The sequence below is a fragment of the Oncorhynchus kisutch genome, linkage group LG10 (assembly GCF_002021735.2).
Source record: "Oncorhynchus kisutch isolate 150728-3 linkage group LG10, Okis_V2, whole genome shotgun sequence".
Taxonomy (NCBI): Eukaryota; Metazoa; Chordata; class Actinopteri; order Salmoniformes; family Salmonidae; genus Oncorhynchus; species Oncorhynchus kisutch.
In genome coordinates this window covers 47336122-47470196 of record NC_034183.2, presented here as the reverse complement: position 1 = coordinate 47470196, position 134075 = coordinate 47336122, and the positions used below count along the sequence as shown (strand labels likewise).

At 42.2% G+C, this 134075-nt stretch overlaps 2 protein-coding genes, 1 long non-coding RNA gene and 1 pseudogene across 6 annotated transcripts; all 4 read right to left on the bottom strand.

The window, feature by feature from the left end:
* Nucleotides 1-23311: 23311 nt before the first annotated feature.
* Nucleotides 23312-70045, bottom strand: LOC109897249 (PIH1 domain-containing protein 1-like; annotated as a pseudogene).
* Nucleotides 70046-70654: 609 nt separating this feature from the next.
* LOC109897248 (carnitine O-palmitoyltransferase 1, liver isoform-like) lies at nucleotides 70655-89788 on the bottom strand. The gene is made up of 6 exons (XM_020491786.1): nucleotides 89773-89788; nucleotides 89365-89443; nucleotides 81016-81155; nucleotides 73921-74119; nucleotides 70885-71073; nucleotides 70655-70670 (listed from the first exon to the last, which is right to left on the bottom strand). The coding sequence occupies exons 1-6, from the start codon at nucleotides 89786-89788 to the stop codon at nucleotides 70655-70657; spliced, it is 639 nt and encodes a 212-aa protein (XP_020347375.1).
* A 5281-nt stretch (nucleotides 89789-95069) lies between these two features.
* On the bottom strand, nucleotides 95070-119451 carry LOC109898257 (serine/threonine-protein kinase BRSK2-like). Of its 4 annotated transcripts, none has more exons than XM_031833811.1 (19): nucleotides 118042-119451; nucleotides 116644-116738; nucleotides 116010-116095; nucleotides 113291-113431; nucleotides 111713-111829; nucleotides 111581-111614; nucleotides 111375-111443; nucleotides 111145-111291; nucleotides 110847-110878; nucleotides 110324-110488; nucleotides 109541-109638; nucleotides 108891-109053; nucleotides 104735-104795; nucleotides 103490-104090; nucleotides 100789-100837; nucleotides 100418-100541; nucleotides 99975-100185; nucleotides 99484-99573; nucleotides 95070-99403 (listed from the first exon to the last, which is right to left on the bottom strand). In XM_031833811.1, the coding sequence occupies exons 1-19, from the start codon at nucleotides 118127-118129 to the stop codon at nucleotides 99195-99197; spliced, it is 2580 nt and encodes an 859-aa protein (XP_031689671.1). In that variant the 5' UTR covers nucleotides 118130-119451; the 3' UTR covers nucleotides 95070-99194. The 4 variants fall into 4 exon arrangements, with proteins under 4 accessions (XP_031689671.1, XP_031689674.1, XP_031689672.1 ...); XM_031833814.1 differs by having other exon boundaries at nucleotides 103490-103766; XM_031833812.1 differs by having other exon boundaries at nucleotides 108891-109044.
* Nucleotides 119452-122485: 3034 nt separating this feature from the next.
* LOC109898256 (uncharacterized) lies at nucleotides 122486-129539 on the bottom strand. The gene is made up of 3 exons (XR_002256336.2): nucleotides 129383-129539; nucleotides 123070-123177; nucleotides 122486-122785 (listed from the first exon to the last, which is right to left on the bottom strand). It is a non-coding gene; the product is annotated as an uncharacterized LOC109898256 (long non-coding RNA).
* Between the last annotated feature and the right edge of the window lie 4536 nt (nucleotides 129540-134075).

Sequence of the window (134075 nt, the reverse complement as noted above, 5' to 3'; positions counted from 1 at the left end):
GGAGAGAATAAAGTAGATGTCACGGGTCAAAATTTTGATTGATGACCCTATGTGAACCTATGTGAACTCTATGTGAACCCTATGTAGTGATGACGTGTGCATGTCTTCTGGTCAGGCAAGCCTGGTTAGGTGGGGGCTATGGGGTGAGTAAGGGTCCATTTGACAGGCCGTTAATGATTGATGACCCAAGCCTGATAGGCAAGCCTGGTTAGGTGGGGGCTATGGGGTGAGTAAGGGTCCTTTGACAGGCCGTTAATGATTGATGACCCAAGCCTGATTTATGACCCTATGTAATGATTTATGACCCTATGTCATGTAGAAGGGTGCATGCCCTGGGTTGAGTAAGTGACCATGTGTCAGGTCAACCTGTTACTGTTTCTCACGGTTGGGGTTGGTTAAGGCCCCTTATAAAGCCGCTGAACAATACCTGTTTTAAGACTGTACATGATAACCCCCTGAATATTAAACAAAATGACACCTATGCCAATTTAGGGATGTTATGCTCGGCTTGTCATGAACCCAGTGACCAAAGCCTTGAGAAGTTCTGTGTGAAGCTCCAGAATGTTTTAAGGATTTTTGGGTACGAGTGAGGGCCACATGTCTTACATATTCCACCCGGAGGATTCTACGGTAAAGATATTCACAGACCGTGGACCCAACCCCCTTTATCCTGCAAAACCTGGGAGTTTTCCCCCGGCTCTGGGGATGAGAGAATGGTTAACATCAGGCTGGCTCTTTGTAAAATTGAACAGGTCCTAAGTGTTACAAATGTGCCAGGATATGCGTTGGAAGAACAGGTCTGCGGCCGCAGTGATCTCAAGGCTCTAAGAATTGCTTCAATGGACTATAGCCCTGACAACAAAGTGACAATTTTAGCCTGTGACCTTTATGATAAGGCTAATGCTACAAAGTCTGTCAATTCTCCGGTAGCTTCCAGAGCACGCAAACATGTAACTTTTTATTCCTGTGTTTAGTTTTAAATGGGTGGATTATCCAATTTTCATAACACTTATGAATAGCTGGACATTCTCTTCCAAAATGGGGAACAGTTAAAGCGCTGGGCGAGGCTTTCCTTGAGACAGAGTCAAGACCAAAAGGCCCGACGGAGGATCTACCCCTGGAGTGAAAACTTACCATGTGTTGATGGACATAGCAAGAGAGCCTTGCCTTTTGAGGGTGAACTCGACACGGACAATGGCGGTGGTTGCATAAGCTCCCAGGATCTGTAAGAAAGGCATCGTAAAATACCTTAAGAATGTAACGATATAAAATGTATGTACTAAATATTTGAATGAAATAAATGGTTTTAAAATCAGAATCTCACCACGTTATGAACTCTCGCGTTTGTTCACTCTTAGCGCAGTCCTGTCCCTGAGAAAAATCTTGCGGAAAAAGCCATGTGCGCGCGCATGTGCGTGAGGGAGTTTTCTGTAGTGGCTGTGTGTGTGTGTGTGGTGTGTGTGTGGGTGTGTTTCAAAAACCAGAAAAGGGGGGCGGGTTGTTTGTTAAAAAAATACCCTTGCATGCCTGTGGGTCGTTTGAAACCAAGGTTTACACTAGCCTGCAAAACAGATGCCTACCCCCCAACAATAATATTGTGTCTTACGACTCCTAATCTTAAAGGCCTTTCATAAAACTATTTTTTTAGGTGGGCTAAAAAGTCATTCATCCCAGCGATGTCGAGAACAACACACCCCATGCATCTAGGTGCTAGCACCCCGGAGATTTTAGAAGCTCCAAAAGGATCCTAATGTTTAGACACACCCAATACCATGTGTTTGAAATGTTCAAATATACCATGGGCGGGGGTATAGCCCGAAAAAAAACGACAAACCCCAAATGCTATGTAAAAAATCATTCAGGGGTTTTTCTCTAGGTCGTAGGGTACAAAAGCGGCTAGAAACCATGGGCAATGTTAGCAGCGTTTTAGTTCCGATGCAAACAGCAACCTCCAGAAAACTCCAAAGAAATCGTTATCGGACCTGAAGCGTTAAAAAGATAATCGGGGAAAACAGTCTAATGGATCTATCGCAAGGTGAGTTCTTGAAATAATCTTTATTAGATTTGATTGTTGTGGGGAATTGTTTGAAAAAGCGTGGGATGTTATAGAAATATTAAACAATCATTAGGATCAGTATGCTTACCGTATAACAAGGCAATATTAGCTAAGTGATTATAGCTTTAATATTGTCGAATGTTTTATAGATTCTGAAGCATTCACGCAGATACTCCGAGGTATAACTGAGCTCGAACCATCCAATGGGGCTCCGAAACAAAGTGCCGACAAACAAACGCCTGCCCTGAATTGTCAACGTAAGTAAGCTCCAAGAATTCCATACATAAAAATATTTATACCTTAAAAACAAAAAGTGTGGGCATCTTATATTAAAAGTTATTTTATATGTTTACAGAGGACCTAAAGCCTAGAAGGTTAAACGATGCCCTATGGAGCCTGAACGGTTTCTTGCGAAGCATATGACTACGAGACAATTCTGCCCTACTCCCAGGATGTATTTACACAAAAGCAGCGAACAGAGACTTTTAAACGGCAGGTCAACTCCCCTTGGCCATGGACAACGTTGTCCCCCATATTTCTAAACACCAAAGGATAATTAGTGCTCAGATCCACAGTTCCGCTTCACCCGAACATTCTACTTGGCCGATATTCACGAGACGTCGTTCCAAGGACTAGGTATGAATCAATTATATATTATTATTTATATATATTATATTTTAATATTTATATATTTTTTTTATGCCGGAATATGTTAAAACAGGCCTAATGCTGTTTTTGTTTTGTTTGTTTGTTTTTTTCAGGCTCACCATCTACCGAACCTGCAGATGTTGTAATACAGGTTGAACAAAGACATCAGCCCCTGGTTTCAGAGCTTCTTCAGAACAGCCCTCGTCAAAAAAGCCGAGGTATTTAATTAATGTATTGTTAATATATAGGCTTATATCTGAAATGTATTTGGCATTTTTAACATATTTGAGGGTTAATAACCTATTTGTGTATGTATTATTTTATTTTCAGACTCCTCACCGGCTTATGAAACACAACGCACAAACATCGGAGGATGCCCAGACAAGCATCCCCGAGGAGGCTCCAAAGACACCAGCGAAACCTGATGATGTCAAAGATTTAAATGACATTTCTGAGGTAGACGATTTGATGTTCTGTGAAGCTGCCAACCTTCTTGAATCGGCCAATTCTGTGGGGGAAACAGCAGATTCTGAAATAGACCAAGAACATTTTTTCAAAGCGTTTACCCTGGGTTTAAAATCACGAAAGGCTCTACTCCAGAGGCGCATGTGTATTCTACTCGAGCATCAATACAATCAGGATGTGTCATTCTGCGTAGCGAGCTACCCCGTATGTTAAAAAACATTAGGGCTAAAACAAGCAAATACCGCCGTTAAAAAACACACATGTAAACACACACACACACACACACACATCCTTAATTAGACAGATGGCGCCCCCTATAGACCAAAGTGAGACAATTGAAACCCTCTTAGCCAGGATCCCTACAGAGCTCCAAGATATAGTTAACCATATGAATGATTCGGGGTAATTGACATAATGACAATAGATGAAAATCTATTATCCCAGATTCCCTCCGAACTCATAGACATTATTACACGTATGAATGAGTCAGGGCCTTCCGAGGAAAACATGTTAACACAGATTCCCGAAACCATCATATCTCTAATTACCCAGCTTAACGCGAGCCCTAGGTTTAATTCGGCCCCACAGACACCTCTAAGACAGCCTTTAACAACATTGTCCGAAGAGTCTGAAAGTCAATATGATGTTTTTGAACAGTTGGACAAATGTCTAGCAAATCTGGAGGGGGGCGGTCTTGAGATCAGTGTACAGAACGAGAGCGCTAGGTTTAATTCGGCACCCCAGACACCTATAAATCAGCCCTTTAACACCAATGTCCGAAGAGTCTGAAACCCAATACGATGTTTTTGAACAGTTGGACAATTGCCTAGCAAATCTGGAGGGGGGAGGTCTTGATCGAAGTGTACATGTTTTGCGTCGAAATAAATTCAACAATATTGAGGTTCGCCAGTTTTTCAATTTCGCATGGGGGGGTCAGATTCGGGAATATGCTGTGTTTTACGTAATGCTTATGGACACTTTGAATGAACTGTTAGCGAGGATTAGAGATTATAGCGAACCTAGGGATCTCTTACAGTGGAAATTTGTGGAGACCGTCTACAGAGCAAGGTATCGCTTATTTTACAGAATGGTGAAGCAGAGCTTGAACAATTTGTTAAACTGCTAGAACGCCTTGTTCAGTCAAATTTAAACGTGCTAGCAGATAGGACCCTCGAACTTGTAGTACAATTAGTACGCCAACCACAAGGGGGCGGGGGTCAGAGACGAAAGCTCGAGAGTTTAATGCAGTCCGAAATCATAAGCAATAAAGGGCCTATCTCATAAACGTTCACAATCCAGGTAATAAGCTATGTTTTGCCATAGGTTTGGCCCACTTACTCAGCCCAGGATGTACTGATCAAGCCGCGTTACATAAAGCTCGAGAGCTACAAACTGCGGTGGGTCTCGGTATACAGGATGCTGTGGCTTTCTCAGACATAGTCAAATTTGAAAACTTTCTGAACATCAAGATTGTGGTTTTGTACCACAGTAGGGCTAATGACGCTCTCCTCAAGTTCCAAAATATACCCGAACCACATCCTAAGACTATGTACTTTTATGTGCAAAATGAGCATTACTATGCCGTAACTAACATCACAGCCTTTTTAGGCGCGCCATATGTCTGTCCAGCCTGTCATACCGGCTACACACGCATGGGGGGGCACTCGTGCCGTTACAACTGTTCAGTATGTCTGGATAAACATTGCCCTATGCAGCCGCTAAACTTGACCCCCTGTGCGGATTGTCACCGCACATGTCGTTCGGCCTACTGTTACGAAAAACACAAAACTGAAACATGGCATCCCAAGGCATGTAAATCTGTAAGCAGTTGTGACATTAACAAGAAATGTCCAAAATGTCATTGCAATTACAACCTTAAAATAGATAGCCCTAAACCTCATGTTTGTGGAATTATACACTGCCCAATCTGTAAAGGTCCTTTGAAAAGCAGAGACGCGGAAGCGGTTCAAGAAGTAACACATGAGTGTTACATTCAGCCCTTGGCTGAAGATGAACATACAGAGAAATATGTGTTTTATGATTTTGAGACAACTCAGCAATCAGGGGTTCATTTGCCTATTTTTGTGTCAACCATGACTTTCAAGGGTGAAAAATGGTCGGCCGAGGGACCCAATTGTGCCCGGCTCTTTCTAAAACATTTTAGAAAAGCCCAGTACAGAAACTTCACGTTTATAGCTCACAATGCTAGGGCCTATGACTCCTATCTGCTTCTGAACCCTTTGATACAGCAAGGCGTGGCACCCAGTGTCATAGCTCAAGGGAGTAAAATATTATGCTTTGTTGACCCCGCCTTCAAACAGAGATACATTGACAGCTTAAGCTTCTTACCCATGAGATTGGCTCAAATGCCAGAGGCCTTGGGTTTTGAAAACTCTGTCAAAGGCTATTTCCCTCATTTCTTCACATCTGAGGAGAATCTACATTATATAGGATCTTATCCAGCCCCCGAAATGTACGGGTGTGATCAAATGTCTCCCAAAGAGCGTGAGAGATTCATGACATGGTACGAGACCGTAAGACATGGCACTTTTGATTTCCATAAAGAGATGGAATCATACTGTGACAATGACGTTGTTATACTTCGTGAAGGATGCCTCAGATTCAGAGAAGAGGTAATCAAAGATGCGGGCATTGACCCCTGGAGCTGTACAACTATTGCATCAGCGTGCATGAAAACCTATCGTACACACTATCTAACTCCTGAATCTATAGCTATCCCATCGCCAGACAACTACCGACGCCAATTCAAGGCCTACTCTAGTGGTTCCATTCAATGGTTGGAGTACTTGGCCCAGGATAAAGATATTTTTATCCAACATGCTTTGAATCGGGGGGAGAAGGCTTTTGGGCCTTACCATGTAGATGGATACACACAGATTGACGGGGTTGAGACAGTGTATGAGTACAACGGTTGTTTCTTCCACGGTTGTAAATTATGCTTTGTCCCCCACACCTTGTGTGTCCTAACCCAAAAGACTTTTGGGGAAATGTACCAAGAGTTTCAAGACAAACTGAATTCTTTAAAGGCTACTTACGGGTTAAAAGTTGTGGTTTTGTGGGAGCACGAATGGACAGCCCTCAAAAAGGTAGATCCTAGTGTTAAGGCCTTCCTTACCCATTATGACCCTCCAGAGCCCCTGGAACCGCGACAGGCCTTGTTTGGAGGCCGGACCAATGCTTTGACATTGCGTTATGTAGCTCAACCCGACGAGACAATAGGCTATGTAGATTTTACATCCCTATATCCTCATGTAATGAGTTCCTCATTCTATCCTATAGGGCATCCTGAAATTATTCACAGCGACTTTGACGAACCCCAAAATTATTTTGGTTTAATCAAAGCGACTGTCTACCCTCCTAGGGGGCTGTTTATACCTGTGTTGCCTTACAAGGGTCCTAAAGGAAAACTTTTCTTTCCCCTTTGTCGCACATGCTGTGAAAACCACAACCAGGAAAACCCCTGTGATCACACAGATCAAGAAAGAGCCCTGACCGGTGTATGGGTCACTGTAGAATTCTCTAAGGCTTTAGAGAAGGGGTATCGTGTGGCCAAAATCTTTGAAGTGTGGAACTTTTCCAGGAAATCAGACACACTTTTTAAAGAGTACATCAAAACCTTCTTGAGATGCAAGCAGATGGCTTCAGGCTATCCTGCATCGGTCACAGATCAAGAAAGTAAAGACCAGTACATTCAAGACTACCATGACAGAGAAGGCATACTTCTTGACCCTGACAGAATAGAGGTCAACAAAACCAAAAGAAATGTGTCGAAATTGTACTTGAACTCCCTTTGGGGGAAATTAGCGCAGAGATGCAATATGCTAACAACTTCGATCATTAAAGACCCCGAAGAATTTTTGGAATTTGTTTTTTCGGACCAATACGAAATTTCACATTTTTCCTTCTTGAGTCAAGACATTGCCTTGGTGCAATGGAGGCGCCACCAAAAGTGGGTTCTACCCCCGGGTAATGTAAATGTGTTTCTTGCAGCATTTACCACAGCCTATGGCCGCCTTGAACTGTACACCCTCATGGAACAGCTTCAGAGGCGGGTTCTTTACCACGACACAGACTCTGTGGTCTATGTAAGCAAACCGGGGGATTGGACCCCCCCACTTAGCAACTATCTTGGGGGTTTAACGAGTGAACTCGAAGAGGGTGACCATATTACAGAATGGTCCTCATGTGGTCCAAAAAGCTATGCTTTTAGGACTAAAGCCAATCACGTGGTGTTGAAAGCCAAAGGCGTGACTCAAAACTATGAAAATGCACCGCGTGTAAACTTGGAATCAATCACGCGCTTGGTCGAGGGGTTCGTAAAGGACAAGAATAGTGACTTGGAGATTTTGAGCTCCTACAACAAAATAGTGAGGGATAAAAAGGGGTTCCATCTAAGAAACGCACCACTCACTAAAAGATTCAGGGTAGTCTATGACAAGAGACAGCTATTGCCTGACGGTACCACATTGCCCTTTGGCTACTGACTTATGCTACAAGCCCCAGTGTGTCTTAAAGCTTAAGATATTATGACTGCTGTCGAGGGTTTTGACCCCCGGCTACAATTGCCTTTTTCAGCATTAATTGCAGGCCCTTCAAACAGTGGCAAAACTTTTTTTGTAAAAAGTATTTTAGAGAATTCTGAACATGTGTTATCTCAAAAGCCTGACAATATTGTATGGTGTTATTCATGTTACCAACCTCTGTATGATGAATTATTGAAGACAATAAAAATCAAGTTTGTTGAAGGAATACCCGATTCTCTGTCTGATGATGAACTTCTCCCCCCACATGTAAATAATCTGCTGGTTTTGGACGATATGCTATTTGCTGGTAGCGAACACCCTGAAATTGCACGAGCTTTTACCCAATATACTCATCATAGAAACCTGTCCGTGCTTTACTTGGTCCAGAATGTGTTTCACCAAGGTAAAAATAGTCGGACCATTAGCTTGAATGCCAACTACATGGTATTGTTTAAAAATCCTAGAGACAAACTGCAAATTAGCACTCTAGCTCAGCAGATGTACCCTGGACGGAAATCATACTTTATGGAGAGCTATGAGGACGCTACCAAAGAGCCATTTTCTTATTTAATCGTGGATTTAAAAGCAAATACTCCAGAACACCTTAGGCTACGTACAGGGCTGTTTCCGGGGGAGAGGCCTGCTGCATACCTTCCTAAAAAGTAAACGCTATGTCTCTGCGTTTAAAAAGAAACCTCCCCCTCTTGAGAAGGCTAGTAGGTTCTACAGCTAAAGAACGGAAGGCCATCTTGGGTCGCTGTTCTTCAGATCTCATATTAGCCCTATGTGAGATTGCTTTGAATCTTCTCAAAGGACGCATTCCACTCACCCTGAACCAATTGAAAAAATTAAGGAGACAAAAGACAGCGATCAAACTCTTTGCCAATAAAAGGGCCAGTCTTCAAAAGAAAAGACATAGTATACAACAGTCTGGGGGTTTTCTTCTACCTTTACTCAGTATAGCCGTGCCCTTCATCACCAGCCTTATTGCGGCCAGACGTGGTGGTTGAACACGTGGGTGTGATGGCCACTAAAATGTACTTGGTGCCTCAACAAGAGTTGGATAGACTTAAAAAACAAATGCAGGGTCCTGAAGATATCAGACAAACAGCGGAAAATGATTTGGATACGGCCATGAAGGATGTTTTGAACCGAAAAGGATTGAACCCCTATGATAAGATTCAAAAATACACAAACCTAATGCAAAGGTATTTGACTCGGGTAAAGCAAGGGGAGAGAGAGACTAACCATTTAACCCTTTCCCTACCGGACCCTTTAACAGATGTCGAACCTAACGATAGCCATGCCCCTGTAAGGCCTGTACCGTCGATCTTACCTAGTGGAGATAATATGTCGGGTGAAGCTCAAATGCCATTTGAAGATAAAGTTATGCATGACCTACTGACACATGTGCCTTTACGTAACAGGAAGAATGTTAAATACATTATGAACAAGATAAAAGACTCAAAGGGGATAGCTGCTTGGACCGACTCTGGAGAGTTTATCCTTCAGGGCTCTGTGGTTAGGGGGTCCCATATGCAGGACTTGCTTAAAAGTACCACGGCTGCCCACAAGGTTGCTGATGACCGAAGGCCTCCCGGCTGGCGTCAGTTTCTTAAGGCCCTGGCAATCCTCAACATCCCCCTCTCCGGTGTACCCAACCATAAGCTTCGTCAACAGATTCAAGCTTTAAAACAAAAGCCTTCAACGAGATACAGCACCCCTAAAGATGCCCCAACGACACCGGCCCCATATGAAAGCGATGATGCTAACTCATTTACTCCCATGAACGTCTCAGGACCTTTTCCTAAACCCGATCTCTCGGCGTGGTTAGACTTTTGAAAATGACTTTTGAATGACTATGATTAAATTCAATAAATTTTTTATTTGAAAAATAAGCAAGTTAACATTTGTGGCATTCTTGAAACATATGACGTGAGCATACGCCTTGATTACGCGTTCTTAAAGGACACACATTTGAACACTTTTGATATTTTCTAACAAAACAAGATACAAGGTTATCATTACTTCTTAAATCATCCTTATAAAGAGACATAACATCTTCAAAAGAAACTCCCCGGGCTCTTTGGCACAGGTAAAATACACAGTGGTGACCGCATGTAGTGGAAAGGTTATCTTGCACTTGTTTGATGTTGTAGTAGATCTTTGTACCGTTTAGGGTCAAAAAATCTTTAATAGATTTAGGGAAATGTGAAAAACCGGGGGGAAAGCCATAGGAATCAAAAAAAGTTGAGATTTTTCGTCCACCTTCCTGTTCTAATGTCATAGCTAGCCAATGTTCACCAGGCATGTGTTTAGGATGGGTATTGACAATAAACATTGCAGGCCTCTCAGACCATATCTCCATAGGTAATTCATCACAAGCCAACACTCCACAAAATTGTTTTCCAATCAAGCGGCTCATGAGCCCGTCCAACTCTTGGGTATTCATGTCTTTGTTCAAAGGTCCTTAATAATAATCCACTAAGACCTGTCTTCGGGCATTCACTTCCAAGATTGAATCAGAGCATGCGTAAACAATCATGCTAACTGTACAGGTTAAAGGTGTACGGAAACGCATTTCCAGCCTGAGGTTACCTTGGGACACCACAGACAGATTTCCTGAGGTGTCATCATCAGGTGATAAATTGAAAGCATACAATGTGTAACCCTCTGCAAAATCATTTCTGTCAATAGGTAAAGAGAGATCTTTTAGATGTCGCCCTGTAGCCAGGAATAGATTGTAAAATTCTCGCACAGATATGTTGTTATTAAATTGTGGTTGGAAAGCCTTCGCCGGAACCTGACGTCCGTCCTGACAGAGCGCTACATACTCTGCATTGAAGTGCTGAAAATTAAAGGGGTTTTTATCTAAACTGCCCGTATTAGAGGCGTGATCAACCAGACCTATAACCACATATCTAGGTAAAGGGCCTAGAAATAGGTTTTCTTGACTGCAGATTCTACTGCCCACAGGTATGCTAAAGGTTTTCATGGTAATTCTTTGGAGAGGGTAAAGGGCATTTCCTTTCATCAAAGCATGTGAGTGACCCAGGCGCACGGCCGGAGATACAGATACTTTTTTAATAAAAAGGGTTGCCCCCAACACTTTCAAACTAAAATCCCCGTCTTGGGGAGACATCAGGCAAAAATCATCCTTGGCCCTGGTTAATTTTAATCTTAAATCAACCGAATTTAAGAGTAACCGTTCTTGAAAGAAAATGTCAGAGTGTATAGGGCCTAGCAAATGAAACTCTCGAGATTCGGCGCAGTAGCGAGCTCGTGCCGCTAGTCCTTTGTTTGCACCGGTGGAAGGGTCTGTCGATTCCATAGAGGCTCCTGCAGTATCCTTGCTAAACAGCCCGGCGCTAAATTGGGTTTTGAGAGTGTCTTCGGAGTAGTTTAGTAAACACTCCATGATGGCTCTATAAGGGTATGTAGCGCTGCTTTGACTGATTAGGCGTTCACCCAAAGTCACATCAACTTGGGAGAAAATGGTGGCCAAGGGGTAATTAATGAGACTCACTTTGGCATCGTCTGCAATATTAGACCCATCTCTTTTGGTCACTTTTAGACGTAAATGCACCAAGGTGTTGTTGAGGTCCAGATAGTTGTCACCATGGCCTGGTATGAAAAATTCGATAGGCCCGTTATCGGTAATAGCAGAGAGAGGGGCTATCTCCACATAACTGGATCTATCTATTGAATGCTGCGTTAACGGTGCCATGAAAAGATCAAGTTCTGTCTTTATAGCTTCAGAGGACATTCGATGTAAAAGAGCCATGTCACTTATTCTTTTAGAAAATACTTCCTAGTATTCTTTTAGCCTGTTTTGGTACAGACCTCCTCACTTTACCCCGTCTTTGACTTACTGAGGTTCTTTTAACAGTTAACCGCCGCTTTTTAGGTGCAGGTCTACGCCTTAAACCAGGGGGTCTCTTTTTTGGCCTTCGAGACAATATCATAAGCCCCGAGCCTTCTTGATGCTCCACCTCTGGTGACGCCCTTCGGGTCATAGCATTGGCTACAACCTCACTTACTATATTTTTAGCCGCTGATTTTAAATGTGGTTTGGCTATGCTGAAGCCTCTCTTCATAAACGGTAAAACCATCCTGAAGAGGTTACGGAATATACCTCCTATCCCCGAACCATACATTGTCGGCGCTCCATGATATCCTGGTAGTCCATTACCCACTTGATCCACATAGTATGAAACATAACGGTTAGGGTCGAGCTGATGGTGCTCCATAACCCTTTTATTTGTATTATGTTTATAAATATAATACAGCTATTATATATGTAGAGAGGTTTTGGTGGGTCTAAAGTGGAGTTTTACAATCGTTTTACCATAAGTAAATTCAATGTTTTCGTTCTGATCCGTTTTAAGCTCAACCAGAATGTTTTCAATATAGTTCTTGCTGACATGTACGTAGTGCGGCTTGTCATAATTGACAGTGACGATGTCCCCATCCTTGCCGTCTATATGAACTGTTCGCAGGAGGGGCACACAGCTGTCTCCGACCCTTTGATAGGTTATGATGTCGGTATAGACAAATATGTTGTAAAAGCCTGCATGTATATCCGCAGGGAATGGGAATAATTTATCGTTCACATACGTCCATTTATTGGGACCCATCCCCAACATGTAGGATAAATTACCGCTGGTCTTTATACCTCCGTTAGCAGGCCCTGAGATTTGTATCCTTTTATGGATTGGATTGTAGAATAGGAATATTTCCATCTTGTTCAGGGTTAGGTGTTCATTCAACTCTGAGACGATCCTGTCGACGGTTCTATAGAAACCTTTTTTAAGCTTAATAAGTTTCGCAGGTTCCGAGAACCTTTTGCAATAAAAATCACGGTCCTTAGCTTTGATATTATACCAACTATGGGGGTATGTAATCTCGCTGAGACCTACTTCCCAAGCCTCTGATAACTCTATAGGCTTTGGAAAATTGGTTGTATACTTCGAACTCTGATTATTACGATATATCTGTGCCGACGCATTACTGGGGAGAGTCAGGTAGAAGCCGCTGTGTTCCATGATGCCCAACTGTGTACACGCGAATGATGCGCTAGTTATCATGACTAGGGGTTTAAATTAACCCCCGTTGCCTCCACCACATCCTGCTCCAATACCCAACTGTTGAACTTTTGAGGCCAGTTTTTCCAGCGGACCAGCAACCATTTTTTACCCTTTTCTCTCTTCTGATCTAGAATCTCCTCCACGTGAAAGACTTTGTCTTTACCCAACTGGACCTTCTGTAATTCCTTCTCATAAAAAGATCCCTCTATAAGATCCCCGTCATAATCTTTTAATTTGTAGACCGGCGGAATGCGTGGCAGACATTCGGTAACGGTAAACAACTCCGAGCTAAAGCCTTGTTCGTATTTTTTGTCGAAAACACCCCTCAACTTTGATATACGCACCAAGTCACCCACTAGGAATTTAAAAGTCATTTTTTTCTTACGGCGAAGTGGGAACAAACCATACATATTTTTAAAGACTTGAAAAGAGTTTTCCGAAGAGACCTCCGAGGGCTTCATACGTATAGTCTTATGGTAGCTGTGGTTGTAACCGTTTACTAAATCCTGAACTATGTCTGTATATCGGTTGGTGTTGTGAGCTGTAAAATAGCGCCACATCCGCTCTTTCAAAGTCCTATTAAAGCGTTCCACAACCGAAGCTTTCAAATCAGAGCCTGTAGCAAAATGTACTATATTATACTTATTCATTAGCTTCTGAAATGTTTGATTAAAAAATTATTTTCCGCCATCCGTCTGCACTTTCTTGGGGGCGCCTCCTGCCTTCAAGATCGATTCAAAGGCCCTGGTCACCTCTGCCCCGCTCTTATTTTTTAACACCCTTACATAGGCTAATTTAGAGAAAATATCTATAACCGTTAGCATGTAGCGATTTCCATCATTTTTATCGGCAAGGGACTGCATGTCACATAGATCCGCCTGAAATTGGGATAATGGATGCGTAGAAAAAACTCTATTTCTTGGAAAATGTTTTCTTACAGGTTTATGTAGAGTGTAGGCATCTTGCTCTGATAACCATTCATTCACTTTAGCATCGCTTAACAGACTACCTGTTTCTTCGACTATAGCTCTCTGTAAACGCTCTTTACCCCCATAAGACCCGGGGTTAGAGGGATTATAATATATGTTTTTCAACAGCTGCTCAGCCATCCTTCTTGCCTCTCTGAGGTACAATAACTGTAATGAGCCACTTTCATATAACGACAACATTTCAGTTTGTGAATTTTTATTTTAAGAATGCAACAATTATTACGTATACAGACAATTCAGGATTTGTTGCAAGATACAAGTCCCCGTTTTCTCAACAATCACAGCATGCAACACCCTGTATATATTGTTTAGATTTACAGGTTTGTTTCGCTGAATTTTTAAAACACACACGTCTGATATATAAGTATATAAACAACAAATATGATACACATTCACATTAAAGGGTGGTTCAAACAAATAATGTAAAATCTTAGCCAAAGTTATTTCTAGTTCTTCAGAATCCTCAACAAGCCTTGATACCATATGTGACCATTGTAAACTCTCGCCCGTATGTCGGACATGTTTCATGATTTGCTCCATTTTTAACACACGCTCTACAATAACCCCTGTATTGTGGGTTGTGTAGAACTTTACATTGTTCACTTTATTTTCAATAATCTGATGCATAACATTTGTAAGGTCTCTCAAAAGAAAAAATGTATTTATTCGCTCAAACATCGTAGACACATAGTTACCCATAGCTCTAAATAAACAAAATGTCACTCGGTCTCTTGGGATTTATTGAGCCAGAAAAGCATCACATCAGCCATCACAGCTTCCCTGTATTTGTTGTCGTCCACCAGGGTGTGTCGGATTTCTTTGAGTTTCTCATGGATGAAGAGGGCCTCCTTCAGTTCATGTAGGAAGGCTTCGGTTACCCCGTAAACTCTAGGGATAGACGGCGCAATACCCATAGACTCCAGGGCGATGACCAGCGCTGGTATAAAACGGCAGGACCACAGTCTTTTCACCAGCTCCTCAAAATGATTGAAAAAGTAGTATCTAGGAGGGTCGTAGAGGCAAGGATGACGACGCTGGCTGGGATGATTGATCTCACAGCCGATGCATTTTTCTCGTATATATTCGCCAATCACCACGTTTAAAAGTGTAGCTACAGAGGCCTTGATTGTATCCACAAAAACAGTACTGGCCACCCCATCAAACACATCCTCAGGCTGGGTAAATGTCGGGGGTGTCACGGGTCTTGCCAGGGGTGCGTAGAGTGTAGGGCTTCGTGGCATAGAGTCTTTAGTGTCGGGCCCCCATGACGTAGTGGCTTCCTCGTAGATGGTCTGGAGATCCATGGTGTATGCTGAAATGAAGAACTGGCTGCTTTTTTTCTTTTTATTGTAGAACAAGGCCCTTGGGTATCTGGGGGGGCGGGGTTAAAGCATCCGCTTACTTAGTTTTCTTCTGACGCTGTATCTTCTTGAGGCTCTTTTGCATCGTAATCTTTACGATTCGTATATATTATGCACTTCTTTAAATGAACAAGGCTCTGACGCTGTTGGCTCTGTACAAAGAGAGCATCCAACGGTTGCAACATTTTCAATTCCAGTACATCCCAACTGTTAAAAGGAATAAGCAGACGCAGTCGGGTATCCCCAGTCAGGCCACCACCCCTAAGTTTGTGGTTTCGGATTGCCTCGGTGCCGATATAGAACTCCACGCTGCCGCACGGTCGGCCATTCTTTCTTTGTATTTTCACCCTGTGAAATATTTGTCCTGAGGAGTCCGGGGTACCTTCCCAACGGGTCTCGTGGCCCGTGAACACACTATACCCCTTGGTGATAAGGCTCAGTTCAGGACACACAACCTTGCGAAAAACCGACCAGTCTTCAACACCATATTCCAAGCCTACAGTCTGGTCTGTATATTCTTCTCCTTCATCTACCGTATAGAGGGTCACTCTACAGGCCAGGTAATCAAACCGATACCCCCACTGCTGGCCATTAGACATCAACACTTGATCTGTCAGAGCATTTGCTGGCGGTATTTGGGTTCTATACACATTTAAAAAACGTTTTTTTGGCGCATCATATATTGCTGGTTGATACTTTGCCCTTGCTCTATGGGCAACCCGAAGGCCTGTTTCAGTTGTTACAGTCATCACTGCTTTGGTACCGATCCCAAATTCCATGGTTATTCTTAAGATCTTGTGCACTCTTAAACAGGTATTGTTCAGCGGCTTTATAAGGGGCCTTAACCAACCCAAACCGTGAGAAACAGTAACAGGTTGACCTGACACATGGTCACTTACTCAACCCCACCAACCCCCCTGGGCATGCACCCTTCTACATGACATAGGGTCATAAATCATTACATAGGGTCATAAATCAGGCTTGGGTCATCAATCATTAACGGCCTGTCAAAGGGACCCTTACTCACCCCATAGCCCCCACCTAACCAGGCTTGCCTATCAGGCTTGGGTCATCAATCATTAACGGCCTGTCAAATGGACCCTTACTCACCCCATAGCCCCCACCTAACCAGGCTTGCCTGACCAGAAGACATGCACACGTCATCACTACATAGGGTTCACATAGAGTTCACATAGGTTCACATAGGGTCATCAATCAAAATTTTGACCCGTGACATCTACTTTATTCTCTCTCTTACAATACAATACTCTGACTGATTATCTAGCAACTATCACACACTACCACGACACAAAAATCAAATAGGTGTTTTTGAAAGTCAATTTGATGGCTTAACCATTTTTCCCCTGTGCTCGGTTAGGTTTAATTCAGATCAATTTTCCCAATACACAAATGATGCGTGAGAAGGATGCTCAATTTCTCCCACTGATCACACATACAGTTGAAGTCATAAGTTTACATACATTTAAGTATGAGTCATTAAAACTCATTTTTCAACCACTCCAACAATTTCTTGTTAACAAACTATAGTTTTGGCAAGTCGGTTAGGATATCTACTTTGTGCATGACACAAGTAATTTTTCCAACAATTATTTACTGACAGATTATTTCAATTATAATTCACTGTGTCACAATTCCACTGGGTCAGAAGTTCACATAAACTAAGTTGATTGTGTCTTTAACCTGTTTGGAAAATTCCAGAAAATTACGTAATGGCTTTAGAAGCTTCTGATAGGCTAATTGACATAATTTGAGTCAATTGGAGGTGTACCTGTGGATGTATTTCAAGGTCTACCTTCAAACTCAGTGCTTCTTGCTTGACACATGGGAAAATCAAAAGAAATCAGCCAAGACCTCAGAAAATAATTGTAGACCTCCACAAGCCTGGTTCATCCTTGGGAGCAATTTCCAAACGCTTAAAGGTACCATGTTCATCTGTACAAACAATAGTACGCAAGTATAAACACCATGGGAAAAGATTAACGTACTTTGGTGCAAAAAGGGCAAATCAATCCCAGAACAACAGCAAATGACCATGTGAAGATGCTGGAGGAAACCGGTACAAAAGTATCTATATCCACAGTGAAACGAGTCCTATATCGACATAACCGGAAAGGCCGCTCAGCAGGGAAGAAGCCACTGCTCAAAAATCGACATAAAAAAGCCAGACTGCACATGGGGACAAAGATCGTACTTTTTTGAGAAATGTCCTCTGGTTTGTTGAGACAAAAATAGAACTGTTTCGGCCATAATGACCATCGCTATGTTTGGAGGAAAAAGGAGGAGGCTTGCAACCCGAAGAACACCATCCCAACCAAGAAGCACGGGGGTGGCAGCATCATGTTGTGGGGGTGCTTTGCTGCAGGAGGGACTGGTGCACTTCACAAAATTAGATAGCATCATGAGGTAGGAAAATTATGTGGATATATCTCAAGACATCAGTCAGGAAGTTAAAGCTTGGTCGCAAATGGGTCTTCCAAATGGACAATGACCCCAAGCATGCTTCCAAAGTTGTGGCAAAATGGCTTAAGGACAACAAAGTCAAGGTATTGGGTGGCCATCACAAAGACCCGACCTCAATCCTATAGAAAATTTGTGGACAGAACTGAAAAAGTGTGTGCAAGCAAGGAGGCCTTACAAACCTGACTCAGTTACACCAGCTCTGTCAGGAGGAATGGGCCAAAATTCACCCAACTTATTGTGGGAAGCTTGTGGAAGGCTACCCGAAACATTTGACCCAAGTTAAAGAATTTAAAGGCAATGCTACCAAAATACTAATTGAGTGCATGTAAACTTCTGACCCACTGGGAATGTGATAAAAGCTGAAATAAATCAAGAATTGTGAAAAACTGAGTTTAAATGTATTTGGTTAAGGTGTATGTAAACTTCCGACTTCAACTGTATGTTTGAGCACACTCATTTGTTTGGTCATGAGTGTGTCATGAGTATTGGTCATCCTTTTTTGACCTGTTGCCTTGTCCTTTGTTAGCTACATTTGGAGTTCCACCAAAACTAAAGCACAAGTCTCACCAAAACTAAAGCACATGTTTTGTGCATACTGTAGCCCACAGATCTTACTTCAGTTGATGTACTCCAAACCATCCACTGTATCAGCCTGGTTGAAAGACCTAAAGTCTTTTCTTTATTTAGAAAAAATGTAATACACAGAGCATGTACTGATAACTTTTTCCTTAGATGGCAACATTTACTTTCCTTTTTTAAACAATTACGTTCTGTTGATCATGAGTAAAGAATTTGGGCCGACAGGGGAAGGGAGGGGACAATATATTGTGATGTGTTTTAATATTATTTTCATATTGTATGTTTGTTTTTTGGGGGCTCCTTTTTTTTTCACTTTCTTGTTTGTTGGGAGGGAGGGCGGGCGGGGTGGGGGTCTTGTTCCAATTAGAAAATGATATGTTTGTAGTTAAACCACAAATTGTAAATTGTATGCCTTCATATTCCCCCCCAAAAATCGATATATAAGAAAATAATGGGTGTTCACACGACATAGAGAAAGACACAGGGGGATTGTGTGTGTTGGACCATGGGGGTTTCTGCTAGAAATTGTCCCATGGTGCTGACAGCTATATAGCATGCTAACGCTGTGTTCTGAACCAAGTTTGACAAGTTTAGTCGACATATAATATGTAATTTCGACGTTTTGGTGCGAACTAACTTAACTTTTTGGCTGCATTTCAACCGAAATATGTCATGTTTCATAACCGAAAGACACAGACTTCAAAACTAAAGCTGTTTTTGGTAAGTATAAACCCTTCCAGGTCTTCTGATGGAAGAACAGCAAAGGTAAGGGAACATTTATGTGTTAAATTTGGGTTTCTGTGGAGGAGCCAAAATGCTAATTCCTGAGCGCCGACTCACATTATAGCCTAGTGAACGAAATCTGTAAAGTTAAAAATAAATGTAACACAGCTGTTTTATTAAGAAGAAGTGTATCTTTCTAAGTATATGTAGAACATGTATATTTAGTCAACGTTTATGATGTGTATTTCTGTTATCTGGCAGAGTTACCATAATTTCTCCAGGCATTGTTGTAGCATTTTTTTTAGCCATGACCTTCTATGTAAACCGTGATTTATGGATATAATTAGCATATTATTGAAAAAAACATAAATGTACTGTATAACATGTCCTATTCCTGTCATCTGATGAAGACTTTCAAAAGGTTAGTGAATTATTTTACTTTTAATCCTGCTTTTGTGATTGCATCTATTGTTCTACAAAATGGCTATGTAAATTAGCCTATCTTTGGTGGTGGTTTGACATAAATATGTGCTATGTTTTCACCGTAAAACATTTTAGAAATCTGACTTGGTGGCTAGATGAACAAGGTGTTTATCTTTCATTTGAGCTATTGGACTTGTTAATGTGTGGAGGTTAAATATTTCTAAGAATATTTTTTGCGTTCTGTGTGCTACTGTGTCAGTTGAGCAGTGGGGGAAGGTGCCCTAGCGGGACGTGTGGTGCTAAGAAGATTTAATAAATAAGGTAAAAACAATAATAAATAAAAAAACACCAACATTATCATATTTCCCAGCATGCTCTACTGCAGGTAGCTTTTTTAGGATTGTTTTTAATATCTGTGTTTTTGCATGTACATTGAATAATCAATAACCTTATGCTGGACAAATATAAATAACATGTTTTTCTAAACTAATCCAGTCAATTAGTAGGATTTACTGCACTTGTTACTGAAATTATTGTTCTGGTTTAAATGGTTTACGTAGTCTTTTTTTGTTTTTAATCAAGTTTCCTAACCCTGACATTCCGAATGCAGGTTAATAAAAATTCCAACTGTAGGATATCCTAACTTTGTTTGGATTCCAAATAGGAATTACACATTACTTTGCCAGCCAGCATAATATGATTTAGGCCATCAAAGTAAGGCCTTGTAATATATGTAATGTAAAGTCATAAATGTAAAGTCAAGTTTAATTTGTAAAATATTCACCTAGGTACAAATTTGATGAAAGCCACAGGCCTTTAAATAGAAAGGTTTCAACAAGAATTTAACACTAACTCTAGATTAACACCGTGTTAAAATTACCCCACATTTGAGTAATACTGGCAAGTGTAATGCAGTGTTACACTATGAAGTGTGTAATTAACATGCAAAATGTAACACTATAATCAGAGTACTTTTTACACTCTGTAGAGTTGGCCCATATGTTATTGGAGGTAGTGTTAAAATGTATTCTAAGTGTTGATTTAATACTGCAAAATGTACTATGATAGTCATGGTTGGTTATAGTTGGGTTTGTATAATCAAAACCTATAGGTCTGATCCTCAGAAATACATTTTGTCATTGAATATAAGGGCTTTATAAAATGTGAAACTTGTGGCCTGGGGTTGGTTTCAGCACATAAGTGTTAATTGGATTGAATTCTGGTCCTTCTTTCTCATTTTGTCTATCAACCCCTATTATTTATTGTGTCTATCAACCCCTATTCTCTTCCTCATCTGTCTATAAACCCCCTTCCCTTTTCCCAGTGACGTCTCTCCGCAGTGGTGTCAGCTGAAAATGTATAGCATAGCATTGCCCAGGAAATATTTATAGTGCACATAGCTGTTGCCACGCCTCTACCTCACTTGGTTTTGAGCCTGAAACAATGTTGGCCATCCCCCTTTCCAATGGGTGTCACGGGTAATGAGTTACTCAGTGTGATTACCTAGCCAACAGAACTGGCAATGAGACACACTGACAGATGGACGAAGGGACACATGGTGGGTGACAACATTGGTGGAGGTCCAGTTTGTGGTACTACATTGTCATGAGTTGACTGACGTATTTTTCAGTTTTTTCTTCAGTAAAACTGTTTTTCGATGTATTAGGTTAGTTATATGATGTGCTCCTAAAAGCTAGTCCTGGATCTGCTTCCCTCTCCCTAACCATTACCACATTCATTTTAAGACAATTATCAATGCTAGATCAGTACTCCGTTTTTACCGGCCTACATATGAAATCCACCAGTGTTTAAGACCGGACTTATGCTAGATGTCACGTTCTGACCATAGTTCTTTTGTGTTTTCTTTGTTTTAGTGTTGGTCAGGACGTGAGCTGAGTGGGCATTCTATGTTGTGTGTCTAGTTTTCCAGTATCTATGTTTGGCCTGATATGGTTCTCAATCAGAGGCAGGTGTTAGTCATTGTCTCTGATTGGGAACCATATTTAGGTAGCCTGTTTTGTGTTGGGTTTTGTGGGTGGTTGTCTTCTGTCTTCGTCTCTCTGCACTAGACAGAACTGTTTCGTTTTTGTTCACATTTTGTATTTTGTAATGTTCACGTTTATCATCTTTATTAAACATGATGAACACCAACCACGCTGCGTTTTGGTCCTCCCCTTTGTCCACAGAAGAAAGCCATTACACTAGATCTAGGCCTATACCCAAGATAATTCCATTCTAACCAGGAACAGGGTCATGTTCATTAGGCACCAAGGTAAAAAATAAAAACAGACAAATAGGGAGAGACAACCTGGAATTGTCCAATAAGATACATCATTTTGGTTTTCTGTTGCAAAACATTTAAAAACATTTTCCATTGCGTGCCCCAATGACCGACCCAGGAGAAGCCAGCATGGATATTGAAAAAGGGTGTGAACTCAAGCTGAGGGAGGGAGGGTTAAGAATGCCAGCATAGCAATAGGCCTAACAGGTGAGGCAGCGGAAGCCCACCATTTGGAACTAAATCCGACAAGGCAGACAGCCGGGATTTGAGTGAAGTGTTAAGTTACTCCGGGACATCAGCAGAGGGAGCATTAACGGTGGAATTCTGATGGGTTAATTTTAGTCAAGGACACCGTGGGAGAGGATGGTAGGCAGGGTGGGGAGACAGTGGGAGATTAAGGTAAGTCACACCGGCCATTGTCACTGCTAAAGGGGCGAGAACTGTATTAATAGTCCTAGGAGGGAGGGAGAGCTGGGATCACTGCTCCTAGCTATCGGTTTGTCAGAATGTCTATCAATAACCTGGTGGGAATGAGGAAGAGGAGGGAGGAAGAAGAGACAGTTGGCACAGTATGAAGGACTAGCTGACTGGACATTAGGTAAAGCTACAAGTGCTAAAAGGTCAATGAATGCCCTGGACTTATCCCAGCCACTGCTATTAAAGTACAATCCATAATCATCCACAGGAGACAATATACTCAAAACACCATACATGACCAGGCCTACATTGATTAGTACATGCAATACATTTATGCACCAACTAAAAACCCTGACAAGAGTATAAGTTTGATCTAACAGGTACAAAAACTGATCCCACAGACATACAGATAAGAGATTCCTAACAAAAATATACATAAGACGCCAGTTTTCCAGACACAGCTTACTAGGTTTAACAATCTCTGTCTGAGAAACTGAGCCTACATGACCAATACAGGAGCAGCATCAAGATGTGAAAGGTCATTCAGAACCTGGATGTACAGTGGGAGAGTTGTAGAAAGACTTACCGAGAGCAATGTGAGGTTTCAATGGTGTGACAGACAGATACACAGACCAACAGACAGAGGAGCCCTGGAGAATGGCTATTGTAGTGAGAGACAATGGGAGTTTTATACAGGGGAGTGGTGGTGATGGGCAGGGTGCGTATGTGTAGAGCAGAGGGCCATGGGCGGATTAGGAGAGAACTTTGGGAGAGAAAGACAACCACCTCCTGGGATTAAGAGAACGAGGGAATGACCTCACTGAACAAGAGGGGCAGGTGGAGAGAGAGAGACACACAGACGCACAGAGAGCGAAAGGGGAGACAAAAGAGGGATGAGAGGAGCATACCAGGGCCAGAAATAAATGCCCAGCAATAGGTGGGATGACTATTTTCTTCCCTCTCTTTCCACAAATAGGGGGTCTTCCGTTCATAGAGGGACTCCGGGAAACATGTAGTCAAACAAGGAAAACCCATACTAAAGAGAGTTGAATGGGGTATTGTTGGGATACATGTTGATTAACTGATTGTTATGGCTAAATATGGCTGGTGTGGTAATGAGAATGCATGGCTAATGTTTAGTGTGATGACTTAAATTTATCAAAGGTGAACTGAAGTGATTTGAACTTTAGTACTCACAGACCATGATAATAACCGTTTTATTTTCATATACAACAAATAGATATCAATATCTGATATTCAGTTTCTCCATGAAGACACCACTGGCATTGTCACCATGAGAATCTGTGGAGAGAGAAAGGGGAGGGAGATAGAGCAAGAGAGGAGAGAAATTGTGTCAATATCAGGCATCATGTGTCAGTGTACTGTGTTTAAGAATGTGTGTGTACCTGTGTGTTGGTATTCTACACTGCCCTCCTGGTCAATGAAGGGAATGAAACAGTCCAGATGAAAGAGGGAGGGCCAGGCATTCAGGACCAGCCTGTCCTCCCCAAGGTCCAGAACAAGGGAGAAAGTGGAGGCCTGGAAAGATGAGGTTGGAGGGAGTGAAGGAGAGAGGACAAGAGAATGTTGCTGATTTACATATTAATTTTATTTAACTAGGCAAGTCAGTTAAGAACAAATTCTTATTTTCAATGACAGCCTAGGAACAGTGGGTTAACTGCCTGTTCAGGGGCAGAATGACAGATTTGTACCTTGTCAGCTCGGGGATTTGAACTTGCAACCTTCCGATTACTAGTCCAATGCTCTAACCACTAGGCTACCCTGTAACACGCACACAAAGTCGACCAGAAAAAAACTCTAGGCCCTATTAAATCAATGCCACTTATGTTGATTGGATAATTATTTTAAAAAGTTGTGTTGGTGCTGGGCTGGAACAAACCCCAGCACATCCTGTGGGTCCCCAGGACCAGCTAAGAAGAACACTGGCATAGAGTATAGGGAGGGAGTGAGTAAGCAGTTTAACACATTGAGTATATGGAATTAAGAATGGGATCACAATAAAGTATATAGATGTAGGGTAAGGAAACAGTTTGAGCATAGGTGGTGAAGGATGGGTTCAGGACATAGTCTCTAGGGAAGGGGTGTCGAAACTGTATAAATTATAATGATATGACATGGCTTGAGAGAGGGAATAATCCGGCCCCAGGGTGGTTTGAGTTAAATTAAATAAAAAACGCAATATACTTTAAAATGACTAAATAATGAACCTACATTCATATAGTTTCTTGACTGTGTCCAGCACGCTAATAATCACTAGATAGTCTGGGAGCATTGAAAATTCCCCCAAACGATGGATAGAGGACTATTTTTTACAAATTTTGACAGTGAGGAAATACAACAGATTTTTTGTGCGGCCCTCGAATGCTTCCTCTGGGGCAAAATCACTGATACCCCTGGAAGAGATTAAACAGAGTATAGGGGGATAGGGATGTGTTTAGGACTGTTCTTGTGTCTATTGTTCTGGATCGGTGTCCCTTCTATGGGACAGCTGTTGCTCAATATGCATAATGTGACTAGAACGTCGCTGTAAACAACAACCAATTTTCCGGTACATGTAAGTGTCTTATATGGGCAGAAAGCTTACACTCTTGTTAATCTAAACTGCATTGTCCAATTTACAGTAGCTATTACAGCAAAAATACCATGCTATTGTTTGAGGAGCTAGCACAACAACAAAACACTTATCACGGCGACAGGTTTGATACATTCACACCTGAAGGTATATCATGTACTTGCATTCTGAAATCTTGCTCCGATTTGTCATCCTAAGGGTCCCAGAGATAAAATGTAGTATAGTTTTGTTTGATAAAATCCTTTTTAATTTCCTAAAAATATCCATGTAGTATGCACGATTGATTTAGAATTTCCACTTGTTGAACTTGCAAAGAAAGAAATCTGTGAAAATCAAATGCAAAACTTTGTTTCAAACAGTCAAATTTGGTTTGTATTTATAACTCAGACACTCTTAAAAGTAACAAGCCTTTGCTATATCATTCTGCATTCAGTATATCCCATGGCAAGCCAATTTTAGTCAGGAAGACATGACATCACTTGATTGACTGTATCTTGGTCCAATGACCACCTATCATTTTGAAACATAGCTAGCTAGCCAATGGGCTGTGCTTTACAAGGGTATGTGTTTTGAAACAACTTACAATATGGCTAGTAATACTGGAATAGCTAAATCAAAGTCCAGGTATACAGATTTTGGATGATATTATAGCAGAAATCTACCAGGAAAGTGTCACGGACTAAGTTAGTGAATATAGTTTTGACTCAACAGCTAAAGGAGAGGACGTAACCTTAGACTGGTAAGTGAAATTATTCTTTTTTAAATTTTTTATTTATATATATATATAAATTCCTGAATGAAATATGTGCAAGAATAGTAAACAGGGTATTCGAAAGCCATATCATGTCAATGTCAACATACAACACATTGTATGTGGACCCACTGGCTCCAGGTCATCTACAAGTCCATGCTAGGTAAAGCTCCGCCTTATCTCAGTTCACTGGTCACGATGGCAACACCCACCCGTAGCACGCGCTCCAGCAGGTGTATCTCACTGATCATCCCTAAAGCCAACACCTCATTTGGCCGCCTTTCGTTCCAGTTCTCTGCTGCCTGTGACTGGAACGAATTGCAAAAATCGCTGAAGTTGGAGACTTTTATCTCCATCACCAACTTCAAACATCTGCTATCTGAGCAGCTAACCCATGGGTGTCAAACTCTTATTATATTTGGCCCGCGAGAAAATACCGAATTACTACTAGAGCTGGCCCGCCGGTATTATACAGCGCATTCACCACTAATACTACGAATCCCATAATGCTCTGCTGTTTTCGCACGCCAATCAGGACAGGACCCAGAAACGCTCTCTCCTCTGTGACAGTAGTCATAGCAACATAGACGCTACAACTGTCAGCGAGCTAACCCTTCCCAAAAATGGTGAAAAGAAAGGCAGAAAACAGGAGCTTTCTGGACAAGTGGGAGGCAGAATATCTGTTTACATATGTAAAAGACAAACCTGTTTGTCTTGTTTGTGGAATCAACGTGGCTGTAAGTAAGGAGTACAACATTAGACGACACTATGAAACGAAACACCATGACAAATACAAGGACCTGGACATGACTCAAAGGAGCCAGAAAGTAGAGGAGATGAAAAGAAGTTTGGTTTCACAACAGAATATGTTTAAAAAAGCCACATCACAAAGCGAGGCTGCTGTAAAGGCTAGTTATATAGTGGCAGCAGAGATCGCAAAATCAGCCCGGCCCTTTAATGAGGGAGAGTTCATGAAAAAGTGCATGATGAAGGTTTGTGACCTCGTATGCCCAGAGAAAAAACAAGCATTTTCAAACGTGAGCCTGAGCAGGAACACAGTAGCTGATCGCACATGTGATCTTGCCACCAATCTGTATGACCAGCTGATGGAAAAGGGAAAAGATTTTGTTGCGTTCTCCCTCGCTGTGGATGAGAGCTGCGACGCATCTGATACTGCTCAGCTGTCAGTCTTCATCCGTGGAGTGGACTCAAATCTGTGTTACGGAGGAGCTATTAGGATTCAAATCAATGCATGGCACAACCACAGGAAAGGAAATCTTTGAGGAGGTAACTGAAACTGAAATAAAGTAACTGAAATAAAGCTGCCGTGGGATAAACTCGTTGGATTAACGACAGATGGTGCGCCAGCGATGTGCGGTAAAAAGAGTGGACTGGTGGGCATGGTTCGGAAGAAGATGCGGGAAGAGAACTGTGCAGGTGAGCTAACTGTTTACCACTGCATCATACATCAGGAAGCACTGTGTGCCAAAGCCCTAAAGATGGAACATGTTATGACCACAGTAACACAGGTAGTTAACTTTATAAGAGCCAAAGGTCTAAATCACCGCCAGTTTAAATTGTTTCTGGAGGAGTGTGGTTCGGAATACGCAGACGTGCCGTATCACACAGAGGTGAGATGGCTAAGCAGAGGAAAAGTACTGAACAGATGTTTCGAGCTGCGTGAGGAAATATGTCAATTCCTGGAAACCAAAGGGAAGGATACAGCAGAGCTCCGGGAGCAAAAGTTCCTGTGTGAGCTGGCCTTTCTCTGTGACATCTCGAGCCATCTCGATGCGCTGAACCTGCAGCTTCAGGGGCGGGGGCGCATCATCACAGACATGTACGCTGCAGTGAGGGCCTTCAAAACTAAACTGTGCCTGTGGGAGAATCAGATGCTGCAAGGAAACCCTTGCCATTTTCCCTGCTGCCAATCCATAAAAGCGCAGATCTCTACCGCCGTGTTCCCATGCGCACAGTTTGCTGAAAAACTCAGTGTTCTCGCCGCTGAGTTTAGCCGGCGATTTGCCGACTTTGATGCCCAGAAATGCAAGTTTGAACTGCTTAGTAATCCCTTCGCAGTTGATGTGGAAAATGCACCAACCAACATCCAAATGGAGCTGATTGAACTCCAGTGCAACGACACGCTGAAGTCAAAGTATGATGCTGTGGGCTCCGCACAGTTTCCACGGTTCATCCCTGACACAATGCCTCAGCTCCGCACCCAAGCTGCTCAGATGCTCTCCATGTTCGGCAGCACTTATCTATGCGAGCAACTTTTCTCCTCGATGAAGATGACCAAAACAACTCACAGGAGACGTCTGACTGATGAACATCTTCGCTCGATACTGAGGATTTCTTCAGCTCAGAGCTTGAGCCCAGACATTGATGAACTAGCATCCAAGAAGAGATGCCAGGTATCTGGCTTGGGCACATCAGATTAGACCAGTGTGCAATAATTAACGTTTTCTTTATGCACTTTTTCTTGCTACAAGGCATGGGCTTGAATGGTTGATTGATTTATTATCATTTTATTTGTAAAATTATTAGCCAGTGGAAAAAGTTTATTTTGGTATTTAAATCAGAAGGCTGCAAATAGAAAAGAGGCATATTTATTTATTTAATAAATGAATGCCATTGATGTGTTTTTTCATTTGAAATTCGATTTTGCATGTCTCCACTATTAAATTATATATTGTATGGTAATAAGCGATGCTTGTTCCATATTCAATGTTAAAGCAAAACTTGTTTGGGTCCATATTAAAAGGTTAATTTGTTCAATGTTGGCCCGTGACTTTGTTCAGGTTTTACATTTTGGCCCACTGGGTATTTGAGTTTGACACCCCTGAGCTAACCGATCGCTTGCAGCTGTACATAGTCTATCGGTAAATAGCCCACCCATTTTTACCTACCTCATCCCCATACTGTTTTTATTTATTTACTTTTCTGCTCTTTTGCACACCAACATCTCTACCTGTACATGACCATCTGAAATGTATCACTCCAGTGTTAATCTGCAAAATTGTAATTATTCGCCTACCTCCTCATGCCTTTTGCACACAATGTATATAGACTCCCCCTTTTTTTCCCTACTGTGTTATTGACTTGTTAATTGTTTACTCCATGTGTAACTCTGTGTTGTCTGTTCACACTGCTATGTTTTATCTTGGCCAGGTCGCAGTTGCAAATGAGAACTTGTTCTCAACTAGCCTACCTGGTTAAATAAAGGTGAAATAAAATAAATAAAATAAAATTGGGCTCCTGGGTGAAGCAGTGGTCTAACAGACTGCAGTACCTGGTTTCGAATCCAGGCTGCATCACATCCGGTCGTGATTGGGAGTCCCATAGGGCAGCGCACAATTGGCCCAGCATCGTCCTGGGTAGGCCGTCATTGTAAATAAGAATTTGTACTGACTTGGCTAATAAAATAAAGGTTAATTGTATTACATTTTTAAATGGGTGACTTTTTATTCGATTTTTATTTCACCTTTATTTAACCAGGTAGGCTAGTTGAGAACAAGTTCTCATTTGCAACTGCGACCTGGCCAAGATAATGCAAAGCAGTTCGACACATACAATAACACAGAGTTACACATGGAATAAACAAACATACAATCAATAATACAGTAGAAACATCTATATGCAGCATGTGCAAATGATGTAGGATAAGAGAGGTAAAGGTAACAAATAGGCCATGGTGGCGAAGTAATTACAATATAGCAATTAAACACTGGAATGGTAGGATGTGCAGAACATGAATGTGCAAGTAGAGATACTGGGGTGCAAAGGAGCAAGATAAATAAATAAATACAGTATGGGGATGATGTAATTGGATGGGCTAATTACAGATGAGCTATGTACAGGTGCAGTGATCTGTGAGCTGCTCTGACAGCTGGTGCTTTAAGATAGTGAGGGAGGTAAGAGTCTCCAGCTTCAGAGATTTTTGCAGTTCGTTCCAGTCATTGGCAGCAGAGAACTGGAAGGAGAGGCGGCCAAAGGAAGAATTGGCTTGGGGGACTTCATACTAAATGTCATGTAGCTTGCTCGTTCTTGAAGTTATCAGTCTGAAACTTTGTACATACACTGTTGCCCACTTGTGGACACCATCTAAATTACCACCAGCTTCTTAGCTGAATGTGGGGCTTTTCTTTTTCATGTAAAAGTTGATGCAACAAAAATGAAATTGAAAACATATTTTTTTCTTTGTATTATCTTTTACCAGATCTATTGTGTATGTTCTCCTTCATTCATTTCACATTTCCACAAACTTCAACGTGTTTCCTTTCAAATGGTATCAATAATATGGATATCCTTGCTTCAGTTCCTGAGCTACAGGCAGTTAGATTTGGGTATGTAATTTTAGGCGGAAATTGAAAAGAAGGGCCTGATCCTTAAGAGGTTTTTAAACACAGAGTATAGGGGGAGAGGGATGTGTTTAGGACTGGGCTTGTGTCTCACCACTCCAGGCAGCTGTATCTCTGCTATTAGAAACTCTGGATCACCTATAGGGGGTTCCACTAGCAGACAGAACTCTGGCCTGTGAGATGAATAGAGCTAAGAAAGGAGACGAGATGAGATGGAGAGGGAGAGAGAGTTGGGTTACAGCAAGAGTGAGAAAGAAGGAGAAAATTAATGTTCCAGTTTGGAATGTGACAATCAAATCCACAGTGGACAACTCAGACAGACTGGTTCTGGAGGTGTGTGAGTATCCCTGTGGAGAGAGAGAGCGAAAGAGAGATTGAATGGGGAGGGAGGGAAGGAGAGAGAGAATACAGACTGTAGTTAACTCCAAACCAAATCAAATCAAATTTTATTTGTCACATACACATGGTTAGCAGATGCTAATGCGAGTGTAGCGAAATGCTTGTGCTTCTAGTTCCGACAATGCAGTAATAACCAACGAGTAATCTAGCTAACAATTCCAAAACTACTACCTTATACACATAAGTGTAAAGGGATAAAGAATATGTACATAAAGATATATGAATGAGTGATGGTACAGAGCGGCATAGGCAAGATGCAGTAGATGGTATCGAGTACAGTATATACATATGAGATGAGTATGTAAACAAAGTGGCATAGTTTAAAGTGGCTAGTGATACATGTATTACATAAAGATGCAGTAGATGATATAGAGTACAGTATATACGTATACATATGAGATAAATAATGTAGGGTATGTAAACATTATATTAAGTAGCATTGTTTAAAGTGGCGAGTGATATATTTTACATCAATTCCCATCAATTCCCATTATTAAAGTGGCTGGAGTTGAGTCAGTGTGTTGGCAGCAGCCACTCAATGTTAGTGGTGGCTGTTTAACAGTCTGATGGCCTTGAGATATAAGCTGTTTTTCAGTCTCTCGGTCCCAGCTTTGATGCACCTGTACTGACCTCCTCTTCTGGACGATAGCGGGGTGAACAGGCAGTGGCTCGGGTGGTTGTTGTCCTTGATGATCTTTATGGCCTTCCTGTGACATCGGGTGGTGTAGGTGTCCTGGAGGGCAGGTAGTTTGCCCCCGGTGATGCGTTGTGCAGACCTCACTACCCTCTGGAGAGCCTTACGGTTGTGGACGGAGCAGTTGCCGTACCAGGCGGTGATAGAGCCCGACAGGATGCTCTCGATTGTGCATCTGTAGAAGTTTATGAGTGCTTTTGGTGACAAGCCAAATTTCTTCAGACCTCCTGAGGTTGAAGAGGCGCTGCTGCGCCTTCTTCACGATGCTGTCTGTGTGGGTGGACCAATTCAGTTTGTCTGTGATGTGTACGCCGAGGAACTTAAAACTTACTACCCTCTCCACTACTGTTCCATCGATGTGGATAGGGGGGGGGTGTTCCCTCTGCTGTTTCCTGAAGTCCACATTCATCTCCTTTGTTTTGTTGACGTTGAGTGTGAGGTTATTTTCCTGACACCACACTCCGAGGGCCCTCACCTCCTCCCTGTAGGCCGTCTCGTCGTTGTTGGTAATCAAGCCTACCACTGTTGTGTCGTCCGCAAACTTGATGATTGAGTTGGAGGCGTGCGTGGCCACGCAATCGTGGGTGAACAGGGAGTACAGGAGAGGGCTCAGAACGCACCCTTGTGGGGCCCCAGTGTTGAGGATCAGCGGGGTGGAGATGTTGTTACCTACCCTCACCACCTGGGGGGCGGCCTGTCAGGAAGTCCAGTACCCAGTTGCACAGGGCGGGGTCGAGACCCAGGGTCTCGAGCTTGTTGACGAGTTTGGAGGGTACTATGGTGTTAAATGCTGAGCTGTAGTCGATGAACAGCATTCTCACTTAGGTATTCCTCTTGTCCAGATGGGTTAGGGCAGTGTGCAGTGTGGTTGAGATTGCATCCTCTGTGGACCTATTTGGGCGGTAAGCAAATTGGAGTGGGTCTAGGGTGTCAGGTAGGGTGGAGGTGATATGGTCCTTGACTGGTCTCTCAAAGCACTTCATGATGACGGAAGTGAGTGCTACGGGGCGGTAGTCGTTTAGCTCAGTTACCGTAGCTTTCTTGGGAACAGGAACAATGGTGGCCCTCTTGAAGCATGTGGGAACAGCAGACTGGGATAGGGATTGATTGAATATGTTCTTAAACACACCAGCCAGCTGGTCTGCGTATGTTCTGAGGGCGCGGCTGGGGATGCCATCTGGGCCTGCAGCCCTGCGAGGGTTAACACGTTTAAATGTTTTACTCACCTCGGCTGCAGTGAAGGAGAGTCCGCATGTTTTTGTTGCGGGCTGTGTCAGTGGCACTGTATTGTCCTCAAAGCGGGCAAAAAAGTTATTTAGTCTGCCTGGGAGCAAGGCAGCCTGGTCCGTGACTGGGCTGGTTTTCTTTTTGTAATCCGTGATTGACTGTAGACCCTGCCACATACCTCTTGTGTCTGAGCCGTTGAATTGCAATTCTACTTTGTCTCTATACTGACACTTAGCTTGTTTGATTGCCTTGCGGAGGTAATAGCTACTGTTTGTATTCGGTCATGTTTCCGGTCACCTTGCCCTGATTAAAAGCACTGGTTTGCGCTTTCAGTTTCACGCGAATGCTGCCATCAATCCACGGTTTCTGGTTTGGGAATGTTGTAATCTATGGGAACGACATCTTCAACGCACGTTATGATGAACTCGCTCACCGAATCAGCGTATTCATCAATGTTGTTGTTTGACGCAATACGAAACATATCCCAGTCCACGTGATGGAAGCAGTTTTGGAGCATGGAATCAGATTGGTCGGACCAGCGTTGAACAGACCTCAGCGTGGGATCTTCTTGTTTTAGCTTTTGTCTGTAGGCAGGGAGCAACAAAATGGAGTTGTGGTCAGCTTTTCCGAAAGGAGGGCGGGGCAGGGCCTTATATGCATCGCGGAAGTTAGAATAGCAATGATCCAAGGTTTTACCAGCCCTGGTTGCGCAATCGATATGCTGATATAGTTTAGGGAGTCTCGTTTTCAGATTAGCCTTGTTAAAATCCCCAGCTACAATGAATGCAGCCTCAGGATATGTGGATTCCAGTTTGCAAAGAGTCAAATAAAGTTCGTTCAGAGCCATCGATGTGTCTGCTTGGGGGGGAATATATACGGCTGTGATTATAATCGAAGAGAATTCCCTTGGTAGATAATGCGGTCGACATTTGATTGTGAGGAATTCTAAATCAGGTGAACAGAAGGACTTGAGTTCCTGTATGTTGTTGTGACCACACCACGTCTCGTTAACCATAAAGCATACGCCCCCACCCCTCTTCAGATGTCCCTCTGGAATGCTACCCTTGCTCGGATTTCATCAACCTTGTTGTCAAGAGACTGGACATTGGCGAGTAGAATGCTAGGGAGTGGCGCGCAATGTGCCCGTCTCCGGAGCCTGACCAGAAGACCGCTTCGTTTGCCTCTTTTACGACGTCGTTGTTTTGGGTCGCAGGCTGGGATCCATTCCGTTGTCCTGGGCTTAAGCAGAACACAGGATCCGCTCCGGGAAAGTCATATTCTTGGTCGTACTGATGGCGAGTTGACGCTGCTCTTATATTCAGTAGTTCTTCTCGACTGTATGTAATGAAACCTAAGATGACCTGGGGTACCAATGTAAGAAATAAAGTTTCCTAGGAACACGAAGCGAGGCGGCCATCTCTGTCGGCGCCGGAACCACGCTCTAGTGGTGAAGTATTGATAACAGAAGTGAGTTTTGTGTGGTGTGTGTGTGAGTGAGAGCATAAGAAAGAGTGAGAAAGAAAGAAAGAAAGAAAGAGAGAAAGAAAGAAAGAAAGAAAGAAAGAAAGAAAGAAAGAAAGAAAGAAAGAAAGAAAGAAAGAAAGAAAGAAAGAGCAAGCAAAAACATACTTAGGGTTTATTTCCCGAATGACCGGTTTGCTCTTGGGGTGAATATTCTGTTCGTTCACAGAGCACAGAAACGTCCTGTTCTTCAGAACCTTCCAGTCTGGGAGGGAAGGAGAAGAATACACATGAAGTAAGGAGAGAAACAGAGGAATATTACCTCATCTGGAGCAGAACACGTGTCTGATTAATGCTCACACACACCCACACAAATGTTTTAATAAAATCAATATTCAAGCTTAACACATAACACTAAAGATACAGGCACACACACCTAGGCTGAGCTCCAGGTTGTATTTGTTCTCCAGCCCCCTCTAATGACACAGCGATTAGAAACTTCTGGAATAGAGGATCCTTCTACAAACACACAGGCAGGAGTTACACACACACACACACACACACACACACACACACACACACACACACACACACACACACACACACACACACACACACACACACACACACACATGCACAAAAACACACACCTGGCATTGCTGGAAGAACTATTCACTGACGACCACGTCGTAGGCTGTACAGCCTTGGGAGTCTGTGGGGACAGGGCACAACCAGAGATGGGCCCAAGTCACTTACTTGAGTCACAAGCAAGTCAAGTCACAAGGTCCGAGTCTCAAGTTGAGTCCCAAGTAGAACGGGTCGAGTCTCGAGTCAAGTCCAAGTCATGCATGCTATGAGCAAGTCAAGTCAAAAGTTTTTTAACCTAGTAAAAAAATGATCTATACATGCAATGACAGAAAATCTATATTTATTGAGGCTACCAGACAGCCCTTTTCATTATTTTGATTACTTAAATGTAAAATAGGGACCTTGTAGCAGTCAGTAATAAGGGCAGGAAATCAGCAGAAGGCAAGGCAGGTAGAAGTGCTCAGAGTGTAGATATTATTTACAGGTCTTGGTGATCCAATGGTAAGAGCTCCATATCATACAAAATATGTGATTTACCAAATATACATAACCAAAAAATATTGCTTCTGTATCAGGCTTGACCTGTGCTGTACTGTACTGTGCTGTTTAGGATAGGATCTGAATGGACACAGGCAGGGGGAAAAACAGCACAGTCTCCCCTTGAGAAACCAAATCAAATTTGTCTTACAGGAGCTCAAACAGGTAACTGCCTTCAGAAAGTATTCACACCCCTTGCCCTTTTCCACATTTTGTTGTGCTACAAGGTGGGATTGAAATGGATTTAACTGTACATTTTTTGGTCAACGAAGTACCCCAAAAAACACAAATATATCTTTATTACATAAGTAGTCAACTCCCCAAGTCAATACATGTTACAATCACCTTTGGCAGCGATTACAGCTTTGAGTCTTTGCACACCTGGATTGTACAATATTTGCATATTATTCTTCTAAGAATACTTCAAGCTCTGTCAAATTGGTTGTTGATCATTGCTAGACAGCCATTTTCAAGTCTTGCTATAGGTTTCCAAGCCAATTTAATTCAAAACTGTAACTAGGCCACTCAGGAACATACAATATCATCTTGGTAAGCAACTTCAGTGTGTATTTGGCTTTGCGTTTTAGGTTATGCCCTGCTGAAACATGATTTCTCTCCCAGTGTCTGTTGGAATGCAACTCCCGTTTGTATTTCCTCTAGGATTTTGCCCGTGCTTAGCTTTATTCCTTTTATTTTTAGCCATAAAAACTCCCTATTCCTTGCCGATGACAAGCATACCATAACATGATGCAGCCCCCACTATGCAGCCACCACCATGCTTGAAAATATGAAGAGTGGTACTTAGTGACATGTTTTGTTGGATTTGCCCCAACATAAAACTTTGCAATCAGGATATAAGTACATTTCTCTGCCACATCTTTTCCAGTTTCCCATTAGTGCATTATTGCAAACAGGATGCATGTTTTGGAATATTTTTATTCTGTAAGGATTCCTTCTTTTCACTGTCATTTAGGTTAGTATTGTGGACTAACCACAATGTTGTTGATCCATCCTCAGTTTTCCCATATCACCTCCATTAAACTCTGTAACTGTTTTAAAAGTTAAAATTGGGAATCTTACATATAATTCTGTGTGGGGTACAGAGATAAGATAGTCATTAAAAAAATAATGTTAAACACTATTATTGCACAGTGAGTACATGCAACTTATTATGTGACTTGTTAACTTCTTGGTGACAGGGGGGCAGTGGCTTGGATGAATAAGGTGCCCAGAGTAAACTGCCTGCTACTCTGTCCCAGATGCTAATATACAGTGGGGAGAACAAGTATTTGATACACTGCCGATTTTGCAGGTTTTCCTACTAACAAAGCATGTCTGTCATTTTTATCATAGGTACACTTCCAGAAAATCACATTGTATGTTCAATTTGTCTCATTTTACCACATAATCTTTTGCCTTACGCTCTCAAAGCCTTTCAGTGGCTTCTGTCTGGCCACTCTCCCATAAAGGTCAGATTGGTGCAGTGCTGTAGAGACTGTTGCCGTTCTGTTGCAGGTTCTTCCATCTCAGCCAAGGAACTCTGTAAAAAAAAAATTGCTCTTGGAAACTTTCAACACTCTATAAATAGTTTTATACCCTTCCCCACATATATGGATCACAATTCTCTCGGAGTTCTCCAGACAGTTCCTTGGACTTCATAGTATAGTTTCTGCTCTGACATGCACTGTCAACTGTGGGACCTTATATAGACAGGTGTTTTTTTCTAAATCATGTCCAAACAATTGAATTGACCACAGGTGGACTCCAATCAAGTTGTAGTAACATAAAGGATGATCAAAATAAATTGTATGCACCAGAGCTCAAATTGGAGTGTCATAGCAATGGGGTGTGAATATTTATGTAAATGTGATATTTCAGCATTTCATTTTCACTTTCATTTGCACCTGTCTCAGTGGACTAATCCATTGCGGAGGCAGTGGGGATGGCACTGTCCAAGAACAAGGGGAGTGTGGCTAAGATGCACAAGGCATTTTGTGCGCATTCATTGTTTCCAAACTTCCTTGTGTGAATTGTTTGCCCTTTGATTGTTAGTGGTTATCAATTCCCCATTACATATCACCAGCAGTACATTTACCGTTAATTCCCATCATTTCTAATTTACAATGTTTGTTTGGTTGCGGTAATTTATGTTGATGCATTCAATATATTACTATTAAGGTTGTCACGTTCTGACCTTAGTTCTTTTGTTATGTCTTTGTTTTTAGTATGGTCAGGGCATGATTTGGGTGGGTTGTCTATGTTCCTTTTTCTATGTTGTGTTTTGCGTTTGGCCTGGTATGGTTCTCAATCAGAGGCAGGTGTTGTTATTTGTCTCTGATTGAGAATCATACTTAGGTAGCCTTTTCCCACCTGTGTTTCGTGGGTGATTATTTTCTGTTATGTGTATGTCACCTTTCAGAACTGTTTCGTTTCTCCTTATTTTGTTATTGTTATTTTGTTTAGTGTTCTGAACACTTACCACGCTGCGCTTTGGTCCTTACCTCATTCCAACGATGATCGTGACAGAATCACCCACCAACCAAGGACTAAGCAGCGTGGTAACGGGCAGCGGCAAAAATTGCAAGACTCCTGGACATGGGAGGAGATTTTGGATGGGAAGGGACCCTGGGCACAGGCTGGGGAATATCGCCGCCCCAAGGCAGAGCTGGAGGCAGCTAAAGCTGAGCGGCGGTGGTATGAGGAGGCAGCACGGCAGCGCGGCTGGGACAAGAGGCTGCCACAAAAATTTATTGGGGGAGGCACACGGGGAGTGTGGCTAAGTCAGGTAGGAGACCTGCGCCAACTCCCCGTGCTTACCGTGGAGAGAGGTGGACCGGGCAGGCACCGTGATATGCCGTGAGGCGCACTGGGTGCGCAGACATAGCCCGGTGCGCTACATAGCAGCGCCTCGTATTGGCTGGGCTAGAGTGGGCATCGAGCCAGGTGTCATGAAGCCGGCTCAGCGCATCTGGTCTCCAGTGCGTCTCCTCGGGCCGAGGTACATGGCACCAGCCCTGCGCATGGTGTCCCCGGTTCGCCAGCACAGCCCAGTGCGGTCTATTCCACCTCGCCGCACTGGCCTGGCTACGGGGAGCATCCAGCCAGGTAGCGTTGTACAGGCTCCGTGCTCGAGACCTCCAGTGCGCCTCCACAGTCCGGTCTATCCGGTGCCTCCTCCACGCACCAGGCTGTATCTCCGTCTCCTCCCTACAGGTGCTCCCACCTGCTCAGCGCTGCCAGAGTCTCCCGTCTGTCCTGAGCTGCCAGAGTCTCCCGTCTGTCCCGAGCTGCCAGAGTCTCCCTCCTGTCCAGCGCTGCCAGAGTCGCCCGTATGTCCAGAGCTGCCAGAGCCACCTGTCTGTCAGGAGCTGCCAGAACCGCCCATCTGTCAGGAGCTGCCAGAGCCGCCCATCTGTCCTGAGCTGCCAGAGCCACCCGTCTGTCCTGAGCTGCCAGAGCTGCCAGAGCCGTCCTAACCTGGTGGAGTGGGGTCCACATCCCGCGCCAGACCCTCCCCTATAGGTTCAGGTTTTGTGGCCGGAATCCGCACCTTTGGGGGGGGGGGTACTGTCACGTTCTGACCTTAGTTATTTTGTTATGTCTTTGTTTTAGTATGGTCAGGGCGTGAGTTGGGTGGGTTGTCTATGTTCCTTTTTCTATGTTGTGTTTTGCGTTTGGCCTGGTATGGTTCTCAATCAGAGGCAGGTGTCGTTAGTTGTCTCTGATTGAGAATCATACTTAGGTAGCCTTTTCCCACCTGTGTGTTTCGTGGGTGATTATTTTCTGTTATGTGTATGTTACCTTTCAGAACTGTTTCGTTTCGTTTCTCCTTTGTTATTTTGTTTAGTGTTCTCGGTTTAATAAATATATGATGAACACTTACCACGCCGCGCTTTGGTCCTCACCTCATTCCAACGACGACCATTACAACAGTCATTTACCAATCTCCTTGTGGAAGTGGACACATTGTTTGCAGAGCTATACTTGTGAGAAACAAGTTTTGGTTTATTTAATCCATTTATGAATTTTGTCAATTTTTTGGATGTTTTGTTTCGATTGCTCCGGTCAATTTTGAGTAAGGACACGCACCTGATTATGCATATAGAAGTAGGCCTAGGCTACCAGAACTGTGTGCAAATGTAGGCCTATAAAATGTGCCCATTTGGGGATGTCTAATTATGTTTCTGATTGTCTTAACAATCGTACTAATGAGTTGTGTAGGTTTTCAAACAGCTTCTCAAAGTATTTTTTTTCTTTACCTCAAACAGCAAGTAAACAAAGTATGTTTTCCCTTTCGACAATGATTCAGCATGAGATAGAAAAATGTAATGCTCTGATCCAGCGGAAATTTCTTAAAAATACCTGATTACTTCTTATCGCTTGCACGGAAACCCTGAGGGCCCCAGAAAATGTTATACAATGTTGCAAGTTTACTAGGGCAAGACCCATTTGATAATTGCACAGCCCCACCGCAAATATTGATATGGCATATAATATTATTGATACAACCATCATATCGAAGTAAACTTGGAAGTGAAGTGATATGTTGTGTGGTCCTCCCACTACGATTCGGAAAAGCATGCAGTTTATTAGGCTACAAATGATATAAGTTACTTAAAAAATTGTGGTGACATGATGATTGATGCTTGGCTGCCGTTTGACCAAAAAATATAATCTCACTCTTACCCATAATGATCTTGTAGGAAGACTACCCATGCCAGGACGAGAATGGGCGTAATTGTGTATATAATGCAACAGTTTTTGTGACAAAACCATCAGTAGGAGTTGATAACGCGATGGAAACCGATTTAACGTTTTTTTGTAGATACATGAAAATGTACATTCAAGAGTTCTTATGTGCACCATGTCATCACGCACAGCCTTTTATCGGCAATAAGTCAGTTCAGGGCCTGAAACTAACTTTTTGTGTAAGCAAATTCAAACATTGAAAAACAACCTAAGCAATGTAAATTGCCAAGAAACATGGACCAAGTCTCACTTTTGTAGACTTTCAAGTCAATTAGACCAACCAAGATATATACACAACGCAGACACAGAGGACGAGAAGTCAATAGAGTAATAACGATCAAGGGAAATAGTGTTTTTATTTTAATAGGGAATCAATAGAAATAGATGGTTTTCAGTTCAACATCTGTTAGGAATGTCAGTCCTCATTGGTCTCATTGGTCCAACCTGAAATAGGATACTTGTTATTTGGCCATTGGCCCAGTTTTATTGCAAGGGATTCTAATTGGTCAATCACAGGCTAGGGCTGGGTTACATCTATACTAAACTATATCCCTTTGTTCAGGGGAGAATCACTGAGAGAGAATCATTGATGACAGGGGAGCATGAACATCTACCATCTACTTCCAAGCATGATTTTTTTTTCGCTTTGAGTAAACCAATTTTCCTCCCCCTGATTTACTTTGGGGTCTGTGTAATTAAAGAAGAGTCATCCGTTGGAAAACCCTGAGTTTATCTTATACACAGCCAGTTCAAGCATTGTGGAGGGGAGTGTGAGGAAGGCAGGCTGGGCAGTTACTACAATGGACAATGTGATAGTGACAGGCTCGTAACCTGCAGGAACATCAGCACAGGTGGCAGAATTGGTGGCTTTGACAGAAGCATGTAAATAAGCTAAAGGAAAAATAGCTAATATACACACAGCCTCAAGGTATGCTTTCGGCGTTACCCATGATTTTTGAAAAATGTGGAAAAACAGAGGATTCATGACATCACTGGGAGCTCCTGTGAAGAATGGACCAGAGGTGATGGCTTTACTGAATGCTCTCCAGTTACCTGGCAAGTTGCAATTTTGAAAATGAAAGCATATAGAAAAATCTTTACAGAAGAGAGTAAAGGTAATGATTTGGCTGACAGAGCTGCCAAGGCGGCTGCCAAGTGAACACCTCTGTCACCTAAACTGATTAGGATATACACCTTGGATACATTGCAACACATTAGAGATATGCAAAGCAGTGCACCAAAAGATGAAGTGTGGGAATGGATGGCTGCAGGATGCAAACTCAAGCAAGAAGGTGTGTGGAAATACAACCTGAGATGTGAGTGCCAAATGCACTCACCCTACTTGGTGACACAGATCCACTCTTTGGGACACATTGGTGGGGACAAGATAGTTTCGTTATGTGTGGGGAAAATGGTGGAATCCTGGTGTGTGGAAAGAGGCTGAGGCTTTGTGGCGAATTGCAACATTTGTATGGAAAACAACACCTACAGCCTGATTATATCACGCTGCCCTAATGTAAAGGACACGAAGATGTAGGAGGTAGCTCGTCTTCTGAACATAGACTGGCAACTACACTGCCCTACCATCCTCAATCGAGTGGACAGGTAGAATGCACAAATCAAGTTTTGAAAGAGAGGGTTTCAAAGATGCATGAAGAAAGGATGGCATGGCCGGATGCAAAAGACAAGGCTGAGGATAGAGTCTACTTCTGGAGAAACCCTGACAAGGGAGGTCCTGCTCCCCTCTTCATGGCAGAAGCAGGAGGGATGCCACCCCCGTCTGATCAACACTCTACAACCAGCGCCTCATCGGCTTCCAGTGGCAGTTTTTTATTCAACAAGGGCGGAGGTGGCCACAGGCACGCACATCGACGAGATGCCGCACCCGATGGGGTAAGAAGAAACAACTATCAGAGGCAGAGGAGACCGTTCACACGGTCCAAGAACCAACGGGACTATCAAGCAAGATATTATCAAGCAAGATATTGAGCCCTGCCCATGTCTCTTTGCTTAAAACCTGTTAATGATAGGGCTGACTACTGCCCCCTTTGGAGGAATTGCGTGCCCATAGTAAAATCTGTCCAAAATTGCTAATATATGCATATAATAATTATTATTGAATAGAAAACACTCTAAAGCTTCTAAAACCGTTCAAATTATGTCTGTATGTAAAGCAGAACTCTCAGGGCAGCCATTCTCCCAAACTCTCTCTTGTCATCATGAAAGTTGGGCCAACTTTGACGTCATCGCCCCCACCCTTCCCAACCAGCTACAGATCTGGGAACAGTTTCTATCTCTTCAGCGTGGTGTCTCCTTTCAGTGGGGCCTGTCATTGTGAGAATCGCGCGCTCCCTCGACTTTTGGTGGGCTGAAACCTTCGGGTCACGCGAAAATACATGTACTTTCATGCGCGCGTCGGGCACAGAGCTCTCTTTCCAGGATTGACCAAACGATGTCGGTTTGTCTGTTCGAGCTAAGGATTGTTTTGCATGTTTAGAACATGCTAAAGCTTGATTCTGCACTTAGTTTGACCAGTTTAGTCGACATATAATATGTAATTTTGAAGTTTTGATGCGCTTCCACTAGAATTTTGGCTGCATTTCAACCGGAATTTGTCGCGTTTGATAACCTAAAGACACAGACTTGAAAACCAAACGCAGTTTTTGGTAAGTATGACTTCTTACACGACTTCTGATCGAAGAACATCAAAGGTTAGGGAATATTTATGTGGTAATTTTGGGTTTCTGTGGACTCCAAGATAGAGGAGACATAATGCTAATTTCTGAGCGCCGTCTCATATTATAGCCTAGTGAACGAATTCTGTAACGTTAAAAATAAATGTAACACAGCGGTTGCATTAAGAAGAAGTGTATCTTTCTATCTATATGTAGAACATGTATATTTAGTCAAAGTTTATGATGTGTATTGCTTGTTATCTGACGTTATCTGCCGGAGCTATCATCATTTCTCCGGACATTTGAGTAGCATTTTGTGAACCTGGCATCATTGTAAACAGAGATTTATGGATATAAATAGCATATTATTGAAAAAAACATAAATGTACTGTGTAACATGTCCTATTACTGTGATCTGATGAAGATTTTCAAAAGGTTAGTGAATTATTTTTCTTTTAATCCTGCGTTTGTTGATTGCATTTTTTGGCTATTCAAATGAGCTGTGTCTTTGGTGGTGGTTTGACATAAATATGTGCTATGTTTTCGCCGTAAAACAATTTAGAAATCTGAACAAGGTGTTTATCTTTCATTTGAGCTATTGGACTTGTTAATGTGTGGAGGTTAAATATTTCTAAGAATATTTTTGCATTCCGTGCGCCACGTTCCAGCTGAACGTGGGAGGGGTCGTTCCCAAAAGGGAAACCCTACCCCGTCAACAGGTTAAATAAAGGGTTATCTTTTGTGCCTACAACCCAGTGCAACGATTTTGATGTTAATGTAGACATGTTTAAGTTTTATAGAAACATCCGTTTAAGGGAATACTTTAGCTCCCCTAATTCTGACACTTCTATTGAACCAGTAGGTTGCTCTCCTGCACATACTCCTTTTAGAAGCAAGAGTTATTTTATACCTCCAGCCAATCGCAATCACTCTATCGAGACGTATTGCAGACTTGTGTAAAAATATCTCATTAAGAATAAACAGGGGTCCAAATCTTTCCATAATTTACCTAAGGATGAATAAAACAAGCTTTGCTTGATTTACAATCCGATACGTCAGTCCTTATTCGTCCTGCTGATAAGGTTGGGTCGGTGGATAGTACTTTTGGCTATTCAACACCCTAAAATTGACACTTTCTATTCTTTGCCGAAATTACACAAAAATGTTCCACAACCTCCAGGGCGCCCTATTGTAGCGGGCATTGATGCAGTAATGGCCCCTCTATCTACTTTTGTTTACTTTTTTATTAGACCACTCACAGAACAGCTCCCCTCCTTTGTAAATGACACCATCTGTATGATCTCTATCATTGAATCTCTTGATCCTCTTCCTGAGAATACCTTGTTAGTTACTTTTGATGTTGAGTTGTTATACACAAATATTCCACACAAGGGCGGTATTGAAGCTATGGAACATTTTCTTCTGCAACGTGACCCTAATGAACTACCTTCCAGTGCATGCATTATAATATTGGCTGAAATAGTACTCACACATAACTATTTCATGTTTCTAAATTATTTCTTTATTCAGACGAAGGGTACTGCTATGGGATCCCCCATGGCTCCTAACTATGCTAATTTGTATGTGGGTTACATGGAGAAACAGTCTATTTTCAAACCTCTCAAAAATGTTTTCTTGCCTAACATCATTATTTGGAAACGGTATATTGATGATATTTTTGTTCTATGGATGGGTGATGCAAAACAGCTCCAGGCGTTCCATGCTTTTTTAAACTCCTGTTCTGATCATTTGAGATTTACTATGCAATCTGATACAAGTCAAATCAGTTTTCTTGATCTTCTGATCTTGTGTGAAGATAATGTTCTATACACTGATCTTTACAGGAAGCCTACTGATCGTAACAGTTTGTTGAAAAATAGTTTGCCCTACAGCTAATTCTGTCGAATCAAAGGAAATTGCAAAAAACATTCAGATTTTGACAGAAATATGGCTGAGACGCAAAGAAAGTTCAAGCAGAGGGGCTACAAAAATTATCCATATTAATATTGCCATGGAGAAAATTCTAAACAAAACGAGACATGACCTTTTTCAAGGTCAGTCTCGCAAAAAGACGCATTCTTGTGTTCTAACTACCCGCTATTCAAAGCGTTCTGAACAAATGAAGGGAATTGTGCACAAACATTGGCACATTCTAAAATCCGATGATAGTCTCGGTAATGTGTTTTCGGACCTTCCCTTGGTCGTATTCTCGAGGGGCAGAAATCTCAGAGACCAATTGGTACACTCTGATTTACCACCCCAAGATATTTCTGAACAATGCCTACTGGATGGAAATTACAAATGTTAAAACGAGAGGCTGCCTGGATCTTTAACTTAAAGACCCTTGCTCACTTCGGTCTCAAAGTAGACTTTGATCTGAAGCCATTCTTGTGATTATTGTGACTTTGCAATTGTAATTGTTTGTAGCTTTTGTACTCAAATTAATTTATGATCGGAAGCTATCCAGTTGTTGTTCGTATGCTGTTCTTTGTATGCCATTTTAATATTTGATAATTAACCAATGATATTAGGCCACTCTTGGCCATGATTACAGACATCTGTGTCTTTTGACACTACATAAACGAGTCATCCTGCAGTGTTTGTGATTAAACCCTGATGAAGACAGCTTGGCTGTCGAAACGTTGGTAATAATTTTTTTGCATCTGAGCTCCTAGAGTGTGCGGCTCTCTTTAATTTTAAAGTTTTCTACTCCGCTAGCCAGCACCTGGCCTAAATAGGTGTGTGTTTCTTTTTCTTCTAAATGGCCGGATGCATTGCCTACAATATTATGTAGTATACGGGCAACACATAACAAAACCACAGGGTTGAGTCTGTTTGAGGTTGTCAAAGGTCGACCTATGTCACTACCAGGCATGTTAGATTTGAGAAAAGCAGACTTTCACTTTATGAGTGACACAATGCTTAACTATGGCATACAACTCTCTAATGCAGTAGGGGAAGCAGACAGACAAGTAAAAGAGGCGTGGGGAATTACTTCTGAGGGGGGACATGAAGTAGTACGAGGACAGTGGGTGATGGTAAAAAAATATGTAACAGAGACATTTTAGAGCCAAAATGGGAAGGTCCTTATCAAGTTTTGATCATAACGAGGTCAGCAGTAAAAGTACAGGGAAAATCACAATGGATACATGTCACTCATTGCAAGGTTGTCCATTTTGCTGACAAAGCGGAGTCTGGAGAATAAAGAACTGATTGAATAGCAATCAGGGGCCAATCCTGGGTGAAGAAGCATTAGTAAGATGATCCGAACCTGATAAACTTCTATGTTGTCCACCGCAGTTATCATATTAGGGATATCTAGGTGAAATGATCAACTTCTTCCTGAAAATCGGGACATGCTTACTTAGGGAAATCTATGTGAAATATCAATTTCTCTTGAAACCAGGACATGATCACTGTCACTTTTTTGTTTCCTCATTACAGGTTACTAGAATCTACAGTCTGAAGCAATATCCCTTGACCCAAGGACTGAACTTGAAATTATACAAGATCACTGGTGAAGTGTTCACTAGAGAAGTCCTTATCAAAGAATTAGAAAGGAAGAATTCCTCACTAACAGGCAGACTGTCAGAACATAATTTCTAATAGTTCTACCAGTGTAGAAGAGCTGATCACTTTTAAGACTGATACCAGTGTGGAAGAGCTGATCATTTTTAAGGGACTTGGTGAATGATAACCTTGCCAATAGGACAATTGAATATTATTGTCTTGTAGACAATAACGTTTTGGTTTCCTCCTCAAATCAAATAAAATTTTATTGGTCACATACACATGGTTAGCAGATGTAAATGCGAGTGTAGTGTGCTTGTGCTTCTAGTTCTGACCGTGCAGTAATATCTAACAAGTAATCTAACAATTTCACAACAACTACCTTATGTGTAAAGGAATGAATAAGAATATGTACATGTAAATATATGGATGAGTGATGGCAGTGCGGCATAGGCAAGAAGTAGTAGATGGTATAGAGTACAGTATATACATATGAGATGAGTGATGTAGTGGCATTGTTTAAAGTGACTATTGATACATTTATTACATCCAATGTTTTATTATTAAACCAGAGAGAGATTTGAGTCAGTATTTTGGCAGCAGCCACTCAATGTTAGTGATGGCTGTTTAACAGTCTGATGGCCTTGAGATAGAAGCTGATTTTCAGTCTCTTGGTCCCAGCTTTGATGCACCTGTACTGACCTCGCCTTCTGGATGATTGTGGGGCGGACAGGCAGTGGTTCAGGTGGTTGTTGTCCTTGATCTTTTAGGCCTTCCTGTGACATCGGGTGGTGTAGGTGTCCTGGAGGGCAGGTAGTTTGCCCCCGGTGATGCGCTGTGCAGACGTCACTACCCTTTGGGAGCCTTACGGTTGTGGGCAGAGCAGTTGCCGTACCAGGCAGTGATACAGCCCTAATACAGGATGTGGTAGGAATTGTAAGGGACATCATCATTACACCTGTTAATACTTATTTTCTATAACTTTGTTTGAAATCTATTTCTTATTGTAACAGCATGTACAATATGCTCTTTGTTTCAAAGACATGCAAGGTGTTTGATAAAAAACTTTATGCTTACTGCTAATGTTTTTTATACTGTACATTTGTTCATGTTTTTTATTGTTTTACCAGTCAGTTTCTTAACAGATGCATGTTTATCAATAATCGAAAGAAGCAATTTCATAAATTCATTAAGTGCACTGTCTAGATGCTCCTCATTAATCACATCAAACCAACATTTTTTTAAACATCATCCACATAAGAGTCACAGCAAAATCTTTTGTACGATCTCTTATACACATCTCTTATATACATCTCTTATACACTATTTTAGGCCTAGCTGTTGGCTTTCCTGGATATAGCCACTATATTGTGATCACTGCATCCAATGGGTACGTATACAGCTTTAGCACAAAGTTGTTTGCAGACTTGTTTACGTGTTGCTGTACGTTTCAGACCCCAGCTTCAGACGCAATCGTTAGGCAAGGGTTATATCAGTGTAGGATGTGATGAAACAGCATCTGTGCCACCAGTAAGTACAGATAGTAACGTTAGTATAAATCCCCTCGCACGGTCCCCGCAGCCGGACAACTTTCTCACGGTTTCTGGAGGGAAATGCTCTAGGAATGCTCAACCAGTGTCGCTCATTCAGCCGACAGAAACTTTCAACCGGTTTTCCCCTGGTCACGGGTGCACCTCAGCCACGCTCAAGGTACTAAACAATATCATAACCACCATCGATAAAAGACAGTACTGTGCAGCCATCTTCATCGACCTTGCCAAGGCTTTCGACTCTGTCAATCACCATATTCTTATCGACAGACTCAGTAGCCTCGGTTTTTCTGATGACTGCCTTGCCTGGTTCACCAACTACTTTGCAGACAGAGTTCAGTGTTTCAAATCGGAGGGCATGCTGTCTGCTCTCTGGCAGTCTCTTTGGGGGTGCCACAGGGTTCAATTCTCGGGCCGACTCTTTTCTCTGTATATATCAATGATGTTGCTCTTGCTGCGGGCGATTCCCTGATCCACCTCTACGCAGACGACACCATTCTGTATACTTCCGGCCCTTCCTTGGACACTGTGCCTTGCTCTTGTTAAAGCTTTTAGAATGTAGGAAATGAGTATGGTATGGACTTGTACACATCAATATCATAGGGATGTTACTAGATGACATCACATGCATAGATGAATATTAACAATTTACCTTACTGAAAGGTAAGGTTTGGAAAATGGTTTCAAAAAGGTTTGAAATGATGGTTTGGCAGAAACTAAGATGCCAATTTTCTCCATAATGAGATGCGGAAGCGTGAGACACGCAAGCTCCAAACGAGCTTCAATGCCATACAACACTCCTTCCATGGCCTCCAACTGCTCTTAAACGCTAGTAAAACCAAATGCATGCTTTTCAACAGTTCGCTGCCTGCACCCGCACGTCCGACTAGCATCACCACCCTGGATGGTTCGGACCTAGAATATGTGGACATCTATAAGTACCTTGGTGTCTGGCTAGACTGTAAACTCTCCTTCCAGACTCATATCAAACATCTCCAATCTAAAATCAAATCTAGAGTCGGCTTTCTATTCCGCAACAAAGCCTCCTTCACTCACGCCGCCAAGCTTACCCTAGTAAAACTGACTATCCTACCGATCCTCGAATTCGGCGATATCATCTACAAAATAGCTTCCAACACTCTACTCAGCAAACTGGATGCAGTTTATCACTGTGCCATCCGTTTTGTTACTAAAGCACCTTATACCACCCACCACTGCGACCTGTATGCTCTAGTCGGCTGGTCCAGGTCATCTACAAGTCCATGCTAGGTAAAGCTCCACCTTATCTCAGTTCACTGGTCACGATGGCAACACCCACCCGTAGCACGTGCTCCAGCAGGTGTATCTCACTGATCATCCCTAAAGCCAACACCTCATTTGGCCGCCTTTCGTTCCAGTTCTCTGCTGCCTGTGACTGGAACGAATTGCAAAAATTGCTGAAGTTGGAGACTTTTTATCTCTCTCACCAACTTCAAATATCTGCTATCTGAGCAGCTAACCGATCGCTGCAGCTGTACATAGTCTATCGGTAAATAGCCCACCCAATTTTACCTACCTCATCCCCATACTATTTATATTTATTTACTTTTCTGCTCTTTTGCACACCAATATCTCTACCTGTACATGACCATCTGATAATTTATCACTCCAGTGTTAATCTGCAAAATTGTAATTATTCGCCTACCTCCTCATGCCTTTTGCACACAATGTATATAGACTCTCTTTTTTTCCACTGTGTTATTGACTTGTTAATTGTTTACTCCATGTGTAACTCTGGGTTGTCTGTTCACACTGCTATGCTTTATCTTGGCCAGGTCGCAGTTGCAAATGAGAACTTGTTCACAACTAGCCTACTAGTTAAATAAAGGTGAAAAATATATATATATTTTAAAAATAATAAGCAACGAGTCGCTTCTCTTGTCTCTACTCCTCCCGTTGCAGGGTCTGAGATGCCGAAGCTTCCCACCATTAGCTCTGACAAATTGAAAACTCTAGTCATTGGCGACTCCATTACCCGCAGTATTAGACTTAAAACGAATCATCCAGCGATCATACACTGTTTACCAGGGGGCAGGGCTACCGACGTTAAGGCTAATCTGAAGATGGTGCTGGCTAAAGCTAAAACTGGCGAGTGTAGAGAGTATAGAGATATTGTTATCCACGTCAGCACCAACGATGTTAGGATGAAACAGTCAGAGGTCGCCAAGCGCAACATAGCTTCAGCGTGTAAATCAGCAAGACACATGTGTCGGCATCGATTAATTGTCTCTGGCCCCTACCAGTTAGGGGAGTGATGAGCTCTACAGCAGAGTCTCACAACTCAATCGCTGGTTGAAAACTGTTTTCTGCCCCTCCCAAAAGATACAATTTGTAGATAATTGGCCCTCTTTCTGGGACTCACCCACAAACAAGGACCAAGCCTGACCTGCTGAGGAGTGACGGACTCCATCCTAGCTAAAGGGGTGCTCTCATCTTATCTACCAACATAGACAGGGCTCAAACTCCTCTAGCTCCACAATGAAATAGGGTGCAGGCCTATTAGCCAGCATGCAAGCTTAGTGGAGTCTGCCACTAGTACAGTCAGTGTAGTCAGCTCAGCTCTCCCCATTGAGACCGTGTCTGTGCCTCAACCTAGGTTGGGCAAAACTATACATGGCGGTGTTCGACCTTAGCAATCCCACTAGGATAAAGACCTCCTCCTGTCATTATCATTATCATTATTGAAAGAGATCGTGATACCTCACATCTCAAAATAGGGCTACTTAATGTTAGATCCCTTACTTCAAAAGCAATTATAGTCAATTAACTAATCACTGATCATAATCTTGATGTGATTGGCCTGACTGAAACATGGCTTAAGCCTGATGAATTTACTGTGTTAAATGAGGCCTCACCTCCTGGCTACACTAGTTACCATATTCCCCGTGCATCCCGCAAAGGCGGAGGTGTTGCTAACATTTACGATAGCAAATTTCAATTTCAACGTCTTTTGAGCTTCTAGTCATGAAATCTATGCAGCCTACTCAATCACATTTTATAGCTACTGTTTTACAGGCCTCCTAGGCCATATACAGCGTTCCTCATTGAGTTCCCTGAATTCCTATCGGACCTTGTAGTCACAGCAGATAATATTCTAATTTTTGGTGACTTTAATATTCACATGGAAAAGTCCACAGACCAACTCCAAAAGGTATTCGGAGCCATCATCGACTCAGTGGGTTTTGTCCAACATGTCTCTGGACCTACTCACTGTCACAGTCATACTCTGGACCTAGTTTTGTCCCATGGAATAAATGTTGTGAATCTTAATGTTTTTCCTCATAATCCTGGACTATCGGACCCCCATTTTATTATGTTTGCAATTGCAACAAATAATCTGCTCAGACCCCAACCAAGGAACATCAAAAGGCGTGCTATAAATTCACAGACAACACAAAGATTCCTTGATGTCCTACCAGACTCCCTCTCTCTATCCAAGGACGTCAGAGGACGAAAATCAGTTAACCACCTAACTGAGGAACTCAATTTAACCTTGCCCTAGATGCAGTTGCACCCATAAAAACTAAAAACATTTCTCATAAGAAACTAGCTCCATGGTATACAGAAAATACCCGAGCTCTGATGCAAGCTTCCAGAAAATTGGAACGGAAATTGCACCACGCCAAACTGGAAGTCTTTCCGACTAGCTTGGAAAGACAATACCGTGCAGTATCGAAGAGCCCTTACTGCTGTTCGATCATCCTATTTTTCAAACTTAATTGAGGAAAATAAGATTCCTTTTTGATACTGTTTAGCTAACTAAAAAGCAGCATTCCCCAAGAGAGGATAGCTTTCACTTCAGCAGTAATAAATTCATGAACTTCTTTGAGGAAAAGATCATGATTATTAGAAAGCAAATTACGGACTGCTCTTTAAATCTGCGTATTCCTTCAAAGCTCAGTTGTCCTGAGTCTGCACAACTCTGCCAGGACCTAGGATCAAGAGAGACACTCAAGTGTTTTAGCACTATATCTCTTGACACAATGATGAAAAGAATGATGGCCTCTAAACCTTCAAGCTGCATACTGGACCCTATTCCAACTAAACTACTGAAAGAGCTGCTTCCTGTGCTTGGCCCTCCTATGTTGAACATAATAAACGGCTCTCTATCCACCGGATGTGTACCAAACTCACTAAAAGTGGCAGTAATAAAGCCTCTCTTGAAAAAGCCAAACCTTAACCCAGAAAATATAAAAAACTATCGGCCTATATCGAATCTTCCATTCCTCTCAAAAATTTGAGAAAGGCTGTTGAGAAAGGCTGATACCATCGATCACCACATTCTTTTGGAGAGATTGGAAACCCAAATTGGTCTACACGGACAAGTTCTGGCCTGGTTTGGATCTTATCTGTCAGAAAGATATCAGTTTGTCTCTGTGAATGGTTTGTCCTCTGACAAATCAACTGTAAATTTCGGTGTTACTCTAGGTTCCGTTTCAGGACCACTATTGTTTTCACTATATATTTTACCTCTTGGGGACGTCATTCGAAAACATAATGTTAACTTTCACTGCTATGCGGATGACACACAGCTGTACATTTTAATGAAACATGGTGAAGCCCCAAAATTGCCCTCGCTAGAAGCCTGTGTTTCAGACATAAGGAAGTGTATGGCTGCAAACTTTCTACTTTTAAACTCGGACAAAACAGAGATGCTTGTTCTAGGTCCCAAGAAACAAAGAGATCTTCTGTTGAGTCTGACAATTAATCTTAATAGTTGTACAGTCGTCTCAAATAAAACTGTGAAGACCTCAGCATTACTCTGGACCCTGATCTCTCTTTTGACGAACATATCAAGACTGTTTCAAGGACAGCTTTTTTCCATCTACGTAACATTGCAAAAATCAGAAACTTTCTGTCCAAAAATGATGCAAAAAAATTCATCCATGCTTTTGTTACTTCTAGGTTAGACTACTGCAATGCTCTACTTTCCGGCTACCCGGATAAAGCACTAAATAAACTTCAGTTAGTGCTAAATACGGCTGCTAGAATCCTGACTAGAACCCCCAAAATGTATCATATTACTCCAGTGCTAGCCTCTCTGCCTACCCATGTGAGAGACGCAAACTCGGTCTGAACCTTTAAGTCTTTACTGAAGACTCATCTCTTCAGTGGGTCATATGATTGAGTCTTGTCTGGCCCAGGAGTGTGAAGGTGAACGGAAAGGCTCTGGAGCAACGATCCGCCCTTGCTGTCTCTGCCTGGCTAGTTCCCCTCTTTCCACTGGGATTCTCTGCCTCTAACTCTATTACAGGGGCTGAGTCACTGGCTTACTTGTGCTCCTTCATGCCGTCCCTAGGAGGGGTGCATCACTTGAGTGGGTTGAGTCACTGATGTGATCTTCCTGTCTGGGTTGGCGCCCCCCCTGGGTTGTGCCGTGGCAGAGATCTTTGTGGGCTATATTCGGCCTTGTCTCAGGATGGTAAGTTGGTGGTTGAAGATATCCCTCTAGTGGTGTGGGGGCTGTGCTTTGGCAAAGTGGGTGGGGTTATATCCTTCCTGTTTGGCCCTGTCCGGGGGTATCATCGAATGGGGCCACAGTGTCTCCTTCCTGACCCCTCCTGTCTCAGCCTCCAGTAGAAAGCTGCAGTAGTTTATGTGTCGGGGGGCTAGGGTCAGTTTGTTATATCTGGAGTACTTCTCCTGTCTTATCCGCTGTCCTGTGTGAATTTAAGTATGCTCTCTCTAATTCTCTCTTTCTTTCTCTCTCTCGGAGGACCTGAGCCCTAGGACCATGCCTCAGGACTACCTGGCATGATGACTCCTTGCTGTCCCCAGTCCACCTGGCCGTGCTGCTGCTCCAGTTTCAACTGTTCTGCCTGTGATTATTATTATTTGACCATGCTGGTCATTCATGAACATTTGAACATTTGAATCTTTGATAAAAACTAGAAGTCTTCAGTTAAAGACACGACAGTGGCTACTTTGAAGAGTCTTCACTTCTTTGGTTACTACATGATTCCATATGTGTTATTTCATAGTTTTGATGTCTTCACTATCATTCTACAATGTTTAAAATGGTAAAAAAATAAAGAAAAACACTGGAATCAGTAGGTGTGTCTAAAACGTTTGACTGGTACTGCCTTCTGGCAGTGAAGACAATACTGTGTGTGACAATACTGTGTGTGACAATACTGTAACTAACCAGAGAGATGTATGTGACAGTATGGATGGATGTCATGATGGCTAACAAAACAGTCCTTTGACAATATGTGGCCCCTGGTCATCATGGGGAAAGGGCTGCCTGGACAGACTAATGTGCTCAAATGTGGGAATATAAACACTGTTTGTCTCAGTTGTAGTGCGGCACACGGTCACACTTTTGTATAAGTGGTCACCATAATTTGCAAATTAATTAATAAAAAATCCTACAATATGATTTTCTGGAATGTTTTTTCTCATTTTGTCTGTCAAAGATGAATTGTACCTATGTGTACCTATTACAGGCCTCTCATCTTTTTAAGTGGGAGAACTTGCACAATTGGTGGCTGACTAAATACTTTTTTGCCCCACTGTATGTGTGCGTTGTATTGACCTGCTCCCTTATTAATAAGTGATTCAAGATTTAGTTTAAGTAGAACTCTGACTTGTGTGTTGAGTTTGTTTCTCCTCATTTGATAGTAAAGAAATTAACAACCACACTACTTAAGTTTTTTTGTTGGTATCTGTACTTTACTTTACTATTTTTATTTTTGTACTTTTTACTCTGTACATTTTCCCTGACACCCAAAAGTACTCGTTACATTTTGAATGCTTAGCAGGGCAGGAAAATGGTCCAATTCACACTCTTATCAAAAGAACATCCCTGGTCATCCCTACTACCTGATCTGGCAGATTCACTAAACACAAATGCTTTGTTTGTAAATTATGTCTGAGTGTTGGAGTTTGCGCTGGCTATCCGTAAAAAAAAGAAACAAAGAGAATGGTGTCGCCTGGTTTGCTTAATATAAGGAATTTGAAATGATTTATTATTTTACTTTTACTTTTAATATTTAAGTACATCTTATCAATTACATTTACTTTTAATACTTAATTATATTTAAAACCAAATATTTTTAAGACTTTTACTCAAGTAGTATTTTACTTGGTCACTGGGTGATGTATTTTTACTTTTACTCAAGTATGACAATTGGGTACTTTTTCCACCACTGGGTAGATAGTTAGTTGTGTTAGATTCTGGGTGAAACTTGGAACATTGTTATACGCAGAAGCATAGTTTATAAAGGAGTTAATGGTTATATGCAGAAGCATCGTTTATAAAGAAGTTAATGGTAATCTGTAGGAGACAGATGGCTTTGGAATGTGTTGGGTGGACAAGAGAAAGTCACAGTATTGCTATAGGGGAAGCGGATGGACATCTGTGGATTAGGCAAAGGAAGGGTTGAGGTCAGGTCAGATCCCCTGAAGGGAGAAATTATGGTTTATTACCCTACTACCCTCTTCCTGTCAAACCATATAATGTAAAGATTGGAGAGAAGGAGGAAGGCCAAAAGTGGAGTATATATACTTGAGGTGGTGGAAACATGTTTTTGTCTAAATTACAGCTGTATAGACCCTTTGGGAAGAATTCAACTTGGTTAAGCTTCTCTATTGTCTGTGAGTTATTTACACAGAACATTTTTAATTTTATTTTTAATTTTAGCTTTATTTAACTAGGCAAGTCAGTTAAAGGTTCATTTGTGAAATTTCTTCCCTTCTTAACGCATTTGAGCCAATCAGCTGTGTTGTGACAAGGTGAGGGGGTTTACTCAAGTGCAGTCGCAAAAAACATCAGGCGCTATGATGAAACTGGTTCTCATGAGGACCACCACAGGAATTGTAGACCCAGATTTACCTCTGCTGCAGAGGATAAATTCATTAGAGTTACCAGCCTCAGAAATTTCAGCCCAAATAAATGCTTCAGAGAGTTTAAGTAACAGACACATCTCAACATCAACTGTTCAGAGTTCAGAGTCTCAGCCTCCAGTATTTATGCTGCAGTAGTTTATGTGTCGGGGGGCTGGGGTCAGTTTGTTATATCTGGAGTACTTCTCCTGTCCTATTCGGTGTCCTGTGTGAATCTAAGTGTGCGTTCTCTAATTCTCTCCTTCTCTCTTTCTTTCTCTCTCTCGGAGGACCTGAGCCCTAGGACCATGCCCCAGGACTACCTGACATGATGACTCCTTGCTGTCCCCAGTCCACCTGGCCATGCTGCTGTTCCAGTTTCAACTGACCTGAGCCCTAGGACCATGCCCCAGGACTACCTGACATGATGACTCCTTGCTGTCCCCAGTCTACCTGGCCATGCTGCTGCTCCAGTTTCAACTTCCACCTGACTGTGCTGCTGCTCTAGTTTCAACTGTTCTGCCTTATTATTATTCGACCATGCTGGTCATTTATGAACATTGAACATCTTGACCATGTTCTGTTATAATCTCCACCCGGCACAGCCAGAAGAGGACTGGCCACCCCACATAGCCTGGTTCCTCTCTAGGTTTCTTCCTAGGTATTGGCCTTTCTAGGGAGTTTTTCCTAGCCACTGTGCTTCTCCACCTGCATTGCTTGCTGTTTGGGGTTTTAGGCTGGGTTTCTGTACAGCACTTTGAGATATCAGCTGATGTACGAAGGGCTATATAAATAAATTTGATTTGATTTGATTTGATTTGATTCAGAGGAGACTGTGTGAATCAGGCCTTCATGAATGAATTGCTGCAAAGAAACCACTACTAAAGGACACCACAATAATAAGAAGAGACTTGCTTGGGCCAAGAAACACAAGCAATGGACATTAGAGACCAGTGGAAATGTGTCCCTTGGTCTGGAGTCCAAATTTGAAATGTTTGGTTCCAACCGTCGTGTCCCACAGGGTGAACGGATGATCTCCGCATGTGTTTTTCCCATCGTAACGCATGGAGGAGGTGTGTGGGTGCTTTTCCAGTGACACTGTCTGTGATTTATTTATAATTCAAGGCACACTTAACCAGCATGGCTACCACAGCGTTTTGCAGTGATACGCCATCCCATCTGGTTTTTGCTTAGTGGGACTATCATTTGTTTTTCAACAAGACAATGACCCAACACACCTCCAGGCAGTGTAAGGGCTATTTTATCAAGAAGGAGAGTGATGGAGTGCTGCATCCACAATCCCCCGACCTCAACCAAATTGGGATGGTTTGGGATTAATCAGACCGCAAAGTGAAGGAAAAGCAGCATATGTGGACCCTCCTTCAAGACTGTTGGAAAAGCATTCCAGGTGAAGCTGGTTGAGAGAATACCAAGAGTGTGCAAAGCTGTCATCTAGGCAAAGGGTGTCTATTTGAAGATTCTCAAATATTTTTTACATTTGTTTTAGACTTTTTTGGTTACTACATGATTCCATATGTGTTATTTCATAGTTTTGATTTCTTCAATAATAATTCTACAATGTGGAAAATAGTAATAATAAAGAAAAACTCTTGAATGAGTAGGTGTTCTAAAACTTTTGACTGGTAGTGTATATTTAACAAAACGTAAAAAAATCACAATTATATAAGTGTGGAGTCCCTTTACTCAGTACTTTGTTGAAGCACCTTCGGCAGCGATTACAGTCTCGAGTATTCGAGTATGATGCTAGTAGCTTGGCACACATTTTTGGGGAAGTTTCTCCCATTCTTCTCTGCAGAACTCTCAAGCTCTGTTAGGTTGGATGGGGAGAGTTGCTGCACAGTTATTTTCAGGTCTCTCCAGAGATGTTCAATCGGGTTCAAGTCCGGGCTCTGGCTGGCCATTCAGAGACTTGTCCTGAAGCCACTCCTGCTTTGTCTTGGCTGTGTGCTTAAGGTTGTTGTCCTGTTGGAAGGTGAACCTTCGCCCCAGTCTGAGGTCCTGAGCGCTCTGGAGCAGGTTTTCATCAAGGATCTCTATGTATTTTGCTCCGTTCCTCTTTGCCTCCACCCTGACTCGTCTCCCAGTCCCTGCCGCTTTAAAACATCCCCACAGCATGATGCTGCCACCACGCTTCCCCGTAGGGATGATGCCAGAGAGTGAAAGAGAGAGTGAAAGAGAGTGTGAAAGAGAGCGAGAGAAAGAGAGAGTGAGAGCGAGAAAGAGCGAGTGAGAAAGAGAGCGAGAGAAAGAGAAAGAACAAGAGAAAGCAGGAGAGAGAGCGAGTGAAAGAGTGAGAAAGAAAGAAAGAGTATATATATGTACATGTATGTATATGTATATATGTATGTATATATGTGTGTATGTGTATGTATATACAGTGCCTTGCGAAAGTATTCGGCCCCCTTGAACTTTGCGATCTTTTGCCACATTTCAGGCTTCAAACATAAAGATATAAAACTGTATTTTTTTGTGAAGAATCAACAACAAGTGGGACACAATCATGAAAAATTGGGCGTGCAAACTTATTCAGCTCCTTTACTTTCAGTGCAGCAAACTCTCTCCAGAAGTTCAGTGAGGATCTCTGAACCAACGTTGACCTAAATGACTAATGATGATAAATACAATCCACCTGTGTGTAATCAAGTCTCCGTATAAATGCACCTGCACTGTGATAGTCTCAGAGGTCCGTTAAAAGCGCAGAGAGCATCATGAAGAACAAGGAACACACCAGGCAGGTCCGAGATACTGTTGTGAAGAAGTTTAAAGCCGGATTTGGATACAAAAAGATTTCCCAAGCTTTAAACATCCCAAGGAGCACAGTGCAAGCGATAATATTGAAATGGAAGGAGTATCAGACCACTGCAAATCTACCAAGACCTAGCCGTCCCTCTAAACTTTCAGCTCATACAAGGAGAAGACTGATCAGAGATGCAGCCAAGAGGCCCATGATCACTCTGGATGAACTGCAGAGATCTACAGCTGAGGTGGGAGACTCTGTCCATAGGACAACAATCAGTCGTATATTGCACAAATCTGGCCTTTATGGAAGAGTGGCAAGAAGAAAGCCATTTCTTAAAGATATCCATAAAAAGTGTCATTTAAAGTTTGCCACAAGCCACCTGGGAGACACACCAAACATGTGGAAGAAGGTGCTCTGGTCAGATGAAACCAAAATTGAACTTTTTGGCAACAATGCAAAACGTTATGTTTGGCGTAAAAGCAACACAGCTCATCCCCCTGAACACACCATCCCCACTGTCAAACATGGTGGTGGCAGCATCATGGTTTGGGCCTGCTTTTCTTCAGCAGGGACAGGGAAGATGGTTAACATTGATGGGAAGATGGATGGAGCCAAATACAGGACCATTCTGGAAGAAAACCTGATGGAGTCTGCAAAAGACCTGAGACTGGGATGGAGATTTGTCTTCCAACAAGACAATGATCCAAAACATAAAGCAAAATCTACAATGGAATGGTTCAAAAATAAACATATCCAGGTGTTAGAATGGCCAAGTCAAAGTCCAGACCTGAATCCAATCGAGAATCTGTGGAAAGAACTGAAAACTGCTGTTCACAAATGCTCTCCATCCAACCTCACTGAGCTCGAGCTGTTTTGCAAGGAGGAATGGGAAAATATTTCAGCCTCTCGATGTGCAAAACTGATAGAGACGTACCCCAAGCGACTTACAGCTGTAATCGCAGCAAAAGGTGGCGCTACAAAGTAAAGATATACTTAAGAGGGCTGAATAATTTTGCACGCCCAATTTGTTAAAAAAGTTTGAAATATCCAATAAATGTTGTTCCACTTCATGATTGTGTCCCACTTGTTGTTGATTCTTCACAAAAAAATACAGTTTTTTATCTTTATGTTTGAAGCCTGAAATGTGGCAAAAGGTCGCAAAGTTCAAGGGGGCCGAATACTTTCGCAAGGCACTGTATATATATATAGTTTTTTTTTCTTTTTTTCCCCCGATGTACTTTACTCAAACCAGTGAATAACACTTATTAGAAATGAGATCATTAACTATCAGCTCTTGGAATATCCAGGGCCTATACTTTTCACATTTTGGTTATAAAACAACAAATCCAGAATTGATTAAAAACATCAAGGGACAGGACATTATAATCCTACTGGAAACATGGTGTCGTGGAGACATAGATACTCAGTGTCCCTCAGGCTATAGAGAAATTTTACAACCATCAATCAAACATAAAAATGTTAAACGGGGCCGAGACTCAGGTGGAATCATCATTTGACATAAGCAGACTTAGCACTGAATGAAATTAAAAAAGGTGTCACTCACATTTGGCTAAAACTTAACAAAGGTACAATCTATTGTGACAATGATACATGTGCAGCTTTTGCTCCTCCTTCAGATTCATCATATTATGATGATCAGTTTTTTGACAATCTCCAGACAGAAATCATTACATTTCAGGCGCAGGGTAAAGTGCTTCTTTGTGGAGATTTCAATGCAAGAACAGGTTCTGAGCCTGACTACACTGATGCGGGAGGTAACCACCACATATTTGGACACCCCTCCTTGTACAGTAGCCCTATTATAAATAATAGAAACAGTCCTGACCAAATACTGAACAAAAATGGAAAGGAGTTAGTACATCTCTGTCGAGCCTTAGGCCTGTACATGCTTAATGGTAGAATCAGAGGGGACTCTTTAGGTCAGTTTACTTACTGCTCAGCTCTTGGGACAAGTGTAGTCTATTATGCCATCACTGACATTGACCCCTCCTCCATTAGTGCATTCACTGTCAGACCACAGACACCATTGTCAGATCACAGTCAGATCAACGTGTTTCTGAAGAAATTAACCAGCAATATTCATAAAAAAAACTGCCCAATAAACTTTACAACATAAACCAATCGTACAGATGGGCAGTGCAGAGAGATTCATTGAAACATTGAACTCATATGAAATGAAATGATGAACTCTATACAGTTTTTCAATAACTCACGATACCAAAACAATAAAGATGGTGTCAATTCAGCTACTCAAAACATCAACTGCATATTCCAAAAAGCAGCATCAAAAGCAAATTTGAGAAAACCAAAGAAATGCAACATCAGAAGCAAAAATCAAAATGTTTCTGACAAATGGTTTGATAATGAATGTAAAACAATTAGAAAACACTTAATTAAAACAATGAGGATGTTTTTTTTGTCTTGGATGAATTTACTGTATGCTGTGGCCTCGTGTATGGTGAAGGTGGGTGGTGGTTTGAGTTGCCCTATCCCTGTCCAAAGGGGCATCAAACATGGATGCCCAATATCAGTTCAGTTATATAGTCTGGCGATTGAACCAATGCTTTGTTTTTTAAGAGCGAAGCTTACTGGTTTCTCTGTGCCAGGTGTAATGAAGGGTCCCACGATAGCACTGTCTGCGTATGCAGATGATGTGACAGTTTTATTACAGGGGGTGAGGATGTTAAGGTTCTCTCAAACGCTTTTAAGGTTTATGAGGGGGCCTCCTCAGCTAGAGTCAATTGGGGAAAGAGTGGAGCGCTGTGGGCAGGTCGGCTTCAAACGGGGTCCGCTCCATGGTTACCAGAGGGGCTTCAGTGGGGCAGAGATGGGATGAAGACTTTTTTTTTCTTTCTAGGCTCCGATGTCTTTCAGAAAAAGAACTGGGAGGGTGTAGCGGAGAAAGTGTGTGCCAGACTGTCAAGGTGGAAATGGGTGGAAATGGGTGCTGCCCCAGCTGTCTGGTAGCTAATAATCTTGCTGCCTCTATCCTGTGGCACAGACTAATGATTTTGCAGCCACCAAAGGGTCTGATACAAGAGCTTCAGAGGACCCTTGTTAATTTCTTCTGGTCTGGACAACACTGGATTAAAGCTGCAGCCCTGTACCTGCCACTGCACGAGGGTGGGCAAGGCCTGGTGGACATTTCCTCTCGAATCATGGCTTTCCGGTTCCAAGCAGCCCAGAGATTGTTGTACAGAGACGGTTCTAGCTGGGTCGAAACAGCCTACATTTTGATGAGGAGAGCGGGCTGTTTGGGCTTAGACAAGCACCTTTTCCTCTTAAATCTGGACGGGGGTGATTTGCCTGGCCTGACTCCATTTTATGAGTCTGCTATGCAGGCTTGGAGAGTCCTTGTCAAGTCCCATAAGGCCAGCACGCCACTAGGGATGTGGCTTTTTGAAGAGCCTCTTTTTCACAACACTGCCATCCAGTCCCGTGTTCTGGGTTCAGCCAGCCTACGTTCATGCCTGTTAGGCGTGGGGTGTACAAAGCTGGGTCATCTGATGCAGAGCAGGAACAGATCGTTGGAGGAGCTGGGAGAAAGAGCGTGGATCCGATCATCTCGCCTACTGAGGAAGGTCGTCGCTGAGGTCTGCGACTCCTTGCCAATGCTTCATCTGCAGTATGTGACTGACACTTCCAATTCTGATCGGTGAAAGGAGGGTCTGGATTATGTGTTCCCTGCACTGATTGTTAATGCTGCGATGGGGGCATTCAAGGAGGATGTGGGGATGCTGCTTTCCTTCGATACCCCGGAGCTGGGGGAGTTCAAGGAGGTGGGAAAGAAGGCCATGTACAGAATATGTGTAAAGGTGTCCCATGCCTCTTCCATGGAAGGGGTAAAATCGACGAGGTGGGTGGGTGTGCTTGGTCCAGGTGCCTCTCCAAAAGGCTGTTGGCGATCATTATACAAACTGCCTATTGATAAGAGGACAGCTGACCTCCAATGGAGGTACATTGATACATGGAGCTATAGCTACCAACATGCATCTGGTACACCTGGATCCTACTGTTGGGGAGGGGTGTCTATTCTGTGCTGAGTCTGAATCTCTGGCACATCTGTTTTGACTGTGTCCCAGGTTGGTCGGGATGATTGAACTGATCACTGATTGGTTCTCAACGTTGGGAGAGGTTTTCTCTTCCCAACTGTATATATTTGGGCCAAAGTACAGGTTCAGTCAAAAGGGTATAGTTGTGTAGCTTAATTTTGTGTTAGGGGCAGCAAAATTAGCGATATGGAAGACCCGAAAGAACAGTATTCGGGGACAGGGGTCTGTGGATGTGGTGGGAATGCTGGAGGGAATGTTGGCAGCGAGACTAAGGGTTGAGTTTGCCTATTATAAACGTGTCAACCATATGGATCTGTTTTTGAGTATATGGGCTATTCAGAGGCTGTTGTGTGTAGTTACTGTGGAGGAGGAATTGGAGTTGTGTTTTTAATTGATGTGTAACTGTGGTTTTGTATGAGTATTTATTCTGTGGTGGGCCCCCAGACCCAATAAAGAGTATTTAAAACTCAAACTCGCTCGCTCTCTCTTTCACTCTTTCTCTTTCTCGCCTTCTTCCTTATCTTTTCTTTTCTCTTGCGGTCTCTCTCTCTTTCTCTCTTGCTCTCTCTCTCTCTCTTTTTTTTCAAATTCAAATTCAAGCTGCTTTATTGGCATGAAAAACATTGTGTCAATATTGCCAAAGCAACAATGTATACAATATACATTGTAACAAAATTATAAATGATAGCAAATAATAATATAAAATGGTAGTAAATAATAATACAAAGTTAAATACAAAAATAATAACAATAAAATGGTAACAGTCAATAGTAGAAATGTAATAAATATAAAATCAAATTATGGAAAATGAAACTATAACTAACTTATAACTAAATAACAGTCATCTTCTTCTTTTATATCAGTACTACTACTACCATCACTAAACTGTTATCACTACCATTAACACCCATATTTGGAATGATAAACATGAATAATAAGTAAGTTACTGTTTACTATGCAGATGTTATTATTCAGTGTCCCTCGGGCTATGGCAGGAAAATACATATTTGGCTGCAAGAGGAGCCATTGCTCCTTCGCCCATGAGTATTCTTAGTTTTTCCTCTGGGTTCAATTTGTAAAAATGTGGAATAATGTGAATAATGAATCTCTTTGTGAGGAATATTTATCACAGTAAAGTAAAATATCTTTCTCTCTTCCACTCTTTCGCTCTCTTTCTCACTCTTTCACTCGTTTTCTTTCTCTCTCTTTTTCTTTCACTGTCTCGCTCTCTTTCTCTCTGTCTTTCTCTCTCTTTATATTTCTCTCTCTCTCTTTCTCTCTCTCGCTCTCTCTGGCTTTCTCGCTCTCTCGCTGTCTCGCTCTCTCGCTCTCTTTCTCGCTCTGTCATTCTTTCTCACTCTCTTGCTCTTTCTCTCTCTTTTTGTTCACTCTCTCTCTTTTTTGTTCACCCACTCTCTTTCGCTCTCACTCTCTATCTCACGCTTTCTCTCGCTCTCTCTTGCTTTCTCTCGCTCTTTCACGCTCTCTTTTTCTTTCTCTTTCCTTTTCTCTTTCTCTCTCTCTCGTTATCCCTCTTTTGCTCTCTTTCACTCTCTCTCACTCTTTCTCTCGCTATTTCTCTTTCACTCTCTCTTTTGCTCTTTCACTCTTTCAGTCTTTCTCTCGTTCTCTCTCCTTTTTTCATACTCTTTCTTGCTCTCTCTCGCTCTCATTCTTTCTCCTTTTTCTCTTTCTCCATTTTTCTCTTTTTCTTTCACTCTTTCTCTTTTTCTTTCTTTCATTCTCACCCACTCTCTTTCGTTCTTTCTCTCTTTCTCTCCTTTTCTCTCATTCGCTCTCTTTCCTTTTCTTTCTTTCTTTCTTTCTTTCTTTCTTTCTTTCTTTCTTTCTTTCTTTCTTTCTTTCTTTCTTTCTTTCTTTCTCACTCTTTCACTCTCTCTCTCTCGCTTTCTCTCGTTCTCTCTCTTTCTCTTGCTCTCTTTCACTCTCTCTTTTTCTTTCTTTCTCTCTTTCTTTCACTCGCTCTCTCTCATTATCGCTCTCTTTCACTCTCAACTCTCTCTCTCTCGCTCTTTCTCTCGCTCTCTTTCGCTCTCTCTCTCTCTTTCTCTTTCACTCTCTCTTTCGCTCTTTCACTCGTTCTCTCTTTCCTTTTCTCGTTCTCTTTCTTGCTCTCTCTCGCTCTCTCGTTATTTCTTTTCTCTTTCTCCTTTTTTCTCTCTTTCTCCTCTTTCTTTCACTCTTTCTCTTTTTTCTTTCTCTCACTCTCGCCTCTTTCGTTCTTTCTCTCTTTCTCTCTTTCCTTTTCTCTCTTTCTTTCACACTTTTTCACTCGCTCTCTCTCGCTTTCTCTCGTTCTTTCTTTTGCTCTCTCGTTCTCTCGCTCTCGCTCGTTCTCTCTCACTTGCTCTCTCTCGCTATCTCTCGTTATTTCTTTCTCCTTGCTCTCTCGTTCTCTCGCTCTCGCTCGTTCTCTCTCACTCGCTCTCTTGCTTTCTCTCTTTCTCTCTCTCTCGCGTTCACTCACTCTTTCTCTCTTCTTTCTCTCTTTCACTCCTTCTTTCTCTCTTTTTCTCCCTCTCGCACTCTTTCTCTCGCTCGCTCTCTTTCTCACTTTTTCTTTCTCTTGCTCTCTTTTTCTTTCTCTCGCTCTCTTTCGCTCTTTCTCTCTTTCTCGCTCTCTCACTATTTCTCTCTTTCTTTCACTCTCGCCCTTTCGCTCTCTCTCGCTGTCTCTCGCTTTCTCTCGCTCTCTCTCTTGCTCTCTTTTGCTTTCTCTCGCTCTTTCACTCTCTCTCACATTCGCTCTTTCTTTTTCACTTTCTCTTTCTCTCCTATCCTTCTCTTTCCTTTCGCTATCTCTCTTTTGCTCTTTCTCCCTCTTTTGCTCTTTCTCTCTCTCGCTCACTCTCTCTCGCTCTCTCTTTTGCTTTCACTCTTTCCTCTTTCAATCTTTCTCTAATTCTCTCTTTCTCTCTTTCTCTCGTTCTCCCCCTTCAGTCTTTCTCTAATTCTCTTTCTCTCTTTCCTTCTCTCGCCCTTTCTCCTTTTTCTTTCTCACTTTCGTTCACTCTTTCGTTCTTTAGCTCTTTTTTTTTCTTTCTTTCTTTTTCTCTCCTTCACTCTCTTTCCTTTTCTCTTTCTTTCTTTCGCCCTCTTTCTCTCTCTTTCTTGCTCTCTCGTTCTTTCTCTCTTTTTCTTTCACTCTCTCTCTATCGCCGTCTCTCGCTTTGTGTCGCTCTCTCTTGCTTTCTCTCGCCCTCTTTCGCTCTCTCTCGCACTTTCGCTCTCTCCCTATTTCTCTTTCTTTTCACTTTCTCTTTCTCGCTTTTTCCTCTCTCTTTCATTTTCTCTTCTCTCTCTCATTATCTCTCTTTTGCTCTTTATCTCTCTTTTGCTCTTTCTCCCTCTTTCGCTCTCTTTTACTCTTTCTCTCTCTTGCTCGCTCTTTCTCTCTCTCGCTCTCTCTCGCTCTCTCTTGCTCACTCTCCCTTTGCTTTCTCTCGCTCTTTCACTCATTTTCTTTCTCTCTCTTTTTCTTTCATTGTCTCGCTCTCTTTCTCTCTGTCTTTCTCTCTCTTTTTATTTATCTCTCTTTCTCTCTCTCGCTTTCTCGCTTTCTCGTTGTCTTGCTGTCTCGCTCTCTCTTTCTCACTCTCTCGCTCTTTCTCTCTCTTTTTTGTTCACACACTCTCTTTCACTCTCACTCTCTCTCACGCTTTCTCTCGCTCTCTCTTGCTTTCTCTCGCCCTTTCACGCTCTCTTTTTCTTTCTCTCTTTCCTTTTCTCTCTAGTTATCCCTCTTTCGCTCTCTTTCACTCTCTCTCGCTCTTTCTCTCTTTCTCTCTCTCTCTCTCTCTCTCTCTCTCTCTCTCTCTCTCGCTCTTTCTCTTTCACTCTCTTGCTCTTTCACTCTTTCAGTGTTTCTCTCGTTATCTCTCCTTTTTTCATTCTCTTTCTTGCTCTCTCTCGCTCTCTCATTCTTTCTCCTTTTTTCTCTTTCTCCTTTTTTCTCTCTTTCTTTCACTCACTCTCGCCCACTCTCTTTTGTTCTTTCGCTCTTTCTCTCTTTTTCTCTCATTCGCTCTCTTTACTTTTCTATTTCTTTCTTTCTTTCACTCGCTCTCTCTCGCTTTCTCTCATTCTCTCTCGCTCTTTCTCTCGCTCTCTTTCGCTGTCTCTCTCTCGCTCTTTCTCTTTCACTCTCTCTTGCTCTCTTTCTCTCTCTCATTGTCTCTCTTTTGCTCTTTCTCCCTCTTTTGCTCTCTTTCACTCTCTTTCTCTCTCTCTCTCTCTCTCTCGCTCTTTCTCTCGCTCTCTTTCACTCTCTTTCAGTCTTTCTCTCGTTCTCTCTTTCCTTTTCTCGTTCTCTTTCTTGCTCTCTCTCGCTCTCTCGTTCTTTCTCCTTTTTTCTCTCTTTCTCCTCTTTCTTTCACTCTTTCTCTTTTTTCTTTCTCTCACTCTCGCCCACTCTCGTTCTTTCTCTCTTTCTCTCTTTCTCTCTTTTTCTCTCCGCTCTCTTTCCTTTTCTCTCTTTCTTTCTCACTTTTTCACTCGCTCTCTCTCGCTTTCTCTCGTTCTTTCTTTCTCTTGCTCTCTTGTTCTCTCGCTCTCGCTCGCTCGCTCTCTCTCACTCGCTCTCTCTCTCTTTCTCTCGCTCTCTCGCTCTTTCTCTCTTTCACTCCTTCTTTCTCTCTTTTTCTCCCTCTCACACTCTTTCTCTCGCTCGCTCTCTTTCTCACTTTTTCTTTATCTCGCTCTCTTTCTCTCTCACTCTCTTTCTCTCTTTCTCTCTCTTTTTCTTTCTCTCGATCTCTTTCGCACTTTCTCGCTCTCTCACTCGTTCTCTTTCGCTTTCTCTCGCTGTCTCTCGCTCTTTCACTCTCTCTCTCTTTCGCTCTTTATTTTTCACTTTCGCTTTCTCTTCTATCCTTCTTTCTCTCTTTCTCCCTCTTTCGCTCTTTCTCTCTCTTGCTCACTCTCTCTCGCTCTTTCTTTTGCTTTCACTCTTTTCACTTAGGATACAGGAAGAGAACCCTCATGAAAAGATTCACACACCACTTCATAAAAATCCTCCCCAATAGACCCCCCAAAAGTGCTTATAAAACTCAGATGGTAAACCATCGATGCCAGGGGCTTGGCCTGTTGAGAGCTGCATAACTGCTGTGGACAGCTCTTGCAGTGTAATGTCAGAGTCCAATGCGACTCTCTGCTCAGGTCCCAATTGAGGAAGACCGTGTAACAACTGTTCAGTACACACAGAGTCACAATCCTCCGCCTTGTAGAGGGCCGAGTAGAAATCCACGACATGTTGACGCATTTCAATGTCATCCGTGGTCACCTTCCCATCAGGGAGACGAAGGCTGTTTACGTTTAAATGTCGACTGTCCTAGGTTTTTTTTAAAGTGCTAGGTGCATCCATATCCTTGAGGGAAGCGAAACGAGACCTAATCATGCAGAAACGACCTCAGTTCATGTCTCTTGTCCTGTAAGTTCATGACTAGTCCAGGGTCGTTCTGAGTGAGCAGCTTCAATTCAATAGATTTGATGTCCTGTTCAAGGGCCTTGATAGTCTCTTTAACTTCAATTTGAGACAGATCAGTATACTGTTGACAAAATAATTGTATTTGGGCCTTCCCAACCTCCCACCATTGTCTCAAGGACTCAAAATCCCCTTTTATAACCCTCCATTTTTCCCAAAACAACAAAAACCTGTCACAAAACATGACATCATGTAACAATTTAACATTAAAATACCAGTAAGGTCGTGGACAGGACAAGTGAATATCAACTGTAACAATATGATGATCAGAGAAACCCACAGGAGTAATGGTACACTTTCCAACCCTACTACAGTATTGCTCAGATACATACAACCTGTCTAACCTTGCTGCACTGACACGACCTTCATTAATTTTTAGCCATGTGTACTGCCTAATTTTGCATTCCTTACTCTCCACACATCAGAAAGCTCAAACTCAGTTAATAGGCCAGACAGGCAAGTGGCTGACCACAGGTGAGGTTCTTCAGCGGTGCGATCAACAGTAAAATCCACAGTACAGTTCCAGTCACCCCCTAAAACCATACACCCCTCTTGATCACACTGTCTTAAGGTTTCCTTTATTTGATCAAATATAGCAATACGCTCTGTACCCTCATTAGGAGCATAAACATAAAAAAAATAAAACATCCACCTTGACCAATAAAACCCAAGGAAAACAAGATTACCACCCCAGCACAGAAATTAGTACCATGACTGAGTACATGCTGCCCCTTCCACCACATACCCCAGTCAACCTCATTTTCCTCATCACTACGTGTCTCCTGTAGGCTTTTTCTGTTTTATTACTTCTAATACCCAAGCCCTCACATTCCTTTTTCTGTCTCCTGTAGGCCTTTTCTGTTTTATTACTTCTAATACCCAAGCCCTCACATTCCTTTTTCTGTCTCCTGTAGGCCTTTTCTGTTTTATTACTTCTAATACCCAAGCCCTCACATTCCTGTCCCTTCCTCCATTAATATTGAGAGAACCTACCCTTAGTACCTCCATATAGAAAAGAGAAAAGAAAAGCAGAAGAAACCACAGAGAAACCAAGGAGAAAAAAGACACCCTAGACACCCAACTTAAACGGTATATTTAACATTTTACATGTAAAAACCAAAACAACTGTAACAGAAATAAATAAAACGCCCCCCAAAAATGATAACAGCAAAAATAATGAAACAGATGTATCCACATTGCTTGAAATTAATTTGTAAATACGTTTTCATTTTCATTTTTTTAACTGAAATAACCTATTCATGACTTTAATGTTAATTTGTTTTTTAACAGTAAATTAATTTATCCTTTGAATTCTATACATAAATGTGAAATATTTGTAATTATTAATGTAAAACAAGTATCGTATTCTGAAAGTATCTTTTATTTGGTCATCATCATTTTTTTTCTTCTCTTAACCTGACCACGTTTCCCACCACCTTTTGCTGCTGCAACAGCAGTAATACATTTCCTCAAGCGAAACCGCTTCTTCTCACTCAATTGGTCTAACCCCACCGTTTTCTGTAACATCACAGCTGACCTCACAAACTTATCAACATCAAAATAATCTGCCAATTTGACAGATTTCCCAAAAGTCTGATCCAGAAACTAATTTACCTCCTCTAGATCATAAACTGAGTCCTCACCAGCAGCTGTCATATCAACAGAGATATCCATATCCTTCTCCTGATCCTCAGCTGAGACCACAGACAACTGACTCCCCTCTACCACATCCCTTTCAACACTCCCCACTTGCACCTCATCACTCGTACCAGGCATCTCCTCCACTACCTGGGAGACTATCTGTTAGGAAATTCTGATTAATATGACTGAACAAATCATTTTAAATGGAACTGTAAGTAAACTTATACTCTGTTATATTATATCTGATTAACAATATGAGTTCATAAGAAGGAATTGTGGGACAGGAGAAAGGAGTAATAAAACCATTCCAACTGGGCAGGAACAAATGGGTTGTGGACTGTGTAAACACATAAGGTCGTTAGCCTATGGTTGACCCAACCTGAAACTTAGCTCTGGGGTTTTTAGATTAGGCAGTGAGTGCATTCCTAGGGTTTCTGTTAATTAAAACTGTCAGTTCAGTGGTGATCGATAATGTTGAGGGGTCAAAGGTTATCTGGGAGTGTGTTAGTAAGTTAGAATGAACTTTTCACTTTACTTTGTCCCGGTCGACAGGAGGGGGTTCGGGTTAAGGCAGTGAAATGACGTCATGATCTGTATTTAAACTGATGCAATGGGTTCGAGTGGGAGCGCGCTCCGAGAATAAATTCTATTACCTATTATTTAAAGACTGGTCTGCGTCTATTTTATGCAAACAAGGAATCTTACAAATTCTCATAAAATAGATGAAGTGCTTTCAATTGATGAAAGCCCATTGGCATAATGAAATTATACTAACACTATCCCCACCTGAACATCATTACTCATAGTGGGCTCTCCTCCACTAACTGGGAGCCTAGCTCCACATGAACCCCCTCCTTTACCCCAGCACTCGTAGTGGGCATCTCCTCCACTACCTGGGAGCCTAGCTCCACATGAACCCCCTCCTTTACCCCAGCATTCGTAGTGGGCACCTCCTCCACTACCTGGGAGCCTAGCTCCACATGAACCCCCTCCTTTACCCCAGCACTCGTACTGAGGAACTCACCAGTTCTGAGGAACTGGTTCTTCAGATACATCCTTACCTTCTACAACAATACTTTTCTGTAGCATAACATTTCCCTCTAATACAAGTTGCAACTCCGTGCCCTCAACACGGATAACTTGTTCCTCAGCAACAGGTGCTTTTGGCTGCTCTACCGCTGTCGGTCCACCTCTCCCTACATCAGTGGGCCCAGGCGTTACGAGGACCACCTGCGCCCCTCCCTCGGCCGTCTCCCTTTTCGGGCAAGCATGTCGCTTATGACCAACATCCCCACACTCAAAACACCATTGACTACCCGTTCTAGCATAAGCCATATACATTCTATTGTCATACTTGATTTTAAACGATAACTCTAAAGTCTGCTCCAGTGAGTCCAAAAACATAAACACCTGTCGCCGAAATCCTGCTCTTCATTACTGACAATTCAACTCAATCTAGATACCGGTAAACTATGATAGAGCTGAAGAGGAGATGTCCTTCACTAACAGCTTTGCCCTGGGGGCCTAGGCCGCATCCCAAATGGCACTCTATTCCCTATATGGTGCACAACTTCTGATCAGAGCCCTATGGGCCCAGGCCGTGTTTAAAGGTAGTGCACTACAGTATACAGTATAAGGAATAGGGTGCCATGTGGTACGCAGCCCTAGTACCAGACACCCCTGTAGAAGAGTGAGATGGTAACTGGGAAAGGCAGAGTTGGACACTCTATTAACTGGTCCTAATTCACTTCCTAGCCCTTCCTGTTGGCCCCATCCTGTCAATGTTCACAGATCTGTAAGGTGTTAGCAATAAGGTGGAAGCTCTGCCACAATAATACATTTCTACAAATTAAAAGCTGATCTCAATATGCATGTACCACACACAGTCACACACCTGTCATAACATTTTCCGTGGAGGAGGGAATTGGCGTAGCGGTTCAGGTTTCCCACCGGGTCTTCTCCCATCATTCCTTGCTCCTCGTCGTCCAGGGTAACAAAGGCGGCGGCCCTCTCAATGCAGTCCAGCGGGCGCTTGTTCACCCCTGAGCTGAAGTACTGCTTTCTTACAGTACCCCATGGCACCCTGGGACCAAACACATCCAAATCACGCCAAACTTTATTTAAAAAGTTAGACTCAACAAGATGACATCATCAACAGAGTATACTGTACTTCTTACTTACAGAAAGACATCAATATCAACAGCAACCAAAACTGACGAGAATCCTCCATTGTTACTGAACATGTGGGAACATGTTCGCCTTCTGCAACTGACTCACTGCAGAACAGTGCGTATAGTGATAATGAACACTGTAGAATACTTAACAGTAGTGTGAAAGTGATCCCATGGGATATACCAGGATAAAACATCCCATGATCAAATCAAATCAAAGTTTATTTGTCAGGTGCGCCGAATACAACAGGTGTAGTAGAGCTTACAGTGAAATGCTTACTTACAGGCTCTAACCAATGGTACGGAAAAAATTTAAGATAAACAGAGAGTAGCAGCAGCATAAAAGAGGGGTTGGGGGGGGCACACAATGCTAATAGTCCGGGTAACCATTTGGCTACCTGTTCAGGAGTCTTATGGCTTGGGGGTAAAAACTGTTGAGAAGCCTTTTTGTCCTAGACTTGGCATGCGGTAGTAGAGAGAACAGTCTATTACTGGGGTGGGTGGAGCCTTTGACAATTTTAGGACCTTCCTCTAACACCGCCTGGTGTAGAGGTCCTGGATGGCAGGCAGCTTTGCCCCAGTGATGTACTGGGCCGTACGTACTACCCTCTGAAGTGCCTTGCGGACGGAGGCTGAGCAATTGCAGTACCAGGCAGTGATGCAACCAGTGCTCTCGATGTTGCAGCTGTAGAACCTTTTGAGGATCTCAGGACCCATGCCAAATCTTTTTAGTTTCCTGAGGGGGAATAGGCTTTGTCATGCCCTCTTCACGACTGTCTTGGTATGTTTGGACCAATCTAGTTTGTTGTTGATGTGGACACCAAGGAATTTGAAGCTATCAACCTACTCCACTACAGCCCCATCGATGAGAATGGGGATGTGCTCGGTACTCCTTTTCCTGTAGTCCACGATTTCCTCTAGATCCCCTTAGTCTTGGTTACGTTGAGGGATATGTTGTTATTCTGGCATCCCCTGGCCAGGTCTCTGACCTCCTGTTGGAGTCGTGCCTGGCCATGCAGTCGTGGGTGAACAGGGGGTACAGGAGCTGACTGAGCACGCACCCCTGGGGCGCTCCAGTGTTGAGGATCAGTGCGGCAGATGTGTTGATACCTATCCTCACCACCTGGGGGCGGCCTGTCAGGAAGTCCAGGATCCAGTTGCAGAGGGAGATGCTTAGTCCCAGGATCCTTAGCTTGGTGATGAGCTTTCAGGGTACTATGGTGTTGAATGCTGAGCTGTAGTCAATGAACAGCATTCTCACATAGGTGTTCCTTTTGTCTGGTCCTTTTGTTACGGTCTCCTAATCAGACTAATTCAACCATGTGGTTGTAACTGTTTCTTGCTCAACAGCTGAACCCTATTAGCAGTCACCACGACGAGCTGAGGACTGACTAGAGATACAAAGACAATGGCGAGAGGAAGGGTGTGCTGGTAACCACACTCACATCATCAGGAAAGAATGTGAGTTTTTACTCCATGTGTAAAGTTCTACAGAAACAGACAGGAGTACCACGGTGTACCAATAATTGTTACATGAACAGAGTCGTTTTATGTGTGTGTGTGTCGTGTTTAAGTGTGTTTGAGGGAGAGTGAGAGAGTCCTACTCATGATTATTATTTCTGAGTGCGTGTGTGTGTGTCATGTGTGTGAGTGTGAGAGAGAGAGTCCTACTCATGATTATTTTTCCTACCACAATCAAAGCCCGGAAAATCTCTGTTGGTATACACAGCCCATTAACTACATACAGTATAATTGCCCTTTATCCTAGGATAATGGTTGTGTTTGTGTAATGAGAGCAGTAGTGGCCAGGTATAGCAGGGTTTGATCCGAGAAGTAACTGATAGTGCTTTAGTTGTTTTTATCTATCATAACACACACACACACACAGCAAATGGTACACATCATTTTATGAATTCCCCTTATATGCGAACTCGTCTTTATTCCTTTTCCCCCCCAGCATCTACTCTATCATCTTCTTTCTACTATATTCCTTTAACAGCTGTTCCTCCTCTCCTCTCCTGCTCACTTCATCTCACCTTTAGCCACACTATTTCCTCTCCCGCAGTTCAGTTCCCTTCCCTCCATGCATTCTCAACCAACACCCTCCATTTCTCTTTTCCATCTCTCCAGTCCCCCTCTCGTTCTCTACTTCCCTTTTGCTTGCTCTTCCTTAACTGTTTAGACCCTTCTCGTCTTCTCTTCATGACTTCTTCATCTCTCTGTTTACTCCTCTCTACACTCTTCCTTTCCACCACTTTGTTCAAGTTGTGGTCAGACCACTTAAGACTCTTGTGGCCTTTCAGGTAACCAATGGAAGCTCTACTTGTGGTATCCTGCAGACCTGAGTTCAAATACAATTAGAAATCATTTAAAATACTTTAGTTGTGCTTGATTGAGCGTGCTTGGCTCAATGGACCAATACAATAGACCGGAAAACAAAAACCCTGCCCACCTGGCACTCCAGGCTGGCTAGAATGAACGGCCAAAGTATTTGAAATATTTCAAATAATATTTGAACCCATGTCTGTTATCCTGCAGTTCAATCCTTGTCTGATGTCTCAAGCCAAAGTCTGCACATCTATAGCCGTCTCAGGCATAATGAACATCAGCTCCATAGGGCCTTCTAGTAGCCGTACATCAGACCATGCAAAACACTACACTGTCATATTTAGGGGGATATCCAGGTGGTGTATTTGCTGTATTTGCAGTGTGTATATACACCTATGTGTATAGGCGCTCACACACACCCCTCTAGACACCTGTCCCCAGCGGTCAGTGCTCCCAGCCTGTCCTCTCCAGGTACGGGGGATGAAGGGTCATCTAGGATCCTCTGGATCTGGTACTCTATCTCTCTAGGGGAGAGGAGACGCCCCGCCTTGTACACCCACAGCCTGAAGTAGCACCCCCGGTGGTAGACAGCCTGGGTAGACAGCCTGTCCTGCCAGTGCTGTAGCACGTCTGGAGAGGAGACACACGTCAAGTGATTCAATGGAGAGTGATGTTAAGCCTCATACATAGCCATCGAGATACAGAATAAACTTTTTTTTTCTCAAAGATGCCGGGATGTCATATGTCCTACTTATACACTCGTAACAACTTAAGCATTCCCGAAACTTCTATTAGATCTATTAAACCTCATGTAGCAAATATGCCATAGATTTTTTCGTACCAAATTCAACACTCTCTTATTGAACTCCATTCAAAAAATTCCTTACATGGTGGGTGAAACTATGAAAAAACGCCACCTGCTGGAGGGAGACAGATTTTTCTCCTCTCTGACAACACCCACACACATCTACAAACGGACACAGTGCTGTAAATGACAATTAGACAGAATCTGATTTGACCAGCCACAGGCTGGAAGTAGCCACACCTGGAATGGGGAGCTCTCTCTTTTACATGGAGACTTACATTTCCCTCACTAACTTTAAACATCAGCTATCTGAGCAGCTAACCGATCGCTGCACCCAATCTACCTACCTCATCCCCATATTGTTTTTATTTACTTTGCTGCTCTTTTGCACACCAGTATCACTACTTACACATCATCATCTGCTCATCTATCACTCCAGTGTTAATCTGCTAATTTGTAATTACTTTGCTACTATGGCCTATTTATTGCCATACCTCCTCATGCCATTTGCACACACTGTATATAGACTTTCTTTTTTTTTCTATTGTGTTATTGACTGTACGCTTGTTTATTCCATGTAACTCTATGTTGTTGTTTCTGTCGCACTGCTTTGCTTTATCTTGGCAGGTCGCAGTTGTAAATGAGAACTTGTTCTCAACTAGATTACCTGGTTAAGTAAAGGTGAAATAAATAAATAAATAAAAACAAAACACTCTCACTGGCCTATATTCTCTGTGACCTTTACCCCACTGACTCACTGATATGAGAATTATGTTCTCCTGTTCATTAACCAATTCAATTACTCAGTCTGCTCTATCAGGATTTGATTGATACTGATAGAAATGAAACAGACAGAGGCCCAGTCTACAATAGTTAAATGTTTATTCACGGAACGTTCTGACGTGCACAGCACAAAGACCTTCAATTTATAGTGACACACATACTTCCACACAAACCATCAAATCCGTCCGCCAATAGAGATTAGGGGAGTCCGTGAGAATAGCGTTTTCCTGCCCTCCCCTAAGATAGGGAGAGACCTGGGACTGGGAAGTTCTCAGTGTCCCAGCCAAGGTCGGCCCCGAATCTGGCTTAGACAGACAGTCTGTTATCAAAATACTAGACACATTGTTCCCAAAACGTTGATTCTGACTAAGAACTACACGCCAGGATATATTATTATTCCACTGACTAAAATCACACAGTATTATATTAATCGAATGATTCTAACACTTACATACATGCATTATAATAATCTATTGATTCAAATCAATTTCATACAATTACATGGTTTCAGGAGTGTAATATTCTAATAATTTATTAAAACATATTTCCTTATCACTCACCCAGGATGGACGCCCAATATGAATGTCATACATACAGTAACAGTATGAGTCCCAAATGGCACCCTATTCCCTAATAATAACGTGCATAACCAGGTCAGCTCAGTACAGCTTGGCTTAGTAGTTACAAAAGGGTATAGTTCTGCACTGCTGGTGGTATAGTGTACAGTGGGTATAGAAAGTCACCATCCCTTTTCAAAATGTTCACCTTTTGTTGCCTTACAGCCTGAAATGAAAACACATCAAATCAGATATTTTCCGGCTTTACTTACACACAATATCCAAGTTTATTTATTTATTTTACTATGAAAATTAATCAAAAGTAAAACAGTAAAATACCCTATTTGGATAAGTGAACACCCCCCTGAGTTAATACTTGGTGGAACCACCTTTTGCTTGAATTACAGCCATGAGTCTCTTTGAATATATCTCTACTAACGTTGCACACCTAGACTGTTCAATATTTGCCTATTCTTCCTTGCAGAATTGTTCAAGCTCAGTCAAATTGCATGGTGACCGCTCATGGACTGCATTCTTCAAATAATTTCACAGATTCTCGATGGGATTTAGGTTGGGGCTCTGACTTGGCCACTCAAGGACATTCACCTTCTTCTCCTTCAGCCACTGTACGGTTGCTTTGGCGGTGTGCTTTGGGTCATTGTCATGTTGAACCGTGAACCATCGTCCCATTTTCAACTTCCTGGCAGAGGGCTGCAGGTTCTCCTCAAGAATCTGTCAGTATGTTGCACTGTCTATTTTCCCTTCTATCCTGACAAGTGCTCCAGTCCCTACTGAAAAGAAACACATCCACAACAGGATGCTGCCACCGTGCTTTACTGTAGGGATGGTGTTATTTGGGTGGAAAGATGTATTGGGTTTTCGCCAGACATATCGTTTTGCATTCAGGCTAAAAAGTTCAATTTTGGTCTCGTCTGACCACAGTACTGTCATGTTCTGACCATAGTTATTTTGTATTTTCTTTGTTTTAGTGTTGGTCAGGATGTGAGCTGAATGGGCATTCTGTTGTGTCTAGTTTTCCCGTTTCTATGTTTGGCCTGATATGGTTCTCAATCAGAGGCAGGTGTTAATCATTGTCTCTGATTGGGAACCATATTTAGGTAGCCTGTTTTGTGGGTGGTTGTCTTCTGTCTTCACCAGACAGAACTGTTTCGTTTTTTTCACATTTGTTGTTTTGTATTTTGTAGTGTTCACGTTTATCGTCTTTATTAAACATGATGAACACTAACCACGCTGCGCTTTGGTCCTCTCCTTCGTCCACAGAAGAAAGCCGTTACAACGAGCTAGCGAGATCCTATTGCCGCATTCTAGCGTCATCTGCATATTTCCATAAGGGAACGCCCACTCTGAAGTACGTGTGTGCAGTAACTCAATACTTTGTTACTGTACTTAAGTAATGTTTTGGGTTATCTGTACTTTACCATTTATATTTCTGTTGACTTTTACTTTACTACATAACAAAAGTATACTTTTACTCCGATGCATCTCCCCTGACACCTTCATTACACGCAACAAAATCAAATCAATCTGAAGCTGGTATCTAAAATAAATGTTTCCTTTTCTTGGAATGAAGGATTCATCCTACCGGATAAAATGTCTTATGTTTACCAAAAGTTTAGGAAAGACTAATGTTAGCGTTCAAGACCTCGCTGTCGAACCTAAAGAAACACATTTGAGGTACGTAGGTTAGCATGACACCTAAACCTAGCTAGCCCACCTTTTCTAATGCAACAAGCAGTGTTAGTTAATGCTGTAACGGTTCTCTTGTGGTGAAGGAGAGTCGGACCAAAATGCAGCGTGTAGATTGCGATCCATGTTTATTCAACAAACGTAACACGAATCTAAATACAAACACTACAAAACAATAAACGTAACGAAAACCGAAACAGCCTAATACTGGTGCACATACACACAGAACAAGGACATCAAGACACTAAGGACAATCACCCACAAAACCCAACACAAAACAGGCTACCTAAATATGGTTCCCAATCAGAGACAATGACTAACACCTGCCTCTGATTGAGAACCATATCAGGCCAAACATAGAAATAGACAAACCAGACACACAACATAGAATGCCCACCCAGCTCACGTCCTGATCAACACTAAAACAAGGAAAACACATACGAACGATGGTCAGACCGTGACAAATGCCAGGGAATCCTATAGCTAAATTGTTCACTAGCTAGTAACTACCTACTTTAGCTGGCTAAAATGTGCTCTAACAGACTCTAACTAAACTGACACGAGCTAACTTGGTAGTTTCCGAATCTGGGCACATTTTAGTCAGCTAACGTTAGTCTAGCCAAATACCTTCTCTAAACAACTGGCTAAGCTAGCTAACTAATGTTAGGTTTCGCATGTTAGCCAACACTCAGTTAGCTAGCCATTTTATTCCTTGTGTTGATAAAGTTACTGTAGACCTACTAGCCCAGATCAATTAACAGTTCTCATTGTTATATTAAAGTATCCTGCTAAAGTACCCAGTAAATCAAACTTAACTAATGTAGTTTATAGCTTTAAAATTGGGATCCTATACCTTAAGTATTTGGTGATGGTAGTTATCTAGCTAAGTAACTGTTTCTCTTATCCTTTTCTTCTTATTTCAGAGAAAGCATGTACACCATCTTATGTATAGAGAACTGACGGCAAACATGCCCATAAGACTCCCTCCACCATCAAGCACAGCACATTACTGAAGACAGTGCCTCAAAAATCTATCGACAAAGCTGTGGTGAAGTATATGGTCCAAGGACTCCAACCATTTGCTGTTGTAGAACCGTTCAGAGAGTTTGTCCAGGATCTGCAGCCTAACTCTAAAGATCTTATCAAGGCTGAAATCCAGGGTTGATGAAGCCTCCAAGTAAATGAAGGTGACTGAGGCCATGAGAGTAGTTGACCACATCACCACTGACTGCTGGTCTGCAAGAAGACGGAGCTTCATTGGTGTTACAGCCCACTGGATAGATGCAGATGCTCTGCAGCCCTGGCCTGTAAATGGTTGAGAGGATCGCACACCTTTGTGTTGGCAAGCACATTAAATTACAAGCATTCTGAGTTTGAAATCCGGGTTAAGATTGTGAGAACAACAGCTCTAACTTCTTGAAAGCTTTCCAAGTTTTTGGAGAAGATGAAAACAACGAGACAGTGGGTGGTGAAGCAGCTCAGCCAGGACAGGAAGATGGTGACAAGGAATAAGAGGAGTGAAAAATTGTAGTTTGTTGATGTGGCAACAATCCTGAATGAAGATTATGGTTTTGAGTACCAGATGCTGAAGCGCTCTGCTTGCCACCTACTCAACTTAGTATCTACATTCGATGCCCTGAAAGCAACATTCAATGAGGCTTACAAAAAAGTGTCCCATTCAACATTTGGCAAGTGCCGAGCACTTTGGAACAAATGCGGAAGATCCACACTTGCAGCCGAAATGCTTGAAGATGCTTGCGACCTCCAGCTGCTGCACCCGAATGCTACAAAGACTCCTGACGATCGTCAAAGACAAAGGAGAGGCAGCCGTCAGAGTGCTCTGCACAGACTGAGGTTCCAATATGTAAGTGAGGATTATGTATTATTTTGTCATAATTTAAGGTCTTGAATGTTGTCTAAATCTGTTGCAGTGGTTCCTGAGCCTTTGTTTGGGGACTAATAATGGTTTCACATGTTGTAGCCATACACTATCATTGATCCATTTATTCAACTACTCATCCAGCCATTGATTACTGTAGTTCAAATCAGGTGAAATGGTTAGTGGTCCCCTTTTGTATGGGGTTAGGAAACACAGTATTATATATATATATATTTTCATAGGTTCAATCCAGCTGAACTCGCCCTCCTCACAGAGTATGCTGCCACCATGAGCCCAGTCGCAACGGCCATCAACATCCGGCAGGCTGAACCAATGTCCAGATGGGATGGCTACTTCCAACTATCAACCTGCTGATCACAACTTGACTGAATCAAGTTGTCCCTGAAGTACTGTAAGCCTCTGGTTGATGCGCTTACAACTGGGACTGAAGAAGCACTTCAGCCACATGTTTCAAGACCCTGAACTGATAGCAGCTGTGATCCTTCTCCCCAAATTCAAAACAACGTGAACAAAGGATGACGCCACCATCAGAATGGCTAAGACAGCATGTGGTTCATTAACAGTATTTTATTATTCATAAACCACTGTGTATAGTGTACATTTCGACACTTCATAGATTTAAGAACCACTCATTTAAACTACATTCCTGACTTTGTGGTTCAGTCCAATGGGTAGCCTGGCTACCCCTGTTCTTTAGTTTATATGGATGGGGATGGATTAATATAGGCTCATAACTGCATGACTTCTATTGTAATCTTCCTTGTATTTCAGGAATGGACTACATCATGGATCACGTGGAAGAACCCTTGCTGCAGCTAAGTGATGGCACCAGTTCATCAGATGCCATGAAAATGTCTCCAGCACAAGAAAGCTCCAAACAGCTGGACGGATACCGGTTCAGCTGATCATATGGAGTTGCTCAAGTCCTTCCCAGCAGTCTGTAAGCTTTCTCTGAGGTTAAACACCCTTACCTGCATCAGCTGCCTGTGAAAAGCTGTTCAGCATTGCAGGACTTGTTTTCTGAGGTCTTTTCAGAAAAGCTCAAACCAAATAAAAGGTCTAGCTGTTTTGCTTTTTGGATTTTTACTTTTGATACTTAAGTACATCCACCACTGCTTAATATAAGGAATTGAATGTATAACATTTACTTTGTACACCACTGTACTTAAGTACATTTAAAACCAGATACTTTTAGACTTTTACTCAAGTAGTATTTTACTTGAGTAATTTTCTATTAAGGTATCTTTACTTTTACACAAGTATGACAATTGAGTATTTTTTCCACCACTGCTCAATTCGCCTTTGCACTCCTAAACAACACAAATAAAAAATGATGCAACGGGTAAAGTCCACAAAACCTAGTCCATTCTGTTCATACCATATTTCAGTTTTGGGAACAGAAAACTATTTGAGATCACCGATGAGAAAATGTGCAGAATGTCGGCCAAAATCCATCTTCTACATTTTCCAGCTGCCGACTACTGGGCTTCCTCTCACTACCATATTTGGTAGTGAGTGGAAACGCCAAGTGGATGCTTCACATTTATACGTCCAGTGAAATATTTGTTTCATTGTTCTGTGGTACAACTGCAGCTACCTCTCCTGTTAATGATTTTGCCAATGCATGTACTATTGCCACAAATACCATTACCAGCAATTACAATACCACTATTATTCCATCCATCCATATATATATACTACAGAAAAATGAACACCAGTGCTAGAGTGAGAAGTACAAAGAGCATTTCCACCGTCTCTGGCATAGCTTACATACCACCCAGACTTTGGTGGTGATGTGTCCGTGCTGCTCGAACATCCAGCGGTGGTAGGAGAGCAGCAGCTTGAGACAGCCACAGCAGGGTGGACACCAGCACTGACAGCATGGTCTGGCCCTGACCACTCAGAGAAAGACAACTGGTGGGGGAAGTGGAGAGAGGATACATACAATTCATACATTATAGTAGTAGACTGGTTGTCAGTATGGCTGTAAGTCTGTGAGAGACTAAGAAAATATCACAGGATAAAAGAGAAACAAGTAATATGGGGACCTCTATTGGTCAAATGTAGAAGATTAGAGCCCTGTACTCGCATGAATTTTAAGAACGAGCCCTACCCATGTCAGCCGGTTATTGTCATGAAAAAGACTGCCAGTCTCATGGTAATTGACTGTTAATTAATATAATCACATTAGGCATTGCCAGACTACCATGCATACAAGCCACTGATGTGCGCCTTTGAAACGTCTTTTTTAAAGTCTAATAAATCAATTTAATATTCAACATCACAATAAATCCATTATTTTAGTCAGGTCTAAAGAAACATGATATTAAGAAAATGTATTTCAGAAGAACAGAATATGCGTTGGCTTACTGTATGTTTTCTGGCTATGCTCCATGCCTCAGGCTGTAGTCGTGTTCATTTAGCTGATAAGATATGCTAAAAAGTCCCATGCTATTATAAATAAAATACAATTTGATTTGTCACTAACACATGGTTAGCAGATGTTAATGCAAGTGTAGTGAAATGCTTGTGCTTCTAGTTCCGGCAATGCAGTAATAACCAACGAGTAATCTAACCTAACAATTCCACAACTACTACCTTATACACACAAGTGTAAATGGATAAAAAAATATGTATGTAAAGATATATGAATGAGTGATGGTACAGAACGGCATAGGAAAGATGCAGTAGATGATATAGAGTACAGTATATACATATGAGATGAGTAATGTAGGGTATGTAAACATTATATTAAGTGGCATTGTTTAAAGTGGCTAGTGATACATTGTTTACATCAATTTCCATCAATTTCCATTATTAAAGTGGCTGGAGTTGAGTCAGTAAGTAGGCAGCAGCCACTCAATGTTAGTGGTGGCTGTTTAACAGTCTGATGGCCTTGAGATATAAGCTGTTTTTCAGTCTCTTGGTCCCTGCTTTGATGCACCTGTACTGACCTCGCCTTCTGGATGATAGCAGGATGAACAGGCAGTGGCTCGGTTGGTTGTTGTCCTTGATGATCTTTATGGCCTTCCTGTGACATCGGGTGGTGTAGGTGTCCTGGAGGGCAGGTAGTTTGCCCCCGGTAATGCGTTGTGCAGAACTCACTATCCTCTGGAGAGCCTTACGGTTGTGGGCGGAGCAGTTTCCATACCAGGCAGTGGTACAGATGTTGGGATTATTATAAATAAATGAATAAACAATATCCCCATTTTAAATAGAATTGTAACTAAGTAAACTTATACTCTGTTTTATTATATCTGATTAACAATATGAGTTCATAAGAAGGGATTGTGTGACACGGACAAGGAGTAATTCAAGTTAATGAACACCATTCCAACTAGGAAGAAACAAATGGGTTGGGGACGGTGTAAACAAATAAGGTCGTTAACCTAACGTTGAACCTACAGAAACTTAGCTCTGGGTTTTTTAGATAAGGCAGTGAGTACATTCCTAGGTGTTAATTAGAACTGTCAGCTCAGTGGTGATCGATAATGTTGAGGGGTCAACAGTTACCTGGGAGTGTGTTAGTAAGTTAGAATGAACTTTTCACCTCACTTTGTCCCGGTCGAGAGGAGGGGATTCTGTTAAAGCAATGAAATGACGTCATGATCTGTATATAAACTGTTGCTGGTTAAGTGGGAGCGCGCTCCGAGAATAAATTCTGTTACCTTATTATTGAAAGACTGGTCTGCGTCTATTTTATGCAAACAAGAATCTTAGAAATTATCATAAAATAGATTGAGGGTTTTGAATTGATGAAAGCACATTGGCATAATTAAATTACACTAGCAACAGCCCGACAGGATGCTCTCGATTGTGCATCTGTAGAAGTTTGTGAGTGCTTTTGGTGACAAGACGAATTTCTTCAACCTCCTGAGGTTGAGGAGGCGCTGCTGCGCCTTCTTCACAACGCTGTCTGTGTGGGTGGACCAATTCAGTTTGTCCGTGATGTGTACGCCGAGGAACTTAAAACTTATACTACCCTCTCCACTACTGTCTCGTCGATGTGGATAGGGGGATGCTCCCTCTGCTGTTTCCTGAAGTCCACAATCATCTCCTTTGTTTTGTTGACGTTGAGTGTGAGGTTATTTTCCTGACACCACACTCCGAGGGCTCTCACCTCCTCCCTGTAGGCCGTCTCGTCGTTGTTGGTAATCAAGCCTACCACTGTAGTGTCGTCCGCAAACTTGATGATTGAGTTGGAGGCGTGCAAGGCCGCGCAGTCGTGGGTGAACAGGGAGTACAGGAGAGGGCTCAGAACGGACCCTTGTGGTGCCCCAGTGTTGAGGATCAGCGGGGTGGAGATGTTTTTACCTACCCTCACCACCTGGGGGCAGCCCGTCAGGAAGTCCAGTACCCAGTTGCACAGGGCGGGGTCGAGACCCAGGGTCTCGAGCTTGATAACGACTTTGGAGGGTACTATGTGTTAAATGCTGAGCTGTAGTCGATGAACAGCATTCTCCCATAGGTATTCCTCTTGTCCAGATGGGTTAGGACAGTGTCCAGTGTGTTTTTTTTTTGTGTTTTTTTTTTGTGTTTTTTCACATTTATTTAACCAGGTAGGCTAGTTGAGAACAAGTTCTCATTTGCAACTGCGACCTGGCCAAGATAAAGCATAGCAGTGTGAACAGACAACACAGAGTTACACATGGAGTAAACAATTAACAAGTCAATAAACACAGTAGAAAAAAATTGAGTCTATATACATTGTGTGCAAAAGGCATGAGGAGGTAGGCGAATAATTACAATTTTGCAGATTAACACTGGAGTGATAAATGATCAGATGGTCATGTACAGGTAGAGATATTGGTGTGCAAAAGAGCAGAAAAGTAAATAAATATAAACAGTATGGGGATGAGGTAGGTAAAATTGGGTAGGGCTATTTACCGATAGACTATGTACAGCTGCAGCGATCGGTTAGCTGCTCAGATAGCAGATGTTTGAAGTTGGTGAGGGAGATAAAAGTCTCCAACTTCAGCGATTTTTGCAATTCGTTCCAGTCACAGGCAGCAGAGAACTGGAATGAAAGGCGGCCAAATGAGGTGTTGGCTTTAGGGATGAGCTTTACCTAGCATGGACTTGTAGATGACCTGGAGCCAGTGGGTCTGGCGACGAATATGTAGCGAGGGCAAGCCGACTAGAGCATACAGGTCACAGTGGTGGGTGGTATAAGGTGCTTTAGTAACAAAACGGATGGCACTGTGATAAACTGCATCCAGTTTGCTGAGTAGAGTGTTGGAAGCTATTTTGTAGATGACATCGCCGAAGTTGAGGATCGGTAGGATAGTCAGTTTTACTAGGGTAAGTTTGGCGGTGTGAGTTAAGGAGGCTTTGTTGCGGAATAGAAAGCAGACTCTAGATTTGAATTTAGATTGGAGATGTTTGATATTAGTCTGGAAGGAGAGTTTACAGTCTAGCCAGACACCAAGGTACTTATAGATGTCCACATATTCTAGGTCGGAACCATCCAGGGTGGTGATGCTAGTCGGGCGTGCGGGTGCAGGCAGGGAACGGTTGAAAAGCATGCATTTGGTTTTACTAGCATTTAAGAGCAGTTGGAGGCCACGGAAGGAGTGTTGTATGGCATTGAAGCTCGTTTGGAGGTTAGATAGCACAGTGTCCAAGGACGGACTGGAAGTATACAGAATGGTGTCGTCTGCGTAGAGTTGGATCAGGGAATCGCCCGCAGCAAGAGCAACATCATTGATATATACAGAGAAAAGAGTCGGCCCGAGAATTGAACCCTGTGGCACCCCCATAGAGACTGTCAGAGGACCCGACAGCATGCCCTCCGATTTGACACACTGAACTCTGTCTGCAAAGTAGTTGGTGAACCAGGCAAGGCAGTCATCAGAAAAACCGAGGCTACTGAGTCTGCCGATAAGAATATGGTGATTGACAGAGTCGAAAGCCTTGGCAAGGTCGATGAAGACGGCTGCACAGTACTGTCTTTTATCGATGGCGGTTATGATATCGTTTAGTACCTTGAGCGTGGCTGAGGTGCACCCGTGACCGGCTCGGAAACCAGATTGCACAGCGGAGAAGGTACGGTGGGATTCGAGATGGTCAGTGACCTGTTTGTTGACTTGGCTTTCGAAGACCTTAGATAGGCAGGGCAGGATGGATATAGGTCTGTAACAGTTTGGTTCCAGGGTGTCTCCCCCTTTGAAGAGGGGGATGTCTGCGGCAGCTTTCCAATCCTTGGGGATCTCAGACGATATGAAAGAGGTTGAACAGGCTGGTAATAGGGGTTGCGACAATGGCGGCGGATAGTTTCAGAAATAGAGGGTCCAGATTGTCAAGCCCAGCTGATTTGTACGGGTCCAGGTTTTGTAGCTCTTTCAGAACATCTGCTATCTGGATTTGGGTAAAGGAGAACCTGGAGAGGCTTGGGCGAGTAGCTGCGGGGGGGGCGGAGCTGTTGGCCGACGTTGGAGTGGCCAGGAGGGAAGGCCGTTGAGAAATGCGTATTGAAGTTTTCAATAATCATGGATTTATCGGTGGTGACCGTGTTACCTAGCCTCAGTGCATTGGGCAGCTGGGAGGAGGTGCTCTTGTTCTCCATGGACTTCACAGTGTCCCAGAACGTTTTGGAGTTAGAGCTACAGGATGCAAATTTCTGCCTGAAGAAGCTGGCCTTTGCTTTCCTGAATGACTGCGTGTATTGGTTCCTGACTTCCCTGAACAGTTGCATATCGTGGGGACTATTCGATGCTATTGCAGTCCGCCACAGGATGTTTCTGTGCTGGTCGAGGGCAGTCAGGTCTGGAGTGAACCAAGGGCTATATCTCTTCTTAGTTCTGCATTTTTTGAACGGACCATGCTTATCTAAAAAAAAAAATTTTTTTATTTCACCTTTATTTAACCAGGTAGGCTAGTTGAGAACAAGTTCTCATTTGCAACTGCGACCTGGCCAAGATAAAGCATAGCAGTGTGAGCAGACAACAAAGAGTTACACATGGAGTAAACAATTAACAAGTCAATAACACAGTAGAAACCAAAGGGGGAGTCTATATACAATGTGTGCAAAAGGCATGAGGAGGTAGGCAAATAATTACAATTTTGCAGATTAACACTGGAGTGATGAATGATCAGATGGTCATGTACAGGTAGAGATATTGGTGTGCAAAAGAGCAGAAAAGTAAATAAATAAAAACAGTATGGGGATGAGGTAGGTGAAAAAGGGTGGGCTATTTACCAATAGACTATGTACAGCTGCAGCGATCGGTTAGCTGCTCAGATAGCTGATGTTTGAAGTTGGTGAGGGAGATAAAAGTCTCCAACTTCAGCGATTTTTGCAATTCGTTCCAGTCACAGGCAGCAGAGTACTGGAACGAAAGGCGGCCAAATGAGGTGTTGGCTTTAGGGATGATCAGTGAGATACACCTGCTGGAGCGCGTGCTACGGATGGGTGTTGCCATCGTGACCAGTGAGCTGAGATAAGGCGGAGCTTTACCTAGCATGGACTTGTAGAGGACCTGGAGCCAGTGGGTCTGGCGACGAATATGTAGCGAGGGCCAGCCGACTAGAGCATACAAGTCGCAGTGGTGGGTGGTATAAGGTGCTTTAGTGACGAAACGGATGGCACTGTGATAGACTGCATCCAGTTTGCTGAGTAGAGTGTTGGAAGCCATTTTGTAGATGACATCGCCGAAGTCGAGGATCGGTAGGATAGTCAGTTTTACTAGGGTAAGCTTGGCGGCGTGAGTGAAGGAGGCTTTGTTGCGGAATAGAAAGCCGACTCTTGATTTGATTTTCGATTGGAGATGTTTGATATGAGTCTGGAAGGAGAGTTTGCAGTCTAGCCAGACACCTAGGTACTTATAGACGTCCACATATTCTAGGTCGGAACCATCCAGGGTGGTGATGAAGTGGTGATGAAGTTACTTTTAAAGAATGACCAGGCATCCTCAACTGACGGGATGAGGTCAATATCCTTCCAGGATACCTGGGCCAGGTCGATAAGAAAAGCATGCTCACAGAAGTGTTTGACAGTGATGAGGGGTGGTCGTTTGACTGCGGATCCATAGCGGATACAGGCAATGAGGCAGTAATCGCTGAGATCCTGGATGAAGACAGCGGAGGTGTATTTGGAGGGCCAGCTGGTCAGGATGACGTCTATGAGGGTGCCCTTGTTTACAGATTTAGTGTTGTACCTGGTGGGTTCCTTGATGATTTGTGAGAGATTGAGGGCATCTAGCTTAAATTATAGGACTGCCGGGGTGTTAAGCATATCCCAGTTTAGGCCACCGAGCAGAACAAACTCTGAAGCTAGATGGGGGGCGATCAATTCACAAATGGTGTCCAGGGCACAGCTGGGAGCTGAGGGGGGTCGGTAGCAGGCGGCAACAGTGAGAGACTTATTTCTGGAGAGAGTCATTTTTAAAATTAGTAGTTCGAACTGTTTGGGTATGGACCTGGAAAGTATGACATTACTTTGCAGGCTATCTCTGCAGTAGACTGCAACTCCTCCCCCTTTGGCAGTTCTATCTTGACGGAAAATGTTATAGTTGGGTATGGAAATCTCAGAATTTTTGTAGGCCTTCCTGAGCCAGGATTCAGACACGGCAAGGACATCAGGGTTAGCAGAGTGTGCTAAAGCAGTGAGTAAAACAAACTTAGGGAGGAGGCTTCTCATGTTGACATGCATGAAACCAAGGCTTTTTCGATCACAGAAGTCAACAAATGAGGGTGCCTGGGGACATGCAGGGCCTGGGTTTACCTCCACATCACCCGCGGAACAGAGAAGGAGTAGTATGAGGGTGCGGCTTAAGGCTATCAAAACTGGTCGCCTAGAGCGTTGGGGACAAAGAATAAAAGTAGCAGATTTCTGGGCATGATATTCAGGGCATAATGCGCAGACAGGGGTATGGTGGGGTGCGGGTACAGCGGAAGTAAGCCCAGGCACTGGGTGATGATAAGAGAGGTTGTATCTCTGGACATGCTGGTTGTAATGGGTGAGGTCACCGCATGTGTGGGAGGTGGGAAAAGGGAGGTATCAGGGGTATGAAGAGTGGAACTAGGGGCTCCATTGTAAACTAAAACAATGATAACTAACCTGAACAACAGTATCCAAGGCATATTGACATTTGAGAGAGACATACAGCGAGGCATACAGTAATCACAGGTGTTGATTGGGAGAGCTAGCTAAAACAGTAGGTGAGACAACAACAGCTAATCAGCTAGCACAACAACAGCAGGTAAAATGGCGTTGACTAGGCAGAGAGGGTCGGATTAACTACACACAGAGCCTGAGTGCGGCCGACAGATAAAACATAAACATGCATCGTCTGTGGACCTATTGGGGCGGTAAGCAAATGGGAGTGGATCTAGGGTGTCAGGTAGGATGGAGGTGATATGGTCCTTGACTAGTCTATCAAAGCACTTCATGATGACGGAAGTGAGTGCTACGGGATGGTAGTCGTTTAGCTCAGTTACCTTAGCTTTCTTGGGAACAGGAACAATGGTGGCCCTCTTGAAGCATGTGGGAACAGCAGACTGTGATAAGGATTGATTGAATATGTCCGTAAACACACCAGCCAGCTGGTCTGCGCATGCTCTGAGGACACGGTTAGGGATGCCGTCTGGGCCTGCAGCCTTGCGAGGGTTAACACGTTTAAATGTTTTACTCATGTCGGCTGCAGTGAAGGAGAGTCCACAGGTTTTGGTAGAGGGCGGTGTCAGTGGCACTGTATTGTCCTCAAAGCGAGCAAAACATGTATCTAGTTTGTCTGGGAGCAAGACATCCTGGTCCGCGACGGGGCTGGTTTTCATTTTGTAGTCCGTGATTGACTGTAGACCCTGCCACATACCTCTTGTGTCTGAGCCGTTGAATTGCGACTCTACTTTGTCTCTATACTGACACTTAGCTTGTTTGATTGCCATGCGTAGGGAATATTTTATATTATATGATTTTATAGTAAGATGTAGTTAACATGATCTGTAGTCAGTCAGTCAGTCAGTCAATCAATGTGTATAGCATCTACTACACAAAGTAACTATCCCCCCTCCCCCATCTCACTCCCTCCCCCTACTTGCCTCTTTCTTCCTAATCTTCCTCCTTAGTACAGTGTATGATGTAGTTACCTCACAGGCAGAGGTAGTGAGTGATATAGCTAGTTACCTGAAGGGCAGGTGCACCTGGATTTTGGCAATGAGGCCCATGGAGGTGTTGGTTCCACTTTTCTGGGCTCCGTTATTTACTGAACAAATAAGGAACACTCAAAATGTGCATATATAAAATTAAGATATTTTAATTAGAATACAGCTGTAGACAGAAGTCAAAGATCAAACATACTGATAATTCTCCTGAGTTCTGCCCATTACAAAAGACAGCATCTTATATACCCGATATCACACCTTATGGTATGATCTCATGTCAAATCCTGCATGTGCAGCTAAAAGAACAAGTTATTCTTAACACAAGGTTTCTGAGAACCTGTCTCAGTGGCATGCAAATCTGCCCTTGTTTCAGAGAAAAACAGACACTGTCGCTCTGTGTCTCGCTATCATCCTCAGTCCCTTTTCTCACCTTCTCTCACAGACATGGGGCTGCAGGTTTTGGCAGAGAGCTAGACACAGACAAGAGGCCTCAATATTCAGCTATACAGTGAGCATAATTAAAATGGCACGTTAGCAAACTAATAACAACATAATCAATGGTGGGGGACAATTTGAATCCTTCAGAGGGGTCAGAGCACATGTACATGGTGGCCAGGATTGCTATGACATCAAACAGCCAGAAACTTTTGTTCACGACTGCACTGAAGTCGGAAGTTTTAGGTTGTAGTCATTAAAATTTGTTTTTCAATCACTCCACAAATTTCTTGTTATAGTTTTGGCAAGTCGGTTAGGACATCTACTTTGTGCATGACACAAGTCATTTTTCCAAAAGTTTACAGAAACTAAGTTGACTGTGCCTTTAACCTTTCTAGCGCAGGGGTTCCTCGACAACATTCCACTGAAAAGGCAGCGAGCGAAATTCAAAAATATTTTTGAGAGATATGTAACTTTCACACATTAACAAGTCCAATACAGCAAATGAAAGATAAACATCTTGTTAATCTACCCATCGTGTCCAATTTAAAAAATGCTTGACAGCTAAAGCACAACATATGATTATGTTAGGTCATAGCCAAGTCAAAAAACCACAGCCATTTTTCCAGCCAAAGATAGGAGTCACAAAAAGCAGAAATATAGATAAAATGAATCACTAACCTTTGATGATCTTCATCAGATGACACTCATAGGACATCATGTTACACAATACATGTATGTTTTGTTCTATAATGTGCATATTTATATCCAAAAATCTCAGTTTACATTGGTGCCTTACGTGCAGTAATGTTTTGATTCCAAAACATCTGGTGATTTTGCAGAAATACTCATAGTAAACATTGATAAAAGATACAAGTATTATTCACATGATTAAAGATTGACTTCTCCTTAATGCAACCGCTGTGTCAGATTTCAAAAAAACTTTACGGAAAATGCATAATCTGAGAACGGCGCTCAGACCCCAAAACAGCCAGAGGAATATCTGACCATTTTGGAGTCAACAAAGTTAGAAACAACACCATAAATATTCACTTACCTTTAATGATCTTCATCAGAAGGCACTCCCAGGTGTTTTTGTAGTTCGTTCCAGTCATTGGCAGCAGAGAACTGGAAGGAGAGGCAGAAGGAAGAATTGGAAGAATTGGTTTTGGGGGTGACCAGAGAGATATACCTGCTGCACTATTTTGCAATTATGTTAGCACAGCTGAAAACTGTTGTTCTGATTAAAGAAGCAATAAAACTGTCCCTCTTTAGACTAGTTGAGTATGTGGAGCATCAGCATTCGTGGGTTCGATTACAGGCTCAAAATAGCCAGAAACAAAGACCTTTCTTCTAATACTCGTCAGTCTATTCTTGTTCTTGCAAGAAATTGCCAAGAAACTGAAGATCTCGTACAACACTGTGTACTACTCCCTTCACAGAACAGAGCAAACTGGCCCTAACCAGAATAGAAAGAGGAGTGGGAGGCCCTGGTGCACAACTGAGCAAGAGGACAAGTACATTAGAGTGTCTAGTTTGAGAAACAGACACCTCACAAGTCCTCAACTGGCAGCTTCATAAAATTGTACCCGCAAAACACCAGTCTCAACGTCAACAGTGAAGAGGCGACTCCGCGATGCTGGCCTTCTAGGCAGAGTTGCAAAGAAAAAGCCATATCTCAGACTGGCCAATAAAAAGCAAACAGAGGAGTGGCCAGCACAGTCACCGGATCTCAATCCTATTGAGCTGTTGTGGGAGCAGCTTGCTTGACACCACTATATAAACCCGTTGACGAAAATTCAACTTCCTGTTCCAAGGACGTGCGGACCCCACATTGAAAGGACAAAGAGTACCTACAGAACTAAGCCAACCTCAGCGTGAGCTCTGGTTGAACGACAAGAACATAAAGAAATTAGCATCGTATTTCAACGTGAAGATGATGGTCAACAGGCCGAAAGGATATAGCATGACCTTAAAAGTATGGCAACTTGGTATGAACTTTGAACTCTTACTCACTAAAGAAGTGATACCCTCTCTGCCCGATAAACGTGGGCTAGGAGAGGACAGACAGAGTATTCATTCTACCACGCTCCAGCTCACCACTAGACATTCTTCAGAGGACCTGAGAGCCATGCTGGACCACCCCGCCTTCTATCTACGACCAATCTACCGATGCGCAGCTCAGAGTAAATATTTATTGCATTTTCCTTTTTCAAATGGGCAGGTATTTAGAATGCATAAGATACTGTTTTTACGATAGCATAGCTGCCTACGGGCTGATAGAGACACAAAACCTTTTTGCTCCTCAGTCTTCCCGCTCTTTCACTCAACCCAACACCCTTTCTTTGTGTAACCAGCTGTCATACCTGGTCTGTCCGTTTTCCTTTATGACATAATTTGTAATCAATGTATGATCCATTCTGTGTAGATGTAATTCTGTGTGATTATTTAGGTATTTAGTAAATAAATAATTAAACCAAATTTTGTATTGCTGATTCAACTTGTTAGCCAGGGTTCGTGAAGAAAAATGTACAACATTCAGATGAGACTAAATAAGGTGACGATTAAATATTGACTGCTATTGACGTAAAAGATTACCAGGTCTTTAAGAGTTTATTCAGAAGATAACAGCTCTATAAAAAAAAATTCGTGGTGCCCTGACTTTCTAGTTAATTACATTTACATGATTAGCTTAATCAGGTAATATTAATTACAGAGAAATGATTTTATAGAATAGCATGTCATATCACTTAATCCGGCATAGCCAAAAACACGACACGTTACAAGTGGATATAGATACAACTCCGTCCTTATCGAATTCCGAGGCGCATATTGAAGATGTTAGAAGAACACATTTCGTATTCATCAGCCAATAAGATGAGTCGGCCTAATGAACAGCATAACCACTAGCATATATCAATCTACTATCCCCCATAGTATAGAAGTTGACCTATTCTATGGGTCAACTTGACCTTCTGTGCGAGAAAAAAAATGGGATTATGCATGCAATGCTTTAATATAAAGGTGAATTTTTATGGTGAAAATTATCTTCCAAACTTGAAACTTACGCAGCACCTATATATGCCAGTTAGGCTCTACACCGGTTGTAAAGCGGATTAATGTGCTTCATTTTAAGAAGTTATTTGTCCACTTTAGTTGTGATACAAACCTTATCAATACATATAGGCCTATTGCCTAGGCTACATGAGGTGTGCAACTATGATTTGAAAAAGTCACAAAAAAAGGCATGCACTCTTTCTTGCCTTCACAAGTGATAAGATTAAATTAAGAATAGTCTGATAGGTGACAATATTATTACTTGTGAATGATGTATTATCACTTGTGAATGATACATCATTCACAAGTGATAATATTGTCACCTATCAGACTATTCTTAATTTAATCTTGTCTTTACATAGACTAAATAATATATGTGTGAAATTAGTTTTGATTTAGAATGAACCAATTTCATGCACCTATCTCTGCACAGGGCCGGGGGGGGGGGGGGGGGATGGAACCTATGTACTTAAATAGCAAATGGAGGATGCTTTTTCAGTGGTTCATTTTCATGCCAGCCAGGCTATACTCCTGTTATACTCCAGAGGTAAATCTGGGACAGGGCCTGGTAGTAAGGGCGCAGGCCAATCCCCTCGGGGGTGACGGTGAACTGGAACGTCACTGCCTGGTGGGCCTACGCCATCTCTATGGAAACAGGACCAGAGTTACATACAATAACCTGCTCTACTTAGTCACATTCACATATTTCACTCTACTAGTAGTCTAGAGTCACAGATGGCTTCTGCCATCGCTATGGAAACAGGACCAGAGTCACATACAATCATCTATTAAACAGGAAATTCCAGTTAGAACTACAGTACCATCACTATAGAAACAGGACCGTACAGTTGCATAAAATAGTCTACTGATGGACTACCTCAGGGCTCTCCAATCCTGTTCCTGGAGATCTACTGTCCTCTAGGTTTTCACTCCAACACTAATCTAGCGCACCTGATTCTAATAATTAGCTGGTGGATAGGTTGAATCAGGTTAATTACAACAGGGGTTGGAGCGAAAACCTACAGGAGGGAAGCTTGCCAGGAACAAGGTAGGAGAGCCCTGGTCTACAACTTCAAGTTCAAGGCAGATAATGTTTTTAGAAAGCAAGATTCCCCATTATAGTCAATGGGAGTATGGCAGTCTTAGTGGTCAATATTTGTGGATATACATATATATTATATATTTCTTGAATTCAACCATTATTGGATTCACATTTAGATGTGTGAACAGCCATCCCACAATAACCACAATCTGTAAGGCGCAAATAGCTAAATGAGAGCAGCACTGTAATTTACATGGACTGTAGCCTACAAACGCCTATAACACAGAAGTGTTTCGCAAACATCCTTTTTGAAATTAAAAAGTAATCTAGTTTTTCAAAAGTATCTGTAATCTGATTACAATGTTTTTGCTGGTAATGGATTACAGTTACCGTTTTTTTTTTGTAACGGTAATCCGTTACAAAAAGTAATCCGGTGCTCCCCAACCGTGGTTCTGCGTCCCTAGAACGAATGGTGGGTTCATTCAATATCGTACATCCATCGCTCGCTACACACAAAAGCCAACAAAAGCACAGCTGCTGGTGGAGGAATTAAATGTGTGTATCCAAGCACACTGGAAACCACGCACAAAAGAAAAACAACACGGATAGCAACAATTTTTATATAAATACCTGTTTAATCCTGAAATGTCTTGTCGTAAAAGCACACCAAATAAGAAGTTATTCAAACACCGAATCTCTATTTTTCCTTCAACCACTCCTGTCACTTCCAGCGAAAACAGACTGGAGTAGGTGGGCAGTAGCGCCAGAGAGCCACATACATGGATGATTTAACTCTCACAATCCTGCCTCTTTTTTTTGTCACATGGCACACGGTAAACACCCTTTGCGAGTGTATTTACACCCTTTGCGAGTCAATACAGTAAATTATCAATCAATTTACACATCCAAAAAACAGACCCGGGAGCTGTCGTGTTGCTACACAGTGTAGTCTACATTTGGCAATATTATATATATATATATATATGTATTTTTAAATACTATTTTTGCTAAAGAAAATTATTCTGTTCAACCATAACAAAACGCAGATGATGTTTGATCACAATTTATGGTCAGTAATCCTAATAGAAGAGTAGGAATTGAGGCACCGTTTCTTTACTTCTGATGTAGTTTATTGTTCTTTATTTATCACAGGCAATAATAATCATAATAGTGCACTTTCATTTTTTTTTAAAATATAATACAGACATTTCTTATATAATCATCCTCATCATGTTTCCCCCCCCACATTACTGTTTTAAATATTTACAAATTGTTTTGTTCTACTGTGTATGAAGGGGGGGATTACAATTTTACAATCTTGGAATGATCAATAATGATGACAATAATCATATTGTGAGTACAGTGTGAATAAAGAATCAAGATATGGTTTCATACTTACTGTATACAATGGATAGGGGATAGGATAGGGTGTGATTATATAAGGATGGGGTTGGGTTGAGGTATTTTCATCTGGATGAGAGGGTGGGGGGGTTTAAGAAGAGATAATGAGGGTATAGGAAGGGGGCAAGGAGGGAGTTGGGGTGGTTGCTGTAAGATTCACCCACAATGGGGTTGAAACATCTCCCCTCATCCCATCGTTTACTTTGAACGGTTATTTACACAGAATGTCTAAGGGTTTCGCTCTAGTTGTGTCTCCAGCCAGCATTTCCCCTAGTTTTTGTTTTCAGGCGAGGCAAGGCGGGGTGTCAAAGCTCTCAGTAACAGCAACGTCCAGGCCCTCTGGCCTCAACAACGCCAATTGAAACCAATGGAAGCCAAACTCTTTTAAACGTGAAGCAACAGAGCTGGGCAGGGAGGCCAGGGAGGCCACCTATACAAAAGGTAAGGGTAACACGGTCTCCCACTAACTCTGTTTTTTAGCACAGGGTAATGGAAAATTAAAGACTGTGGGGTCGTGGGTCTTGTGTCACATCTATCTCCCATTCAAATGACCCTGATCTCTGACCTAGAATGTGGCGGTGGGGAGGATGAGGGCTCTGAGAGGTCGTGCACACACAATCTCACAGACACCGGGGACACACACTGACAGGTCGAGCAAATATAACAGACATGTACCTCCCTCCGTACGCATCATCTTAAGGCGCTCAAACGAATTCCTGGCGATGCAAACTCTTACTACTACTATTCTGTGCAGGACGGTGCTGGATCTATATTAATGCAGTAAAAATCACCTACGGGGCCACATTGCTTTCGAGTAGTGTCATGCAGCATTTCATTGGCGACTAGCTCGGCTAGCCTGGTTACACATTCACAATAGTTCCTGGAACCATGTTGGAAAGGACTATGTGAAAGGAAAATATCCAAGACAGCACAGTACGGTTCGTCACGATAGTAGGAAAATGGGTACATGATTCCTGCCAAAAGGCCTTGAGTGAAGGGTGTGAGCTACAATGAGAGGTGAGCTACTAAAGTCAACAATAAATAATCATGTTCTTTGCTGTGGGGAAGGGGAGCGAGACGAGCCCTAGGCAAGGAAATCGAGGAAGACTGCCTCCCACTCTTTTCGTATTTCATGGTAAATGGCCGATTCACACCAATTAAGTATACAGTACAGCTGTTATAGACAGAGTATGATAAATAAAGAGTTACAATAACCTACGGTTCTAAGTCTCCTGGCTACAGAATCGCCCTGTTTGCTGTACAAGCAGTTGTTTCCTACGGTAGCAGTGTGTTGACTCCGACTGATATGGAGTGTGATGATGGCTGATGGGGATGTGGTATAACTTGCAGCTGTGATTCTTAGTCACTGTGCTGTGGTCACAGCCAAGGAATGGTGAGGCAGGGTGAGACTGATAATAGGTGCTTAATGGTAGTAGCATGAAACAACAAGGTGATGACGAGGGACTATAGGGAGGGACTAGGGGAGCGACTAGAACGAAACCTGTGTTTTCTTTTGGTGCTCTGTGCAAGGGGAAGGGGTATGAGGGGGGTCGTAATGAAGGGGTTGGGGGGGCATGGCAGTGGCCAAGGGCAAAGGGATGGTAGGGGGAAACCACTTTATTTGTTTTGTGTCTTTTAGAACAGTGCATTCCAATTTTAAGGTCAAATTTATAATAGTTTTTTTTTTCTCTGAAAGAACAGGAGGGTCCGTGTGTATGTAAATACTGCTTGTGTTCTGCACGTGGTGTTGGGCCCTCAGTCAGTGTTTTTATGTGGTGTGTCCATATCTTTGTATGCTTAAGTAACAACATTCTAGCAGAATAAGACAGAGAAGGAATTAGAGATTACTATCCCCACCCTTTCCTGCTCTCTGCTTTTTCAAGTGTCTATGAGATAATTTTTTCATGGAAGATTTTCATATTTTTTGCCATCCCAGAAATTCCCAAAGCATCAAATCTATCCTTGGTTCATTTCTTAAAATTAGTTTTGTTTTGTTGCTTTAAATGGGAAATCTTCATTATACCAAACAAAGACAAATCAACAATAAAGACATCAAAAAGAGCTGGAAGAAATTTTGCAGCATTGGTTTCTAAAACATTGAGGAATGAATGGACAAGAGGTTGTTTTCTGACTCGCTCTGGAAAAGAGGGTTCAATCTGGTTTCAACTACAGCAGCCATTTTGTCAGTTTCAATGCTGTTTCAATATTCCAACAGAACTTTCCCCTCTATTTTTGTCAGCATCTTCCCTTTCCACTACATTTCCTCTTTGCTATATATAAATCAACAAATAAATACATAAATAAATATTAAATAAATCTATGACATAAAATGAAATAAATAAATATCATAAATATGTTGTTTTTGACATTCACTTGGTTAGCGTTAACTCCATTTTGTTGGCAGCAAACATCAAACTCATTTGTGCTCAAATCACATAAACAAAAGGTGAAAGGAAACAAAAATTGAAATGGATTTCATAATTTTTGTGTGGTCTGTTCCTTTCCTCTCCTGGGAATGAGTGTGCAGCGGTTTCAATGTTTTTCTCTCTGTCATCCTTAAGTCAAAGTCTCTTTTTGTTTCTTGAAATGAGCTTTTCCACCTCCTCACCACCCTCTGCTCTCTTAACAGAACAAGTCAGTTTAGGGCCTTTTCAAAAGCCGCATCATTCAGTGCCCCATGTCGGCCATATTGTGAATGTAAGGGAGGGAGGGTTGGTTGTTTTCTGTAGAAAACAATAATGTATGTGGAGTGCTTGGTTCAGTCCTCCTGGAATAAACAACCAATGAAGGTAACTTCCTGTGAACTACATCTTCTTCATCTTCCATTGGACTGAAGTGAACAGAGCTCATCATTCAGAGGATCTGCTGAGGGTTCCATTCATAGTATTACTCTAATGATTCCAGTTATATTGTTCCATTATCTGTTTGAAATCTCTACATATTCCAGATGTCAGTTGTAGTGGGGGCGTTGAGACTTTCTTCCATGCCTCGTCTGTTATTTTTCTTCAACTTGGGTGATATCTGTAGAGATATCTGTTGCTTAATCCTCATTTAAAGGCAAGATGGTTTTCATAAGTTTGTTTCAATTGCATTTTAGGAATCATACAATTGTGGTGCTTAGTTATAAAGAAAAACAGATATTTGTCTTTATTTTGTTCAAATAGCTGTATTGACATCTTTGGAGCTACTTGGATGCAAATATGCATTTGGACGCTTCATTCTGATTTTGATGCAGTCTTCCTCATCATTATCTTAAATTCTACAATGTTTCTGTTCTCGTAACTTATCGTTAATGAGAATCCAGTGAAAGGACCCAACCTGTCTGTTTCCTTCATATCCACTGAATTGACTTGACCCGTAATATTTCACTCTCACTGTCCCAAAAAGCGATGTTAGGTAAAACTTAAAAGTGGATCCACGTCAACTGGGAAACACTGTTATAATTGTTGATATTATTTCGGAATTTTCACAATGGTTTTCATCTTATTGGTTGTAGACCAGATAACTTAAAAAAAAATCTATTTAGCCTTTAACCATTCAGAGCCTGCCATTCCCCATATAAGTCTGCCCGCTTATTTTACTGGCTACATATTGTTGTTGGCAGTTGCATGATGTGTTGTACTTCAAACGTACAATTAGACATTTTTCTGATCTTGTCTTCTGAAGCTAATCTGAGTGACACTGCGTTTTACTCTCATCCGCTATTTTCTTTCTTCCATCTTGGTGGCCAACTATCTTGTTGGGCCCGTTTCAGGTTGAAGCAGTGGTTTGTGATGATGATTGCTGGGTCAGGTGGTTTGGTAGATGTGACGGTGGTAGTGGTGATAGTGGTAGTCTGAGGGGGTTTGTCTGTGTTGTTCTCTAGGGTCATCTCTCTCTATCTGCCCTATCCTGTTGTCTGTTTCCAGAATGTTCCCTCAGGGCTGGGACTGTGTCCCGTTGGAGGAAAGGAGTCTGGTCTTGTCTTTGCCCGAGCTCCTCCTCTGAAGCACGCTCCCACTGCCCCCTATCCCTGCATCACCACGCTCACACCTCTCGCCCCGGTCCCCGCCTCCTTCCGAACGTCGGGAGTTTTGCCGGGTCGGGGTGCTGGGCGGACGCGAGGTCAGCTGCCCATTCTTCTCATCTGGGGAGAAAAATATAAAAAGACATGAGTTTGATGAAGACAGAGATATAAACAGTGTGTGTGTGCGTGAGGGGACCCACCAGCCAGTGCCTGTACAGATGGCTGATCATGAGTACTAAGTAGCTGGGCTTGAATCGTTTCCACCACTCTCTTGAACCTGCGACTTGGACCTAAGGAGAAAGACAAACACTCAGTCAAGGTATTCACTGCCCCGCATCAATATTTTAGATTAATTACCTACATGTATAATGAGTTCTGTTAACTGTCTTGACAGTTTTGTGGTATATGTTGGGGATATATGATAGGATCAAATCATGCCAAACATTAGTTACCAAATTATTACACATTTTTGCCAATGAATGTATCATAGACTAAATTAAACTGTAACTTCAAGCAAATCATACCTTCCGCTTAAGTCACATTCTCACTTGAAAATCCTACTCCCATTGAAATCAAATGCATAACGAAGTGACAATACGTCTTAAGTGAAAGTTAGGATTTGTCCCTTGGTTGGTTGCAAGAACACTTAAAAAAGTCTTACTGTAACACAAACAGGTTTGGGAACCACTACCTGATATGAGGGTGAAAGTCACACTGTAGATGCCATTTTCCCTCTTTCCTTCCCTCTCGGCTCGTTCCTTTTCTCTGTCCCTCTCTCCCTCAGAGAAGGCAATGTCCACCTGGAACTTAACAGGCTTCTGGAAGACGGAGGGGCCACCAGAGGACTTATATTCTGCTCTGAAGCTGGTCTGGGAGACGACGCTGTGACTCAGGGACGGGATCTGGACAGATGTAATGTAACAACACAGCATTGGAAACAGAGGTGGAAACAGCTTTACAAGCTTTCCATCTATGTTTATGTGTTCATGTTTTATGAATGTGGTTGTGTATCTTTGTATCATGGCTGTAAAGGCCTTTCACTGAAACCGTGTAGGGGAAGGTACAGAGGAGAGGAGAGCGTTGTCAGAGAGAGACAGAAAGGAAGAATGAGTGAGAATAGACAGAGATACTCACAGACAAGAAGGCATGGACTATATCAGCTTTGATGGAACTAAGCGGTTTGTCTCTAATGACAACAAATATCTGTTCCTCCTTTTCCAGGCTGATGAAGTTCCCAAACCACGACTTCTTGGCCAGCCTGCCAGTCAGAAGCAACAGTCATATAGTATTTTTTTTTTAAGAATCTACATTTCAAACGTTAAATAGAGGTGCTTTTATAAGCATTTATAATGGCTTATTCAAGGAAGTTGATTTAAAGTGTTACCTAAACATGCAGCATAGAAATGTGCTACAGGCTAGCAAATAGCATTTTACATGACAGGCAGGACAGTCATTCTGATGGATATAGATAGACCAACTGTGTATGTCTAGGATTATCTACTTACTCTGGGCTTGATTCTGGAGTAAGACTGGACATGTCCTCTGGTGTTGGAACTACAGGAGAGCAAAAGGAGAGACATGGAGAGAGAAAGGAGAGATGGGGGAGTTATATATATATATAGAGGAAAGATAGAAAAATAAGGAGAAAGAGAGAGGGTGGGGAGGGAGGGAGAAAGTAGAGTAGAGTGGAGAGGGGGAAGTACAAATTTGATGACACTACATGATGAGGTTCAGTTTCATTGATTTAATTACCAATATGTCTAATTAATTTGAGCACCGTATAGTACACTACGGTCTTTCTGCAATGGTAGCAGAGACTGTGGCTACTTTGAGAACAGAATATGCACATACTGGTAAAGCACTGTATATAGGATAGGCCATGACAGTAAATACATATGAATTGTGTAAAACACTATGTAAACATTATTACATACTGTTTTACACAATTCATATGTATTTACTGTCATGGCCTATCCTATATACAGTGCTTTCAGAAAGTATTCACACCCCTTGACTTTTTCCACATTTTGTTGTATTACAGCTTGAATTTAAAATTAATTAAATATCTTTTTTTTACTGGCCTACACAAGTGAAATTATGTTTAGACATTTTTACAAATTAATACAAAATTAAAAGCTGAAATGTCTTGACTCAAGTAATCAACCCCTTCATCTTGGCAAGCCTAAATTGTCACACACTGATGTTTCAAATCAAATCAAATCAAATTTATTTATATAGCCCTTCGTACATCAGCTGATATCTCAAAATGCTGTACAGAAACCCAGCCTAAAACCCCAAACAGCAAGCAATGCAGGTGTAGAAGCACTTGTCTTTGTGATTGTTTCCACCCCCCTCCAGGGGTCGCCCATCTTCCCCATTATCCACTGTGTATTTATAACTGTGTTCTGTTTGTCTGTTGCCAGTTTGTCTTGGTTGTCAAGTTAACCAGTGCGATTGTTCTTAGCTCTTGTTTTTCCCAGTCTCTCTTTTTCTCGCCACCCTGGTTTTGACCCTTGCCTGTCCTGACTCTGAGCCCGCCTGACCACTCTGCCTGCCGACCTGTACCTTTGCCCCACCTCTGCCTACCCTGAGCCTGTCTGCCGTCCAGTACCGTTGCCCCACCTCTGCTTTACTGACCCCTGCCAGCCTTGACCTGTCTACTGCCTGCCCCTGTTGGATTATTAAACCATTGTTAATTCGACAATGTCTGCATCTGGGTCTCACTTTCTAACCTGATATAAATAAGTTGTGCTTAAAATGTGCTTAACTCACATAATAAGTTGCATGGACTCACTGTGTGCAACAATAGTGTTTATAACATGATTTTTGAATGACTACCTCATCTCTGTACCCGACACATAAAGATAATTGTAAGGTCCTTCAGTCGAGTAGTGAATTTCAAACACAGATTCAACCAAAGACCAGGGATGTTCTCCAAAGCCTCGCAAATGGGACCTACTGGTAGATGGGTTAAAAAAGCAGACATTGAATATCCCTTTGAGCATGGTGAAGTTATTAAGGACACTGTGGATGGTGTATCAATACACCTACAAAGATACAAGCATCCTTCCTTACTTAATTGCCGGATATGAAGGAAATCGCTTAGGGGATTTCACCATGAGGGCAACGGTGACTTTAAAACAGTTAGTTTAATGCCTGTGATAGAAGAAAACTGGGGATGGATGAACAACGTTGTAGTTACTACACAATACTAACCTAATTGAAGCCTGTACAGAATTGTTTTATTTATTATTCCAAAACATTTGCAACAAGGAAGTAAAGTAATACTACAAAAAGTATTGTTTGGGGAAAATCCAATATAACACATTACTGAGCACCACTCCATATTTTCAAGCATAGTGGTGGCTGCATCATGTTAAGGACTGGAGAGTTTTTCAGCATAAAAAAAAAAGAACCGGAATGGCGCTAAGCACAGGTGAAAACCTAGATCTGTCTGCTTTCCACCAGACACTGGGAGATGAATTCACCTTTCAAAAGGACAATAACATAAAACTCAAGGTCAAATCTAAACTGGAGTTGCTTACCAAAAAGACCGTGAATGTTCTTGAGTGGGCGAGTTACAGTTTTGACTTAAATCTGCTTGAAAATCTATGGCAAGACTTGAAAATGGTTGTCCAGCAATGATGAACAATTAATTGGACAGAGCTCGAAGAATTTAGAAAATAATGATAGGCAAATGTTGTACAATCCAGGTGTGCAAATCTATTTAGAAACTTACCCAGAAGGACTCAGAATCACCTTTGGCAGTGATTACAACACTCATGGGTGTGAATAATTATTTTAAATTGAATAAAATGTCTAAAACACTTTTTCACTTTGTCAATATGTGTTATTATTGGTAGATGGGTGCGCAAATAAATATATTTAATCAATTTTGAATTCAGGCTGTAACAACAAAATGTGGAATGAGTCCAGGGATATGAATACTTTCTGAAGACACTAACTACTGATGTACACATTGAACATATGAATCACAATGCATATAATTGTTTATATCATATACTTTCGATATCCAAACATCAAGGTTTGGCCCAAATCTGTTTTGACTCCAAATGAAATTAAATACATTGAATTGCCAAATTCCTGAATTGAAATAGAATTGACCTCTCTCCCCCTGCAGTTTGCCAATAACCCGTCCCACTCTCATACTACAGCTTGCACACACTCCCCTCCTCTCTCTCTTACCCTGCAGTTTGCGTCGGTGGAAGCGTGGCGATCCCAGCAGGTTGTTCTTAAAGGAGTTGAGGCGTGTCCTCCAGTGGGCGGAGCTACTGGCGGCCATCCCCCCGCTGCCTCCAGGGCTGGAGGGTGGGGTTAGGGAGAGGGATCCGCCCCCGCCGCCTCCCTCCGCCCGCGAGGAGGAGGAGGAGGAGGAGGAGGAGGGAGGGGTGGGCGGGGGGTGCTGGGGGTGGTGGACGGGGGTGCCCAGGGGGGTGGGGAGTGGAGACCCCTGAGGGGTGACCTGTGGCACAGGGGCAGAGTTAGGATAGATGTTCTTAGTGACTGACTTAAAGACGGAGGGGGCGGGGAAAAAAAAGAAGCGAGGGATGGGGGAGAGGATGGGTGAGGGGGACGGAGAGGGGGGAGCTTGGAGAGGTAGTGACTTCATGGACTGGAGGTGAGGGCGATCGGAGAGCCCTTTGGAGGGCAGAGTCTGGGTTTTGGGGTCAGGCACGGTCGTCCGTTGTGACGGCCGGGGAGTGGTGGCACTTCCTGGTTTGGGGTCTTTGGAGTGGGTGGTGGAGGCGGAGGTGACTTCTGATTGGCTGAAAGTGAAAACTGGGCTCTGATGCGTGGGAAGAGAAAGGACAGAGGGATGGAGAGGAAGGAAGGAGGGAAGGAAAGATGAAGAGAGCAATGGTCATGAGTTATGATTTATGAATATACTATAGACTTCTGATTGTACTTACATTTCTAATTGTAGGGATTTATCAAATGAATATTCTGATATTCATCTTATTATGTAAATGTAATAGTGTCCATTTTGAATAAAGGTCCAGAGACCCTTTCAATTTGAGGGCTAATATGTGATCTTATCAGTGTGTGTCTCTTCTCTTGTGTGCCTCTATTTGGAATGTGTATGTGTGTCTCTAGTGTTCCTCTAGGCCCTTACTATTGGTGTGTGTGAGTATCTATGTTATGGGTAATGGCTCAGAATGGGACAGTATGAGGGTGATGGACAGTCTCAGAAGAACAGTTGTGTAGTGAAGTGTGAAGTGTAGAACACTTCAGTACAGAGAAACACAATCAAATCACAGTAGTGTAGATGTGCAGTAGCACATTTCACCATGAACAAAAGGTAGTCTGTACAAAAATATACTGATATTACAGGTATGGTATTTTATCAATTATTTTATCAACCACCTCAATAACAATCAGGTAGTGTAAATGTGTGTCCATTTGTAAAAGAGTTGGCCAAGCGTGACTTACCCTGGGACTGCTGAGAGGACTTGATGATAGCCCTGTTGAAGCTCCACTGACTGAACGAGACCTGGAGGACAAAAATCCTAGTATCAGATAACACTGGTACAGTAACACATAGCATAGTCTCCCTTATGGAAAAAACACATGAATTTCACGTGATCTTATGTGAAGTTAATGTGATAACATGTGGCAACATGTGATAAAATGAAACTACACGTCACAACATTTCAAAGTTTTCCACATGTGAAAGTGCAAATTTGATTTTCACGTGAAAGTTTTTCACATGTGAAAATGCAATTCCACATATGAGAGTTTGATTTTCACAAGTGAAAACTGTTTACACATGAAAGTGCAAATTTGTGAATCAATGAAAATGAAAACATTTTACTCTTCTCACATGTGAAAGGGTGGTGTTAGCATGTGAACTCTATATCGAATACATGTGAAGAACTGATCTAATGTGCCTAATTTTATCCATGTAAAAATGTCAGCTCAATTTCAGCTTCACATTTTTTTTTAAAGGGAAGTAAATAAATGGTATGGTGGTTTTAAGGTAAGTGAAGCTAAATTGTGTAATAAAAAAAGGTGTACAAATCTTTCATCAATGACAATATGCTTACATTTGACATATTCACTTAGGTACTGACTTTTCAATATGACCCAAGATTGGTTTTGAACTCACAACCTCTGGATTACACTGATCTTGCTGCTTGCACCACAGAGTCTGTAGCAGTCTAAGAAGTCACATACACATTCATTACCTATAATACATTTCTGCACATAGAGTGTCATCTGCACTGCTATTTTAGTTATCTGACTATTCTCTCATCATTGATATAATTTACTTTTTTCAGCAATTTGAGGGTTTTCTGTATAGTTGTCTAATGTTGGTGGGGTATATTATTCTGTATTAATGTTACTCCTGAATATAAATATAATAGTTTTTCTTGACTGTATTATACAAAACTGAGATTTACTTTTAAATCCAAAATATAGGAATACATGTGAAATCAGTCATTGACACAGACAATGTGGTGTAACAGGAAGATTGTAATACTGTGACCCACGGGATCGTGAGTACAAATCCCAGTTGAGGACCTGTTGTAAAATAATTACTGTAGAAATAACCATACACAATGTAATCAAGTGTAGAAACAACGTGAAAATCCACGTGAAACTTTGTGAAATATGACATGTGTAGTGTTCCAAAACCACATAGTTTCACATGTGAAATAGAATTTTGCATGTGCAAAACATGTGGAACTTTCACATGTGAAATGATGTGGAACTTCCACATGTGAAATTATGTTTTTTCCATGACAACATTGGTACTGTAACACATAGTATGGTCCACTAACAGGCTACACTAGTACAACACAAAGTATGTGTGTATTATATATATATATATATATATATATATATATATATATATATATATATATATATATATATATATATATATATATATATATATATATAATACACACACATACATACATACACACACACACACACAGTGCTGTGAAAAAGTATTTGCCCCCTTCCTGATTTCTTATTTTTTTGCACATTTGTCACACTTAAAGGTTTCAGATCAAACCAATATTACACAAAGATAACTGCATTTTGTGTTTACTTGGGTTAAGTGATGATTTTATTTATTAAGGGAAAAAGCTATCCGAACCCTATGTGAAAAAGTAATTGCCCCCTAAACCTAATAACTGGTTGTGCCACCCTCAGCAGCAACAACTGCAATCAAGCGTTTGCGATAACTGGCAATGAGCCTGTCACATCGCTGTGGAGGAATTCTTCTTTGCAGAATTGTTTTCATTTCAGCCAAATTCGAGGGTTTTCGAGCATGAACCGCCTTTAAGGTCACGCTACAGCATCTCAATCGGATTTTAACTAGCATCTCAAAGTCCGGACTTTGACTAGGCCACTCCAAAACCTTCATTTTTTTTTTTAAAGCCATTCAGAGGTGGACTTGCTGGTGTGTTTTGGATCATTGTCCTGCTGCAGAACCCAAGTGCACATCAGCTTGAGGTCACAAACTGATGGCCGGACATTCTCCTTCACAATTTTTTGGTAGAGAGCAGAATTCATGGTTCCATCAATCACAGAAAGTCATCCAGGTCCTGAAGCAGCAAAGCAGCCCCAGACATTCACACTACCACCACCATATCTGACTGTTGGTATGATGTTCTTTTTCTGAAATGCTGTGTTACTTTTACGCCAGATGTAACGGGACGCACACCTCCCAAAAAGTTAAACTTTTGTCTCGTCAGTCCACAGAATATTTTCCCAAAAGTCTTGGGGATCATCTAGATGTTTTTTGCCAAAAGTGAGATGAGCCTTTGTTCTTTTTGGTCAGCAGTGGTTTTCGCCTTGGAACTGCCATGGATGCCATTTTTGGCCAGTCTCTTTCTTATGGTTGAGTCATGAACACTGACCTTAACTGAGGCAAGTGAGGCCTGCACTGCAAGCTTTAGAAATGGCTTTGTAACCCTTTCCAGACTGATATAGATGTCAATTACTTTGTTTCTCATCTGTTCCTGAATTTCTTTGGATCGCAGCATGATGTCTTGCTTTTTGAAAAAAAAAGTGGCCTACTTCACTTTGTCAGACAGGTTCTATTTAAGTGATTTCATGATTCAACAGGTCTGGCAGTAATCAGGCCTGGGTGTGGCTAGTGAAATTTAACAAGCGGGGGCAATTACTTTGTCATATAAGGGCTATGAAGGTTCGGATAATTTAATTAAGGGAAAAAAGCTATCACTTAACTGCATTTTGTGTTTACTTGGGTTATCTTTGTGTAATATTAAAATTTGTTTGATGATCTGAAACATTTAAGAGTGGCAAATGTGCAAAGAAATAAGAAATCAGGAAGGAGGCAAATATTTTTTTCACAACACTGTATATATGGTGCATATGTGTGTCTTTATGTGTGACCTGAGTGTGTGTGTATGTGAGGTTCTTCAAATAGCCACCCTTTGCCTTTGACAGCTTTGCACACTCTTCGCTTGCTCTCAACCAGCTTCACTTGGAATTCTTTTCCAACAGTTTTGAAGGAGTTCCCACCTATGCTGAGCACTTGTTGGCTACTTTTCCGTCACTGTGTTGGGTCATTGTCCTGTTGAAAAACAAATGATACTCCCACTAAGCACAAACCAGATGGTATCGCTGCAGAATGCTGAGGGAGCCATGCTGGCTAAGTGTGCTTTGAATTCAAAATAAATCACAGACAGTGTTACTGGCAAAGCACCCCCACACCATAACACCTCCTCCATGCTTACAGTGGGAAATACAGATGCAGAGATCATCCGTTCACCCACACCTCGTCTCACAAAGACACGGCGGTTGGAACCAAAAATCTTCGATTTGGACTCCAGACTAAAGGACAAATTTTCACCCGTTGCTAATGTCCATTGCTCTTGTTTCTTGGCCCATCAAGTCTCTTCTTAATGGTGTCCTTTAGTAGTGATTTCTTTGCAGCAATTCGACCATGAAGGCCTGATTCACATAGTCTCCTCTGAACAGTTGATGTTGAGATGTGTCTGTTACTTGAACTCTGTAAAGCATTTATTTGGGCTGCAATTTCTGAGGCAGGTAACTCATGAATTTATCCTCTGCAGCAGAGGTAACTCTGGGTCTTACATTCCTGTGGCTGTCCTCATGGGAGCCAGTTTCATCATAGAACTTGATGTTTTTTGCGACTTCACTTGAAGAAAGGTTCAAAGTTCTTGAAAATGTCTGTATTGACTGACCTTCATGTCTTAAGGTAATGGACTGTCGTTTCTCTTTGCTTTTTTGAGCTGTTCTTTCCATAATATGGACTTGGTATTTTACCAAATAGGGCTATCTTCTGCATACCACCCCTACCTTGTCACAACACAACTGATTGGCTCAAATGTATTAAGGAAAGAAATTCCACAAATTAACTTTTAATAAAGGCACACCTTTTAATTGAAATGCATTCCTCATGAAGCTGGTTGAGAGAATGCCAAGAATGTGCAAAGCTGTCATCAAGGCAAAGGGTGGCTATTTGAAGAATAGTTTTGATGTCTGCACTATTATTCTACAACATAGAAAATAGTAAAAATAAAGAAAAACCCTTGAATGAGTAGGTGTTCTAAAACTTTTGACCGGTAGTGTATCTATGTCCAACCTCTGGCTGTGTGCGGAGGTGTCTAGCGCCCTGCGCGTGGGTGTGGGGGAGCCCTGCTCCGTCACACTCAGCACCTCCAGACTCTTCCTCTCCGGCCGGCACCGGCCATGACGGGTCAGCATGGGAGAGTCCACCCGTTTCCTAGGGGGATCTGCTGGGAGACCTTAGAAAGGTTAGAATCCAGGTCTCAGAGGTACACAAAGGTTAAAGCACCTCTAACGTATGTTAATTAATGCACTGGTGCTTTGTCTGGAGGTTTTGAGATGCTGACATGTTGGACATGTTTCCAAAAAAACTGCAGACCAACATGAATTTGTTGTCAAATTTTGTCACAGGACAATTATTTTGAAAAGTTTAAATGCAGCTCTTTTATTTTGAAACAGAATCGCCAGATGTTGCTTATTGTCGCTAGCTTCACAGATACCTATCATTAAGTCCAAGTTGGCTAGAAAAATAATGTTCCAAATGATTTCTTAGAATGTTATGTTAGAATTGAAAATGAATAGAATATTTCTGGGAGTGCTCAGAGCACACGGTGGACACCTTGGAGAAATCAGAGTGTCCAATAAGTGTAGGTTAGGAATGTTGTTCCTTTCTAATATATGTGGTCTAAAGGTTTACCAATGTTGTCTAAAGGTTTTCTTTCTAACCTATATCATTCCTGGGCGGCAGGTCTTCGTCCTCACAGCTGGGGTAACGCTCTTTCCTGTCCAAGAGGAGGTAGTAGATCATCTTCTCCTGGTTGTCTCTTAGAAAATGAGAGAGCGAGAGCGAGAGATCGTAAGAGACATTCAGGGATTGAAAAAGAGTGTTGCGATATCTGGGGTTAATATCTGACCAGAATATAATTGTTTTATTAACAATAACGAAACAGTTGTAGTAGTATAGTTACAGCCTGAATAGTGCACTGAGAACTAGAGCATAATGTGAATGTGAGAGTTGGAGGGACAACAGTAGAAGGAGAAAGAGCCATTGTTAATATCTTTGGTCATGTTTATGCTTTGCCAGAGTGATGTAACATGTGACGTGCCAAAAAAGCAGATTAGATTGGTCAGTCAGTCAGTCGGGAGAGAGAGAGAGAGAGAGAGAGAGAGAGAGATTAAAAATAGGAAGAGGAAGGACCCTGTCCAAATACTCCACAAAGTCCTATAAAGGTCAGATTACCTTTACTTCTCCAGAGAGACAGAGAGAAAAATACTAGGATAGAGAGAGGCAGGAAAACACTAGTAGGGAGCAAGAGAAAGAGAGAAAGAAAATAATTATCCTATTCCTACTTCTAATAGAGGTGCCAGAGACACTAAGAGAGAGATCAAGAGCTCGTTTCCACAGCAACCAGTGAATGGTGACACTACAGGGGCCACATCAAGGGACACTCAGCGCAGGTCCCGGGTCAGCTTTCCCCCATCTCTAAAAGCACCCCAGACAGTACTCACTCCTCACACTGCAGGTCCTGGGTCAGTTTTCCCCGGTCTCTGAAGCAGCCCAGAGAGTGCATGCTGTCCAGTACATCGGGGTCCAGCTCTGTCAGCGACACAATCCTCTTCACACACACACGCCTGGGAGGAGGCTGCTCCGGACACGGTTCGTTACGACCACCACTGAAAAGGGAGAAATATGGAAAGGGGGAAAGAGATAGTGTGATAACAGACACAGAGATCGAGATAGAAAGACAAATGGAGGGGAGAGTACAGATAAGTAAAGAGTTCCGTGAACATTCTATTCAGAGAGAAGACTGATACATTTTTTTTATTTAACCTTTATTTAACGAGGCAAGTAGGTTAAGAACAAATTCTTATTACAATGACAGCCTAGGAACAGTGGCTTAACCGCCTTGTTAAAGGGCAGAACGCTCTAACCAACGCTCTAACCACCAGGCTACCTGACCTAGTGTCAGAGAATACCAGCTGTGGGTGAGAAAGTAGAGAAAATAGAGTCGAATGGGATGAGTGTACTTACAGATACCATGAGTGTTTTTGTATTGCTTCTAGCTGTAAGAGAACACAGACACAGTCAGTTAGTTACCTAAACAGAACACAGGGTACTCCTACATCTAGTCAGTACCGTGAGTCTTTTCCCCCCACCCTTTTTTCCCCCTCTCCCATACCGTGAGTCTCAGGGTTGACCTCGATCATGCCTTTGAGCAGGGTCTGGCTCTCCTTCGCCCCATCATCATCCTCCCTCTCTCCATAATCACCTTCCCTCTCCTCTCTCCCTTCCACCATCCTCCCCTCTATCCCCCTCTCCTCCCCCGTACCGTGAGTCTCTTGTCAGGGTTGACCTCAATCATTCCTTTGAGCAGGGCCTGGCAGTCTGGGGGGATGAAGTGGGGCATGTGGAACACCCCACTCTTCACCTTCTCAAGGAGCTGGCGCAGGTTGTCATGGTCAAAGGGTAGAGCTCCCTATACACACAGGAGAGGAGAGAGGGGAGTTACAGAGCGAGAGACAGAGGGGAAGAAAGATGGAGAGAGGAAGAGGTTCTTACCACCAGCAGTGCAAAGAGAATAACGCCACAGCTCCATACATCTGCCCTGCGACCATCATACTTCTCCCCCTGCAATACAAGACGGCACTACACTCACTTAGAATAAAATATATTCACTGTTCAATCATACAGTATATACACACACATATTGTAGGTTCATGCACCTTGACAATAACCACAGACATACAGAGAGAAAGGGAACTTACCCTGATAACTTCTGGACATGCATAGTGAGGAGATCTGAAATCATTCAGAAGAAAGAAAATAACATTCTTAACATTCATAAACATACTGTACATCACTAAGGACACCCGCATGCAGGAACACACAGTACTCACCCACAGCTGGTCTCTAGCAGGCTGTCCCCCACCTGTAGGGAGGCCATGCCAAAGTCAGCGATGCGGATGTTGTTCTTCTCATCCAGGAGCAGGTTTTCAGGCTTCAGGTCTCTATGACTACACACGCACGCACGCACGCACGCACGCACGCACACACACACACACACACACACACACACACACACACACACACACACACACACACACACACACACACACACACACACACACACACACACACACACACACAGGTTAGAGAAACAGGTCTGTTCTCTTCTTTCACCTATTTTCTTACCTCTCAATCTCTCTAGTTTTAAATGGATTTATTTAAAATTGAGGCTGTGTATACAGTTGAAGTCGGAAGTTTACATACACCTTAGCCAAATGTCGATATAGGACTCGTTTTACTGTGGATAGATACTTTTTTTCAGATACTGATACAGATATCATCACAAGGTCCTTTGCTGTTGTTCTGGGATTGATTTGCACTTTTCCCACCAAAGTACGTTAATCTCTAGGAGAGCGAAAGCGTCTCCTTCCTGAGCAGTATGATGGCTGCTTGGTCCCAGGGTGTATATACTTGCGTACTATTGTTTGTACAGATGAACGTGGTACCTTCAGGCCTTTGGAAATTGCTCCCAAGGATGAACCAGACTTGTGGAGGTCTACTATTTTTTTTTGACGTCTTGGTTGATTTCTTTTGATTTTCCCATGATGTCAAGCAAAGAAGCACTGAGTTTGAAGGTAGGCATTGAAATACATCCACAGGTATTGACTCAAATGATGTCAATTTGCCTATCAGAAGCTTCTTTTTCGTGACTTTTCCAAGCTATTTAAAGACACAGTCAACTTAGTGTCTGTAAATTTCTGACCCACTGGAATTGTGATACAGTGGATTATAAGTGAAATAATCTGTCTGGAAACAATTGTTGGAAAAATGACTTGTGTCATGTGTCAGGCCTAGTACTGGTACTGGTGGCCGATGTGAAATGGCTAGCTAGTTAGCGGTGGTGCGTGCTAATAGTGTTTCAGTCGGTGACATCACTCGCTCTGAGACCTAGAAGTAGTTGTTCCCTTCTAGAGAAGGATTTTTAAGTATTGAGACAACTGAGACATGGATTGTGTAGGTGTGCCATTCTGAGGGTGAATGGGCAAGACTTACGTGCTTTTGAATGGGGTATGGTAGTAGGTGCCAAGCGCCCTGGTTTGAGTGTTTCAAGACCTGGAAAGCCTTTCTGGGGTTTTCACGCTTAACAGTTCCCCCTGTGAATCATGAATGGTTCACCACCCAAAGGGCATCCAGCCAACTCGACGCAACAGTGGGAAGCATTGGAGTCAACATGGGCCAGCATCCCTGTCGAACGCTTTCGACACCTTGCAGAGTCCATGCCCCTACGAATTGAGGCTGTTCTGAGGGAGGTGCAACTCAATATTAGGAAGGTGTTCCTAATGTTTGAAATACTCAGTGTTAATAGCTATATACAGTATATTGCTGTATATACTGCATTGCTGTAGTGTCTGACTATCGAGTGGCTGTGTATATATTGCTGTATACAGTATATTGCTGTAGTGGCTGACCATATAGAGTGGCTGTGGCAGAAGTCCAGCGCTGAGATGATCTGTCTGAAGAACTTCCTGGCCTCTTTAGGTGTCAGTCTGCCCTTCTTCACCAGGTAGTCAAATAACTCTCCTCCTGAAACATGCTCCAACACCAGATACCTGGGAGAGGGGGATAGGGAGGGAGGGAGGGATCAAATGCTGTATGTTCAAGCATATAATAATAACAAACTATATACCCACTGTACATGCTCATACTCATAGTTATGCTCATAGGGGCGGCAGGGTAGCCTAGTGGTTAAAGCGTTGGACTAGTAACTGAAAGGTTGCAAGTTCAAATCCCTGAGCTGACAAGGTACAAATCTGTCATTCTGCCCCTGAACAGGTAGTTAACCCACTGTTCCTAGGCTGTCATTGAAAATAAGAATTTCTTCTTAACTGACTTGCCTAGTTAAATAAAGATCAAATAAATATAAATACATACACTCATGCAATCTGATGTGTACATGCTTGAACATAGGCCTGTTCATATGCTCACACTTTCAGTAGAGCAACAATTATCACTCACACATTGATGCGCACACATACAGTTGAAGTCAGAAGTTTACATACACCTTAGCCAAATAAATTTAAATTCAGTTTTTCACAATACCTGACATTTAATCCTAGTAAAAATTCCCTGTTTTAGGTCTGTTAGGATCACCACTTTATTTAAAGAATGTGAAATGTTAGAATAATAGCAGAGAGAATGATTTATTTCAGCATGTATTTCTTTCATCACATTCCCAGTGGGTCATAAGTTTACATACACTCAATTTGTATTTGGTAGCATTGCCTTTAAATCGTTTAACCTTTCTGGCACAGGCGTTCTGCTAGCGACCCACCTCGACAACATCCTGTGAAATTGCAGAGCGCCAAATTCAAAATACAGAAAGTCTTAATAAACATTCATAAAAATACAAGTGTTATACATCGGCTAAAGATGAACTTCTTGTTAATCCAGGCACTTTGTCAGATTTCAAAAAGGCTTTACGGCAAAAGCATACCATGCGATTATCTGAGGACAGCGCCCTACTTACAAAAGCATACAAACATTTTCCAACCAAGTAGAGGAGTCATGAAAGTCAGAAATAGCAATAAAATTAATCACTTACCTTTGAAGATAATAGTACCGGGAAAGTTTGTTGAAACATGTCAAACAATGTTAATAATTAATCCTCAGGTTGTCAATTGTCTAAATAATCGATAATATTTCAACCGGACAATAGCGTATTCAATCGAAAGGAAAAAAACGAAGGGCGCGTACTCGGTCACGAGCGCAAACCAGCACTGCATGATTCTACAGTCCAATGACAGAAAGGTCTCATTCTTCTTCATTTTTCAGAAAACAAGCCTGAAACAATGTCTAAAGACTGTTGACATCTAGTGGAAGCCATAGGAACTGCAATCTGGGTCCTAAAACCCATTAAATACTCTAAACGCATTCAATTGAAAATACCCACATCAAAAAAATCCCAATTCCTGGATAGATTTTCCTCAGGTTTTCACCTGCCATATCAGTTATGTTATACCCAGATATTATTTTTTAAAGTTTAGGAAACTTTAGAGTGTTTTCTATCTAAATATACCAATTATATGCATATCCTAGCTTCTGGGACTGAGTAACAGGCAGTTTACTTCGGGCACCCTTCTCATCCAGACGTCGAAATACTGCCCCCAAGCCATAAGAAGGGTCAAACGTTTCGGGTAGCCTTCCACAAGCTTCCCACAATAAGTTGAGTGAATTTTGGCTCATTCCTCCTGCCCGAGCTGGTGTAACTGAGTCAGGTTTGTAAGCCTCCTTGCTCGCACATGCCTTTTCAGTTCTGCCCACAGATTTTCTATAGGATTGAGGTCAGGGCTTTGCGATGGCCACTGCAATACCTTGACTTTGTTGTCCTTAAGCCATTTTGCCACAACTTTGGAAGTATGCTTGGGGTCATTGTCCATTTGGAAGACCTATTTGCGACCAAGCTTTAACTTCCTAACTGATACCTTGAGATGTTCCTTCAATATATCCACATAATTTTCCTTTCACATGATGCCATCTAGTTTGTGAAGTGTACCAGTCCCTCCTAAAGCAAAGCATCCCCACGATGCTGCCACCCCCTGTGCTTGACGGTTGGGATGGTGTTCTTTGGCCTGCAAGCCTCCCCCTTTTTCCTCCAAACATAACGATGGTCATTAGGGCCAAACAGTTCTATTTTTCAACAGTCAACTTAGTGAATGTAAACTTCTGACCACTGGAATTGTGATACAGTGAATTATAAGTGAAATAATCTATCTGTAAACAATTGTGGCCGATGTGAAATGGCTAGCTAGTTAGCGGTGGTGCGCGCTAATAGCGTTTCAGTCGGTGACGTCACTCGCTCTGAGACCTAGAAGTAGTTGTTCCCCTTGCTCTGCTGTGGCGCGATGGGTAACGATGTGTGCAGAGGGTCCCTGGTTCGAGCCCAGGTTGGGGCGAGGAGAGGGACGGAAGCTAAACTGTTACACATGCACATGACCGACTTGCGAAAACTATAGTTTGTTAACAAGAAATTTGTGGAGTGGTTGAAAAACGAGTTTTAATGACTCCAACCTAAGTGTATGTAAACTTCCGACATCAACTGTACACAGTATATTATTGAGTTTTAGTACAGTACAAGAGACAGGCAGAAAGAGAGGGAGAAAGAGTGAGAAAAGAGGATAATATACTTACAGGTATTTGTTATTCTCATAAACATCATGCAGCTTCAGCACATGAGGGTGCTCTATTAGTTTTAGAATAGCTATCTCCCTCTCCACCTGGAGATAGAGAAAGAGATCGAGAGAGAGAGAGAGAGGAGGTATGAACAGAGAGGAGGTAGAGAGAGAGAGAGCGAGGAGATAAAGATAGCAGGAGCAAGAGGGGAAGAGAGAGAGCAAGAGATAGAGAGAGAGGGAGAGAGAGAGCGAGAGTGTGTCTGTGAATGAATGTGACAGAGGGTTTGTATACACACGGTGCATAGCCTATACACACCTCAAATAACCCAGAAGTAGAATACAAAGAAGAACCAAAGAGGAAGAAAAAGCTGTTGATATATTGTATATCAATACCTTAATTAGTAACGACAGCACGCTGGCTGTCTATATAATGTGCTTCTACAAATTCATATTAGCAGGCTCATGGCTCTCTCTGTAGGCTACTGGACCTTCAGAAGGACAGACTCAGAGAGCGTCTGAGTCCCAATTGGCACCTTACTCCCTATAAAGTGCACTACTTTTGACCAGTGCCCATGCTCTGGTCAGAAGTAACATATGATGTAGGGAATAGGGTGCCATTTGGGACGCAGGCAGCTTCTCTGGGTTCATACCTTCATAAGGACAGACTCAGACAGCTTCTCTCGGTTCACAATCTTTATGGCCACCTTCTGTCCCGTAATACAGTGGACTCCCAGCTTCACCAAACCTGGGAGAGAGAGGGTGGAGGAGGAGATGGGGGGAGAGTGAGATAAATAGAGAGACAAAGACCGAGATAGAGAGAGCAAAATAGAGCAGAAAGAAAGAAAAGCTTTGAGTTTGTCTTGTTTACTTTAGTTACCTTTATTTTCAACACAGCTCAATTCTCATTCATAACAAGTGAACCAGAACCAGACCATACAGGAGACACAGGTGGAGCATGACCTCACACATACCATATTGACTTGACTATGCAGAACCTAATGGCCTAATTCAGCGACTGCAGTCTACATCAATCTGTTTACAGTTCAACCAGTTCAATCCACTAAGGCTACACCAGCCTGTTTCCAGCACTGACATCTGATACGACAAGTCTACCACTTACTCATCAAAGCCTCTATAATAAACCAAGCAATTCCAGTCTTCTCTATCGATTTAAATTCAAGTAAACTGGTCACATTACACAGGTCTAAAAAAGTTTCCCGAGGGCCAGACTCCCAGACCAGGATTAAGTCTACTCCTAGATTACAAAGCATGCTCAGTGGAGAAACTATTGTTTATTCCAGGAATAGAGAATAGACTTAATCTGGGACTGGTACATCAGCACTTAATAGATCAGTTCAATCTGCTAGTCCAGTCTCCGCCGTCTAGTAGCCTACTTTACTATGGTGGAGGGTCATTTAACTCCAATATAAAGGTCCGGTTTCCCAGACACAAATTCAACCTAATCTTGGACTAAAAAGGCCTTTCAATAGAGAATGAAGCCCTGGACTAGGCTTAAACCACCCTTTATGTTGGAGTTAGTTAGACTTCAGAACACCAGGAGATGAAAGATAACAAGATATGCCTGACTGTGTCCGCAACTGTACTGCATTGTCAATGAGATCCACACCTCAGAACACATGGATTCATTCATAAAGGACATACACACATACACAAACAGGTAGACACATACATACAACTACTCTCACAATAATATTACATGCAACATTATACACATGTAAAACCTGTGACAGCATGCTTCACATTACTGATCACAGATATTTGTCAATATCAATAATATTGGACATATTGGCCCATTGATGTCAGTTGCTACCACAACTGGGACATACAATCAAATACACACAAATATCAATACTGAGGACATAATGTTCAGGTGCACAAAGAGTGGATTCTTTAGATGACCAATTGAATTTCTCGGCCTAATATACATAAATAGCTATAGATATGACTATTTTCATCTACCATGCACTAATATTAGCAGCTTTTTCGCGTGATCGTGCGTTTAAAGGGAGCGGTGCAAGTATGCTTACCTGTCTGCCCCTTCCCAAGGGTTTTCTCCAACCGGTAAGGCCCGACGTATTGGGCCGACTGGCCTACGGACAGCTCCTTGCTTGTCATGATGTCCGTGCGTTGAAGGCGAAATTATATGATGATAAGGAGATCAAATCACTGTTGTTTTCAATAGGAATTTATAGCTATCGGTCCTCGGGGTAGAACGGCTCCACGGTAATAGCATTACAGACGCCTAGCGATATTGTCACAGGGAGGAATGGAGAGAGCGGTTGTAGTCGTGATGACAATTTCGTGGCCTATCGTCTAGGCTGGGCTACTCCCATGCACTTGCCTTTTTCTATGCGGTTACCGTGATATAAATTCGGTAAACTCCAGCTTATTATCAACGACCGTGAATTAACTAAACAGGAATGAAATAATGGGATGTTAGAAAGTGGAAGAGAGAAATTCGTAGGGAGATTGACATGTGCATTTTTGAGAAGTTCAAAATGATGCCAGTTATTATGAATTACAATTATTATTAACAGTATACGAAATAAATGTGTCCTATTGTTAATATTAGTACAGGCAGATAGATGTAAGGAGCTGCAATAGCCTATCGAAAATGATTGAATCAGATAGGCTCCATGTAACGGCTAGATTGCACACAATTCTGCACCCCATAGCCTACACCCGTTACTGTCATCAGTGATCCTTATAATTACATACTAATGACATTTGTAAAGAATCTTATTATCGTAACATATTTTAGTCTCCCTCCACCTCTTGTTATCCCATGTTGGTATGTAAACTATCTCTGCTCCGCCCTTTAGGCTATATGAATAGTAATATTCCGTTTTAGCAGAGGGGTGGTTTTCCCAATATCCGGTGCACTCTTCGGATTATCCCAGGGCCTGGTATCAGGAAATAGAGGGGAACAGAGAGTCAAAACAGCCACCCTGCTATCCACACCCGTTCGGACTAGCCTACACTTCTTTCAATCTGTATTCTCCAGTCAACGTCTGTCAACAATTTCACCTTGCATTTCTGTTCAGACGAAAATATTTTTTTCTTTCGAGAAATAATCGTTTTCTCTATTATGTAAAATGCTCGATTGGATGGTTGTAATAAATCGTGGTTCTACAAAAAAATGACAATATTTAGCTGGCGTAGTACTCTCCTCCCTCCTCCCTTCTATCCCTTGCTCTCTCCCTCCCTCGCCGTCTATGGACATATCACAGCATCCCCGTTCGCGCTCCTGCCGCCGCTGGTTTCAAGATTCATCCTTCACCGTTGTCCTTGTACAGAAAGATGTAGCTTCAGAAGCGATTCAAAAAACATCTGCTTGTCTGTCGAAGTTCTTTGCATCCACAATCCGTTACGGGATAGCCTCCCTTCTGGCCGCAAAACCGTTTTATTTTTTCTCTCTCCCCTCTTCCTTCTCCTTATCCGATACGGCAGCATCAGCATCCGGGTTCCGCCCCCGGCTCTCTCCTCCATCCTTTCCTTGTCTACCTCTCCTTAAAATATTCTCTCCGTCGCCCTCTATCCGCTCACCTACTTCTCTTTTCAAACACACCAACTTTTGGGCTGAGGAAACGCATGAAAATACTCTTTCCATCATCTAATGGTGTAAAGAAAAGAAGATACACTTGTTGTTGAATGTTCTTGTAGAATAGAATATTATAGTATATAATAACAAACCGATTAAGTTACTTCCTTTTAATAGTATTTGTACGTCCCTCTGTGATCCATTTCCACGTCTTTCTTATTTCATCCCAGGCAACACAAAATGTAATACACGACTTTAGTAGTGTTTAACTAAAAGTATGTTTCTCTTGATCAAGCCTATTGATTGGTAAAATCAGACATATATTATCAATCTGACGTCATTTCTATGACGTGTCTAGTTTCTCTCATAAATTGCAACAACAGTCGTAGCGAATGGATACCCATTAATAATAGGCTAATAGGCCTAGCATGTTGTCACACCATCATGCAGTTCCGCACTTGCACATTGGGCGGCAGTACTTGTTCATGGTCCTGACTTGGCAGAAAGTAACATACAACATGAATTTAATTGCATGATTTAATTAGATTATTTTTGATTGATTTATTTGGCCAATTATTATTATTTGGTATGATGGATTTAGTATTATAGTGTCTTACCTCCCTTATCTTACCTCATTTGCACTCACTGTATATAGACTTTTTGCTTTCTTTTGTTCTACTGTATTATTGACTATGTTTTGTTTATTCCATGTGTAGCTCTGTGTTGTTGTATGTGTTGAATTGCTATGCTTTATCTTGGCCAGGTCGCAGTTGCAAATGACAACTTGTTCTCAACTAGCCTACCTGGTTAAATAAAGGTGAAATGAATAAAAACAATTTTTTTTTTTAAGTTACTCAGAGGGGCGTTCTACTACGCTCCCATTGACTAGCTAGCGTTGTCTCACTCACTGGAGATCCGCACAGAGACAGTGACCTTCCAGGGTAAGGATGGAAAGTGTAATTTAACAATTAGCTGCCTACCGTAATGCAGGCCTGTTATTATCATGTTTGGTAACATTTGCCCATGTATTTATTTTCAGAGTTTTCATGAGTTGTAAAATTGTCTCAGAGAACTCTGCTGAATTCCCTCAATTGAAGGTCAGCTAAGTTAACCTAGACTACTTAACGTTACTAGCTCGGTATTTGAAGTTGTTATATTATTATTAATAATTTCTCAAATATTTTGGAGACTTGGAGAGCGCTCAAAGCGTTGTAGAACGCCCCTCTGGATAACGGGGTGTGGTTTTGGCTTAACTGCATTGGGAAAAAGAAAGACACGGACTGACTTCTTAAAATGCCTTCCTAGACTAGGGCCTGTATACATTTGAGTGTGTTTTACTGCAGTTCTCGTCATCACCACCAGGGGTCAGACTATATGAACAGGCAGATGACATGAAGGTGTAATTCATGGTTACCAACTGGTTGATCGCGAGCCCTGCGCACCATGTAGACAAAGTGGATCCATTTGGAACCATTTCGTTTGTCTGAACACACAAACTCCAGCAGACCAGGAGATCTGTGGAGATCTGCGACCGAGTGCGCCTACTATGCTGGCCAATCGGATAGCTCAAATCACTGTGGCAGCAGCTTCGAAGACCCAGCAAAGTTTGATATTAGCCAATTTGAGATTTCATAACTTTTGAAACCATGACCAGAGAGAGACTGTCAAAGAATACAGCAAATAGCTGCTGTTTTTATGAGCAACTTTTGATTCAGCACTGTCAGCACTGTTTTTATTCAACACTATTACAAAATATAAAACGGTTTCTCCCTTCGTCCACTCATGCTGCAGTTGCAATGAATGAGTAGCCAAGTGTATCGATAGCCTTGCGTTTTTATTATTATTAGCAGCTCATCGCGTCTATTTTAATATCGAGGAATATTTAACTTTCTCTGGTCATAGGAACAACATGAATTTGTGCTTGAGGCAGATGAGGTGCATCTCAAGTTTCGTCATCAGGTGAAGATGGTGTACCCTCTTCTATCCTCACTCTCACCGGAGGAAAGGTAGGAGAGAGCAGAGACCCTACCTCCACTGAAACTAATTGTTCAAAACGGGGAACTCGTAAATCTCATACATCCGACTTAAGTGTGTTCAAGACACCTGGGAACTCGGGGGGAAAAAAACAGATCAGACTGGGAAGAAATAGTTTTGAATGGTCATCCAACTCGGAATTTCAAGTCGGAAACTCAGGCATCTTTTCTAGAGCTCCGACTTTCCGACCTGAATATCACTGATGTCATGATTTGACCTGGTTTTTCTACAGACTTCCTACTTGTCTTGAAAGCACCATGACCATGATGCAAGGTACATCAGTCCATTAAAATAAAATAAACAATTATTTCAATTTATGCTCAGCTGTGCCTCGCAAGTGCTAGCTTCACCAAATGATATATTTTATTATCAAAGCTTGTGCTTGAAATATAATATGGTCTGAGAAGAACAATATCGCTGGCATATGTAGCCAGTATGCTATGTTAATGTATTAGGTCTACTGCACAAACCTCATTCCTACAGAACTGTTTTTATTAGACAGCCAATAACTATGACAAGAAGCTTCCATGTGGAGAATCGCCAGTGGCTCGTTTCAGCTAGTTCTTGATACCATGGTCTTGTTTTGAGGAGTTTTAACTGATGACACATCTATGCTAATATGCCAAAAATGTGCTTGCTAGCTAACCAACAACTGTAACAATGTATTTGAGACAAGTGCACATTTATTTATGTTTTCAATAAACATTGGAGACGAAACATATTTTACATGTTGTCAACAATCTATGCCAACCCAGTCTGTTTTGCCCCATAGTTTCACATGTGTCGGTTTTGTTGCTAAACAACCAATCTGTCTATTGAGGTTACAAAACTGTTTAAAGAGCCAAAAATGACATTTCATATCACATTCAAAAAGAGAAGCAAAGCAAGAGGCAAAATGTTATACCAATTTCTTTTAGACTTTATTATTCCATTTAAATGTATACATCTCAAGTGGACAATTTACATAAAACCCATAGGCTCTCCGGAATTGTCTACCAATGGATGTACTCAGCCATGGTGGGAGCAGCGCAGGGGTATAAATCGGAAGACACCATTTAAGCTTCAAGGGGGGTTGGGGAGGGAAGTAAGAGGTGGATGGTTTCTGCCAGGCGCCGAACACAGCCAGTATCATTCAGCCCAGTGCTTGTTGTGCAGAAGGGAATGCTGGGAAACGTGGAGGATCCTGTGCAGTGGACCTGGAGAGAGTGAAGAAGAGAAAGTGTGCAGAATTAGTTTCAGTCATATTGGCTTAACATCTGCCTCCCTGGCTAGAGTGGATAGACTGGCTGGCACACCATTGGGTTGTTTACACCATAAGCCAGATCCTGCAGGCTATTCAATTCACATTCCATGAGTGAGCCCCAATAGTCAGCTAAGCATTTCCTTTGGCATTACAGAGAGTCCATTACTGGACAAAGAAAGGTTGGCTTTAGTAGTTAGGCGCCTTATCAGGACACATCGCCCCTGCGTGTGAACTTACATTTCCTGTGAGTCTAGCTCCTGCTCTCCTCACGACGCCTCCGCTACACTCTTCAGACAGGCTGCAAATGCCTCCATCAGATCCTTACAGTCACCCCCCTCCTTCACACTGTAGAGAGAACACAACCACATGGTTAGGACCACTGAGGGAGGGACCTTGGATCCTCTCCTCCAACAGTTTGACAGCTATGGAGCCAATAGCGATCTTTGAAGCATTCAGATAGGTTGGTCATCAAGCTCAGCACCAAATGATCCCGGTCAACTCAACTAAAGATGTTTTGGTGTCAAGCTGTCAGCCTGGAAGTGTGCAAGCCTACCCCATCCTAGTATGAGCTTTTCTAAACAATGTTGGCATTCTTCAGATTGAACCAAGTCAGACTGGTCCTACAGACAGACACTGCCCTCACTAAAAGGAGTGAACTGGTTACATAGGTAGAGATTGTTGGCATACTGGTCACTAGAGAGGACAGGGAAGGGTGTTGAGGGAGATTATTTCAGGAACTCTGCACCAAACAGCAGGCAGACACTGACACAACGCATTAGAGTGATACGGCGAAAGGGAGCGAGGGAAGAGAGGAAGTTGGGGAGAGAGGGATGGCGTTAAACCCATCTGTGATGGAAGGTGGGCATCAGGGAGAGCGAGTGATTGCGTGACAATGCAAAACAGATGACGAAAAGGCTGGGTAGGAGGGTGTTGGTCAGAGACGGCAGGAGGGGATGGATTGACTGACATGACTGTCTGCAACCCCACACTACCTCACCATTCTCCCATTGGTTCCATGCCCCGTCCCCCTGTTGCTGGGCTGATCTCTATGATGTAACTCACAGCTGGTCTCTGCAGATTAAAAAGGTTTATGCAGCCGATTGCTACGGGTTTGAAGAAGGGTCGTTTGTGTAGTGTGTGTCGAGTGAGTCACTGAACGCATAAGATTGTACGGGTGTGTGGTAAAAAGAGGCATGGGAAGGGTGATGGTGCAGTGACGTGGAGGCAGCAGAGATGACCCAACAGTAGCACAGGGGACCTGGCCCTGAGGCTGTGTGGCCAGATAATCCATCCACCATAAACATCCCCTGCTTTTACCACTGAGAGAAAGTGCTTAGAGACATATGACTGGACCAAACCTACAATGAGAAGCAGGGGAGATAAACCCAAAACAGGCAGCCATTTTAATAATCAAATGACATTGAACTGTAATGGAGGGAGGGAAGGGAAAGAGGGATGGATAGAAACACATTCATTCTGCCACTATAAGCGTGACACTGGGTCTGGGTTCCCTACAACTGTAGCCTGGGGCCTCGTCAACCAACCAAACCAATTAAGCTTCGTTATGTAATGCTGCCTGAACAGAACCTAACTCCCCTGTCTCTCTATCTTCAGCTCCCCACAAACAAATTGGGGAATCCTTTGTGAATGAACCAAGGGGCAACTTTGGGAGTTTGAATATACTGTACATAGAAAATATTAGTTTCAAGTTAACATCTTGGGATTGAGTGATCAACATGCAAGAGTGATCTGCTGCAGAGTGTTACCTCTGGATGTCAGAGGTTGCAGGGGCAGTGAACTGGTGACATCACCATGATAGCTGTCACACAACATGAGGGGGGTGGGGGGCATCAGTCACGTTATGGCACCGCCACCATGTTGGCATGGCAATGGGCACCGACCACTTTAGGGTGCATCAAAGAGCAAGTTAAAGAGGGTTGGGTGGCAAGGGCTAGGTTTGTATGGGAGGAGGATGACCGATTGGGTGGTTGGACTGATGGAAACACTGCCTTAACAATCAGGAAATTAAGATGTGAATTATTTAGGGCTGTCGGCTGGCCACTAGTTGTGCACAGGTCAGTGGTTTGTTTAACCGCAATTGCTAATAACCCACCCGTAACCGCCCGACTATATGTGATAGAGTGAACATTTGTTTTTGCTCGATTTAGATATGCTTCTGCTTATAATTTAAAACATTTTGGTTAGTCAACTTGTCTGTATTTAGATATATGCAGCTTCTCTTCTGTCATTATATGTTGCCCTAGAAGACTAAATAAATCCTTGCTCACCAGAATGTCATAAATCAATAGAATGAATGCTTCAATCTTGTTGACATTGGTAAAGTTCTGTCATCTCTGCATCTTTTGCAAAGCAAAGACATTTAGGGACTGGGAAGAACATGCCATAACCACAGTTTGATCGGTTTTAAGGAAATATACTGAACCAAAATATAAACGCAACATGCAACAATTTCAAAGATTATACATAACCAAAGATCATGTGAGGAAATCAGTCAATTGAAATTCATTAGGCCCTAATCTATGGATTTCACATGACTGGGAATACAGATATGCATCTGTTGGTTACAGATACCTAATTTAAAAAAATGGGCCTCACAACGGGCCTCAGGATCTCATTGCGGTATATTTGTGCATTCAAATTGCCAATTGATAAAATGCAAATTGTGTTAGTTGTCTGCAGCTTATGCCTGCTCATACCATAACCCCACCGCCACCATGGGGCACTCTGTTCACAATGTTGACATCAGCAAACCGCTCGCCCACACAACGCCATACACATGGTCTGCAATTGTGGGGCCGGTTGGATGTACTTCCAAATTCACAAAAACGTCATTTTTTGAGGGGGATTATGGTAGACATTGGTGGACATTTCTGCAGTCAGCATACCAATTGCACGCTCCCTCAAAACTTGAGACATCTGTCGCATTGTGTTGTGTGACAAAACTGCACATTTTAGAGTGGCCTTTTATTGTCCCCAGCGCATGGTGCACCTGCACCTGATCATGCTGTTTAAATCAGCTTCTTGGGACCAACACCAACAATTTACATGTTGCGTTTGTATTTTTGTTCAGCTGTGACAACAACCCAACATGATAGTTTGTGATAAGATTTCAGTTCGGCTTGGATGCATATTTTATGTGTTTGAAATATGTGTTTGAAATAGCTTTTATGATACTAATAAATACAGCATCTCTACAGATAGTATCTAACACATTCTCTCAAGATGCTAAAATAAATAAATCATATTTCTCCACTCCTGTACCCGAGTAAAATTTTTTACTACATTTGGTGTATCATTTTACTGCAAGAAATGCTTAATTCTGTAGGAGTTAATATTAAGGCTATGTGAGAGGTTATAGTCCAGATTCCATTTAACCCATCTGAACAGTAGGCTTCAGTTCCCTTGACATGCCATAGGCCTATTTGAAGTCCCCATCTTATGACTGTCAAATTTGTATAGCGCCTCACAATCAAACAGCATCCGCTTTTACCAATTCACCAAATCTTTCCCTTCTTAGTGCCTTAAAAGGAACTCCTGCTCAATTCTGAGTATCAATCAAGTTTGCAAAACTCAGACTAAAAAAAGTATTGGTTTGGAGTATTAAATATAATATGGTCAACAGTATAATCTGAATTGAGCTTCAATAGTGAGTGCAAACTGTGTATAGAAAGTGTATAACTAGGCTGTCCTAATGGAAAATAAGGGATGCTTAGAAAAGCGCACCAAAGAGGGGGGAACCATCCAGACCAGTATACTAAAGAAAAGAGAGTAGGGACACAGAGCCAACATCATCTAGCTTGTGAACAGCCTTGAAGTTGGTTACCGGGCCTGTCTGAGTAGGAAACTAAGAGCGACCTAAAGTCACCACACTGGAGAGTTCAATGGCATTGGGACGCCTGCAAGTGAACAACTATAGAGGGAACTAAGGGCAGGCCTACAATGATAGGGATATCATTCTAGGACCAATACAAACATTGTCTGAGTCTCAAATGGCACCCTTATTCCCTATATTGTGTGCTCACTGGGCTCTGGTCAAAATAAGTGCACAAAATAGGGAATAGGGTGTAGTTGGTTTCCAGTTGGAGCCCTGTTGTAGCTAAGGGCTCTTGAATTGCAGTAACACTGCATTCCATCCAAGTAAACTACATTTTCAGTCAAGCAGAGCAAGCACACACATGTCTACATACAAGCCAGGGGCCAGGGTCTGTGTGGAAGGCTAGGGTGTTGGCTTACAAGTTACACACAGTTAGACTGCCAAAGTTACTACAGAACCAAATGTCAAAGTACACAGCAGGACCCACACAGGTAGTAGACATCTGTAACATGGTTAATATTAATATTTAAAGCAGCAGTTAGGTATCCAAGTCATACATTGACATGTATAATCTATACGTCTCAATGTCCTGACTAGGAGATACGCAACACACTGCAGGCACATACAAAGCACACACAAATACCCTGTCACAGGTTCAAATGTCAGTCAACGCAGGTTCTAGAATAATTAGGCCATGTCCACAAGCTCAAAGTACTTTCCAGAGGAGTTGTTTGGCCCATTACCAAACTGACCCCTAGACCCTAAGGCATGTGTACTTGTAGATATCCGAGGATAAGACAGGTGTAATTAACAACATGAAATTTGTTTGCGTTTGAAGGCGTCAAGGTGGTGACTCCTTCAACTAACCCATGTATTTCTAGGTGACATGTTAGGGCAGGCCAAGCCAGCCAAGATGTCTGCAGTCAGCTGTGCATTGTGTGAGGCCATTTAAAAATGTATACCTTTTCAGGTTCCACGGTAAGTCGAAAACATGATCATGAACTAAAGCCATGGGACAGGACATGGTATGCTGGACGTTTACACACCAACCCATGCATGACTATTTAGGATTCAAGAGTGGAGCTATAAATACATAGTCCTGGTATACATTACTCAGTCAGCCCTCTGGTACAGCTATCTACGCTGCCTTCAGCAGGTCCACTGCCGTCACGTGGACCATGTTACAGGATACAGTATCATTTGGGCCCATCAATGACAAACCTCAAGGACCATGAGGTTAACAGTAGAACCCTGGCCTGAGGGTTAGCGGTACAACCCTTGACTGTAGGGTTAACAAAGTGTCCTGAAAGGTTTCACCACAACAGCACAGGGCCCTTGACTAAACTTCAAAGTAGATGTTATTTACTGTGGCGTAGACCAAAGAGCTGTACATAGTCCAAAATAATTGTGCTAGACCCAAGTGGAGAAAGCCTTCATCTAGTTTCTAATGCAACATTGACAAATTATACAAGTATAAATACTGAGGTAAAGGGCACCTGATGCAAAGTGAACTATAAGAGGCCTACCATGAGTATCAACACTACAGTCCATTCATAAAAAGGTGGCATACAACAATTCAATGACATTCAATTCACCATGGCTCAAGACCGCTATAGGCACCCTGAAAATGTTACTAAAACAAAACTTTACAACCAGCAGCCAACCTAGCCCATCCCTAGACTGCCCTGCAACCTACCACCCCCTAAACCCTGCATCCTTATCTCATCCCTCACACCCATTGGTCTGGACTTATCTGGCCTATACAGGCTGGGACACTCCAGGCCCTAGCCTAGCCTAGCCTAGCTCCAAACCCTGCAACAACACATCAAAATACAACACCAAGGGTCAAAATGCATCTAGGTTTTGATGAAATGTCAATGAAGATTGACAGAGTTGAAAACCGCTGAGGGCTAGAGTAGACGAACCGGGCTTTGACATTGCATCGAACCGGGCTTTGACATTGCATCGAACCGGGCTTTGACATTGCATCGAACCGGGCTTTGACATTGCACTGTCATTGAGCCCTCACACATGCCATCATGTTTCCTGTTTCTACGCATTTCTAGAGATAAAACCCACAACAATCTCACTGCATTAATCTTGCAGAGGGAGGACAGAGGAGGGGGGAAAGGTGCACACAGATTTGGACAATGAAGCAGTGAGTTAGCGACTTAGCGCTGGCTAACGCTCACTCAGCAAGGCCAGAAAAGCTGAGCGGGGACAGGGGTGGGGGGGGGGGCAGCGAGTAGGAGAGGACATGATGTAGGCAAATTCCCTGCCTTCAATCAGGCGTGTGCGAGAGACTGCCGTGCTTTGACCCCAAGACCCCCCATTACACTACAATAGTAATCCCCCAAACTGCCAAGGTTTACATTTGGATTCTTCTATCATCATTCACTGCACTTCTCAACTGCTCCACCATTTTATCATGGCGCAACACAAGGATTCCAAACAACATCAACTCATCATGCACCGCTATAGCCTTCCTCCAAGCGACGGGGGGGAGGGTAGTTGCTTCAATTAAAACACAACTCAACACTGAAATCCACTTGGAGACACTGGGAACTTCTAAGTGAAAAGCACTAGAAGCACTGCGGATTTGCCATGTCCATCCAATGAGTTGGAAGCCATGGATGGGCATCCTGGAGATGTTGGTCCCGGTGGCAATGGCGGACAAAAACAGAAAAAACCACATCCGTCCGTACAGACACTCACCATTTGTCCAGGTCTGCCTTGATGCTTGCACATGTGGCAGGGACAGGGGCCTCAGTAGGAACGGCGGTCTCGGAGTCCGACATGTCTGTAGAGCTGCTGTGTGCGTCAGTGTCTCCTCTGTACGCCTATGGGTTGCGTGTGCCAGAGAGAGAGGAAGAGAGTGAGAAGAGAGCAGAGGAGCGTGTTAGTGGGAGGGGCAAGTGAACACACATGAGGGGAGGGAGGAGAGAAAATGTGACAGGACAGAACACATGTGAAAATAAGGGTCAGTGACCCAGACAAAGTTCAATGGGAAAATAAATCAAGTGGAAAGATGTTGAAGTAGAGTGGAGAAGACTAAAAATGACACTTCAAATACCATGAAAAGCCAGATGGATACCCTTAGTGTTCATGTAGGCCTACAACTCATTCACCACTGAATGTCGCAACCCATACCAATAACCGTCTATACAAGCAACTATGCAAAATTAACATTCTTTTTACATGCACTTCGCTACAGATGCGCTACAGATGCGCACGTTTCAGGGCCCGTGCGCACACATGAAGATGGAGCACTGAGCGCTGCAGAAGGAGAAAAAGAAGTCTATCCATCAAAGCAAAAGGATCCCCGCATGACCTATGGACGAGTGCCACCTACTGGCCTGTTCAAGAAATGTTTTTTTTAAGTGTGTTAAAAAAATAGCCTTAAATAATGACGGATAACACCTGCATCAGTTGGAAAGCAAAGCACGAGTCCTACAAAACAGGTATATTTGAACTACTATACAGTAGGCCATACAGGTGTTAAACACCAGAAGCGTGTTTAGTCTATGGAACATAATGGGAGTGTTTGATTGGTAAGGCGAAAGCAACGTACCGTAGACGAAAGTCGAGTGAAGTCGGGGGAGGTGCATCCAGAAGTCAGACACCAATGTGGTTTTCGAACAGCAAGGCTCAGATCAACATGCCAGTTTTGACGTTGTTTATAAAAGTTTTTCTTAAAAATGTCAAAATAAATGGCTCCAACACGCATATCACACACTCACAAACTAAACTCATATGCGTGTTCATTGTACAATCAATGACATAGAGAGAGAGCCTAAAATATCACATTAATTTGTATATAGGCTATCAAATGTATAGCCTACATGAAGTTGGTTCCTGTTTCAGTCATGTCTTTGGTCATATTTGCGTTGGTCAAACAAACATCCTAGTGATTGGTTGAAAATAGAGCATCCCACAATGCAGTCGATGGCTGCAGGATGAAGATGGTGAAGAGCAACTGCAAAAACATGCAGTCAAATCTTCATGACCTTTGATCACATGATTTCTGTATTTTATTCAGTCCACATGTAGGCGCAAGTCGGAAATATAGAATAAACCAGGTATGATTTATTCTATAAATGTCTAGAATACTTTTACAACCTTTGTTTTGACTTGATAGAAATATATAACATCTATAAAATGCAATTTAAAGCAATATAAATCAATAACGTTTTCACTGATTATGACAGAATCATCAAACTAGCTATGATTTATTCTATAAATGTCTAGTATACTTTTACAACTGCTTTGCGTGGAAATTCCAGTTTTGATTTGATAGAAATACATAAAATCTCAAATATTGCATTTAAAATCTAATTCAGTGATTGTCTCAGAAAAAAAGTGAAAATGTGTTTATTTGCAATAACTTTAAAGAAATGTTCATTTCAAGTGCAATTTGTTCTATATGAAGTTAGACAATGTTTACATAAAGTTGTACAATTTTTATGATATTCAATTGTATGCCAAATCAATGTTTTCATTTTTAGTGCAACAGTTCCACATTTTAAAGTAGTTACAAGGCACAACAGTAATTTATTTATACGTTTCTAATTTAACAGCTAAGAGGCACCTTCCAATCATTTTCTATTTTGGCTTTGTTGAAGTCCTTCTTTGTCATCCCCAGACATGCTGAATGGTACCATCTCTGGCACACAATGCATTCTATCTTCATGATTAATAACATAAAACAGGGTTATGTTTATTTACATGTAAATTACAGTTCTGGAATACCCAAATTATGTTGCATCCTTTTGCAATTAAGAACATTTTCAAATTGAATTGGGATTGTTGTTCAATTGCTAAATTGAAGCACACATAACTGTGGTGTTAATCATCATTGAGTATTCAGGCAATATAAATCATGTTGTAATAAAGGCATACGTTTGCAAAACACGTATGCATTGATAAAAAAGGTATCACACATCAATGTTGTAATATCAAACATTACAATTAATGGCAGTCTTTGAAATCCAAATCAGTTTAATCGTCACTTGTGCCAGATACAACGTGTGTACCTATTACAGTGAATTGCTGTCATAGTATGTATCTAGTATCTCTCATAGTAGAATAGAGAAATTATTTTAGAACATTAGATCAATAACTAGGATTTCCGAAGGGTCGGAAATATTCCTGAAATTTAAGTTAAGTTAAAGTTAAGCCTGGGAAATTTTGTTAAGTTAAAGTTAAATTTGGGAAATGTTGCTTAAATTAATTTAAAAAAATGTCCCTAAAGCTTATAACAGTGAACCTTTTTTTGTGGGATACACATAAGGCAATTCTAGGTTTTGGGGCATATTCTGGTTAAACTATCCCCAACTCAATGGAATTGCAATCCTCTGCATGCACAGTACATTCTTCCATCACAATTACAGTTGATTCTCAAGATCTTGCACACTAATGAGATGCTATTGGGCCCACACTACTACACTGTTTGAGCCAAGGACTAGATGCTTTCTGGTAAGTTTTGATTACAATACTGGGTGGGGTGAATATATTTTATATGACATGCATGATTTTTTGTAAAGTGTGTTTAAATCATTTCTAACTTTTTAATCTAACAGCTTAACTATTTATCTGTACATGGAATTGTATTTGGTATTTTTACAAAAATCTAATCGTTACAGGAAAATTCCACAGGCACTATCTTATGTGTGGAGACATTTCACTGCAGCTATGTAGAAAGAAAAGCTGTGTACATTTGCAAATACTGTGCCAAATCATATGTGAAGAATGCAACAAAGATGCAGAATCATCTGGTCAAGTGCATAGAGTTCCCTCAGCGCTCACAACAAGCAACCTCTGACAAAAGTCCATCTACTTCTATTCGAGGTGAAAATGGTGAATCAGACACCTTATCGATAGCAACAGCTCATGGTCCTCCTGGAATCAGTTTTTTTACTCAGCGGAGGAACGTAGTCAGAGAAATGCTGATGCATGTCTTGCTCGAGCTGTGTATGCAACTAGTTCACCTCTGATGCTCACAGGCAATGTGTATTGGAAAAGATTTCTGAATGTTTTTCACCCAGCATAGACCCCTCCAACCAGACATGCTTTATCTACTCATTTGTTGGATGCAGAGTTCAACAGAGTTCAAGTGAAGGCCAAGCAGACTGTATTGCAATCATCTCCGATGGGTGGTCGAATGTTTGTGGGCAAGGAATAATTAAGTACATCATCTCCACCCCTCGACCAGTATTCTACAAGAGCACAGACATCAGGGACAGACACACCGGTCTCTACATTGCAGATGAGCTGAAGACAGTCATCAATGACTTTGGACCATAGAAGGTATTTGCACTGGTGACGGACAATGCTGTGAACATGAAGACTGCTTGGTCAAAAGTGGAGGAGTCCTACCCTCACATCACACCCATTGGCTGTGCTGCTCATGCATTGAATCTGCTTCTCAAGGACATCATGACACTGAAAACAATGGATACACTCAACAAAAGAGCCAAGGAAATGGTTAGGTATGTGAAGGGTCATCAAGGGTCATCATCTCTGCACCAGACAGAATGCTCTTGCCAACATACTTGGTGTCCAACATGTATGCTGCGGCATGTATGGTTCAGGCAGAAGTCTTCACGCTTTTTGATGTATTTCAGAACTGCAGTTTCCTCTGATTGGAGCAACAGTGACTTTGTGGATCTGAGACTCTTTCCCCTGTTGCCTCCATCATCCTCCGAATCCCACCAACATCAGCCACCTCAGAGCTCAACTGGTCCTTGTTTGGGAACACAAACCAAAGCACGCAACAGGCTGACCAATACAAGGGTTGAAAAATTGGTGGCCATCCAGTAAATATGAGGCTTTTTGAGCCTGACAACAAGCCATCCTCAACAAGGTTGGAAAGTGACAGTGAAGATGAGGCCTCAGAATCGGATGCTCCAGAGGTGTACATTGAGGTACAGGGAGAAGACATCGAAGCCTGAGAGGAAGACAAGCAAAGCTTTAGTTTCTAGACTATATCATTTTACAGATGTACAGTGGGGCAAAAAAGTATTTTCTGGATTTTTTTTTGCATTTTGTCTGTCATAGTTGAAGTGTACCTATGATGAAAAGTACAGGCCTCTCTCATCTTTTTAAGTGGGAGAACTTGCAAAATTGGGGGCTGACTGAATAATTGTTTGCCCCAATGTATGATGAAAACGTTTTTGGGAGATGCGATGGATCATTGGGGATCATTCAGTATTCCCTTTCTTTTGTTGTTCAGTGAAATCATCCCATGTGAACACTCAACTAATTTAATTAAAGTTAATTTTGTAACAAAAAATGGTTTTCTTTCTATTGGAAGGATTTAATCATTTGCAATTTGTCTACCTATGATAAGGTAAAAGGTGTATGTTTCTCTCTCCATATGATATGGTAAATATATCCAATGCTAAAAAAC

Coding starts and splice junctions, on each gene's coding strand:
- LOC109898257 (XM_031833811.1), bottom strand. CDS start 118,129: ATGACAAGCAAGGAGCTGTCCGTAGGCCAGTCGGCCCAATACGTCGGG. Junction 113,432..116,009: donor TATGAGAATAACAAATACCT/GTAAGTATATTA, acceptor CCCCTCTCCCAG/GTATCTGGTGTTGGAGCATG. Junction 100,186..100,417: donor TAGTCCATGCCTTCTTGTCT/GTGAGTATCTCT, acceptor ACATCTGTCCAG/ATCCCGTCCCTGAGTCACAG.
- LOC109897248 (XM_020491786.1), bottom strand. Junction 81,156..89,364: donor CAGGTGCACCTGCCCTTCAG/GTAACTAGCTAT, acceptor TTCCCCCACCAG/TTGTCTTTCTCTGAGTGGTC. Junction 74,120..81,015: donor TCACCACCAAAGTCTGGGTG/GTATGTAAGCTA, acceptor TCTCCTCTCCAG/ACGTGCTACAGCACTGGCAG.